Below are 144,179 nucleotides of genomic sequence, written 5' to 3' on the forward strand. Positions count from 1 at the left end.
AACCACAATACCTAGAATACCACAAATCATACAAAACAATGTAAAAGGGTTAAATTAAGAAACAAGGACACACAACTTATAATTATTATAATAATAATTATTTTTAAATGGCCACTGGTCTCATCACCTCCTGGCAAATAGAAGGGGAAGAAACGGAGGCAGTGAGAGAGGAATGATGTCTCTTGGCTGTTATATCTTTTCCTTCCACTAGTGGTCGCTGTGTTGCTCTTCATACTATTCTTGAGTACGTATTAAGTCACTTAGCTGTTATGTCTTCTTCTTCCACTAGTGGCGAGGAATGATGATCTTTGTTGTTGTTGTAATCCCTATCTCACCAAATTATAGAAACAGGTGACTTTAACAGGTGTCAGGTTTAGTCAGGGCCTGTGAGTTCGCTAGGTGTCCAGATTAACCCGGTCAAATTTTGGGGATGCCAACCAGGGGAAGAGCGTATGGTCGGGCTTGTTCATAGCTGTCAACTTACAGATTTGAAAATAAGGGACCAGCAGCCTTGAAAATAAGGGATCAGCAGCCAAAATAAGGGATCAACAATTACTTTGATAAAATACATATTTTGTTGTGTGCAAATGGCTTTAGATACCTATTAGGTCCATAAATTACCATATAGCATATATTCAACACCAAAAAAAAGCAACAATTTGTTGTTGACAAAGGACAGTTGGACATAGAAAGGGCCCTGTTACCTTCAGTAGCTTATTTAAGGGACATTCATCAATAAGGGACAGCAGCGGGACATGGTGCTGGGATAAGGGACTGTCCCGCCAAATAAGGGACGCTTGACAGCTATGGGCTTGTTGCGACTCAAACTTGTCATAACTTCAGTTATGAACTTGTCATAACGTCAGTTACTCTTCCCCAACGGACATTTTTTCTATCCTGGCGCCTTCAGTTCTGGCCAACTGCCTTTTGCATCATAACATTCTCTGGCCAGTTTGAATCTTGGAGATCACTGTGGGGACAGCAGGAAACAGGCTCATATGACGCCAGTTCCAGGGGCTCCCAGGATGGGATTCTGACCCGAATTAACACTGAGCGTGGGTGCGTTTGAGGACCACAGGGTGGGGGGTGGGAATCACCCTCATGTTTACCATGAAAAGAAGGGGAATAGCAGAGCATCTTGACAGACAGAATCTGTTATGGCAACAGCAGCAGGGCAGGGCTATTCATCCATGGAAGAGACAAGGAGAGGGAGAAGATGGGAAAAAGATTCTTCCCCATGGGATCCAATAGCAGGAGGACCTCCCACAAGCCACTGTTGTATCTAGACTGTGTATTTCTTCCCCTTCCCTGGAAGGGTCAGGAGGGGGAGGCGGCCTCCACCATTCCTGCTCCTGTGGCCACCCCTGACACCTGGAAAGGTTGAGAAAGGAACCACCAAAATTATCAAGGGTTCAGAGTAACTCCCTTATATGGAAATATTGGGACCTTTTAGAGACATCCTTCCCTCTGTGTCAAAGCTGAGAGGTTTCCTGGAGGTGTTACTTCAGAGGGCTGGGTGACTGGCAATATGGAGGGCAAAGGTGGTGGGTCAGGCAGGGTGGGACCCCTGCCACCAATGCTGGGCAGGGGTCTCCAGTGGGTGGGGAGGGAAAGGTGAGAGAGGGGCCCCACCCATGTGGATGCGAGTCAGATGTTAACGGCTTGGGGTAATCCACATGGGTGAGCAGGGAGAGGGGTGCCAGCCTCTGCCCAAATTGGGCTTATGGCTTCGGGAGGGAGGGGGGCTGGGGAGGGGGCACTAGCCGAAAGAAGCTTTTGGAGTGTTTTTTAGGCCTTTCCTCCAGGGTTATTTTGTTCCCTCGGATGCCTCTGATGCCCCCTTTCTCTACTTTTGGAGCTTTTGTATTTTTTTCTTAGGGGGTTCTCTTTTGGGGGGTTAGGTATGCCTATCCCTTTTATGGCCAGGTCTCCCCTCTCTTGCTTCCCACGGGTGGGTGGGCTTTGCTGGATTCCTTTAGGGATAGGTTCCAGGGTCTTCCTCCATCTCAGGCATTCACCCAAGTCTGGAAGAAAAGAAATGGAGGTACAGTCAATTGTTTTCAATGCAAAACAATTGTTTTCAATGCAAAACAATTGCAAGAAAAGAAATGGAGGTACAGTCAATTGTTTTCAATGCAGCTAGTTTGTCTATAATGGAGAGTCTTCATTTATTCCAATGTTTTATATCCATATTTAGAGCTTTCCAAACTGTACAATAATTAAACTGATACAACTTGTTTGTTCAAGTTTTGGGTAATTTGCACCCCCAGATATCTAAAACTCCCTAGCTATTGGAATCTTCAACATTGCTGTAAAAGTTTACTGCATATGAATGGGGTGGTATATGAAAAAACATTATCTCTGCTTTCTTAAAAGTATCGTGCAATCCTGAGACCCTGGAGAACTGTTCCAACTCTGTACATAGTATTTTTCCTGCTGTGATAGGGTTAGAGGTGCATAAAATTATATCCTCTGCAAAGAGGCCTGAATTTTGTTCATTTCTGTTTTCAACCACTCCTGTACGAGGAGGTCCCAGGGTAGTTTGGGCTTCTACCTGCTGGAGGACCAGAAGCATTTCCTTGTTTGTGGCTAATAGCATAGGGACAGAGCTCCCAATCTGGACAGTGGGGTTCCTCTGTTCCTGTGGAATGGGGGCTAAGGTTCCACAATGGTAGAGGCCCACCCTGGCTAAAGATTTAGGCACCGGCTAAATCTTATACCTGTTAAGCTCACCTGTTTCTACAATTCGGTGAGATAGGGGTTACAACAGCAACAAAGATCATCATCTAAAGAACAATTGCTATCTCAGGCTCTCACACGAGAGTGGAATCTAACCAAACTGCTTTTGGTTCTGGATCAATGTGGATCATTTATGGATATTTGCATATTTATCTACTGCTTTTCCTCCCAAACTGATATTTTGTGTTGTTGCTTCCTATAAACTCTTGGTTCGTAAGCTGCTTTGGACTACTACTACTACTAATAATAATAATTTTTATTTATACCCCGCCCTTCCCGGCCAGAGCCGGGCTCAGGGCAGCTAATACCAATAAAATCACAGTAAAAACCCAATTTAAAATACAGGTTAAATTGCAATTAAAATGCAGCCTCATTTTAAAAGTAGCCGATAAATCAAGACCATAAGGGGAGGGAAACATAAGGGTCAGACTGAGTCCAAACCAAAGGCCAGGCGGAACAGCTCTGTCTTGCAAGCCCTGCGGAAAGATGTCAAGTCCCGCAGGGCCCTGGTCTCTTGTGGCAGAGCGTTCCACCAAGTCAGGGCCAGTACTGAAAAGGCCCTGGCCCTAGTTGAGACCAATCTAACCACTTTGCGACCTGGGACCTCCAAAATGTCATTTGCAATGACAATGCAATGTACATTGTTCTACAAAACGCAATGTAAATGGGCAGTAGTACTGAAAATAAATATGTGATTTTGAAGGAGCCTCAGACTTTATTGGCATATCTAGTGAAATATATATTCAAGAGTAAGTCCCACTGAAGGCCATTGAATGGGCCTTAGTCATGGCTTATCTAAGCCCCATGGGGGGTACTGGGACCTTGACTAACTGGGGTGGCTTTTTCAGAGAATCTGCCTTTCTCCCTTCTCTCTTGCTGTCTATCACAGCATCCACTTGCATGTATGTTACTGTCTCTAAGTTGTCCAAAGATTTCATCCATCCCCCAGCCATAAATCCTTAACTTCTCAGCTGGCTTCTCTGTCTGCTTCATGGGACAACGAAGCAGAACAGGAGAGCATCTAGATAGCACAATTTCCTACCTGCCATGTTGATAGGAATGCTGACACAAAAACCACATTTATCTAATCTGAGAGCACACCTTGCACTGCTTACTGAACGACGTCCGGCAAGAAGTGGGCAACGGAATAGTGATGGTGCGATGTTGTTTCCTGCTGTCTCTATGGTAACCCTGCAGAATGTGAGGAAGGGGCGAGGAGAATATTAGAATGTCATCATGGAAGGTGGAAGAGCAGCCCAGGGATGAGAAAAGGGTGATCAGTTCACCCTTCCTGGTTGACCATTCATCTTCACAAAGGCTCCCTACACATTTTTAAACATAGTCACCTGAATTTTCCTTTGGAGTTTGTTACTACCTTCCATGGAGATGATGTTGGAAAAAGAGAATTGCACTCTGGAGATGGCCAGCCGAGAGGAAGTTGTAGGAAGTACTCAAACCCTACGGTTCCTGCCTTTGTAACTTTTTCAGCTGACCCAGATCAAATGACCGGTCTAATGGAATCAATCATGCCCACCCAAAGCCCACTTGGGTAGACCGTAAGCCATTGGTGGACCCTCTTTTCATCCCACCCCCAGATCAAGGGGACCCTCAAGCATAGACAGTAACTACTATCCCCTCTAAGGACCCGGCTTGGAAAATAGATGGTGGGTGATGGCAGTCAGACTGCCTTACAGTAGGGGTAGGCAACCTGAGGCCTGGGGGCTTGATGCGGCCCAATCGCCTTCTCAGTCTGGCCCGTGGACAGTCCGGGAATCAGTGTGTTTTTTGACATGAGTAGAATGTGTCCTTTTACTCAAAATGCATCTCTGGGTTATTGGTGGGGCCTGCCTGGGTTTTTACATGAGTAGAATGTGTCCTTTTACTTAAAATGCACCTCTGGGTTATTGGTGGGGCATAGGAATCCGTTCATTATTTTTTTCAAAATATTCTCCAGCCCCCCACATGGTCTGAGGGACAGTGGACCTGCCCACGGCTGAAAAAGGTTGCTGACCCCTGCAGCACTTCTCCACCACGACCACCGAAGAACCAACAACTCAGGGGCTGCCCAGGGTCATGAAGAAAGGAGATAGAAGCCTCGGAGGAAGGGGAAACATGGTGGCTGAGGTCAAGGTGACAGCTGCCCCTCTGCAGCATCAATGTCCAGAACGTGTAGTATTTATTTAAAGTGTCCCCGGATTCATTGAAAAAAACCTGGTAACCTTAACCTACAATTGTTAGAATTGGCTGTGGGGTTTTAAAGAAGTCATTATTACCCCCCCCACACACACATTGTGAGGAGCTCAACCTGCCTCCCTTTTCTGCTAACATCAGAAAACATTGAGCAGGGAGGGAGAAGCCTGGCTTTAGAAAGCCACTTCTGAGATCACATAGGAGGTGGGGTTGCGGGCTTCACGCCCCTCCCCACTCTTGCGGGGGCTGGCTCCAGCCCCAGCGATAGCAGAGGGAATCCCCGGTCGCATCATTACCCTGGGCCAACCAATCGGCTGGCTCCAGGGGCGTGGCCTCGGCTATTTAGGACGGCCGCAGCCGAGGCTCCTCCTCTTTTCCTCGCTGCAGCTGACCCGGCTTTCCCTCCCGTCCCACCAACTCCGGTTGGTCGCAGTCAAGGGGCCTGGTAGGAATTTTCCCAAATGGCAGATTGGCACCAGCCATTTGGTTTTCGCCTACCTCGTAGCAAACCGTCACAACTCTTTGGTATTGGCAGTTAGGCATTGATGGGGGGTACTGTCCTATTGTTATGCAAATGAAGGGGAGGAGGCCAAAGGATTCCGGGGGGCGTGGCCTTGTCCTAAGCCTAAGGAGGTGTGGGCCCACGGCACGCCCCCACGCTTACAAGCCGGTTAGTAGTTAGGACCAATGCCTAAGCCAATACTGCTCAATTCCTGTAATCAATAAAGTTGTGGCCTAATTTGACCCATTAACCTGAATTCTTGTGTCCTGTGTCTTTATTTCCTCGGGGGGAGGCGGGAACTCGCCACGCAAACAGTTCCTCACTAGGGTCTTAGAGCAGGGGTCGGCAAGGTTTACCTCGCCTGGGCTGGTTCATTCCCGCAGAGATCGCTCCATGGGCTGGATCACGTCTGTGCATGTGCAGATGCAATTTCTGGCGCTGTGGAAGCAAGTCCCCGCTCCGCTGGTTTAGCGCAATGCATGGGGACTCACCGAGTGGGCAGCTTGGTTTGGGGGTGGCTTGTGGGCTGTTTAAACGACCCCCGTGGGCCGCTTGTAGTTGCCAGCCCGTCATAGAGCCTGTTCTGCTGACTAGCAACACGCCCCCAGCCCTGTTTAGGGAAGCTTTTAATATTTGTTGCATTACTGTATTTTAATATTTTGTTGGAAGCCACCCAGAGTGGCTGGGGTAGCCTAGTCAGATGGGCGGGGTATAAATAATAAATTTAATAATAATAATAATAATAATAATAATAATAATAATAATCATCTTTATTGTCATTGCCCCCTCTCGGGGACAACGAAAATTACTTGGCTGCTCCATCCACCCAGGTAGGGCACTCCACACAAAATCAGAACAACTATAAAAACACTAATTAAAACAGTATATTTTATTATTATTATTATTATTATTATTATTATTATTATCCGTCCCTCTGCCTGGACAGCAGAGCACAGCTAGGTCAGGGAGGGAGCCAGCCAGCTAGCCACGAGGTGAGAAAGGGTCTCCTTCCATAGGAGAGGAAGGCAGCTCAGTGTGTAGCCTCTCTTGCGGACCTTTCTATGCCAAATGTAGCTGTTTAAATTGCTTTTGAGCAGGCAAACATTTCAGTGATTATTTTGCACTGGCATACAGTGGTACCTCTGGTTACGAACGCTTCTGGTTATGAGCTCCGCTAATCCAGAAGTAGCTGCTCCTGGTTGCGAGCTTTGTCCCAGGATGCGAACGGAAATCATGTGTGGAAGGTGTGCACGCAGCAGGAGGCCCTATTAGTGAAAGCGCGTCTCAGAATAACAGTTTCTGCTTAAGACCTGACCTCTAGAACGAATTAAGTTCGCAACCAGAGGTACCACTGTATATCTTGATCACCAAGTTGATATTTTATGAGTTGATGGTAGAAGAGTTTGGATTTGATATCCCGCCTTTCACTCCCTTTAAGGAGTCTCCAAGCGGCTAACATTCTCCTTTCCCTTCCTCCCCCCCAACAAACACTCTGTGAGGTGAGTGGGGCTGAGAGACTTCAGAGAAGTGTGACTGGCCCAAGGTCACCCAGCAGCTGCAGGTGGAGGAGCGGGGAAGCAAACCCGGTTCCCCAGATTACGAGTCCACCGCTCTTAACCACTACACCACACTGGCTGTGTGTTTTTCATAGAATCATAGAGTTGGAAGAGACCACAAGGGCCATCGAGTCCAATCGCCTGCCAAGCAGTTTGTCTCTGTGTTTCTCACCCAAAATTGCAGTGTATCATGGGAAACACTGGGACCTCTTTTCTCCCCACCCAGCATGCTACTCAAGTGATAAAAGCACTGATTTCAGTGCAACCTCTGCACTGTGCTGAAATGGAGAATGGAAAAAACTTAAGTAAGGTCATGTGTGTGTTTGTATGTGAGGGAGAGAGAGTGTGTGCTTCAGTTCTGGTACCAACAAAAAATTCCTGGGCTAAATGTGTGCTTGGAGGCAACCTGTCCTGCAGCTGTCGACCTTTCTGAGCCACTATATCTTACTGAATTATTATTATTTATTAAATTTGTTTACCACCTTTCATGCGACGATTCCAGGGAGCTTGACAACAGAAAAATATGGAATGAAGATACAAAATACATAATGAAACAAAAACAACCCAACCCCCCCCATTTAAAAAGCCGTAGAATGTTAATTAATCAGCTGAATGCCAGTTCCAGCTGGCAGACTTCAAGGGTTCTCATGAGAAGCAAAGCATATTCCCGCCAGCCTAAAACCTGCCCACCCCTGCTGTAAAGCACACATCAACCACCAGTTGGTTATTATATTTTTATTAAAACAAACATTATATTCACATTTTGTTTGTCTGGTTTGTTGGGTTTTTTGTTTTTTGCTTGCAATATACAGGCTCTTGAAGGGCCCTCGCCAACAGCCAGTTCTTCCCATGCAAACCAATTGAAGGGAAGGACTCCAGCCCGGTGAGGCACAGTACATGAAGAGGTGGCACATGTCAAGGGGCTGGGGGAGACTTGAAAGAGAAGATAGCCCAGAGTGTTAAGGCAGAGCACCGGAGAGCAAGAATCACAGGAGCGCAGACCCACCCAGGGCAGGATCCAGAGGAGTCTCTCAGTTCGCCTGCTCCTCGTGGATGTGGGTGAAAGTCTCACGTTTTGCTCCAGACTTCCAAGGTGCATTCTTGGCAGAGCTCAAAAACAGAAGTTTCCAGGGATCAGGTTGTTAACCAAAAGCTGCCTGAGCTGTAGCAGCTGAAACTACGCAGGTTTTGGGAACCTGCAATAAAAGCCCCACTCCCCAACTCTCATGCATGCAGTTGTCCCCTTTCTTTGGATCTTCCTTCCCTCCTTAACCTAGCCAAGATTGTGTACACACACACACACACACACACACACACACACACACACACACAAACTTCCACAAAACCCTAAAACAAATAAATAAAAAACTTGCACTTGCTCAACATACACTAAAAATAAATTATAAAAACCAAAGCCTCCAGATTTTTCAAAATGCAGTTTGTAAACCAACACATCCCGTGTGTCAAGTGGCTCAATTTGGCAAATTCTGCTCAGCTGCTTGGGGGTGGGGCTGGGGCGCAGGGTAAGAAGCTGCCTTAAACCAGATCCAACTGTCCATCCATCTTCTCCAGTATTGTCTACCAGACAAAAATGAAAGGACAGTGAAATGAGACAGATGCACGTGTGTATGCTTGTGAATAATGCGTAAGGAACCAGCAAGCTGTCAGGTACCAAAGGATGGCCTTCAGACTCCAACCAGAAAGACATTGTGTGTGTGTGTGTGTGTGTGTGTGTGTGTGTGTGTGTGTGTAACAGAGTAAAGACTCAGCGGGCAGCATTTGGGGGAGGAAATGAAGTGCCTTTATAGTAAAGTCAGTATAGCCCAGTGTGCTCTATTCCAGTGCTCGCCTAAACTATTAATAAGAGTTTTACAGGAAGGTGTCTTATGCCATGTTATCCCTCTAGCCTAGTATTTACTCTGACCTGAAGCCCTTCAGGGTTTCAGGAACAGATGGAGCTTTCCCATCCCCTGATGTTACCTGAACCTATTTATATATATCAATCTAGAGATTTTGCTAAGGCGTCGTCTACCTGTCTTTTTTTGCTAAGGCATCTACATATTAAAAAGACTTACCAGATGAATTGACAGCTGTAGTAAGAGACTTTTCAGTGTTGGCCCCAGAGCAGTGGAACTCTGCCCCTTTGGGGATGCAGCAGGCCTCATTCCTTGCCATGTTCAAGAGGGCTTTGAAGCCCACTTTCAGTCCACTGAAACATGGCAAGGGATGCCATGGCAAGGGATGAGGTGGAAAATATTCCCTGCATAATTTGCTATTTCAACTCTCTTTGGTATGGTCAACTGCTTTCCAAACCAAAATTTTAATTAAAGGGAACCTTGCACTCCCTCTGCAGGCAGGGTGTGGTGATGGTTCACTGGGCATGAAGAATTCACGGAGGAGACAGGAGACAATAGCTATGAGACATGGCGGCTCAACCAAGCACCCATGGTTGGGGCAGTCTATTTCAAATGTGCCCTTGCCTGTGAACTTTCCAGGGGCATCAGGCCAGAAATGATTGACTACAAGAAGCTGGCCAAGATAAAAAGGCCCACACTACCAGAGAGCTGGTGTGTCTGTGTCTGTGTGTGTGTCATTGGTTACTCAGAGAATATGCAGCACTCAGCTGGCTGGACTGCAATCCTTCAAAGACAAACTCCAACTGATAAGTCGTGACTGTGAGAGAGGTCAGACCTGGGAGGACAGCCAGCAGCAACTCTTCCTAAACTTGCTGGTCCAACACTTCCTGCATTCTGTGCTCTATTGCCACAATGAGTGTGTAGCTCAGGTTCAGCTCAAGAGTACGTTCACTAGAGGACTCCCTACAAACCCCAAGACAAAACTGCAGGCAGAGGGGCGTTTCCAGCGAAGGACCCAGGGCCCAAGTTCAGCTGAGAAGAAGCCCTCTCTCCGCACCCCCAGCACTCAACTATGCAAAGCTCCACACTGGAGGTTTCTGCCTTCGAAAGCTTTAGGTGGTTTTCAGCCGGGAGGAGTAGCATTAGTTAGGTGCTTCGGGCGGGTGGGTGTTGTAGAGAGCAGCACGGCAGGATCATTCATTTTGTAAAAAACCCAGAAGAATCCAGGCCTAAGTTAGAGTGAGCAGAGACAGAGGGAGTGTGTGATCCTGTGCACACACGCCCTTGATTCAACAGCATTTGCCAGCTTTGTAAGAAGCAAGTGGTGCCACCAATCTCTTTTTATGTCCCGCGTTAAGTGACAAAGTAAGAAAGAGGGGGAAGGAGGTTCTTTCCTACAAATAAGCCCTGCGAGAAAGCAGCCCTCACAGTCCACCCAAACAGCCCTCATATTTGGAGTGCCATTCTGATGAATGAAGCTTCTCCCCTCAACAGCTAGCCCTCTTCGAAAAACATCCTCCAGGGATCCCAGAGGCAAGTTGTTTAATTAGCTGGCTGCTTCAGAGTCAGGAAACACCCCTCCATTAACGACACCCCCCCCCCCCGCCAAAAAACCCACCAGAGTTCTGTCCCAATTGACAACTTCTGGGCTCAGGGGGTCTACATCTCTTCTCCTGCTTCTGGAAAAACGCTCCCTTACGCAAGCCCTCCTGCTCTCCTTGCAGACACAACTCAGGCAGTGTGTCTTCCCACCCCCAACAACTGGGCCAGTTCCTTTTCTGCAGGTCTTGCCAGCCGCCAACACGGAACCGCCCAGAGCAAGTCGCCCAGATCAGATGCTTGTGAGGTGGGCCCCCTGACCACCTGCCTCTTGCAGTTGTCAACTACCGCTAGACAGAGGTTCGATGGAGGTTGTGGGGGAGGGCCAAGGAAGGTAGATGTCAAGGAGGGAGTGGGGGAGGCGGAGTCCATGGTGGTTCCAAAAGCCGAGGGAGGGGGTTGCATCTTCTCCACTCCTCAGCAGAGCGTGTCGGTGTTGAAGGAGAGCTGAGCCTGTGGGGAGACAAGGAAGATATACAAAAATAGTACGGTATGATTTGGGACATGGCACTTTTCGGAAGAACAGGTGCAAAACCCTGGGCTAGAGGGAGGGGGAAAAGAAAAGAAAAAAACACAAGAGGCATCTACAGCCGACAGGTGGCCATTTATCCACCAGATGCTGCAGTCCAACTGTCTTGCCAGGTAAGAATCGCAGGACCAACTGCAGCTGCCACATTCCATAAGAGCTGGCTGCATTAATGCCTCTCTTTAATTCAGTGGCAGGAGAGGATGCCAAGTGTGGTGGAAGATTCAAGGAGGATGGTGGTGCTAGCAGCAGAGACTGCTGCCTCCTCCCCTTCATCATCTCTCTTCTTCCCTCCTCTCTCCTCCCCTGCCAACATAGAAAGAGCGGGCAGAACTGAAAGGGAAGTGATACTCATGCTCACCCGGCTGCTTGCAGCAGCATAGCAGTGCATCCAAGGGGAGAGTGCGCATTGCAGGGCAGCTGAAGGGAAATGGTGCAACCTGTTGACTGAGAGCAGCTACTACAAGCCCAAACAAGTGTCACCTTTTTCTTGCTGCTGCCACCTCAGGCTCCTGCTTTTTGCAACCTCCCTTTTAGCCACAGTTGCATGCTGGCTCTCCCCCCACCCTCCATCCACATTATTGTAAGATTTGGGGGTGGGGGAGCCGGCACTGCGTACCATTGAGTAGCACCAAAAAAAGAAAAAAAAGAAAAAAAAAGGATTGAGTAGAGTATAACATAGCATGCTGTCAATATGAAAGATGAGAAAAGAGAAAGGCTTATTTGTGTTGATGAGGAGACGAAACTTTATCTCAAATTAGACCTAATATAAATGAGATTACCCAGCCAAAGCAAGCGCTCACACCTCTCACTCAGTCTGTAAAAAAGGTAAAGGGACCCCTGACCATTAGGTCCAGTCATGGCCGACTCTGCAGTTGCGGCGCTCATCTCGCTTTGCTGGCCGAGGGAGCCGGCGTACAGCTTCCAGGTCATGTGGCCAGCATGACTAAGCCGCTTCTGGCGAACCAGAGCAGCGCACGGAAATGCCGTTTACCTTCCCGCCGGAGTGGTATCTGTTGATCTACTTGCACTTTGACGTGCTTTCAAACTGCTAGGTGGGCAGGAGTAGGGACTGAGCAACGGGAGCTCACCCCGTTGCGGGGATTCGAACCACTGACCTTCTGATTGGCAAGTCCTAGGCTCTGTGGTTTAACCCACAGCGCCACCCGCGTCCCTCTCAGTCTGTAGACACCAACAAATTAGGGACTCTCTCATCAGTACCTATACGGGTGGGGGGGATGCTTAATTTATCGTTTTCCTCTTTCTAATATGTAACTCGAAGTGCAATTCCTTTCTTCTTGCAAGTGTAAACTTCAAATAAGAATAAATGAAAAAGAAAATAGTATCATGGCTGCCATGAGAGCAGTCCTCTCACCCGCTCCTCTTCAAAGCTGATCAGGCCCTCGTCATCTGTTTCCAAGTCCTCGGGCTCCTCCACCACTAGGGCCCGCAGCTCAGTTGGGGCTGCACGGGGCCGCAGAAGGTTCAGCAAGCGCTGGAGAGGCGATTCCATTGAACAGGCCGGGCTGGTCTCCTGCTGCTCTAGGTTGTCACTCTGCTTCTTAGCGAAGTTCACAAACACCTAGGGATGGGGAGGAGGAGGAGAAGAGCAAAGTGATAGTCTTACTCCATATATATGATTCAGGTCGGTGGCCGTGTTGGTCTGACGCAGTCGAAAAAAATAAACAAATTGTCCAGTAGCACCTTAGAGACCAACTAAGTTTGTTCTGGGTATATGAAGAAGTGTGCATGCACACGAAAGCTTATACCCAGAACAAACTTAGTTGGTCTCTAAGATGCTACTGGATAATTTTTAAATCCCCTCCCCATATATGAGACTGCTTTACCCTGTATATGCCCACTCAATCGCTTCAATCTGTGCTAGTTACAAGTGACACATAATTCTTGTTCCACACTTGGAAGAAATGGGGCTTTTAGTGAGGCAGCACTCTCACTTAGGAACTCTGTGCTTATTGACATCAGGCAGGTACCTTCACGGTACTCCTTTCAGCACCAGCTAAAAACATTTTTGTTTGCTCCCCAGACACGTAGAATGTTTACATTATCAGTGATATTAATTATTATTTGAATGTTTTAGATAACTGTTTTTACTGATTTTTTTGTTTTGTTTTGCTCTTTTTCTTTGCAAACTGCTTTGATGGTTTTGTTTTGTTCTGTCTTTTACAACAAAGAGACCAAGGAGTCAATTACCTGACCACCTAAACATTAGGAAGAACTTCCTGACAGTAAGAGCTGTTCGACAGTGGAATTTGCTGCCAAGGAGTGTGGTGGAGTCTCCTTCTTTGGAGGTCTTTAAGCAGAGGCTTGACAACCATATGTCAGGAGTGCTCTGATGGTGTTTCCTGCTTGGCAGGGGGTTGGACTCGATGGCCCTTGTGGTCTCTTCCAACTCTATGATTCTATTCTATGATTCTATGACCCCCACCATGTTATCTCCAGAATTTTGGATAGAGGTCACCTCCACTCCTGTTCCCCAAAAACCCTTTAACCAGAAATTCCAGGGATGTAAGAAGTGCAAACTGGTCATGGCAGAGAACTCATTGAGAAGGCCAACTCAGTGCACTTACTTCTTTGAGAAAGGCAAATTCCATGCTAGCGTATTATTAGCAAAGGGACTGAAAATACAATTGCCTGCATTGCAATGTCCCTATACATACATCTCTGGTGGGCAGCTGGATCACCTGCCCTAAGATGAAAAGATAATGAGTCTGGGCGTGTTTAGCTTAGGGGGAAAAGGGAGAGTGCAACTGCAGAAGTCTGCAACATGATGAATGGGACAGAGTGAAGTTTTTCTCCCTTTCTCCTAACAAGAGAACCCAAGCCCCCGCTCTGCATGAAATGGATTGGCAAGGATATTCAGGAGAGACACAACAGCAGACTGACTACATGTCTCAATGAACATGCCCCCCCTCCCTCAAATACATGTTTAAATTGGCCACTTTCATTTAAAGAAAACAGCCTTTTGGGACCCTGATCTGGAAAATGGTCCCAGTATGGCTTGGGACCCCATATTAGGCACCTTCTGAAAATCACCTCTCCTCACTCCTGCCTCTAAATTGCTATGTGCCTCAAAGGTGCTGCTGTTACTTTTTAAGAAACCAGTTTTTCATATTATGTCCCACAACACCCCTGGGTTGAGATTGTCATGCAGTGCATGATGGATATATGAAATTTGCTGTCAAGAAGTACGAAGTATCACAAGGAGTTGCTTTCTATCGGGACAGCTGTCTGTCCACCTGGCCGTGACTCTCTGGGTCACTGGTCTTCCCCACCCCCTGCCAGCTCAGAAACCATGGACTGAAACTGGACCTTCTGCATGCAAAGCATGCTCTTCCACTGAGAGGTGTGGAAATAGCCAACTGGCTTAGGTGGCTTCATAGAAGAAGTCAATGGAGGAGGCCTTATTGAGGGCTATTAAGAATGAGAGCTAAACAGAACCTCCATGGCATAACCACTTAATATCAGCCCCTTGGTTCCCCACAGCCGGGTGCTCTTGATGGCTTCACCCTCAAGAGGTCAGGGAATGGTCCTGAGAGGCTCCTGCACTCACGTTGTCCAGTGTGGTCTGACTGACGGAATAATCCTCAATGCCCAAGATGTCCACCACTTGCTCCATCTTGCTGAAGACCTGAGCCAGCGAGATCTGCTCTGACTTCAGCTGGTACTGCACCTTTGTGTGGTGCCTCTCCTTGGAAAACAGAGACAAAACATCAGCACAGCACCAGAACGGCCTCTCCCTTTTTTGCACCCCACCCCCTTCTAAATCTGTCTCCTGGTGGACTTTAATACCCAGTGCTATGTCCGCATGAGTGAGTAGCTCAGAAGAGTTTGCATGATGCCAAACTCCTCACATTTTTCATCTGGCACCAAGATTGTGTCAGGTGGGGGCTCTGCTGAATCTCCCTCTGAACGTCATTTCGTTATAGTTCTGTTTTCAATGCCACACAAACTTCTTCAGGCTCTTTTTATGTTCTCTTATTGGCAGTTTAGGTGTAGGGTCGTGGTTCCCAATGTGGGGCACCCCCCCCATAGGGGGCAATTTGATTTTTAAGGGGGGCAATTCGAGAATGAGTTATTAACAGTTAATGGCCTTTTAGGCTTCCTCCAAGTGAATAGGAGTTCACTTTTTGAATAGTAACAATCATATGTCACTAGGGGCGGGGAGGGAATCAGGATTTTAGAGATGCATTGCCAAAAAAAGGTTGGGAAAGGTGTAGGGGAAACTAGGAACTTCCCTTACTGAATTCAGTAGCAGTTATTGGTTGCAAGGTAGCAACTTCCACAAGTGAGATTGCTTCTTTGCACGTTCAATCAACAAATGTTATTGAATTCATTATCTTGTTATTATTGACCTCCAATAAGTGGACCTCCTAATTTCCCCTATACAGGAACAGAGATATGAAATCCCCCTTTAAAGAAAGCTCTGTCATCTGCTCCCTCCCCCACAGAGGCAGCCAGGGGCCAAGCTTGCAGGAAGCAGGGCCTCTGGGCATTCTCACGCTGGAAGGAGCCTAACCTTGAGGACAGCCTCTGGGAAGTTCCTGTTGAAGAACCGCACTACCTCCTTGACATTCAGGCTGGATTTGGTCCGCACTGTGATCATGTAGCCGTCTCCAAACCTAGAGGAACGGAGGGATCAGGAAACCAACCATGCCACTCTCATTTCTCTCTCTGCACATGCCCCTCACCAGCAAAAGTTAGCCCTGGTTTCTCACACCTTGGCTTGCAACCATGACGCACCTTCACAAGCAATTTTCAAAGTGATGTTTAGTGCAGCTGAAACTTATGGCACCGCTTCCTGTCAGGCCCTGGGGCAAGGCAGGGCCTGATCCAGACCCTTTTCAGATCAGGTACCCATGGAAGCAGGGCCTCCTGGCTAGGCCAGATCCAGCACCCTTGGGAAGCTGCCATGGCCTCCTATGAACAGGACCAGGTGGCTGCATCCAGCCCTCCTTCAATTTCCCACAATGCCCTTCTTCTCTACCTCTGGGGCAGTGTGGGAAGTCATGAGAGTGACTGGTCCCAGCTGCCCCATGCAGCTGAAGACACTGCCTCCACAGGCAGGTAAGCCTGATGGCAGAGGAAGGGGGAGTCGCTTTAGCCAGGACCCCTTCAACTACAGAGCCAGTCCTGTCCCGTGGGATCTGCATCCACAGCCAGCCTCACAGCAACCAGCCCAGTTCTCACGTGGATGAGCAGGGGTTGGAAGAGCGTCTCTTTGATGCACCCTCTGGCGCCCCTTGACCTTTTCCCGCTCACCTGTTCTTTAGGTGCTGGATGCTGCCCAGGCACTTCAGGCGCCCATTCACCATGATTGCCAAGCGCGTGCAGAGGGCCTCACACTCTTCCATGCTGAGGGAGACAAAGGAGAGGGCCTCAGCACAAAGACAGCCTGGATGGGTAGATCACGCTGGGTCTGAGTCGCCCACATGATCTTCTCCCAATACAGAGTGAGCAGGCAATCACAAGCCCTTACTCCAACAAAACTTCCATTGCCTCAGTTCAGGCCCCGCCCCCTTGCCCTGGGTCTCATGAAGCAGAAAAGGGCACCCCAAGGCCCCGCCAACCTGTGTGATGTCAAAACCACTGAGCGGCCCGTCTTGATGATGTCCAGGATAAGGTTCCACAGGAAACGCCTGGCCTTTGGATCCATGCCAGTGGTTGGTTCATCCTGCCAGGAAAAGGGGGCAAATGGCAGAATTAGCTGCCCACAGGGGCACCCTTAAGCCTTACCGTCATTTGGGTTGGCTCCATGCAAGCCTATTGTCAGTTGCCATGGATTCTGGATATAAATCATCAAGGGAAGGAGGGACCCAGGAAACCCAATTTAACTTAACACACATTTCCTGCAATTTACATGGTCATCTTTTTTGGTTGGAGACTTGGTTTGGGTTCTTTGCCAGGGTTTTGTTGCTAGGTGCTGCTAGAGGACTATAGGCTTTGGTGTGTGTGTGTGTGTGTGTGTGTGTGTGTGTGTGTGTGTGTACACACACACACACACACACACACACACAAAGACACAGCACTAGCACAATAGCGGCACCTAGGGACAGAAAAAAGCATTACACAGTACTCAAGCTGTGGTTGCTCTTGTGTGCCACGCACCCTAACCCCACCTCCTCTCCTCACCAGGAAAATGAAGGCTGGGTAGCCAATCAGGGCAATGGCTGTAGATAGCTTCCTCTTGTTGCCGCCACTGTAGGTGCTGGCAGGTTTGTTAGCATATTTGGCCAACTCCAGCTTCTTTAGTGCCCACTTCACAACCTGAGAAGGCAAAGAGGAAATAGCTCGTACACAGCTGGTACCCCCATGAGAAGAGCCCTGCTGGATCAGACCAAAGGTTCACCTAAACCAGTAGCCAGGTGCCTCCAGGCAGCTCCCTCAGCAGGGCAACGAGGCAATGGCCCTCCCAGGCTGCTGCTCCTCAACAACTGATGCTAAAAGAGACGCACTGTCTCTGGGCACGGAGGCTTCATTCTTAGCTACCCTAAGAATATCAGAATCATCCTGCAGGATTTGGTGGAAGCACCCACGTGGCCTATCCTTTTTGGCCAGCCATAAGCTTCCTAGGCAAGGCGTGAAGGCTGGTTCCCACCACCCCACACTCCGCCACCAACAACTGATGGTCAGGGCCATGACGACAGCCGTTAGCAAACCTCTCACCCCTTCTGTAAATCCCTCCAACACTCTTTTAAAGCCATCTGCAACAGTGGCTGCCACCACATCTTGTTGCTATGAGTTCCACAAATTAATTATGCATTGTGCGAAGCGGCAGCAGCTCCTTGTTTGCCCTGAATCTACTCCTGCTCAAAGCTGTGATGCACAGCTTAGCCATTGCCCCAATCATTAGGAGTCCCGGCTGACCAGCAAACCAGCCACCCGGTAGAGGTCCATGGGAAAGAAGAGGCCAGAGTCATCCCGACCTTCTTCCTCTCTGCTACTGCCCCCAGAGGAAGCAGCCCCTCCACAACACGCTTGCTCACCCGCTCCTCATCCTTCCATGGAATGCCGCGCAGTCGGGTGTACAGCTCCAGGTGTTCTTGCGCCGTCAACTCATCAAAGAGAGCATCAAACTGTGGACAGTAGCCCAAGCTCTGCTGCACCTGCAGAATGTCCTTCAAGATGCTACAGAGAGAGAGAGGAGCAAAGTAGTCAGTTCCTCTGAGGAGCCCTGATGTCAGGAGCGAGCCAGCAGTAAATCGTACCAAGCAAGTGGAGTCAACTCTTGATTAGAAAGACACAGGAGTGTCAGGCCTAATGCACGTAGGAACTCTTCAGTACGTCTTGCCCCTATGAAGCAGTTGCAGAGACTGAAGTCCCCAGGTTATCTGACACTCCACCTGCATGCCTGTCTTTGCCCCTCCCACTTCATACCTCTTCTGGTTCTGGGAGACCCAGTGGGGAGAGGGCCTTGCTGCAGGACGATGGGGAGACACTTGCACCTCTCCACCAGCTGGACTAATCTCCGCCTCTTGCCCTCCCTGCTCTCCTGCATCAGCTTCTGATTCCGGGCTTTTCTCTGCCACAGACTCTCTCTGCTCACTAGGCCCTGTTACCTCTTCAGTTTCTGACATCTCCTCCTTTCAGTCTTCTCCCTCTGACCACTCATCATCATTCCACCACCAATCCCCAGGCTCCGAGCCTTTTCCCCCCGGAGAGTTTTTCAGCTGGTTCCTCCCACCATTCCACTGTGCTCAACCAGTCCTTGACACCCAATTATTGCTATTATTTAATGTATTTATTTCCCACCTGTCCCCCAAGTTGTTGCTGTTATATCTGCAATTATATCCCACCTTCTTCCCTCTAAGGTGGCACAAACTTTATCCTCACAACACCCCCTGTGAGGTAGCCCAAGGTCACCCAGTGAGCTTCATAGCTGAGCGGGAATTTGAACCCGGGTCTTCCAGGCCCTAGTTTGGCACTTTACCCACTTTTAAAACAATGTAATAAAACACAAAGTAATAAAAACAAACTACTAAAAACAATCACTAAAATATGCCAGATCATGTTTAGAATTGACAACTAGTTGTAACTTCATGGGAAGTCAAGTTTGTTTCAACTGACAAAACAGTCTCCCAGCTTTTTCTTGTTTTTAATCACTCCAAGAGTGCTGGAATTTGTGAGGGCCCAGCAATAAAAATGCTTGCAATTGCAAGTGCAGTCATACCTCGGGTTACAGACCCTTCAGGTTGCGTGTTTTCGGGTTACGGACGCACCGAAACCTGGAAGTACTGGAACAGGTTACTTCTGGGTTTTGGCGCTCGCGCATGTGCAGTAGTGCTAAATCGCGCTTTGCACATAAGCGCCGAATCGCAACCCGTGCATGGACAGACATGCCGTTGCGGGTTGCAAACGTGCCTCCCGCACGTTCGTAACCCGCGTGTCCACTGTAAAGGGTTTATCAACACGAGTCTACCAACCCCTTTAAGTATGTGAAAGGGAACATCATATCCCGTCATTTATTTAATTTCATGTAGGCTCTCATTCCAAAACACCTGCACATGATATCCTCCAGAACAGATGCAGGAAGTCTGCCTTAACAGAACTGAAGCCCAGTATTTATTAGTACAAGCTGGGCATATCTTACCTAATCTATCTGGGTGAGATGCAACTGAGAGGCTGCTCTGAGCAAGTTTTTCTTCTCTTTCCCCAAAAGCAGTGCTTGTGAACCTCTCGGGAATGTTCACACAAGTGTACATGAACGGGTCAGGCTTGCGCAGAACCAACTGTGACTTTTTGCCTGGCTCTTACAACAGAACAGGTGGCACAGCAACCTTGTGCCAGAACCAAGTGCCACCTACCCCCAACCACCTGCCCCATGGACGTACCTGTGTCCATTGATGAAGGCCTCGCCACCAGTTGTGCTCTCGTCCCCTGTGAGCATTTTGAAGGTGGTGGTCTTCCCAGCCCCATTGACACCCAGCAAGCCAAAACACTCTCCTGGGCGGACGCCCACACATAGTCGGTCCACGGCCAGGATGCGTCCAATCTTGCGGGATTTGTATACCTGGAACCCGGTGAAGGAGTGAAGTCATCAGTAAAGGAATGAAGTCATCAGTCACCTGGTGTACTATTAGTAGGGCTTGTAGGAAACTGGCAAAATGGCCTGTTTTTCCTAGCTGGCAACCATAGGAGGCGAGAGTGCTCTTGACCTCAAATCCTGTTTGCTGGTTTCCCACATGCACCTGGCTGGCTACTGCAAGGTCAGGATGCTGGACTATATGGGCCATTCGCCTGATCCAGCAGCAGCTCTCCTTCCTGGATTTTGAACTTGTGGAGTCACACAAATTACTATCATCATCATCATCATCATCAATTTGTATATCTTTAAAGACCTTTAAAGCCCTATGCGGCCTAGGACCCTCATACCTACGGGGCCGCCTCTCCTGGTATGCCCCGCAGAGGACCTTAAGATCCACAAATGACAACACTTTGGAGGTCCCAAGCCGCAAGGAGGTTAGATTGGTCTCAACTAGGGCCAGGGCCTTTTCAGTACTGGCCCCAACTTGGTGGAACGCTCTGTCCCAAGAGACCAGGGCCCTGCAGGACTTGATATCTTTCTGCAGGGCCTGCAAGACAGAGCTGTTCCACCTGGCCTTTGGTTTGGACTCAGTCTGACCCTCATGTTGCCCTCCCCTCATGCTCTGGATCTATTGGCTACTTTTAAAATGAGGCTGCATTTTAAATGGCATTTTAACCTGAATTTTAAACTGCCCCCCCCATTATGATTTTACTGTGATTTTATTGGTGTTATTGGTGTTTATTGGCTGGGGAGGGCGGGGTATAAATAAATTTTTTTCTTCCTCCTCCTCCTCCTATAATACCACCCTTCATCCAAAGATCATGAGTCTGTTCACAACAACTCAAAACTCTCTCCTCCGGTTGTTTTCAGAAGCACTACTGCCTCCAATCACAGTGGCAGAGCATAGCCATCATGGCTAACAGCCACCGATAGCTTTCTCCTCTGTGAATTTGCCTAATCCTCTTTTAAAGCCGTTCAGGTTGGTGACCATTACTGCTTCCTGTGGAAGCGAGTTCCACAGTTTATCTCTGTGCTGTGTGAAGAAGGGCTTGATTTTACAGGTGAAACTCGAAAAATTAGAATATCGTGGAAAAGGTCCTTGATTACGGTAATCCAACTTAAAAGGTGAAACTAATATATGAGATTGACTCGTGACATGCCAAGCAAGATATGTCAATCCTTGATTTGCTATCATTGTAATGGTCATGGCGTACAGCTGATGAAAACCCCAAATTAACCATCTCAGAAATTTAGAATATTCAAGGAGATCAGCAAAACAAGGATTGCAAATCCAGCAAGATTGGACCTCTGAGAAGTAGAAGCACATCTCGCTTTGCATGTCATGAGTCAATCTCATATATTAGTTTCACCATTCAAGAGGAATTCCTGAAATCAATAAACTTTTCCATGATATTCTAATTTTTCGAGTTTCACCTGTACTTGTCCTGAATATCCCAGCAGTCATTGTTTGCTGTTTGTGGAATTTGATCCTTTCATGTTACGGCAATTCCTGCCCAATTAAATCCCTCTCTGATCCTGGAAGCCAATCCTCGCCACAGCCCCGACAAGATTGGCGGAAAGGCATCCCCTACCTTGGTGAGGTTCTCGATCTTCAGCATGTCGTTGTCAGCATCTCCCCGCAAGACTCGATGGCGCTCGTTTGCTACATCCACATCATCCTCAACAGGTTTGCTTGAGACAGGAAGGCGTCTGGATCAGAGGAAAGGGAACAGGGTGTGCAGTGAGGCTCAGGGTGCAGAAACTGAGTAGAACTGTTAATAAGGCTCTTCTCATTGACCAAATCTGTGGGTACGTCAGTTGCTGAGACCACATAACACCAGTCTTTAAAGAAATACACTGGCTCCCAGTACGTTTCCGAGCACAATTCAAAGTGTTGGTGCTGACCTTTAAAGCCCTAAACGGTCTCGGTTCTGTATACCCGAAGGAGCATCTCCACCCCCATCATTCTGCCAGGACACTGAGGTCCAGCTCTGAGGGCCTTCTGGCAGTTCCCTCACTGCGAGAAGTGAGGTTACAGGGAACCAGGCAGAGGGCCTTCTCGGTAGTGGCACCCACCCTGTGGAAAGCCCTCCCACCAGATGTCAAAGAGAAGAACAAGAAGAAGAAGAAGAAGAGTTTGGATTTGATATCCCGCCTTTCACTCCCTTTAAGGAGTCTCAAAGCGGCTAACATTCTCCTTTCCCTTCCTCCCCCACAACAAACACTCTGTGAGGTGAGTGGGGCTGAGAGACTTCAAAGAAGTGTGACTGGCCCAGGGTCACCCAGCAGCTGCAAGTGGAGGAGCGGAGAAGTGAACCCAGTTCTCCAGATTATGAGACTACCGCTCTTAACCACTACACCACACTGGCTTTTAGAAGACATCTGAAGGCAGCCCTGTTTAGGAAAGCTTTTAACTGTATTTTAATATTCTGTTTGAAGCTGCCCAGAGTGGCTGAGGAAACCCAGCCAGATGGGGGGGTTGGGTTATAAATAAATTATTATTATTATTATTATTGCCAGTTACTTTGAATCGGGTATGTGTGTGTCCAGATGAGTAAGACTTAGGAGAGGGTTCAGCTTCTTGCACCCTTATCTAGACAATTACCATATGCACTTATCCTAATATCCTAATATAGACATTTTCACCTGCAATTTGTGTAGGCCTTTCAGGTTAGAGAACTATGCCACACTGTTTTCAGAAGTGCAAATTTCAAAGGACAGCTTCATGTATTGGCTTAGGGAATAGAAATTTGATAGGGTCACATTAAAATGCATGGTTCTCCCTATTCCAATTTTATCATCAAAACAACCCTGTGAGGTAGCTTCGGCTGAGAGTCAGTGGCTGGCCCAAGCTCACCCACTGAGCTTCGTGGCTGAGTGGGAACTAGAACCTCTGTTGCCCAGATTCTAGTCCGACACTCTAACACATTGTTTCTCAAATTTGGGTCCCCAGCTGTTGTTGGACTACAAATCCCATCATCCCTAGCTGGCAGGACCCTGCTCTAACTATTATGTCACATGTGTTGGGGTGAGTGTCATCCAGTCATTCCCAGAAACAAGAGGTTACAGCAAGTTCGTGAAAATTCCAGAAGCTGCCAGAATGCTGAACTGTTTACTGCAGGTGTCAAAGTCAACGTTGTGAAAACTGTTCTTACACACGTGCAGCTCCTGGACTGAGATATTTAGTCTCATCCTGTCTCTTGAACAGGAAGGATATAAGAGAGGCAGGGGAGGGCCTTGAAGCTCTCTAGGGTAAGGCCTGCAACTTCAAAGAGGACCTCTATAGGGGCTCCGGTAGAAGTTTGCATAGTTTGTAACCATTATGCTTAAAAACTGACGGTAAAAGTATTGCTGTCTGTAATGGAATTATTGCTCCATGCCTGACTTGGAAGCTCCTACACGTTTTGCTGCTGTGTGTTTACTCTGCTTAACTGGGTGTCTGGAAACGTGCTGGACCCAAAGACAGGAGTTTTGCTGTAAAGAAACCCAACAGGTGGTTTGCCTGCTTAGCACAAACCCAAACAGGTTATGGGTGATGTCCCATAATACCAACAATAAGAACCTTTGGCATATTGATGATGCCACCAGTGGCCCATCCCACCCACTCCATGCTTACTGTGGTTTCCGGAAGAAATTATACTGGCACATGATGGTGATGAAGAAGCCCACAAAGCCTTCAATTGTCATGGCAACCAAGCCTCTGGTCACGATGTCCCACTCGAATGGTGACTTCATTTTGTCAAATTGCCCTAAGGTGAGGGGACACACAAAAGCAGAGCTAGTGGCTGAAGATGCACCAAAGAATTCCCTCTTTCTGGACACAATCATCTGAGAAGTAACACTCCCTGGTTTATCCCCATCTGAATTTTACTCAAGGCCTACTGAAAACAATGGTCCTAAGTTCGACACCCCCACCCAATTTAATGGGTCCACTTCTTATTCAGGATGGATAAAAGGAAAGACTTCTTGACACAGCACATAGCTAAAACTTTGGAACTTGCTCTCGGAGGAGACAATGATGGCCACCAACCAACCTGGATGGCTTTAAAAGAGCATTGGGGGCGAAATGTAGAAAAAGCTTTCAATGGCCAGTAGCCATGATGAATGCTTCTAAACACCAGTTGCCACAGGAGGGGAGAGGGTCTTGTGCTTGGGTCCTACTTGCCCATTTCCACAAGCATCTGGTTGTACTAGATAGCCTGATCTAATAGGCTTTTCTTATGTTCTTCTGAGTAACATCAGATATAGCAGTTCCTGTTTCTGTTCAGCCGCTCTCAAGCCAAACAACTGTTCTGGCCTGTTTAGGGCTTTGATTAGCAAAAGCCCCCTGCTTTATTCCTTAAAAAGCAATCAGTGGCAAGGATGTGCTCATGGGAAGCCCCTCTTTTGATGCTGGTTGTAGTTACTTGATTGGTGGCAGATAGACAAGACACTCTGCACCTGTTCATAAACTCTTTCCCCCTCCACTAGAGGTCCACATGTCCCAAGACTAAGTCATGGCTGTAAAAGGTGCCAAGCCATCTTTTGCAAACTGTTGACCTCCAGGCATTTTGGGCTACAACTCCCATCACCCCACAATGCCTGCACTGGATGCTGGCTGCTGGAAGTTATTGTCTAAAACATCTGTAGGGCACCAGGTTAGCAAAGGCTGGACTAATCCATATAAAAAACTAAGCAAAGGGTGCTTAAGCAGGCTGGGAAATTTACCAATCTTAGCATAGTATTCGTTGATGTATTCATTGTAGGCCATCTCCATCAGCCCATGGCCCAGGTTGTAGTTTGGGAAAATCAGGAAGCAGCTTTTTAAGTAGCTGTTCACTACTTTCAGGTCCTACGGAAAGAAGACATAAGAAGGTCGCCGGAGACGGGTCAGAACAAATGCATATCTAATCCGTAAACAATAACTTTTAAAGCCACCCATCATGCTTTGTATATCTATTTATTCATTTCATAAAATTCACAACAAAAATATCAGTAAAAAGAGTTAAGAACAACTATTTAAAACTTAAAAAAAATTAAATCAGCGATAAAGTGAAACCAGACTAAAACACACATCAATCAATGTTCTACATATCTGGGTTGGCTTCCCTAAACAAAAATGTTTTTAGCAGGCACCAAAGGGCACAATGAACGTGCTTGCCTGATGTCAACAGGCAGGGAATTCCAAAGCCTGGGTGCTGCTGCATTAAAAGATCAATTTCTTACAAACGAAGAGCAAGTATGAGAGTAGATCAGAGTTTCCCTGTTCAAAATGGCACCCCAAGGCAGCCTCATGGGAGAGCCAAGGCTATAACTTTTCCACCACCTCTCGCCCGAGTCCCGCTCACCTTGTCGTGCTCAAAAAGCTGCAGCAGGAACGTGGCCACGGTGGCAGTGATGCCAATGAACAGGTTGATGACGATCAGGAAGACGTAAGCTGAGCTGGGCACCTCAAACCAGAAGGATGCTGGGTACATGATGGGGGTGATGGACCAGCTGGAGGGTGGTGGGGCAGAGTGGAAAGAGAGAGAGATCATTAAGAGGCAAATTGAGAGGTGGTGCTGCTAAGGAGGCAATTTTTTACCTCTGGTAGGAGCACTGCTATATACAGCCTTTCTGGGTCCATAAAGAAATCTCTCAAATAGGAAAGTAGCTGACTGCATATGTGTCTGCCCTGTTTTTATTACCATCATTTAATGGATCGAAAAAGGAGATTCAATCTAAATCACTGTTGATGATTTTATTCATTGCAGACCCTCAGATAATCTGATAAACATTTCGTTTATGCAGCCAGAGAAACCTGGTCGTAATGATATTTTTGTACAACTGGAAATCATATATACAGAGGCAGAGTCTGGCCAAAAAGCTTAAGTATTTGCACCGTTCAATCGGACCAAAGCAAGTCCATCCTGCTTCCCACTGTGGCCAACCAGATGCCCCAATGGGAAGCCTGTGAGAAAGGCAGGAAGGCAATTGCCCTCCCTAGCATGTTCCCAATATCTGGTTCTCTAAGGTAGACTGCCCCTGAACATGGTAGTGCCACCACAACAGGTGGAACAGGCATAACCTCTCATCTTCCCTCTCTCTGAAGATCAGGACAACGCAAGGCCCCAGTTTTGCTCTTTGTGCCAACGTACCCATAAAGCAGGAAGAGAGAGAGCACAGCTGGAAAGTTGGTGGGCGAGGTGTATGCTGGCAGGTCAAACACAAAGAGGATGATAATGCAGCAGGTTGCTGGGACCAGGTAATTCAACTGCAGGAGGGAAGAAAAGGTAAGGAAAGCATGAGAACAGAGAGTCTCTAGAAGCTGAAGGCTTTGCATCACCACCACAACCCCTGCTATTCAATCCTGCGTTTTCTGACATGAAAACAGCAGACAGAAAGCAGAAGGACCCTGAGTGAGAGTCAAAGAAGTGAATATTTCCCAGGGTGAGAGGCCGGGAGGGTCTCTCATTTTCTGTGGGCAGCCAGAACCAAGAGCCGCTTTTGCATAGAAAGGAGATTATGTATTTGTGCAACTGCTTTTTGCATTTTAGATACCCTGCTGCTGATTTTCTGATCCCTTAATTTTTATGCTACTGCTGCTGCTTTTGAAGAGAATCTGCATTTCACAATACATTTCTTACTGCTATAAATTGTGTTTATATAATTGCCCTGGGTTTTAAGCTGCACAGATATTATGTGGCAACGTTTGTGTTGCATTTTATAAACTGGCCTCTGGCTTTCTGACGAAGGGCAGCACACAAATTGAATAACAATATTAGTCTGATTCTCAGCAACTTCAAGACATACCAGGAGAAGGCTTTCCCCAACCTGGCTACACAAGAATTGGCTCTGATGTGAGAGGCCAGCTCCTCTCCCCTGACTTGTCACCTGGGGGCAGCCACTCCACCAGGCCTTCCTCAGCAGGAGGAATAGGAAGCAGAAGTTTCCTTTCATCAGCTTTGCCAAAAGCCCAGCTCCACCAGACGCCTCTTGCCGCTGAACTGTGCCAGCTGGTCATTATAAGAACAACTGTTGAAGAATTAGTGCAGGGGCCGGCAACCTAAGGCCCATGGGCCACAAGCGGCCCATAGGGATCGTTTAACCAGCCCACGAGCTGCCCCCGAACCGAGCCACTCGCTCAGTGAGTCTCAGTGCACTGCGCTAAACTGGTGCAGCACGGCACGGGGACTCGCTTCCATGGTGCCAAAAACCACATCTGCGCAGACGCTAGAAATCGCATGCGCAATCCGGCCCATGGAGGGATCTCTGCTGGAGTGAACTGGCCCAGGCGAGGTAAACCCTGAATTAGTGTCTGAGCTTAATCCCCCCACCTTCTCTCCCTGCCCCTTTCCCCTTGTGTGTTGTGCTTTCCCCCCTTTTTAAGACTGTAAGCCTGCCGGGGCAGGGACTTTCTTGTTTCAACTGATTGTATATAAGGCACTTAAGGAGTCTTTATGGCTGAACAGCAGAGTAGAAATGCTACAACCAACCAACCAACCAACCAACCAACCAACCAACCAACCAACCAACCAAGTGAGAACACAAACTGCTTTTCTGGATCAGATTTAAAATAACACTTGTTTAAATAACTTGTTAAAGGTGTTTAAACATAAGGAGGAAAGATCGGAGACATAATAGAATGATTTTAATAATTAGAAATGAGTTCTGAAAGAGGGTAAGGATTTGCTGTATCAGATTGGGTAAAGAGGAACACAAAAAAGGGAGGAGTGAGGAAGTCAAGAAAGATAGTTAATTAATCATGAATTTAAAAGATGGAGCTTTTAGTTTTTATTTTTTTCGTTGGAAGAAATCTTATTTTTTCTGTATCTTGTTTTTCTGATCTGTTCTGTGTGTATTTTGTTTTTCTGATTCGTTGTATGTGTATTTTGGTTTAGGTGTTTCCTAATTTTTTTTTTGGTTATTATGTGTTTTTTCTTTTATAAAACCTTAATAAATATTAAAAAAATAAAATAAAACAACAACAACAACAACAACAAAAGCTTTATGAAGATACCATGTCCCAGACGTAATTGGCCAGCCAGTAGATCACTGGGTCACAGCCGCTCACAAACTGGAGGTGCTTGGCTTTGGTGGACTTCTCTGCCACCAGGAAGACCACGAAGCTGGCCGGCACAAAGGACATGGCCACAATGATGAAGATGGCGATAACCACGTCGGTGCCCTGCAGGCTATGGTTGGCCAGAGAAAGGAGGAGAAAGACACAGGGCAATAAATCCAGGCACTATTATGCAATCTGCTATAGGCTGTGGGGACTAGGTAGCAAGAAACCTGCGTTTCTAAATGAGTGTGACGGCCTCTGATCTGCTTAACTGGTAGGACAAATCTATAGTGCAAAGCCCTGCCCATCAACACAGGGGCAAGCCCCAATGAGTTCCAATACGTGTGACTGGCACTGCAGACTAAAGGTAGTTTATTTGATGGGGGCCAACCTGCTAAGCAACACCAGAAGCTGCCTTAGACCAGGCCAGACTATTTGTCCATCTACTCCATGATAATCTACTTTGGCTGGCAGCAAATCTCTCTAGGGCAGGGCAGTCCAACTTTTCATACCAAGTGGGCTGTAAGAATACTTTGACATAGAACCTGCAGAGGCCACACACCGAGTTAAACATCCATATTGTAAATTAAAGTGTTCACAATATATTTAATATTATTTAATATACACAATATATTTAGTTAAATATGTATAACTAAACACACTAGTAATAGATTTAATATAATCAATTATTTAACAAATTTAATGCACAAACAGATGTATGTGCTTTGTTAACAACACATGACACAAAAAGTAAATGTTTAAGGCTTTAAGATGTTTTTTATAATAATAATTTATTATTTATACCCCGCCCATCTGGCTGGGTTTCCCCAGCTACTCTGGGCAGCTTCCAACAAAACACTAAAATACAATAACCTATTAAACATTAAAAGCTTCCCTAAAAAGGGCTGCCTTCAGATGTCTTCTAAAAGTTTGGTAGTTATGGTGGGAGGGCATTCCAAAGGGTGGGTGCCACTACTGAGAAGGCCCTCTGCCTGGTTCCCTGTAACTTGGCTTCTCACAGCGAGGGAACCGCCAGAAGGCCCTCGGCGCTGGACCTCAGTGTCCGGGCAGAATGATGGAGGTGGATACTTCAGGTATACTGGACCGAGGCCATTTAGGGCTTTAAAGGTCAGCACCAACACTGAATTGTGCTCGGAAACGTACTAGGAGCCAGTGTAGGTCTTTCAAGACCGCTGTTATATGGTCTCGGCGGCCGCTCCCAGTCACCAGTCTAGCTGCCGCATTCTGGATTAGTTGTAGTTTCCAGGTCATCTTCAAAGGTATCCCCACATAGAGCGTATTGCAGTAGTCCAAGCGAGAGATAACCAGAGCATGCACCACTCTGGTGAGACAGTCCACAGGCAGGTAGGGTCTCAGCCTGCATACCAGATGGAGCTGATAAACAGCTGCCCTGGACACAGAATTGACCTGTGCCTCCATGGACAGCTGTGAGTCCAGAATGACTCCCAGGCTGTGCACCTGGTCCTTCAGGGGCACAATTACCCCATTCAGGACCAGGGAGTCCTCCACACCCACCAAGAGCTGCCAAAAAAAGGCCTCATGGGTTGAACCACCCTGCTCTAGGGTCTCAGGAAGAAAGAAGAGTCTTCCTGTTGCCTGCTATCCAAGAGACTTTGCTGGCGATGGGACCCATGTCCTTCTGCAAACAAAGCATGTATACTCCTGAGCTGACCCCTTCAATTCAGCCTTTCCCAACCTAGTATCCTCCAGACGTTTTGGACCACAACACTCATGAGCCAACATGGCCATAGGATAATATGGCTGAGGGGACCACAGCCATGTTGACTAGGGCTGTGAGGAGCTGCAGAATAATATAAACAAAGGAGGGGATGAAGGCAACTCTGCCATCTCTTCCTCTTACCCATTTGTTTATACTATTCTGCTGGGGAAACCCAACCAGATTGGCAGGGTATAAATGATAAAATTATTATTCTCTTTTTAAAAAGGAAAGAAAAAGCACGTAGCACACTCTCGGTTTAAAGAACCAAACCCACTCACTCCCGATTTCAGTTTAAAATTTGAAGCAAAGGTAAATAAATGGATACCTACAGGTAATCCAAGGAGAGGCTGGCACTGGTTTTGTTCATCGGGTGGTTGGTCAGGGTGATACCTGGAATGTATGAGAAGAAGAACAGGAATTGGATGAACTGCTTTGCACTCCAGAATGGCAAGAAGCTGTAGCCAAAACCAGCCATCTCCAATCTGGCGCTTTTCAGATGTTTTGGACTACAATTCCCATCAGCCCCAACCAAGAAATTCTGGCTGGGGCTGATGGGATCTGTGGTCCAAAACATTTGGGGGGGGGGGCGGAGCACCAGGCTGTGAAAGGCCTACAAGCAAGATACTCCTTTGACATGGTGCTCCCATTCCGCAAAGTAAGAGCCATTCGAGTAAGCCCCTGCAGGCACAAGCTTCTTTTCCTAGAATCTTTTCTTTTCAACATCTTTCTGATCAAAGAGCATCTTCCACAGATGGACCATCCAAAACCGATGTAAGGAGCAGAGAGGCACACTTGCAAGAGGCCTCCTAAAATATTAAACAGACCTTTACCATCACAGTGTTAAGAGTAACTAAGTGGAAATCAACAAATACAACGAAATCTAGCTACGTCCAGAAGTTTAAATACAGCCCTATCTTCTGCCTTTCAACTTGCTCCCCAATTTCAACACACAAGGGCTGACTGGCTCACCATAGGCAGCGGGGTTCCCCCTGGTCTTGGGCAGGTTGGCACGGAGGATGGCATTGTTGAGGGTGTTGAGGTACGTAGGCATGCTGTGGTAGCCCTTGTTGTTGTAATAAACCTGGGCAAAGAGAGATATGGGGGAGAGAGATTAAATATTTCTGAGCAAAGCTGCTCTTCTGTTAACAGGAGCACAGACCAGCAGCCACATTTTATCTACGCAGCAATCTGGAGGGGTAGGTTATGCAAAATACTGTGATTGCCCTAAAGCCTCCCAATTAGCTTCATGGCTGATCTGAGATATGAACCCAAACCATCCTGGCTTTACGATACAATACGATACGATATCTTTATTGTCATTGTCCCATACAGAACAATGAAATTGAAAAATCTATGTAAGACATTCAAAAACCCCTAAAAACTCTGAAACCCTATTTTAAAATACAATATACTATAGAGACTCCTTATATTGCGTTTAGAACCAGAATTGCTGAAAGAGATCATTTCTGGGGTGGGCACTATCCTGCGCTATCTCTGCAGCTTTCTTATGGCACCTGACAGCATAGATTTGATCCAAGGTGGGAAGAGTGCACCCAATTATTCTCTCTGCAGTCTTTACAACCCTGGACAGCATTGTTTTTTCCCTGGCCGTGCAGCTCCCAAACCACACACACACACACACACACACACACACACACACACTACTACAGCCTTCTCCAACCTGATGCCTTTGGACTACAATTCCCATCACCCTCCAACAAGCAAAGCTGTATTATCTACTCCAGCATGGCTGTGCTGCCTGGGAGTTGTAGTCCAAAACCTCTGGGGTGCACCAGGTTCTGGCCCAACATCCTTATCTACTATACTGAAGATGTATCTCTATTCTGATCAAAATGAAACAGAAGGACAACTAGGGTCCTCCTACCTTTGGTTCCACATTTAGCCTGCTCTGCTGGCTGCAGCTGCTTTATTTATTTCATGGTGGTGGTTGCTACTTTATCGAGTATCTGCATCGATGAAGGGCAGGCTATAGAAATATTTTTATTTTAAAAAGCGAATACCTGGGCAGCTCTCCGAACAGCAATCTTCTGCACCATGGGAGGAGCTTTGGCCCCAAAGGATGCTGGTATGGATTTCAGGAGATTGCCAAAGGTCATTGCTCCGTACCTGTGCGAGAACAGACAGGAGAGCAGAAATGCAGAGCTCACACCGGTACAAAGGGTTTAAATTTTGCAAAACTGAGGCGCAGTGGGGCCATGTGGCCTATTGGGACTGGTAGGGTCAAAAGCGGTGAAGCCAGGGCCCAAACGACCCTTTGGCTAGTTGTAAAAAGGCAGGCAGGTGAGGAGCTAGGTGAGGGCAGACTAAAGCTGGTGGACCTCATGGACCAGCCTCCACTGCTGCCTAGGCTGCCCTCAGACTGAGCAAACCAAAACAAAATGGCAGAGACAGATTACTATTATTTATTGCATTTATACCTCACTCTTCTCCTAAGTTGGAATTCAAGGTGCCTTCTAGTATTTAAAAACACCATTGCAAAATGCAAAGCAAAAAAAGCACATTTGCCAAAACAATTACACTCAAACACATTTAAAACCAGCATTTAAATGCTGTTTGCTCTGACTGTCAACACCTTAGCCTGCCAGGTGGGAGGATAACAAGGAGGGAGCCAATCTGGCCTCCTTTGGAAGGGGATCCTGCCATATGGGAGCAGCCACAGAAAAGGCCCTGTCTTGAGACAGACAGCTGCCTCACTTCCCCTCCCTCCCCAACACACCCACCCCTACCGATGCAGCCGAAAGCGGTCTGACGTATACAGCAAGTACTCTGAGACGTTGCGCCCAGTGATGTCCACCAGAATGTCGCCTGTCACAACCTTCCTCTGTGGTGGGTGGCCCCCGACTCCACTGGGGCAGGAAAAGCCGGTGCCCTGCATAGAGCAAGTGCACTTGATGGGCTCGTGGATGATGCTGGCCAGCAATGGGGCAGAAGTGACCGTCTCTGTGAGGGGAAGAGCAAAGAAGCCGGGTTATGAACAAGGATTATTCCTTCCTGTGCTGTGTCCCAACTGAAGAACGAAGGGACCTCCATGCATTCTTTTAAAAATAGCTATACAGTCATATCTCATGTTACGTTTGCTTCATGATATGTTTTTTCAGGTTGTGTCCTGCAGCGACCCGGAAGTACCAGAAAGGGTTACTTCCGGGTTTCGCCGCTCGCGCATGCGCAGACACGCAAAATGACGTCATGTGCATGTGCAGAAGCGGCAAATCACAACCCGTGTGTGTGCAGACGCACCGCTGCGGGTTGCATTTTATTCATGTTGTGAATGGGCCTCCGGAACGGATCCCGTTCGCAACCAGCGGTACCACTGTATCTGTATCTATATAGTACGATGACAACTATGAGCATTTAACTTGTGCAATTTCAACCTTGTGCAGTTAAAGGCTGTCAAAACGGTGCAAATTAAATCCATGGAAGATCTTCCCGGCACAAAAAGAGCTTTTAAGAGCCCAGCCTGGCTTATTGAGCAAGACCTTTGTGGCGTGTTGGCTCTGGCATGGCCCCACAAGATCTCCCAGAGCTGGCCTTGCCAGTAAGTAAGGCATTTTAGCTGCAGTTGGCAACATGCTCTGAAATCCCTTTTCTACTCCTGCTTCCAGGTACCCTAATAGTGCTACCGCTCAATTTGAATCTTCAACCCAAAGCTTCAACCCAACATGGCAGATTCCCAAACTTTACCTCTGACAGTGGAGGGGTAAGTGGTGGAGTTCCAGGCCCTCAGCAAGTCCTCGTCCAGGGAGAAGGGGTAGTCGGAAGGGGCAGGTGACGGAGGGGGCGGCACAAAATTGGAGAGGGGCAGGCCCTGGGTGAAGGAATCCACACACATAGCATCAAAGTACTTTGCTGCCAGCATCTTCGACTCGTTGCTGTTGAGGTTCAGGGACTGCACCAGCTGGTCCAATGTGCTGTTGAAAGCCGTCTTGAGCACACAGGTGGCCCCCACCCCCGAGGGACGGTAGAAGGTCTCAACCAACTGCTGGGGCTTTGCATCTGCTGACTGCTTGAACCTGCCAGAAGAGAGTATTATTATTATTATTATTATTATTATTATTATTATTATTATTGCACCCTGTACCCGGAGGTCTCAGGGCACTTCACAGAAAAGAGTAATATCAGTTAGAAAGCAAGGCGGGTGGGGGAGAGAGCTGAAGATCTTTTAAAACAATGATTAGATGGGCACAGGATATTGGCCACCCAATAATCATGACCGAATGGGGAAATCTTTGGAGAACAAATATGAAATTTATGGCGTGTTATAACATCAAGGAAAATATATTAAAGATGCAGAACAGATGGTACCTCACCCCCTCAGGAATATCTAAGATGTACAAAAATTTAGTGAATATCTGTTGGATATTCTGGCCTCGGAACGTTTACTGCCTTGGTGACTCCCATGTGAAATCCTACTCAGGCTTCTTTTCCCATCACAAACAAAGTTGTAGCTGGAAAAAAATTCTTCTTTCTCTGCATGCAACCTTTCAGAAAAATAAAGCGTCACCAGAGTCCCTATGGCTTCTGGGTCCAGATCTGGAAAAGGTGGAATGACAGAGCTCTCACCGGTATTCGCGCCGTTCCTCGTTGGCATATGGGATGAAGTTGCCTTTGGGTTGGGTGTAGTTGTGGTACTGGGATGGCGAGAGGATGAGAGGAGGTAGGTCTCCTGTGAAACAAACAACATTTGTTACAGCTGCTTTGAAGCTCTAAGAGATACCCCCAATTTAAGCACTAAAATGCATGGGGTGGGGATATATGAATCCTTCCCCCAATATTGTATGGATTCACTCCACTCCTAAACACCTCTTGGTCCCTTCCTGATCTCTTCCAGTTTTTCCACAAAACACACCATCTTTTCATTTTTAAACTCTCAGTCTTACTGCAACATGGTCTATGTGGGGCTGCCTTTGAAGAAGGTTCAGAAACTTCAGCTGGTGTAGAATTTGGCAGCCAGGTGGTGCTCAAGGGACCCTGGACCCAAGGCTTTGCATATCAAGGGCTTTGTGTATTAACACAGGAGCCTTGAACCTGGCCCAGGAGCATATCAGCATCTAGGGCAGATGTTTTAACAGAAGATACACTGTGCACCCATCCCAAAGACCTTCAAAGTAGCTTATGTAAAAGTGTTTTAAAATCCAGAGTCCAAACAACAAATATGACGACCATGCAGCTGAACTAGAACACCAGGGTAGCAATAATTCAAAGGCCCCGCTGAAACTGAAACAGATCCAAAAAGAAATATGAACAATGGAAGCCATATTACTCCAAGGGACTGAGATCCACAGTCTAGGTGCCACTGTTAAAACAGCCCAGTGCTCTCATCTCTACAGTATACTAGGCTTAATCTTCAGTGTGGCAGCACCTACACTTTGGAACTCCCTGCCACTGTACCCTTTCTGGTACTTGCTTAAAAATATTTTTGTTTAGGCAAGCCTAGCCAGAGATTTAGAATGCTGGTGTGCTTATTTTAAAAACTTTTTTTTTTTTAGTGAAGAAACTTACTGTGTTCTATTCTTTTTGTGTGTGTGTGAACTGCTTTAAGGTCTTCTACAATCAAGTGGCATATAAATATTATGAAATGAAACTAAATGAAATAATCAATCAATTAATAATCTGGCCTTCTGTATTTTGGGAGACCGCTGGGGGCACAGCCTGCTTCAGAATGAAGTGCGCCTACCTATCTCGGGCACGGAGAGCGCCACTGTCATGGCTACACAGACAAAGAACGCAGGCAGCAGGATCTGGGAGAAGAGGGCCTTGGTGTTCCGCTTGGCACAGTGGAACCGCTTGACGATGAGCCCGTGGAATTGGCGCAGCTTGAGCCAAGAGCCCTCCAGCTTGATGCTTCCCTGACCCACCAGCGCATGTTCATCCAGATCCGCCTCTGGGTCTGCAGCAGGAAAGAGCAGAGGGGAGACTGAGGCTTCTCTTTCTCTCTCTCGTAGGGTGGGGTCCAAAAACAACAGGATGCAGGCAGATATATGACCCCCACCTACCGAAAACAGGCAGAAGAGGAGCCTACATGGAAGTCCCAGAGACACGGGGCCTATAGGAGTGGTACCCCATAGAGTGGCATTCATGTGGTGCATTGAGTCCTGCGCCTTCCCCTGCCCCTCTCACCTCCTGCAGTCTTCCCCACTGTCAAAATGCTTTACTTAATACAACTTAACACACATTTAATTCGTGCAATTTCGACTTTACGCGGTGGACGACTGACCGTTCAAAATCACAAAGGTTAAATGCACAGAAGGCGGAGAGCTTTAAAAGCTCTTTTGTGCAGGGTTTGCCCAGCGAAGAAAGAGCTTTTAAGATCTACTCCTTGCTTACCAGACTATGGTCAGCTCTTGTCAGATCTCAAGGGTCTATCTGAGTTTCCGCAAGAGCCTCCAAGAGCCCAGTAAGCAAGGCAGGGAGCTTAAAAGCTACATGCCTTGCTGGGGAAGGTAATACTTGTTTGGGTCACTGGCACCAGAAGGCAAGTCTGCTTGTGCAGGGTCAGTTCCAAGTGGGTGCTTTGATACTGAACAATTTTGGCCTTAAATGCCATCCTTGAAATGTAACCCCTGCATAAGATGTGAGTTGGCTGCATTATTATTATTATTATTATTATTATTATTATTATTATTATTACTTTTATTTGTCACCCACCATTTCCCAGCAGGCCCCATGGTGGATTACAGCAATTTAAAATCCAGAATAAAACACACACACACACACACACACACACACACACACACACACACACAGTTAGAGCACTTTGCATTTACATAAACAGGGTGGGTTCTGAAAAAACACATCTCAAATGTCAAAGGCCAGGGTTCAGAGGTGCACCTTTAGCATTCCCCAAAAGCTGTATGGCGAGGGTGCCAGATACAACTTTCTGGGGAGGGAACTGCACAGCTCAGGGTCAGAGAAGACCCTCTCTCGGGCCACCACTCCAAACCTCTGAGGGCTGTGGAACTACCAAGAGGGCCACCTGGAAGGGTCTGCAGAGCAGGAAGTGGTCTCTCGTATATTTAGACTGGAAGCCCCTTGGGGCAGAGGTCTGGGCTTTTTATGTTTCAGTTAGTCTGGTGTCCATAAATAACCAACACTCCCCACCTGCCCACCAGGGGGAGCAAGCAGAAGCAGCCTCACAAACCAATCTGTTAGCTTATCTTACAGATCCCTCCCTCTAAAAAAAACAGCATCAGACCCACCTCAGACTCCCTCCTTGCGCTCACCCAGCCCCCGCCTCTGACTGAGCGCCAGTCAAGGGAGGAGCAGGGTGTGGAGGGTGCTTTTCACACCCTGAGCCTCGCCCTCTGCCCACTGGCTGATGGCACAGGTGGGGACAGAGCACAGACGTTGATGGGGCACTGAGGGTGCCCTGTTCCACGCCCTGACCAATGGTGGCCTCCATTCCCGCCGGGGGGGGGGGGCGTACACACATACCGGGCACTACACCCCTGGCTGCACCCAAGGGTACACTAAAGGAGATTGCAGGTGAAATCTCAGAGCCTTTGCCTATGCCTTTGTCTTTGAGACTTCTTGGAGAACAGCTGAGGCCCCTGCAGACTGGAGGCAGGCAAATGTTGTCCTCATTTTCAAAAAGGGAGAAGAAGACCTGGATAACTATCAACCAGTGAGCTTGACATCAATACCAGAAAAGGTCATTGAACAGATAATTCAACATTTGGTCTGTGAGCACTCAGAAAACGATGCTTTTCTAAGCATGGGATGCTTTTCAACATGGGTTTCTCAAAACCAAGTCATGCCAGACGATTCTCATTTCTTTTTTTGATGGAGTTAAGTGTATCTTGATTTCAAAATCTTGATTTTGACAAAGTCCCCCATGATATCCTTGCAAGGAAGCTGGTAAAATGTGGGGTGCATGAGGTAATTGTTAGGTGGATTCGTAGCTGGTTTACTGACCAAACCCAAACCACCATTAGTGGTTCCTTGTCATCCTGGAAAAAGGTGACAAGTGCAGTTCTGCAAGGTTCTGTCCTGAGCCTGTTGTTGTTCAACATCTTTATAATCGACTTATGATGAAGGAATTTAGGGAATGTCATTTGCAAATGACACCAGACTGGGAGGGGTAGCTAATGCCACAGAAGACAGAATTGGAATTAAAAATGATCTTAACAGATTGGAGAACAGGGCCCAATCTAACAAAATCAATTTAAACAGGAATAAATGTAAGGTGTCCCAGATCAAGAGAAATAATAGTACTACTCTATTCTGCCTTGGTCAGACCACACCTGGAGTCCTGTGTCCAGTTCTGGGAACCACAATTTAAGAAAGATGAAATCAAGATGACCAGGGGCCTGGAAACCAAACCTTATGAGAAAAGATTGAGGGAGTTGGGTTTGTTTAACATGGAGAAGAGAAGACTGGGAGGAGATATGATAGCCATCTTCAAATATCTTAAGGGCTATCACATGGAATATGGGGGGAAACAAGCTCATTTTACTGCTCTGAAGAGTAGGACTCAAACCAAGGGCTTCAAGTTACAAGAAAAGAGATTCTGACTAAACATCTGGAAAAACATTCTGACAGTAAGAGGTGTTAGACAGTGGAACGGTGTCCCTCGGGAAGTAGTGGGCTCTCCTTCCTTGCAGGTTTTTAAGCAGAGTTTGGATGGCCATCTGTCAAAGATGCTTTAGCTGAGATTCCTGCAATGCAGGGGGTTGGACTAGATGACCCTGGGGGTCCCTTCCAATTCTATGATTCTAGGTGCTAGCTCCACACCCTGTTAGGGTGAAAGCACTTGTAGCTGAGTCCCATCATGTTAAGTATAATGGTTTAATGGACACTGAAATGGAAAATGCCTGTTGTGTATTTTGCTGAGGTTTTACTGTATTTTTCGTTCTATAAGACGCACCTTTTCCCTCCTAAAAAGTAAGGGGAAATGTGTGTGCATCTTATGGAGCGAATGCAGGCTGCGCAGCTATCGCTGAAGCCAGAACAGCAAGAGGGATTGCTGCACAGCGATCCCTCTTGCTGTTCTGGCTTCTGGGATTCAGAATATTTTTTCCTTGTTTTCCTCCTCCAAAAACTAGGTGCATCTTATGGTCTGGTGCGTCTTATAGAGCGAAAAATACGGTAATTGGAAAATTCCATTGCTTTAGCTGAGATTCCTGCATTGGTTTGGATTTGATATCCCGCCTTTCACTCCCCTTCAGGAGTCTCAAAGCGGCTAACATTCTCCTTTCCCTTCCTTCCCCACAACAAACACTCTGTGAGGTGAGTGGGGCTGAGAGACTTCAGAGAAGTGTGATTGGCCCAAGGTCACCCAGCAGCTGCATGTGGAGGAGCGGAGACGCGAACCCAGTTCCCCAGATTACGAGACTACCGCTCTTAACCACTACACCACACTTGCTCTCACACTGGTTGGGCTGGATGACCCTTGGGGTCTCTTCTATGGTTCTATGATTCTAGGCCCACGGCCCCAAATCCTTAAGGTTTCCAGGTGAGACATTCTCCCCTCACACCTCTGCAGCCACAGTGTAGGATCTCTTCCCCACCCCCACCCCGCCACACCACGGTGCCCTCCTCCCGGGGTGGGGAACACGCAAGGTCTCTCACGTGTTACAAACCTTGCAGACTGACGTTATCAGGGTCTTGCGGGTTATCAAACAACGGAGAGTAATCCCCATAGAACTCCGAATAAGCCCCACCTTCATCGCCTCTCACAGAGCCGGCTGAGGACGATGACTGCAGTGACGTCTGAGACTGGGTGAGCTGGGAGCAGGCCCGCAGGTTCCCCTGGTCTGCCTCAGGCTTCTCGAGCGTCTCTGCCCCTAGGAGGAGTTCCCCGTTAGCCTCAGCCTTGGGGCCCAGTTGGGAGTCAGGCAGAGGGAAGCTGTCCTTTTGGGACTCTTTCACATCTGTAAGGGATGGAGAAAGAGTGAAGGTTATTTATTCAGTGCAGTCACAGAAGCATGCCCTGAGAGGCTCTCAAGACAACCGCTTGCTTCCCCCCCGCCCTTAAGAGACAAAATTTGCTCTGATGGATTACCAACCCCCCAAAAAAGCTCAGATTACAGCGGAGTAGTGGAAAATAGGGTTTGGTTTGAGCCCAACAGTATGTACAAAGTCAATTTTATGAGCTACAGTTCAGTAACCTTTTTATTTGGTTTTACAGTTTGTTCAAAATGAGCAGGTTCCTTTTTCTTAAACCTTTCTTAAGTTCACAAAGTAATTGAAATACTTTACAACAAAACAAAACAAAGCAAAGCATCAGGTAGAGACTTGCTATTACAGGTCCACAGTATGTGTTTGGATGTGACATTGAAACATGAAGAGGTTCAGTCTAAACCCAGATAAGAAAATAAGATTAATGTTCTCACAGTGGAACGTTCTCCCTCGGGAGGTTGTGTCCTTCCTTGGAGGTTTTTAAGCAGAGGTTTGGAGGCCATCTGTCATGGACGCATTAGTTGAGATTTTGCATTGCAGGGGGTTGGATGAGATGACCCCCAGGGTCCATTCCAACTCTACAATTCTATGATTCTTACCAACATCACTGTTCTCCAGAGACTGGTCTTCCTCTGAGACCTTGAGGAAAACCTCTTCCAGGGTGGTGTCCATCAGCCCAAAACTGGTCAGGTCTAGGTCATCCAAACTGTGCTCCAGGTGCTAAAGAAACAGAATGGGAGGAAACCAGAGGGGAGTCAACACAGGTGTGTCCATCTAACCTCCACTAGGCACCACACACTGCTAATAGTCAGAATATTCTGATCAGCCAAGAGCATCCTTCTTTGAGCACACCACCCAGGCACAAGGTTTCCATGTCATGGTATGATGTTATTTGTGGAACACCTGTCCTGTTGGGATGGGCAAAATGAAGCTACACATTCATTTATTTAGCAGATTTGTATCCTGCTTTTCAACTAGAGTCTTCCAAAGCAGCTAACTACATTTAGGAAAAATGCAACAGATGCACCAGGCACCACACGTTCACAAAAGTGAACACCGAAGCAGGTGTTGGCTGCCATCAGATGCTCCTTTCCACATTTAATATGGTAGCAGTTGGCTCTGCAGAAAGAGGGGAAAGCCTGACTGGAGCAGGCCCTGATCTTGCCTTCCACATTCTTCAGACAATGCACAACTACCTTTTGGAATTCACAGCCACAAGACGTGCTGATAGCCACTGATTTAAAGGGTGCTAGCAGTCCTTTTTCTTCTTCTTTTTGGGGTACTTGAGGGTATGCAGTACCCACAACCCCGCCCCATGTTAAAGGTGTGGCACTTAATCTAACAACTTCATAGTGAGAACTGGTACCTTTTTTCTATAAAAAAGCACCGCGTGCTAAAAAATAAAATAAATCACGGATGAGAAGGCTATCAATGGCTCCTAGTCATGATAGCTATAGAGTATTCCACATTCAGAGCCAGTCTACCTCCGAGTAACAGTTGCTGGGGAGAGTAACAGAGGCGATGAGCTATTGTCCATGACCTAATTATTGGGTTCACATAGGCTGCTTGTAAAACAGTTCACAAAAAGAATAAAACATCTATTTGAAACATTCAAAAAATAATTAAAATTACTGATACTCTAAAAACTGCATTAAAACACATGTCAATGTTCTACATATTTGGGTAGACTCATCTAAACAAAAGATGTTAGTGAGTGCCAAAAACAAGTACAGTGGAGGAGTCTGCCAGATGTCAACAGGCGGGGAGTTCCGAAGTGTGTGGGTGCTGCCACACTAAAAGATCACTTTCTTGCAAGTGCAGAATGAATATTATGTGGGAACTGTAACTGTGCTGGTTCTGCAAATAGAAGTGGTTGAGTGGGCATGGGACAAGGCAATCTCGAAGGCAAATTTCTGTTTGCTGGAGAAAGAAGTGGAGATCTCAATGCAGGAATACAGAGATCAGACACCTTCACCGTATGTACTCTTTTCGGTTCCTACCAAAAACATTCTTGTTAAAATAAGCCTACCCAGATGTTTAGAAAGTTGAGGTGAGTTTAGTCTACTGTTTTAACTTTTTGAAAGCTTTGATTTATAGCAGTTAATCTTTCTCATTGATAATTTTATTATCTTTAAAAAAATGCTTTGAGGGGCCGCTTTTTTTTTGCAATCAAGCGGCATCTAGGTTTTATGCAATAAGCAAACAAGAAAACCAACGAACAATCCATTATTGTTTTAAAACATTTCTTAAGTGCCTACCAAACAACTGCCAAAGCCCTGTAATTCACAAGCCCAGGCCTTTGAGGGTGTCACTACAGATCCAAAATTTAAACCAAACCCTTTGGGCCCCAATTTAAAGATGTCTGCAAATGGGACATGAAGGCTGGCAACATTAATGCCCCCCCCCCATATAGGAATCACTTGCAAATGACCACAGTGCCTGGAGACAGACAATCAGGTCGTGCATCCACAGCAGTGTCCAGAGGAGGAATGACAGCTGGGAGGAACACAGAAAGAATAAACACCCTGGTGCAACTGCAGCAGCACAACTGGGCACCTTCCATTGTCCCAGCTGCAACAAAACATGTCTCTCCCATATCAGTCTCCACAGCCATAGCAGGCGCTGCAACTCTTCAATGGTTTGACTTCACCCCCAAGTGCACTCCTCCATTGTCCCATGAGACAGATGGATGCCAGACAACCAGTCCTGTCCACACCCCCCCCCCTTTTGTTTATTCACCAGCTGCCTAGTACCTGGAAGAGCCTTTCGAAACAGCCCTTCTTGACTGCTTCACTGGGGAGGATGTAGGAGAGCTCTGTGTTGGTGTTAGAGATGAGGAGGCAGGAAGCAACATACTTCTTGATGAACTGTGTGACTCGTGCTTCGGAGCAAGGGCTGATGGAAGACTGGCAGGGAGAGCTGTGGGTCTGCCCAGAGTCTAAACAAAGAGGAGGGGACGGGGGAGAAGGAGAAAAAGATTATTTATTTGCTGTCACCTTATATCAGTTTACAACCAGGAACATTAACAAAAATACACATATGCATATCATAAGCACGTAAGGACATAAGAATAGCCTGTTGGATCTGGCCAGTGGCACATCTAGTCTGGCATCCTGTTTTCATGGTGGTCAAGCAGATTCTTCAATGGGATACCCGCGAGCAAAACATGAGCACAAGAGCCCTCTCCCTCCCCTCCTGTGGTTTCCAGAAACTGGGATTCAGAAGCATTTATTGCCTCTGACCATGGAAGCAGAGCAGAGCCATTGTGGCTAGTAGTCATTCATAGCATTGCTCTCCTCCATGAATCCTCTTTTAAAGCCATCCAAGTTGGTGGCCATCACTGTCCCCTGCAGGAGGGAGTTCCACAGTTTATAACGATGTGCTGCGTGAATAAGTACTTTCTTCCGACATGAATGGTCCAACATCCAACCTCATTTGATGTCCACAAGTTCTGGTGTCATGAGGGAGGGAGAAAACTCTTCTCTATTCACTTTCTCTAATGAGAACGGCTGTATCCAAAAACATTGTCACCTGCACTGTGGTTGACCCTGAAGCAGAGTGACCATAAGAGACTCAGCAGAGCAACAGGGGAGGGAGTGTTTGATGGGGTGTATTAGGCCTTTCCTAGCCCCTTGACAGAAACTACAGTAGAAATGGACATGCTAGATAGAACAGTTGTCACAAGGGCAGCAGCCATTGGGTTTTTACTGCATCTTCCATCTAATCAATTAAACCTGGCCAAAGAGGAAGGCTTCCTATATTTAGAGATAGTTAACCATCCCAAAGTATGGCTTTCCATCCTTATGGGTTGGTGGGCCCAGAATAGTTGGGGAGTGTCACCCAATAAAAAACTGATGGCATATAAAACCAGGAAAGATAAAAATAAGTACTTCCTCACACAACACAGAAAAGCCTGATGGGATTTGCGTGGTCCAATAAAGACCTCCATCTGAGGTGGCTTTAAGTGGAAACTAGACAAAGATGTGGGACAGGAAGATGAGGAGGAGCAGCCTATCAACAACCACTAATGCAAACTGCTATATGGAACCTCCATGTATAGGGGCAGTCTGCACCCGAGTATTAGAAACTGAGCACAAACAAACAAGGGTGGCCAGAGTCAAATTGCTCTTTAAACAAGTAACGGTTGTCTGGTTCTGGAGCCCCTGAAACCATGATGCTCAACACTGACCAGCATTGGCTCGGGCGTCCGACTGCTTCTTAACGACGGTAAGCTTGTACCCGTCACCGTAGGTGCTCTTCAGAAAGAGGGGGGACCCACAGCACTTCAGCTTCCCATGAGAGATGATGGCGATGCGGTCACCCAGGAGGTCAGCCTCATCCATGTGGTGCGTGGACAGGAGGATGGTCCTTCCTGTGGGGAAAGGGTGAGGGTTAGATAAAGGGGCTGTCACAGAGTCACAAAGGACAGGGCAACAGCCCCTCACAAAAGGACACATTCCTTAACCACAATGTTCTGGAGAAATACAATCTTCTGCATCATGCACTCACCTTCACTGGAGGTTTTTAAGCAGAGGTTGGACGGCCATCTGTCAGGGATGTTTTAGCTGAGAGTCCTAAACTGCACGGGGTTGGACTAGGTGACCCTCAGGGTCCCTTCCAACCCTAAGATTGACTCTAAGATCCTTATTGATACAAATATGAACTAGTTGTCCACCCCAAGGCTCACATTCACACTGTGCATTTAAAGCAGTGCCAAGACGCTTTGCAGTGTTGGCTCCACCCCACCCCACCCCATTCCAGAAAGGTCAGCCGAACTGACACAAGGGAAGGAAAAAGGATGATGATAATAAATTAAAATATATATATATTTATACCCCGCCCTCCCTGGCCAGAGCTGGGCTCAGGGTGGCTAACACCAGTAAAATTACAATAAAAACATAATAGGGGAAAAAGACAACAAGACAATTTAAAATACAGGTTAAAATGCAATTTAAAAATGCAGCCTCATTTTAAAAGTAGCCCATGGATCAAAACCGTAAGGGGAGGGAAACATAAGGGTCAGACTGAATCCAAACCAAAGGCCAGGTGGAACAGCTCTGTCTTGCAGGCCCTGCAGAAAATGTCAAGTCTCGCAGGGCCCTAGTTTCTTGGGACAGAGCGTTCCACCAAGTCAGGGCCAGTACTGAAAAGGCCCTGGCCCTAGTTGAGACCAATCTAACCTCCTTGCGGCTTGGGACCTCCAAAGTGTTGTCATTTGTGGACCTTAAGGTCCTCCGCGGGGCATACCAGGAGAGGCGGCCCCGTAGGTACGTGGGTCCTAGGCCACATAGGGCTTTAAACGATGTGGGTTGGTAGCTGGTGCACCCCACCTGTCAAGCCCCAGCAGAGTGAGGCAGCACCCATTTATCTTGCTTACCTTGTTTGTATTTGAGGATGAGGTCCCAAATAGCTCTCCGTGCATAGGGGTCCACGCCAGCAGTGGGCTCATCCAAGATGACAGCCCGGGACCCTCCGACAAAGGCAATGGCCACCGACAGCTTCCTCTTCATCCCTCCTGACAGCGTCTGCACCAGGGAGTGGCACTTGTGGGTCAGCTCCAGGTCTTCAATCATCCTGGAGGAACACAATGACATGGGTAGGGGGGGTTTAGTCTTCCAAAGTGGCCAAGTCCGACCCTAGAACTTTGTAGGCTCCTCCACAAAGGGATGGGAGGAGGATAGCATTCCCTTTGCCCCTCTCCCAAATGCTGGCCTTCCCTCTCTCCACTCCAAAGTATGATTAATTGAGCCTACTCCAACCTGGTTTGTGTCTCCCCGCCCCTTAATCTGGTGTTTTAGGCTACAAAGTGGCACGCCAAAACATCTGCGTCCTCATCAAGGGCACTGGGTTGGGGCAGACAGGATTAATGTCTGGGGTTGTACAAATAATAATATGGGAGGCCTGAGGATGAGGTTAACCATATGTGCACCATTTCTGAATTCTGGGTGCATGCGCAGGTCTTCAACCCCAACCTACGTAGCCATGGGACACTGCTCCTGCCAGCCACTGGGGTTCCCTCCCCTGCCAGGGTTGATTGCCAAACATGAGATAGAATCATAGAATCGCAGAGTTGGAAGGGATCCCAAGGGTCATCTAGTCTGTTATAGGAATTCTAAGGTCTATATATATATCCCATTACACACTCCCTCCCTTACTGCTCTGCTGAATCTCTTAGGCTCGCTCCGCTTCAATTAGCCAATCCCAGAGCAAGTGGCAATGTTTTTGGATACAGCCGTTATCATTAGACTACCCATGATTGCCATATATATATATAAAATATACTGCTTAGCATTATTATCATTTTTAGTTGAATTAATGTATATTTTTCATTAAATCTATTAATTGCTATAAAATGTTATAATGGTCTGTTGACTGCAGAGGAAGTGTCTGGTGCAGAGGAGAGGGATGGGCTGAGCCTGCCTACTTGTCCATCTCCTTGCGTATCTCCTCTTCTGCCATGCCTTTGAGCTGCGAGTAGAACCACAGGTGCTCCTCCACAGTCAGCTTGTCAAAAAGCACGTTGTGCTGCGGGCACATGCCCAGGTTCTTCCGAATCTCATCCATCTCCGTCCGGATGTCATGGCCATAAATGGTAGCCGAGCCAGAGGTTGGAGGGAAGAGGCCTGTCAGGATGGACCTAAGAGGGAAGGGAGGGAGAGACGTCATTAAGCCACACCCACCTGCAGCCCATCAGCACAGGGGCAAAGAGAAGGGGCCACAAGGTGATTCATTATTTCATTTCATTTCATTTCATTATTTCATTTCATTGTATTTGATAAATTAGGCTGGCTCTCTCCTTGCTGTCCTTCTGCCGGCAGGTGAAGACTTTTTTATTTCAACAGGCCTTTAGGAGTGGACTGGAAAGGGCTCCTGCTGTTAATATTGTTGTTATTATTGGTATTTGCATGTCATGGACTGGCTGGATGCAGGAGTGGTGGAAGGAACTATTAGAGGTTACTGTCCACACACTTTCGCTGCACAGATACTCTTTTAAACTGTTTAGCAGAGCAATCTTCCTGGAAGCAGTGGACAATAACAAAAGTTGTTCTAAAGATGACTCACAAACTCTGTGAAGTCTCAGTCAAGAGGTGTTATTCCCAGACCGGGTACAAGCATTATGGTAGCAAATACATTTTCGATGGTTAAAATAAACAGCAATTAACAGCACACTTTCAAACAAAAGTCTCTCTTATTTACTTCGTAAATTACAGGAATTTACTGATTTAATTCGTAAATTACAGGAACGGTCCTTCAACAGATTTTACAGGCAGCACTCTTTCGTCAGACACCTGCCATCAGGCGTCTGCAAAAACGAAGCCGAGTGGTCTTCTTCTGATTGGCACTTCCAGCTGATGCTAATTAGGCTCAGAGTGCCACTCCCATATGTACAGGAAAACTCTGGAACCTTTTAGAAACTTTCTACTTGTTTCTGGAAGAATGATTCCCTAACAGGAACCAGCTGGGGAACCACCAGAGGAAGGCTTAGAGTCCAGGGATTGGTGGTAGGACAACAGTGAGTGGTCACAGGGAGAAAAAAGAGGCAAGGGGAAGTATTGGAAGCTGAAGGGGTAACAGGGTTTAGTGAGAGGTGAGAGTCCGTGGCAGAGAGAAGTCCAGAGTCGGAGGCAGAAGCTGAAGCAGGAGAAGAGGGAGGCCAAGAGGCAGAGATGAGCCACACTGGTGAAGGCTCCGGAGGAGAAAGATAATTGGGGCAGTTTCCTTTCTCACTGGCAGAATCTGCACAGATTTAGCAAGGTATCTGATGGACTTTGGCCCCTCCCTGCCACCCGGCCCCTGCCATCCTGCAGTTTTGTGATTTTGGTGCTCACCAAAACCCAAGCTGACACACTTACATGGTTGTGGTCTTGCCAGCTCCATTGTGGCCCAGGAAAGAGACCACCTGGTTCTCGTAGAGGTAGAGGCTCAGCTTGTTCAAAGCCAACTTCTTGTCTGTCTTGTAGATCTTGGTCAGTTTGTCCACACAAACCACCAGTGGAAGGTGGGTCGGCTCCTCCTCAATCCCACGAGTCTCGTCTGTATGCAAAGCCAAAACGTTGGTGTGTGTGCTGGTTACTAGCCAACATGCCACAAAACACAGAGTGCTAAGACCACCCCAACATGAGCTGCAAGCTTGCAAATAGCAACTACAACAAAATACTAGCCGGTACAGTACGATCACATTTTATGTGGGGGTTATGTTTCAGGGATGATATGTATATTGAAAAACACATATACTCAAAGCCCCCTGCCCCGGAACCACCCCGTGCGAGCATCCTTACTTTTTGAAGCTTTTGAGCTCTCCACTTTGCTTATTTGGGAAAGACCCACTCAGCACATGGGCTCTTGCAAGATCTTGCAGGGTGACCGAGTTTCTGTAAAATCTTCTAGAGCTGGTGTGCTGAGAGGACCTTGCATGGTAAGCAAGGTGGAGAGCTTAAGAGCTCTTTAGCGCCAGGTTTGCCTGGGATGGAAATGGTTTTTAAGTTCTCTGCACACATTTGGCTTGTGCAATTTCAACTGATCGGCCTTCAACCATGCAAGTTAAATTGCATAAGCTGAGGTTGTGATTGTACTGTATTCTATGTTTCCACGCTGTCCCCAGCCATCCAACGGGGAGGTTCTGCTTCTCTGTCTCACCCAGCCTCCTGTTCTCCATGGCACAAGCTTGGTCTTCCTCCATGACGCTCAGGCGGGTGGTTCGTGACCACGGCCATGTCCATTCCCATGTCTCTGTGCGCCCATTTCCCAGCCAGTAGGATTTCTGAAAGGGGAAGTACCAGGGCCTGGGAAGTCCATACATTCCTATAGGGAAGGAAGAAGAATTGGCATGAAACTGGAGCTAGGACTGGAGCAGAAACTGTGTGCTGCAGAATGATGTGGAGATATGACCAGAATAGGACTGAAGAACCAGGTTCAAACCCCCTCTCAGCTGTGAAGCTCACTGGTGATTTTGGGTCAGCCTAACCTACCTCACATGGGACGCGGGTGGCGCTGTGGGTTAAACTACAGAGCCTAGGGCTTGCCGATCAGAAGGTCGGCGATTCAAATCCCCGTGACGGGGTGAGCTCCCGTTGCTCTGTCTCAGCTCCTGCCAACCTGGCAGTTCAAAAGGATGTCAAGTGCAAGTAGATAAATAGGTACCGCTCCGGCGGGAAGGTAAACGGCATTTCCGTGCGCTGCTCTGGTTTGCCAGAAGCGGCTTAGTCATGCTGGCCACGACCCGGAAGCTGTACACCGGCTCCCTCGGCCAATAAAGCAAGATGTGCGCTGCAACCCCAGAGTCAGTCACAACTGGACCTAATGGTCAGGGGTTCCTTTACCTTTACCTTTAACCTACCTCACAGGATTGTTATGTGGGGAAAAATGGGAGGGCGGGGGACCATGCACACCTTTTTGAGCTCCTTGGGAGGAAATGGTGGAGGGCAAATGCAATAAAATGGGATGAACAGAGGAAGATTTGAAAGATTTTGAGCCTGTATGTTAGCCTAAGTCAATGGCAGTAGGAGACTGACAGATCTCAACACTCCTCTCAGCAGGAGGCTGAGCAACCCAGCAAAACCGGGTCTCCCCACCCCTTACCCCCGCACATACCTGGGTGTACAGCCTCAATGTACCATGTCAGAACCCCATAGACTACGGCGTCAATGATCAACATCATCATGGAAAGGAGAAGGTTGAAGTCATCCCCCTCCACGGGCGACTGGCTGAAGGTGTGCCACTGGATACCCACACCAGCCACCTCGTAGAGGGCAAAGTACTTAGAGCCCAGACCAAAGGCAGTGGTGGACATCAGAGACTGGAGGAGAACAGGGGAGGGAAGAGGGAGAAGAGACAAAGAGATGCTGCAGGGTTTTATTGGATTAAATATTTGCACGCTGCTTTCCCAACAACTAAATGGAGCTCATAGTAACTCACAACAATTAATGAGTTAGGAGGCATCCGCTAAGCCAGGATATATGATGTGCTAGGCTGCAGCCACGCTATAGTCAGAATTCTGCACCAGCACTGAAAACTGAAATGTGGAAGCCAGCATAAATCATGCACATGTCTGCATAATTAATCCTCCTCTTTATGCTTCTGGAGTGGGAGTAAAGAGGTCACTGAAGTCCACCCTGGGCTGGAATTTTTGGAAATACAGATCAGTCCCACTCTTCAGCAGGTTTCAGCAGCAGTAGCCACAGAGATTTCAATCTCACCATTGTAAGAGTTAGAAAACCAATTAAAAAGAATATGATGGCAAAGCTGTTCTCAAGAAACAAAATTACTGGGGCCAGCATCAAAATCTGCTTGCAGGAAGGTCAGGTTTGGAAAACAGGACAGTAATTCCTTAAGAAACAAGGAAGCTGGCCAGGAACAAACACCTGTATACTCCCCACCCCCCAAATAATTGTCTGAATTGGAAGATGTCCTGCATAGCAAACAATGGCCTGTGAATCTAGCCAGCAACTAGAAAGGCGTTCTCAGCACATATGGGGCTGTCAGGCATAAATATGTGTGCCTCACTTTCCCTTCCCCTGGTTGCCTGCCAGCAAGTTACATGACCACAGATGCTATCACCACCGCCACCACCCCTGTCTGGGTGGCTACCACATTAGCTACTCACAGCAATGCACTTCTCAAATGCGGTAATCTTGTCATGCGCCACCTCTTCCCGGATGGCGACGTACATGTAAGGGACGTAGCTGAGAAAGTAGATGATGCCGCCACAGGCTGAAGCCAGCTTGGCTTTGGAATACAGCACTGACACCAGGAAGCTGAGGGAAGAAAGAGACGCGCATGCAACACAAATCTGCATTCTCCCACTGAATGGAAAATGGCAAGTGAACAGTCTCAGGGATGGTTCACCAACCACAGAAGCTGAGCCAAGCCATCAGAACAGGTGGCAAAGCTGTGCCGCTGTTCCAGCACCCTGCGTGGCACAGCAGAGCACCTGAGATTGCTGAGGCTGGTCTCAAAAGGAAGTGAGGCTGGGCATTTGCTGGAGGCCATCATGTGCCCCAGGGGCATAACTATGGCTTGGTCAGGTTGATCCTGGGAAATCGTGCCTCTTGCCTCTGGCTCAGTGTGGCTAGGAGTCAGCCCATCTGACAGTCCATGCACTCCCCGGGCCACTCCTCTGCTGTTCTGGGTGGCTGGGTGACACACGCAGGCCCCTCTGGCGAAGGAGCAAGGTGGGGGTACTGAAATATCTCCTTGCCAAAAGGGTGCAAGGGAGCCTAGGTACACCTCTGAGATGTCCCAAGGAAGATGCCCTTGATTCTACTTTTAGAAAGGATGCCCAAGACAGCAAAAAGGGACTCTCCACTTGCATGCCCAGGTTAAGGGGCCTGACTGGAGTTGCACAGCTGAAATCCTGGAGCTCCTGTCACCCACTTGAGGCACCCACTTGAGGCCCTGCCTCTCCATGGTGGCCACGCCAGGATGTAACAAACCCATGGGGTGAATTCAAGACATGGATAAATTTGTGCAATTAAAATTAAAATTAATAATTTAAAAGTTACTTGTGCAAATTGTGTGTGTGTGTGTATACGTATGTATGTACGCACACAAACACGCACACACACACACACACACACACACACACACAGAGAAAATATATACAGTGGTGCCTCGCAAGACGAAATTAATCCGTTCCGCGAGTCTCTTCGTCTAGCGTTTTTTTCGTCTTGCGAAGCAAGCCCATTGATGGCTTAGCGGATTAGCGCTATTAGCGGCTTTTAGCGGCTTAGCGGATCAGCTGATAAGCGGCTTAGCGGCTTAGAAAAAGGTGGGGGGGGGGAGGAAAAAAACCCCCGCATGAACTCGCAAGCCATTTTCGTCTTGTGAAGCAAGCCCATAGGGAAATTCGTTTTGCGAAGCGCCTCCAAAATGGAAAACCCTTTCGTCTAGCGGGTTTTCCGTCTTGCGAGGCGTTCGTCTTGCGGGGCACCACTGTACACACATTCACATATTATGTCAAAGGGCTGTATGAAGACCTCTGAAGCATAGTTTCTTAAACTATCAGCAGCCCTGATCAGTCTCACCAGGGTTACAGGGTTGAGAACAAGTGTGGCGTACTGGGAGAGGCCTCGTTCTTACTGAGGTGCCTGGACCACACCACTTTTTGACTGTGCATGGGACTTTCATGCCTAAAGGCTTCTTCATACCTCCACCGCAAATTAAGAAAAACCACACCTGCCTATAGAAAACTAGCATATCACCTTCTCCCTAGCCTGATAGTTTTTAAATGCACAGGGATTTTTATTACTAAGGCCAGAAGAGTGGTAGAAGAAACAGGTCCAGGATCAAGTGAGGCAGAAAAACGATCTGAGCCCCCAAGGTAGGGGAGGAGCCCACACCTGGTCGTTTTTCTGCCTCCTTCAAGCAAGTGGGAAAAATCAACCAGGCTGGTTATGTCCCATTGCCCACTTGAGAAACAAAACTGTGAATCAGGAAGCCCCCTGTTCAAATCTAGTTTTCATCCTCCGCCTCCGCTTTCCTTTCTTCCCTTAACTCACCAGAACATGATGGTGGCCACAGCATAGATGGCAAGGAACAGCCAAATTATGAAGACGTCACTGTGCATCAGAACCTTCCCGTACTTGAGAATGGCAGTCAGCGCCGTGACTGAGATGGAAAGCTGGACAAACCCTGTGATAAACCAGGCCACCCAATGCACCGCGTTGTTCAGCCCCATCATTTTCATCACCTGTGAGGAAGAAAGGCGACAGTGTCAGCCCAAGAGGCCAGATTCCAAGGCCCCTAGACAGGAGCCACGACCACCATTTATCCTCCTTTCCTGTTTAGTGAAACACAGCATGTACTGCGCACACACAATATGTGTGCAATACCAGAGCAGTTATTTTTTGCAATACAGTGGTACCTCGGGTTACATACGCTTCAGGTTACATACGCTTCAGGTTACAGACTCCACTAACCCAGAAATAGTGCTTCAGGTTAAGAACTTTGCTTCAGGATGAGAACAGAAATCGTGCTCCGGCAGCACGGCAGCAGCGGGAGGCCCCATTAGCTAAAGTGGTGCTTCAGGTTAAGAACAGTTTCAGGTTAAGTACGGACCTCCGGAACAAATTAAGTACTTAACCCGAGGTACCACTGTATTGGTATTTAACTGAATTTATTATAGTTTGGATATTTACTTTATTATTCTGCTTAGGCATTCTAATTCTTGCATGCCACTTTCTGCACCTTCCAGTTATGTGGCAGCAGGCATGTATATTCACCACCAGGGAGCGCTGATCCCAAATCAGCCTGCATGGTGTGAGTGGTTAAGAGGGCTGGGATTAGGACCTGGCAGACCAGGATTCAAATTCCTGCTTAATCTTGAAGTTTGCTGGGTGACCCTGAGCCAGTCACTCTCTCATCAGCCTAATCTACTTCACAGAGTTGCTGTGAAGATAATATGGGGGACAGAACCTTGTATGCCACCTTGAACTCCTTGGGAGAGAGTTGAGATATATCATAGAACTATTCATTTATGTTGGAATGAAGCTATGTGGTTTTAGCAGTAATGTTATAAAGGAGTATTTAAAGATGGATTATTAACAGGTGAGAATGTAAAGTTATAATATATTAAGATAAATTATTAAGATAAAAGCAAAAATGGAAAGGATTTGCTGAAATAACTAATTGAACTAGAATACAAAAAAGGGAGGTGTGAGGAAGTCAGGGAAACAAGTAAAGTCAAGATTTGGAAAGGTTGATTTGTTTTTAATGGTTTTTACTTTTTTGTATTTTGTATTTTATGTTTTTCTTTTCTTTTCTTGTAACTTTTTTGAAACTTTAATAAATATTATTTTAAAAAAGAACTATTCATTTATTACAGTTATATGTAATAAAGAGACTTAAGAAACAGAAAAACAGCAAGAAAAAGATGATAAATAACAGCGCAACAGATAAACACGCAACTCCCATGGTGGCTTTAAGTAGATTTGTTTGCTTGGTTGTTTTAAAGCCTAGGAGAATAAAGAAGGTTTTTGCTGGATGCCAAAGTGAGATTAGAGTAGGTGCCACATGAGAAGCAGGAAGACTCTCTCCTGGGTCACCACTTGCCTCACGAAGGAGGCAGAGCCACACTTAGGCTAGCAGCTGTTTCAGCCTCAGTCCCCCAGATAGGTAATATGGGAATAGTAATACTGACCAGGGCTGCTCCAGGAACAGACATCTAACATCTGTGAAGCAAGTGCTGAGTGCTGCTATCACCAGCAAGGCATCCCTGACTTTCTCAGCCAGGAGGAAGCAAGATTTGTAAGCCACAGCACTGCATTCGCAGCTCAGCCTTGCTCTGTCATCCCAAGGGAAATGCTGTCTAAAAATCCTAATCTAGGCCATTAACCTACCATTTGTTATACTGACCACCTGCGTCCGTGTCTGCCACCTCCCCCTTCTTGATCTCACCTAATTTTCTCTTCCAGTGGCTGAGCTCAGCAGTTCCTTAGCAGGAGATGGGATGTTCTGCTGGAGCACAGCTGAGTTGGCGTTTGCCATAAAAATAGGACATATATACTGCAAAAACAATCCAGCCTCGCTGGATGTTTTCACGGCCGGCCACAGAGAACCTGCTTGAACTTACTGCTCCAAGAGCTATTTGGGGGCACTGACAGTGGCTTGAAAACAGGGGGGGGTGGGATTTCTGTGGTCCTTCAGCTGCTGTTGGGCTCCCACCCCCACCCCCTGAACGCATGGCCAATGGTCAGGGGTGAAGGAAGATGCTGAAGGACCCCTGGTACCCGCCCTCCCTGGTTCAGAAGATGAGAGTCCTGCCAAATATGCTTCTCCAGAGACAAGAGTGGGAGGAGGGAGCACACTGCAAAGAGCAATCCTTCCAAACTGCCCCTGGGAAAAGCAAGAACCCTCTACTGTCTCTCTGTAGCCCAAAGCTTCCCCAATTTCACAGTTGGTGCCATTTATTCTGCTGTCTTAAATTGCAGGATTTCTTTTTTTCTTTCTTTTAAAAAACACATCCTTATGAGAAAAACACTTTCATGTTAACATTAAAGCTCAAAAGGAGGTTTGGACAACAGCCCAGATTGGAAGGATTAACGATTTGAGAGTTGCTGCGTCATTAAACTTCAGAAATTTTAGATAACAGAGTTGGATAACAGCCCGGATTGGAATGGAGCCAGAGGAAGCTGCGCTGACAAAAAGACAGTTGAAAAAAGATATATATACAAATAAAGCTGTACTCGATGGATAAAAGGATATATGATTGAGAATCGTAGAGCCAGAGATGGAGAACTTTAAAGCGTTAAAATCGAGATGTGGAAAATATGGAAACAATGAGGAGAGGCAGGATTGAGATTTGGTGATATGCTTCAAGGTCCAGAATATGGGAAGCCCCCAAAAATTAATAATTATAATTTGGATGATAATTTGGTCTTTTTATTTTAGTTTTTTATTTTAATTGGATTATGATTTGATAAGTTAACTGGATGTTTTTATTGGAAAACTAATAAAAATGATTTAACAAAAAAAAAAAAAAAGTACTTAACAACAGATCCTCCTTTATTAAGGAATCGGCCTAAAATTTTATGCCCTCTCCTCCTCTTTCTTGCAATCTTTTAAACTTAGGTGTTATCTAACAGGATTGGGGATTCTTTCAAATCTTAACATTGCAGCCTGCAGGATACAGCAACTGCCCAAGAGAGTGGCATTGCTCACACCCAGGATAAGGAACGGAGAAGCTGCTTGCAGGTGGGTTTTGGCACAGGCTGCAACGTTCTTGCAGACAAGGGTCCCGGTAGAGAGGTGGGCATGGTGCTGAAGAATAGGTCAGAGAGAAAGACAGAGATGCTCAGAATGATTTTAGTGCCAGGAACCAGGCCTGGAAACTCAGTCGGGGCAGTGGGAGGGAGAGCAGGAGATTCCATTTGCTCAGTCAGCCAAGGCTGGTACTGGCTAATTTGGGAGTTGTTATCTATTCTTCTGCATCCCTGATGGAAGCCAAAAGGAAGCAAGTCCACTTTGGCTAAAGCCAACTGTGGGGATCTGATGCAGTTTAACTCCTGTCCACACGAAAACAAGCATTTTGGGGACTGGTTTCCTCAGAAGCATCCAAAGTAATTTTGTGCCATGTGGATTTCTCAGCCCCTGATGTGTTTATTGAATGCCTAAATATTGATGAGAAAATAACTCATAGCTTAAAAGCGATTCATGGAATGGGAAAAAATGGATAGGCTTTAAGCAATATAAAGGTAAAGGGACCCCTGACCATTAGGTCTAGTTGTGACCGACTCTGGGGTTGCAGCGCTCATCTCGCTATATCGGGTGAGGGAGCCGGCGTGCAGCTTCCGGGTCATGTGGACAGCATGACTAAGGCGCTTCTGGCGAACCAGAGCAGTGCACAGAAGCACCGTTTACCTTCCTGCCGGAGCGGTACCTATTTATCTACTTGCACTTTGACGTGCTTTTGAACTGCTAGGTTGGCAGGAGCTGGGACCGAGCAACGGGAGCTCACCCCGTCGCGGGGATTTGAACCGTCGACCTTCTGATCAGCAAGTCCTAGGCTCTGTGGTTTAACCCACAGCGCCACCCGCATCCCTTTTTAAGCAATATAGTGGCCATTTATTCAATATACAAATGAAACTGTATAAACTCTCCCAAGCATCTTTGCAGAAAATGCTATCCTGAGGAGTACGTCTTGAATTATATTCTTCTCTTGGAACAAACTATCTGTAATGGATAAGGAAAAGCCTTTGTGCTGGTCCTAGGACATTATATGCTGGACATGTGGATTGATAACAATAATTTATATGATACCTGTGGAGGGGGATGTTATATATATATTTTTATATTGGACCAGATAGGAAATAACGCAACAGCTGAGCAGGATCAGACCAAAACACTCACTGAGCCTAGCATGCAGCTTTCCACACTGGCCAGTCAGATGCCACCTGGAAGACCACAAGGAGGGAGTGAAGGCAACTGCCCGCAGCATCTGGTGGCCAAAGGTACACTGCTTTGAGGCATCTGATCAAGGCCTGTATTTTAAAATGAGCTTAAAGATATATTTGCAAATGTTTCATGCCAGGCAGAAACCAGCTGGCTAAGTACTTTTTTCAGTTGTTTATCTTTCTGCTCTCCTGGACAAGGGCCCCCCTGATTTATAGCAGTAGCAGGAGACAAGTTTCTCAAAGTTGTAAAAGGGAATTACAGGCTGGGAGCAAAGGTTACACTGACCCTACATATTACAGAATACAATCAAGCTGCAAAAACACTAATTAAGAGTTGGTAAATAGTAAGATTTATTGTTTAACAGAAAATAATACCATGTGCCTCCCATCAGACCCTAGCCATATTTTCCTAGAGTTAAAGGGCAATAAATTTTGGGAAGAGCTAATGGGAAAAGCAGCTGGCTGGGAAAGGGGGGTGTAAACTGAAGAGGCTTCTTTTGAAGCTTTTTTTTACTGAGTTCCTTTTACTTTGCAAAGGCCTTTTCTTCTAAAAAGCTATCTATGTTATGTATGAAATTTGTTGGCTTAATGTAATTAGGCAAAGGATTTAGAAAGTAAGAAATGTTAGATTCTTATTTCATTGATGGTGTGTGAGAATGTGAACCCAAGATCTCTGTTTAGATAGAATTTAATTCCACGAACCATTTGTTTTAGCCATTTGTTTTGGAATGCAGGGACAACAGGGGCAAAAGGTGATCTGGTAATTAAGGTGCCTTGTCGAGGCAAATGAAGATATATGGCTACTTGTCTGCCATTTATGGATAGAAGGAAATATAGTTCTTTGTCTCCCATAAAAGGTAATAGGAAATGGGTGTATCTTTTATGATTGGTTCTAGCAAACAGCCAATAGGAATTTCAACCAGGCTGATTGGACAGAGGCAGCCAAAGGAGGAGCAAGGGGGCTGGCTTGAGGAAATATAAGTGCTGGCCATCAGGGCTGGAGGGGGCAGAGCTTTGGTAACCATATACCACTGTGCCTATCATTTATTTGTCTGACAAATAAATTATTATTTTAATTTCTCTATTGCTGTGTTGAATATTTCATTCCAGCTAAGCGTTAACCACAAGCAGGGTGCTACAGCTTCTGAACATGTAAGCTCAATATTAGCCACTACGGCTACCACTGGGGGCAGGCCCTGGCAAAAGGCACAGCCCACCCACCAGAGAAACAAACTCTGCGGGCTTACCTCTTTCAAGCGGTGCTCCTTCTCTGCCACAATATGCTGAATCATCATTGCCACTGAGTAAACCCAGGAGATGACCATGCAGAGAGGCATCATGTGCTCAATGACGAACAGAAAGCTGCAGGGAGGAAGAGGAAGGGGGAAAGTAACCTATCACAGGTTTCACCAACTGGGTGCCTTCCAGCTTCCCTGGGGCTACTGGGAGATGCTGTCCAAAACATTTGGAGGGCACCAGGCTGGTAAAGCCTGACACATAAAAGCAGGAAAAGGGTCCTCGAGGTATCCTGTTGGTCAAGGAAATTCTGCCTCCTTCCCTACAGAACACCCCAGGTGCTAAGATTAGCAGTAAGGGCCCTCTTGGTTTTTGCACTCCCCTCTGAATTTTGAGGGTAGCAGTAGGTCAGGAGAGGGTCTTCTCTGTAGCAGTTCCTAATCTGTGGAACTCTCTCCATGGAGGTGCATCTGGAACCTTCATTGCACAGCTTCTGGAGAATGCTAAAGGTGCACCTCTTTACCCTGGCGTTTGATATTTGAGGGGTGCATATTTTTAGACCCTACCTTATTTTGGTGATTGTGAGCTTTTTAAACTGTTTCTAATATTGTGTTTTAGTGTTATAACCCACCCTGGGACCTTAAGGTGAAGGGCAGTTTAATAATAATAATAATAATAATAATAATAATAATAATAGCAGGAAAGCTATAGTCAAGCCAGCAGAAGCAGCTTATGACTCTGCCCTCAGGGCAACACAGCCTCCTGACTCTACTCAAAGTTTCTCCCAAAGTTAGGAAGAAAGTCAGGCTGCAGTTTGACCTTGGGATAAGAGGACCTCTAGCATCACCCTTGCAACTTCATCCTAGTGCTGTAAGAAGAGAGGGACCCTCATACCCTGACAGTGAGAGTATGAGACATTTATGACATTGTTTCCAACATTATTGGTCAACCACTGGACCCAAACTTTGCTTTGGCCCTTCTGCCAATAGAGGGCGATCTGGACCATTCCCCTTGTACATACAGAACCAACTATTCAGAGATCACACACCGACACACACACCCTGCCCTGGAAAGACCAAAAGGCCATCTCTGATGGGATGGCAAGGGGGAAGTTTGAGATTTGGCTCTTTCTATCACAACACAGGAGAGTTGTTAAGAGGCCAGAATAAACACAAAACAAAACAAAGCGGACTTCTCTGTCTCTTTTGCTCACACACAAACACACTTCTAAGGACTTACTCATCGCGGGTGTAACACGGGTATGGAAACATCTGCACGTAATTTCCGGGTTCGACCACATCGTGGCCCACAAAGGTGTTGATGATGGCTCGCTCCATCATATCTAGCGAGGGAGAGAGAAAGACCCCAAATATCTGTCACCCACTTTGCTCACGGCACCTCTCGGCTGTCACCTCATACCAGCCAGGCTTAAGACATAGAAGAGGTCCTGGCACCCAGGGGATTCAGGCAGGGAGACCAGAGGGTTTTGCTCTGCTCTCGACCACCATTGTGGCCACTTGGCCAGGGGGCAGGAGCTGCTGGTCTGCTGGCTCTTCAGCCACACCACTGCAGATGGCTAGTGGGCAATATTGCAAGGAGGGGCTCAGGTGGGACCAGGTGGTGACAAGGGGCCAATGCAGCTTCACCTGACCCTCTGCATTTGCCTCTTGAGGCTGTGGTCCAACCATCACATAAACTTGACCACATCCAAAAATGTTGTGTTTTCTGTTTTGCCATTTCCACCGTGGTTACTTCTGCTGCTGACAAAGGCAGTCTGCACTGCAGCTGGCCCAGAGAAGTGCAGAGTACAAAGCAAAGGATCAGTGAGCCATTCCCTCCTGTTGATTTATAGTCAGCAGCGGAGGTCCTGTTGGTGGCCCTGCCACTGAGCGTTTTCAGGTTGCCAATGATCCATGGCAGGGCCTTCTTGGTGGTGGCTCCCTGTTTCTGAAATGCCCTCCCAAGTGAGTCTGTCACACTCATTATTCAGGAAAAACCTAAAAAATCTGTGTTGAGTCAGACATTTGATCTCCAAAAGGTTTGCTCCTGGAAACCCTGAAATTATTAGCCATGAAGAGGGGACGAATAACTATGTACATCATCTTGAACTCCCTACGAGAAAATTGTGGGCTATAAATGCAATAATAAATAAATAAGTTCTTAAGCGATATTTTATTAGTGATGGGTTTGCTGCCCTGAGACCCCCTTTGGGAGGAAGGGCGAGATATAAATTGCCACCATCACCTTGCAGCCGCATGCACAGGGCATATGATCTAATGAGAAGCAGCTTTGCTTGAGGACAGAGGAGAGAACAGGGCATGTCTGTGGCCCAAGGATGGATGGGAACGGGAAATAGGGAGGCTGGGAATGTGCTCACCCTGGATCCAGACAAAGCCGTAAAGGAAGTAGAAACGGCCCCCGGTGTTTGGGCCAGGCCGCCAATACGCACGGCGGATCTCATTGGTCTTTTCCGTAAAGCTGGAATTTTGCCGGATCTTGTACATGACATGAGGAGGGAGGGTGCCGTCCTTGTTTGTTTGGAAGATCACACCTTTATTGGGGGGGGGGGGAAGGACAGAAAAGAATGCATAATAAGAGCCACAAAAACCAGCAGTGATACATCTGACCAGACTAATATAATAATAATAAATTTTATTTATACCCCGCCTTCCCTAGCCAGAGCTGGGCTCAGGGTGGCTAACACCAATAAAATCACAGTAAAAACATAATAGGGAGAAAAAGGGAGGGGGGACCAATTTAAAATACAGGTTAAAATGCAATTTAAAATGCAGCCTCATTTCAAAGTAGCCGATAAATCAAGACCATAAGGGGAGTGAAACATAAGGGTCAGACCAAGTCCAAACCAAAGGCCAGGCGGAACAGCTCTGTCTTGCAGGCCCTGCGGAAAGATGTCAAGTCCCACAGGGCCCTAGTCTCTTGTGACAGAGCATTCTACTACGTCGGGGCCAGTGCTGAAAAGGCCCTGGTTGAAACCAATCTAACCTCCTTGATGCTTGGGACCTCCAAAGTATTGTTATTTGTAGAACTTAAGGTCCTCTGCAGGGCATACCAGGAGAGGCTGTCCTGTAGGTACGTGGGTCCTAGGCCGCATGGTACATGAGATGGGCCAGGCTGCTGCATCAGACCAAAGGCCCATCTCAGACAGCAACCTGTATCTCACAGTGGCCAGCCAGATCCCCGTAGGGCATGAGTACAACAGCCCTCTCTCCCACTGTGGTTTTCCAGCAATTGGACCAGGGTGCAAATTGCTTAGAATGTCAGGTTTCTAGTCCTAACAGCTTGAAATTCTTTGTGAATGTTGCTTGATAACAAGGGCTTGTGATCTCTGCAGGAGCCGAGGAAAAACACAGAATGTGGTGTTGGACACAGAACTTACTGTTTTTGTAAGAAAAATCAAGATTATAGCCCTTAACCCCATAATTTTTAGTCCCAAATGATAAGATGGAAAATCTGCAGGCAACAAATGCCTGTTGGGGTGGGGAAAAAATATTTGCAGTAGTTTTGGGGGTGAGGCAGTCATCCATGTTTCACTCAGGATAGCAAAGACGGTTTAAAATATGCAAAAATATTTTTTAAATTTTTTTTTGCACAACTATACAAAATAAGAGTACTGTGTGCAAGAGTATACCCATACAGTTCTGGGAGCTGCCTCCAGAGTAGTAGGTCAGGCAAAAAGCAGTAGTGGTCTGAGTACCAGTCTGGGCCCTGTCTGGAACAGATGCAGAGGTGATGGAAGCTTACTGGCCCAGGTCAAGACCAGCTAGCTCCTAAGAAGGAAGAAACCTCCGCCAGAGAAGAAGAAGACTGGCAAAATCAATTATTGATATGCAGGACAAATTAGCTAATTTGAAACCCAAGAAGAAGGGGTAAAGGTTACTGTATATTCTTCAAGCTTTGTGTATAGACTTCTACATTGGTATAACTTTTAAAACTCATTTGTAAAAAGATGAATAAGGTTTAAAAATTGGATTGTTAGGAATATAAAGTTTTATGGACGTGCATGAACAAGGATTAAATAATGGAACCAAGAGGGGGAGTGGAGGGAAGTCAACCAGAAAATTATGGTTCAAAAATTGGTTTCTGGTGTTATTTTCTTTTTTCTTTTTGTTATTTTTGGGAAATTAATAAAATGTTATTTTTTTTTTTAAAAGGAAGCTTACTGGCAAAAACAGTGACGTTGTCTTGGTAGGCTTGATTGAGAGTGTAGTTGACAATGCTCTCCTCATCTGGAAAGCCCTTAAAAATGTCCACGCTGACCTGGTGGTGGGGAAAAAGAGAGAGATTTCATCAGGGAAAGCAGCTTAGAACTGCAGACATCATATCATCTTAAGCCCTGTTTCTGTCATGGGTTTATTTATTTTAAAGCATTTATAAACAATATACAGTGGTACCTCAGGTTACATACACTTCAGGTTACATACGCTTCAGGTTACAGATTCCGCTAACCCAGAAATAGTACCTCGGATTAAGAACTTTGCTTCAGGATGAGAACAGAAATTGGGGGGCGGCAGTGGGAGGCCCCATTAGCTAAAGTGGTGTTTCAGGTTAAGAAGTTTCAGGTTAAGAACGGACCTCCGGAACGAATTAAGTACTTAACCCAAGGTACCACTGTATAAAGCATTTTTGAAAATCTCCTAGTGGCTTCTATAATGTAGAACCTCTGTTTTCCTAACAAGTGACAATCTCAGGTGTGTGGCTGCCTTGGAGAGTAGCTAGAGCAAGAGAAACTGGGGACCAGGCTACGTGGATCCAGCTTGAGGTACGTGGGATAGCTCAGTTGGTACAGCAAGACTCTCAGGGCTGTGGGTTTGATCCCCACGTTGAGCAAAAGATTCCTGCATTGCAGGGGGGTTGGACTAGATGACCCTTGTGGTACCTTCCGATGCTACATTTCTATGGTTGACTGCCTCAGCCCCACTCTGCTGCTCTTCCAACTTTCCAGTATCTCTTCAGTTCCAGCCTGTTTGAATGCTGGCAGGAACAATGGATTTTGCAATGTTGGTAAGGAATGAAATGCATGCTCCCTCACTTTGATAAAGGAAAAAACCAAACCACTCTTCTTTTTTAAATGGAGAAATAAATGCTCTATTTCTGGTATTTAATAGTATTAAAAAACAATTTAAGAAATATATCTGCTGAGTTTTACAGTTGCAAAAAAGAAAAAAGTACATTTGATTTACATGTTTAAAAGAGAAAAATGACAAATGTTCCATCCGCCAACCCTTTTGCCCAATCTGAAGGCATATTACAATTCTAAATAACGATAGTACAGTTTGTATGAGCGCTGAGGTGGAGAGAGCCTGGAATTTGCTGGTGTGAAGATGTTAGCACAATAATTTATTGTGGAATGTGGCAGGTACTGTGTCTGTAGATTCTTTGTCTGTGTACTGGATAAACAGCCACCCGTTGTTGTTTTTTAATTGTGCAATTTTGAGAAGTAAGTCTGTTAAAGTTTAAAAATGAAAAGCAAGGGAGATTTTAGTCCTAAAAATTATCTCTTGAAAGCCCCTGGTTTCTAACACTTTTAGGTACTGCTCCAGTAAAGCAGAACTTCAAGGTCCAGAGCGGAATCTGGAAGAAGTGGGTTCCATGAGCCCCCTGAGTTCCTGCCATTTCTCTCTCTTCCCAAGAGGGCAGCAGGGGCACTCACCTTGGACATGAACTGAATCCAGCCACAGGCTGCATTGTCAATGGTGTCCAGCTGCTGCAGGAGCACACTGGCATTGGGCAAAGAGAAGTTACTGTCCAAAAAGTTGTGAAGCAGGTCACCATCTGACACGTTCAGGATTTCGGGGTGCTTGCGAAGATCTGCAGCGATCTGTGGGTAATGGACAAACATGGGAAGGAGAGGGGTGATGAGGAGCTTCCACCTCTAGGCCAGCCTTTGCCACTCTGGTCCTGTAGGGCTATAGTTCCCACCAGCCCCAAGCCAGCACTGCCAATGGGGTGATGGGAATTGTTGTCCAAGTATGATGTAGATACAGAGCAGCATGCTTCTTAGACTTTGGTGCTTGCACATACACACATGTGCCATTGTGGGATGACAATTTATCCTTTAGTCCTGGTGCCACTGCAGAAGAGGCCCTGCTCTTAGCAGAGGACAACCTGGTCTCTAGAAATGATAGCCCAGTGAGCAGAGCTTCACTGGTTGACCAGGGGGTTATGAGAAGCTCTGCCATGGGCTCCACTTGCATTTTTGGCGCTCCCATTCACCCATGCTACACTCAGAAGCACAGCATGAAGCCCAGCCCCTGTAGAGGCTCTAACAGTAGCATCCTTTGGGGAGAGACTCCCCGCAGGTACTTGGAGTCCATCATCTGGTGTCTCAGAAGAGATTCTATTGGAGAAGGACTGTAGCTCAACAGAGCAAAGCAGAAGCTTGGCAAGCAGAAGGTCGCAGGTTCAATTCCTGGCTTCTCCAGTGACAAGGACTGAGCAGCAAGTTGGTGACAAAGGTCTTTCGTTTCCTGAGACCTTGAAGGGCCACTGCCAGACAAGTGTTAAAGCAGGGCTAAAAGAGCAAATAGTTTGCCCTGGTTGAAAGCAGCTTCCAATGCTCCTGGCAACATAGAAGAGATTGGAATCTGCAGAAGTCAAATTAGTAGCTCAGGGTACATTCCTTTTTTTAAAAAATAATTTTTATTAGTTTTCACAACAATAAACAAGAAAAAAGAAAACAAACACAACACAGAAAAAACAAATAAACATAAAACATGACTTCCCCATACCTCCTTTTCACTGCATCCTTATTCCAAAAGATTTTTTAGCAACCCTTTAATCAATTTTTCTATTGGCTCTCTTTGCTCAGGGTACATTCCAACATTAGTTCCACCCACTGAGTTTTACGTGTATAATTAAGATCCATCTCTTTCAATGGGTCTACTCTGATTGGAACTTGGTTGGTGACAACTTTTCCTTTTAACTGCCTTAAATACAACTGAGCGCCAGAAGGTTTCCCAGATATCCCAGGACTGGATGTAGAAAGTGGGAGCAGGCTGAACAGAAACACACACACACACACACACACACACACACACACAGAGAGAGAGAGAGGGGGGGGGACAAACCAGCCCCACCACAGACCTGCCTGTGGCTGCAGCGATAAAACCTATGCAGACCCTGGAGGAAGCACCTTGTTCTACAAGCTGCACCAGAATCCTGGGACCGCAGCAGAGCTTGCACCACTGTCCCCCCTGAACTGCTCTGTCCTCTCATCTGGGTCTAGCCCTTTTTAAACCCTTTTGCTCCAGCTGTGGAATGGGTACACTTCTTGCCTGTTCCACTGTCCCACCCCATACCCTCTAACAGCGTACCTGCTGCAGCCTGCTAATCCGTTGCTGCAACCTGCCCTCTTCCAGGAAACTGCGGATCTCCGCTGACATGTTCATCCACACTTGGGCATAGTGAGTCACGTTCCCGACGAAGGCAAAGGTCTCGTTGGCCTGCAGAACAACCAGAGTAAGCAAAGAGTAAACAAAGAGTTTGGATTTGGATTTGATATCCTGCCTTTCGCTCCCTTTAAGAAGTCTCAAAGTGGCCAACATTCTCCTTTCCCTTCCTCCCCCACAACAAACACTCTGTGAGGTGAGTGGGGCTGAGAGACTTCACAGAAGTGTGACTGGCCCAAGGTCACCCAGCAGCTGCAGGTGGAGGAGCGGAGACACGAACCCGGTTCCCCAGGTTACGAGACTACCGCTCTTAACCACTACACCACACTGGCTCTCAGGAAAGGAAAAGGAGGTGCCCCACAGCCAGGTGTTTAAAGACAACATCCCCCATGAGTTCCACGTGAAAAAGTACTTTCAACAAAAGTCCCAATAAGACTTTTGTTAAGCCATGTTGGGAGGTAGGAGATCCAGGAAACTCCAGATATTTTGCCATGTAAGAACAGCCTGCTAGATCAGGAAAACAATCCAGAGTTCTCAGCACCCTGGCCAAATTCCAAATTCCCCAGGATTTTATGGGGGAAAGCCACAAGGCAGTTAAACTGGGATGCAAGCGATGCAGGCTTACAACGCAGATGAGCCCCAGGCTTCCTAACAAGGAAAGGGCAGGGGAAGAAATGAGGGACGTTCAGTAGCACACCCAATGCCAGCTTCCCTCAAAGCCTCACCTTCAGAATGACCTTGTCCACTTCTGTGCCCACGGGAGCGTAGAGGATCTTGGGGTTGCTGGTCATGAGGTGAACGAGAAGGCCCAGATTCCGCTGCTCTTTGCTGGTGAATCCCAGAGAGCTCATGTTGCCCTGTTTGAGGGCCTCTGGCTCAATGGTCCTGCACAGGGAAGAGGAAAAAGACATCGAAATTTACTCTTCCTGACAAATGTGCTGCCAAGGAGGAAAACGGAGGCAAACCATGGGAACTTTGCTGCTGTTGTCGCATTTTTATCATGCATTCACACTTTATTCCCCCAGAACTGCAAATTAAGCTGTACATGCAGGTCCTATTTTCCACACAAAATGCATTCCTCATTGAGCGTTTGCCTATTAAGTCAACAATTTCTACTGATTCCTATCAGTGATTTCTAATCTGTGATCTCTCCCCCTCCCATCATGGCTTATTCCAAAAATGGTTACATCAACCAGCAAAAGAAAAATGAAGGAAAAACAGATTTGCCCAATCTCTCTCCCCACTCCTTCTCTCTATGGTTGCTGAAAACGGCTGCCACTGAGCAGCAAAGAACAAACAAGTAAGGAAGTGGGCAAACGCTGCCTGTTCAGATATCTGAATCAGCCATACAGGTAGCAAGGTTTGGGCATAATTCTTTGTGTTTGGATAAGTAAATTAGTGGATAATGAGCGGATGGGTGGTGAGACTTGTGTGTACTTTATTGCCTTGTTTCTGATGGTTGCTTTGTACTGTACCCTAGATTTGCAAACAAGTGCTTGCAGGGTCCAACTACTGCCAGCTTATAAACCTTGCTTGTGGCACTTGTCCTGACTGCCAGTTTGTTACAGACAAAGTTCAAGGCCCCAAACCAGGCACAAGCAAACTCGACCCTCCAGATATTTTAGGACTACAACTCCCATCATCCCTAGCTAACAGGACCAGTGGTCAGGGATGATGGGAGTTGTAGTCCCAAAACATCTGGAGGGCCGAGTCTGCCTATGCCAGCCCTAAACAACTCAGGTTGCTTGAGAGAGAGCCTTCTGCCTTTATGCACCCAGTTAATCGCTGTGGTCTGTGGGAGAGTCTCTCCTGCAAGCTCCAAAGACCTCAGGAGCCAACTCTGCAGTAACTCGGAGCAGGGCTTTAAGTGTGGCTGCCCCTGTCCTGTGGAATGATGTTTCTGTTTGAGATTCTGCAGTCTATGGTTGCCATATTTTAAAGAGTCAAAACCTGGACCCCTACCACCACCATGCTGCATCTCCCTCGCTTGCCTCCTCCCTGCCAGTGACCCCGTCCTCATCCCCCTGCTCACCCCCCTCTTACTTTTGCTGTCTTCGGCTGCGGAGGCCTTGCACCCAGTGGAAACGGCCCAAGGCCTAGTACATCCAGCGGAAGCATTGTGAGGCCTTGCACAGCCCTGGCAACTGTGTGAGGCCTAGTTTGGCACAGTGGTTGCCGGAGACAATGTGAGGACTAGAGCGGCTCCTGGCAGGCTGCTCCAAGACCCTGCTGTAGCGCTTCCACTTCTGGGGTACAGCGCCCTCCCAAACATGCGCTGTGCCACACCAAACTTAATTAATTAATTTTTAAAGAATTAACCCCCTCCCCAAACCCAGACATTTCATCTAAAATGAAAAAATCCCCCCGGATGGCATGCTGGGCCTAAAAATGAGGACGTGTCCAGGAAAACCCGTAAAGATGGCAACCCTACTGCAGCCACCCACTAACTGTATTTTATGGATGCAGACATTTTCGTTCCAACAGGCTGGATGAATGGGTCTTTATCAAGAACGTCTGTTGTTGCTGTTGCTGCTGCTGCATTTTCACATATGTGCAATAACAAATAAGCACAAACCATGTAACCAAACAGAAGCGACTGATTGTGCATTCTGTTGAAAATATCACAATAGGCAACCTGGTATCTCCATAGACATGTGAGTTCTTAATCCAGTGGATCTCTCCATAGGTTCCTGTGAGTTTGAGGTGGCTTTCTTCTTTGGTCTTCATGCAGCGAAAATGAAATGGTTGCCATACTGAATAACAGTGTTTAATTATCTTACGTGTACAACGCCTTGAGACAGTGGTTTTGAAGGTAGATAATACATTAATTGTTAATAATAATAATAATAATAATAATAATAATAATAATACGTGTGTGCAGCAATTTCAGCGGCATATCACAGCCCATAGGGTTCCAACAATTTAAGGGCTGTAACCAACGTTAGTCCTACTCAGAGCAGAACCACTGAAATTAACAGACGTGGCTTTTAATGCTTTAAAATATCTAACTCTTTTTTAAACTGACAATGTCATTGTTTTATTCTGTTTCATGAACCACTTTGAGGTTGCTCCTTTTATAATCAAGTGGCATTTAAATTTTATGAAATGCATTTACTTACGCAATCACAACTTTAGACAGATCATCACTCACTCGTTCAACAGAAAGGGGGCAGGAAAACTTTGCTTACTGGCTTCTGGAGACTCTTGCAGGATCCCAGATGGCCCCATGATATCTCGCAGAAGCCTCCAAAGGCCTTGCATAACTGTCCCAGAGCCTGGGTAAAGTAAGGCAGAGGGGCTTCAGTACCTGCTTCTGCGAAGGGCTGTTCTTAAGCCCTCCACCTTGCTTACGAGGTTCTTTGGACAAGAAAAAAGATTCCACCTAAACATTAGGAAGAACTTCCTGACAGTAAGAGCTGTTCGACAGTGGAATTTGCTGCCAAGGAGTGTGGTGGAGTCTCCTTCTTTGGAGGTCTTTAAGCAGAGGCTTGACAACCATATGTCAGGAGTGATGGTGTTTCCTGCTTGGCAGGGGGTTGGACTCGATGGCCCTTATGGTCTCTTCCAACTCTATGATTCTATGATCCTATGATCCAAAGGCTCTGGGAGGCTTTTGTGAGATCTCATGGGGCTGTCTTGAGGTCTTGCGAGACTGGGGCCGTTCAGTAGAGAAGGGCTTTTCCAGGGGTTGTTCGGACTTTCCTTTACGAGCAACCCCTGGGGATATAACGTAACCCTTGCACAACTTGCAATTGCCCTTTAAATAAAACAAACGAAACAGCTGTGCTGACAGGTGGGGCTGAAGAACCGGCAAGAACAGATCCTCGAGAAGCCTGTGAAAAGTCCTGCCAGTCTCCGGGCCACTTGGCCTTACCGGTTGTTGCCGCAGAGGATGGGCTGCAGGCCGGCCCAGAGCTGGACGAAGGCCGAGCACTGCCCTTGGGGGTTCTCTGTGGGTGCCTCACTCTCCCCCTTGCCCTCCTCAGCGCTGGAATTGGTGCTGGAGGTGAAGTTCCCGGTGGAGCTGGTGCTGTTGGAGGTGGTGGTGGGTGCTTTGGAGGTGCAGGCCCCCTTGGGGAGGAGCTTGGCAAGCGCCGAGAGGATGTCCACGTCCTTCAAGACGTTCTCCATCTCCATCAGGTCCTCCAGCACAGTGTGGAGACGGTTTCTGGCCGCCGTGCTGTTCACCTCGTCAAGTTTCAGCTGCGTGAGAAGGGCAAGGGAGGAGTCAGCATCGCCACGGGATTTTGGCCTTTTCACAGAGCAGATTCCTGCCCCGCTCCATCCCACAAGAGCTCAGCAGGGCTTCATGGGGCCCTATTGAGCAGCAGACATTACCCACAGACCACCACCACTTGACAGACAGCCCATAACCAGGACTGTTTTAAGCCTCTGCCAGTGCCCTAGCAATAGACTGCCTCCAAACGTGGGTTGTTCCACATAGCCATTGATGGGCATATCCTTCACAAATCTGTCAATGGATCGCTTTACCCCATGTGTGCCCACTAGACTGCTTTGATTTATGTTAACTGGCATATTGTCACAGGTGCCACATAATACTTGTTCTGCATTTGTAAGATTTTAGTAAGATTTGTAAATTTTAGTTTATCGCTGATTTTAATTATACAGTCATACCTCTTGTTACGTTTGCTTCATGATACATTTTTTCAGGTTGTGTCCTGTGGCGACCTGGAAGTACTGGAAAGGGTTACGTCGCTCGTGCAGACACGCAAAATGACGTCACGCGCATGCGCAGAAGCGGCAAATCACAACCTGCACATGCACAGATGTGCAGATGCGGGTTGCGTTCCTTTCAGGTTGTGAACGGGGCTTCGGAACGGATCCCGTTCGCAACCAGAGGTACCACTGTATTTTGAATGTTTTAAACAGTTCTTTTTAACAGTTTTCACTGATAATTTTATCATTCAATTCTTTTTGTAAACTGCTTTGAGGTTTTTTGTTTGTTTGTTTTTTTACAATCAAGCCATATATACATTTTATGATATAAAAGGATTACACAAATTAATTGAGGAGAGTTCTAGCCAATGGCTGTTAACTGTGAGAGCTAATGGGACTTCCACATATGGTAACATTATACCTTCAAGCACCAGGTGCTGGGAACAAGGTCTGTGGATGGGAAATTGCTGCCTCCATGCCCTGCTCATGAGTTGCTCAGGGATATCCTGCTGGATAGTGTAAAACAGGGGTGGGTGATCTGTGGCCCTCCAGGTTAGCCAAATTAGACTGCAACCCCAGCAGTCCTTGCCCATGCTGGTCACGGTGGATAGGAGTTAAGCATCATCTGAGAGGGATATAGTGACCCTTCTATAAAGAAAGGTTGCAGTATTTGGGACTTTATAGTTTAGGGGAAAGAGGCGATCATGATTGAAATTCATAAAATTATGCATGGCATAGAAGAAGTGGATAGAAAAAGGGGTTTCTTCCTCTCTCATAACACTAGAAGTCATGGACATTCAATGAAGCCGAATAGTGGAAAATTCACGCAGTGCATAAACTATGGAACTCCCTCCCACAGGAGGCAGCAATAACTACCTACTTGGGTGGCTTTAAAAGAGAATGAGGCAAATTCTTGGAGGAGGGCTGTCAGTGACTACTAGCCACAATGGCCATGATCTGCCTCCATACTCAGAGGCAGCAATGCTTTTCAATACCAGTTGCTGGAAGCCACAGGAAGTGAGCGTGTTGTTGCACTGGGGTCCTGCTTACAGGCTTCCCATTGGGGCATCTGTTTGGCCTGTGTGAAAAGAGGGTGTCAGACAAGACAGGCCACTGGCCCGATCACCAGCACGCTGCTATCCATGCAGCACATATTTATTTTTAAATGGAGCATTAATGCGCATGTATGAAACCTGAAGAGCCTTGGACCACAGTGCCAGTGGCTGCCAGGAACAAGAATCAAGCTAACAGATCTTAACTATTTCCCAGTGGTTTGCAGTTCGGCTTGAAGGCAACCTCCTGGACGAAACACATTGGAAATCAAGCATCTGCGCTGACAAGCAGAAAAGTTGCATGAGATGCCAAATACTGAGCACCTCATCCACGTGGGCACAGACCAATGTTGTTACAGCTGCCAGAAACCTGGGATGGTGTATGTATAAGCATCCCTCTCCATCCTGCACCCACCTGGCTGATGATCTTGTGAGCATCCAGCTGCTCCTTCAACTCGGCAGCCAGCTGTCCAAAATACTCCTTGCGCAGGCTGGTGCTCTTATTGCAGACGGTGGCTTGGTATGCTCGCAGCAGGGGGAGTCGGCTCTCTGGAACAATCAGGATGCGCCTCAGCTCATCCTGGTTCTGCTGGCAGGTGAGGCTCTCCAGCACAGCAGCCGTGAAAAGGATGCTCTGGGAAAGGGAAGAGATGAAGGACATCTTTACCTGCAATGCTGGTAACCATTTCTGGTCTGCCCCACTTGGACATAATGCCACCTTGAGCCCTCAACACAACCTGGGCCTTAACTCCTCAGCTGAAGACAATAGTAAGATTCAGGGCTGGCCCACGTTGCTAACTTGCCAGTATACAGAAGCCAACCAGACTGGCGGCTGAATGGCAGTGCTGAAGTCAGGACAGTGCCCTCCGTCACACCCAAAGGCAGAGAGAACGCTAGCTTAGGAGATAAGGAACAGGAGATGCATGGCACACACAAATCTAATTCTCCCAACACCTTGCAGCTGATCCCTGCCCACTCCCATGTCTATTGCCTGATACACCTATCCCACTCTATCCAATGGGAGGGTCCGCCCTGACAGAATGGCAGTCATGTCGCAGAATGTCAGTGAGGTTCTTTCTAAGTTTGGGGAAGGGTGAGCCAGGGAAGGCTTACAGAACAGCTGCTATGAGTCCCAGCTTGGGAGAAAGGAGGGATATTAATAAATTATTTGTTGTTGTTGTTGCTGCTGCTGCTATTTCTTGATAGCCTGGCTTTTTCTCAGAACTGGGACTCAAGGCAGGTTAAGAAAAATTAAAAGAAATGCAGATGAAACACGCAGAACTAATGACATATAAAAGATTATGGTTTAAAAAATAATTAGCTATGTAATGAAAACAATGTGAATGAATGATTAAGTAAATACATCCAGATCCTGCTTTATAAATGTTTGCTAAGTTAAAATTCACTTCTCCGAACATGATGAATTAGTACCCAAACCTCACAATACAGTACACACCATAGATTCAGATATTCAAAGAGAGAGCATTTCTTACTTCCTTGTTTGCTTTTGGCTGGCTGGCTGAGGAATGGAGGGAGGAGGGGGAACTTTCAGACAAATCAGAGAGCATTTTTTCCCTGGGTTTTCCTGGGTGTGTTCTTTCGGGGCTAAAATTGTGTGGCTGGCAATGCATTAGAAATTTCACCATCAGAATAAAAGGAAATTGTCAACTCTTTAAGCGAACGTTCATCTAACAAACCATTTCCAAGAAACACATTGTGTTGGGTAAAAAAGACCTGTGTGTATGGAAGCAGTGGGTGACTACATTGCAAGGAGCCCACAGATGGGGTGGTATTCTACGAAGTTTTACTCAGAATGGACCCACTGCAATTAATGAGCATGACTATGTTTAGGTCCATTAATTTCAATAAGTAAAACTTCGCTGCATACCATCCAATTAACTCCCCCCCCCCCCAAAATACAGTAATAGCAAAAATAGAGCAACAAATATTTTATTTTTTTATTGCAATTATTTGGCTGTCTAGCAGCACCTGCCAAATCTGGTGTAGCTTTGGACTACAATTCCAATCAGTCCTGGCCTGTGTGTGAAGGTGGGGCAGGTGGGAGTTGTACTCCGAAGTATCTGTAGGACAACGGGTTGAAAAAGGTTGCTTTAAACAAAGGTGTTTCTACGGTGATGACATTTTTGCAGATGAATCTCTTTTGTCCTTTCTGTGTATTCAACTAAAACACCACTGATTTTCAAGTTCCCTAAATGCAGGAAGCTTGAAAACAAAAACTGTTCTCACTCTGTTTTGGAGGAAGATAAATCACAACCAGTCGCAAGTTATCGGGGGTCATATCTTTATTTCTTTCGCTGTCATTTTCACTTGTTTCTCACATAAAGCTGTCTTGAGCACCTCCACATTGGGGAGCCCAAGGACAAGGTATAAATAAGCACCTCAACAAACAAACAAAGAAGGAAGGCCTTGCAACAGGTTACATGAAAATGAAAAAGCAGTTTACAAGAGTGGCTGAAACCACACTGAATTATGTGGAATACGCACCAATAAGAAACCACCAATTTGGATCTACCACTCAATTTCAGCCCATGGTAGGTCGTTGGGTTATCCTACCCGGGAGATACCAGTAGTCCCCACCCCTGACTACTTCCCACCAACCAACACAAAGTCCTGCCTCAGTCTCTCACCTCCATGTCCTTTACAAAGGTTTGGGGGCTGTAGGTACTGGAAGACTCTGTAGTAGGGCTAGCAAGGCCCAAGGCGTGAGAAAGGAGGTGCAGGAAGGCCTGCTTGTGGGAGCCCTTCTGAGGATGGCGTAAGGCCTGGCGGACCAGCCCATCTTCCACGGTCCTCCAGCTGCCGAGAAGACTTTCCTGGTAAAGAGAAAAGAGGCGAGGGAGATGATCAGGAAGAATAAAGCCTCAAAAGCTCCCTGCCTTGCTTGTTCCTTTTCACTTGGCTGGGGAGGGAGGGTCCCAGACAGATGGACAGACGGATGGACTCCAGTTGCAAAAGCTGAGGCTGCTGGGTTATTCCAGGGACTGAATGAGGTCATTCAAGCCTCCCTATCTGGCCCCCAGGACCACACTTTTCACCGGCCTTGTTCCACAACATCCTTGAGAGCTTTTGCCTTGCTGGAATGGGCCCTTCAACTGTGAACATGTAGCTTGTTCGCTTGGATAGAGATGGACCTGACTTTTGCATGGCTGAAATGCAGGCTACTGAATATGGTTAAGAGCCACATCTGTTTCTGCTCGTATTTTTGCCTCTGGCCCTGCCCATTCTTGCCTCTGGCCGCACCCAGCACTCTCATGCAACCACTGGAAGCTTGTCTGTGATGGAATGCGGGCCTTAGGCTGAAAATAGTTCCCCATCACTGAGTTAAAGGCACAGGTAGTCTGCAATGAGTGGATCTTGGCTATGCGCTTCAGACACCCAGAGGGGCCCCAAAGGGCCCAGATAGCCCAACCTTCTATGTAAGAACCCCGGTAGCTGGCAGGCAGAATGTGACTCATCCAAAATCAACTGGTAACCCACTGTGGTCTGTTCCTGTCTACTCCAGACCACAGGGCAACCATCTCACCTCCAGGTGAAGAAGCTTCTCAGCTGTGCTGAATTGGTCCCATGGCTCATGGAAACCCTCTGCGGAGACCGGAGAGGTGCCAAAAAACAGTCGGTAAACCTGGAGTGGAGAAATAGTTAGCTGATCATTCTGGCACCTTACATTCTTGGCAGAGCTGGTATTCCAACAGGGGTAGTCTCCCCTCCTCTCTCCTTCTTTTGAATAGGTAATACACCTCAATTTCTACATTCCATTCATGAGTCTCATTCCACCAGATTTCAGTTACAGATAGGTAGCCGTGTTGGTCTGCCATAGCCAAGACAAAATAAAAAAATTCCTTCCAGTAGCACCTTAAAGACCAACTAAGTTAGTTCTAGGTATGAGCTTTCGTGTGCATGCACACTTCTTCAGATACTTCTGAAGAAGTGTGCATGCACACGAAAGCTCATACCTAGAACTAACTTAGTTGGTCTTTAAGGTGCTACTGGAAGGATTTTTTTTTATTTTGTCTTCACCAGATTTCAGCAATGCCTATTAGGTCATATTTGTCATCCAGTACTAAGAGCTTGAATTCTTCTTGTTTGTTTCTCAAATGCTGTGCATTAGTATAGAGACAACTGAAACAATGAATCATTGCTCCATACACTCCATACATGTCTCTTTCTTCTTTAGGGGGTGACAGGAATTGTTCTGTACACTGCGCCTTCCACTGCTACATCAGGGTGTTCTGGGGTTTGCAACTGTTGTTCTTGTTCCTCTGGCAGAGAATCTGTGTCCAAGATGAGAACACAGAATCAATTTTGCAGCTCCAGAGACATGACTCTAGAGACAGAGCATAGCCTCGCCTACCTCACAGGGTTGTTGTGAGGGTAGAATAGAAAGGCGGCGACCACAGACACCACCTTGAGCTCCTTGGAGGAAAGGTGGGATATAAATGTAGTAATAATTAGAAAGTAAGGCATAGCCAAAATTCACAGGCAAGGATTGGATAAGGTTAGCCAAACTATCCCAATGCTACCCTTTCACTGGAAGACAGTTGTGGCAACTGCACTTTTCTTGTTTTTGTCACCTGCTGGTCATGCTAGAGTGAAGGCAGGAAGCGCCACTCTCACTCAGACGGTGTTCAGAACCAACACTCTATCATCACAGGCCCTTCCTCTGAGGCAGCCTCCCTCATCCTCCTTTCCTTAAAATGTGGCTGGACTTCCAACATCCCTGACCACTGACTGGAGTTGCAGCTGGTTGGGGAAGGCTGCTGGGGGAGGGGGGAAATCCTGGGGGAAGAGAGAAAACAATGTCTGCCATTCCTAGCAGGGCCGTAATGTAGGCAGCAGCAGCAGCAGCAAAGTAAGCTAAGGGGGTGGCCATAAATATACCAAATTTAAAGCCAAAAATTATCTAAAGCTCAGTCTGGCAGTCTAAGATCTTCTTATTCAGACAGGTGTTTGAAAATTAAGGTGCAGACCATGCTGACCACTGGGCTGCTGTCAGGCCAAATTCTATTTCAATTCTGCTTCCAAATGTGTTTTAATGTTTGCTTTGTTTCGTTTTTAAACAGAATTCCTTTTTTAATGTATTAAGTTTTTACATCACTGTGTACAATGTACGTAAAAGTAGAACAAATCAAACCAACGGAACAATAGCAAAACAACCAAAACAAACAAGGGTGGGATAACAAAATTTCAAATCAAGGGATCAGAAAAAAAGAGTACAATAAAAGAAGAAATATACCCACCTAAATGTTTTAATGTATGTGTTTAATGCATTTTAACTATCACTTTTAACCATTTTGTTTTTATTACCTTTTTAAAATGTTCTCCAGCTGCCTTGAATCCCAACTTGGGAGAAATGTGGGACATGAACACACTGGATAATTACAACAGCCAATAATTTAAGGTGCAGCTCTAACTGCCTGACCAACCCTAACATGCAGCCAAACACTGTGCCAAGCTCTGGTTTCAGGAACTCCCCCCCAGGTACCTCCTCCCCACCCCACTGCCAAATGATAATCACATACCTCTTTGAGGTTAATTTTGGACCCTGCCAACAGCTCAGCAGTCTCGTTGGATAGAGAAAGGTTCTGCATGAGGAACCGCTGGAACTCCAGCTTGTCCTTGGCAGTCGAGTCCAGCGTGAAGCCGGGGGCTGCAGGGTCAGGGGAGGAAAAGAAAAAATGATGAAGTTGAAGGCAGGGATTGTCACCGGTGGGTTGTCACTCAGCTGTTGGGCACCAGCTTTGTATGCAGGGCATTGTGGGTTCCACCCCAAGCACCTCCCTCTAATCCGCTACTTGACCCTTTTAATGGGAGATGGTGGGGACTGAACCTGCAGATTTTTCAGGTTGTTATTTTATTATATATTATTAAATTATTATATTTGTATTCTGCCCTTCATCCTTAGATCTCAGGGCAGTTCACCACAAAAAATTACAATATAAAAAGCACAAAATACACAATAAAAATAAGAACAAACACAAACCAATAATCCCCGTTTCTACAACACATTTAAAAGGCCATAGAATGTTAATCAGCCCAAAAAAATCTACATCAGACATTCAAAAACCAACAAGCCTGCTAACCCAGCTATCCCAGCCTGGTTAACCCCCTAAAAACTCTGATACCCCGTAATTAAATACTATATACAGTGGTACCACGGGATGCGAATGGGATCAGTTCCAGAGCCCCGTTCGCATCCCGAATGGAATGTAAGATGCATCTGCGCGTGTGCGGGTCCCGTTTTGTCATTTCAACGCATGCGTGTGATGTCATTTTGACCGTTTGTGCAAGTGGCGAAACCCGTAAGTAATGCGCTTCATTACTTCTGGGTTGCCGCGGAGCGCAACCCGAAAATACTTATCCTGAAACATATTTATCCCGAGGTATGACTGTACTCCCATAAAGACTACCTTACACTGCGTTTAAAACCAAAATCGCATTTGGATAGAAACTGTTTCTCAGGCGGCTAGTCCTAGTCTTTATAACCCTGGACCTTCTTCCAGAAGGCAGAAGCTGAAATAGATCATTTCCAGGGTGTGTACTATTATGCACTATCTCTGCAGCTTTCTAATGACACCTGGAAGCGTAGATTTGATCCAAGGTGGGAAGAGTGCACCCAATTATTCTCTCCGCAGTCTTTACAACCCTGGACAGCATTGTTTTATCCCTGACTGTGCAGCTCCCAAACCACCCACAGAGACCATAAGTTAATACACTCTCAACAGTACAATGGTAAAATGCCATCAACAGGTCCTTTGAGTGATTATTTTTCCAGAGGATTCTCAGAAATATAACCTCTGCTGTGCTCTCTTCACCAGGTCTTTACTATTTTCTCCCCAGGTATTGTGGTCCTGAGCTCTTTAAGGCTTTACAGGTCAAAACCAGCACTTTGAGTCGGGCCTGGAAAGTAACTGGAAGCCAGTGCAATCGGACCAGGATTGGTGCAATTAGCTGAAAGCATCATGCCCCGGTGAGCAACCTGGGTGCCAAATTCTGCACTAGCGGAAGTTTCCGAAATCTAATAACATGTTACAGTAATCTAGGTTCAGTCATGTGCTTTGCCACTGAGCTACAGATATTCCCCCTGCAAGGTCCAGCCTCGGACCTCACCTGCCCGGTTGCTGAAATGAGTCTCCATGGTGTTGGGTTCACTGCTGCTGAGAGACTCCAGGTGGCGTCGTAAGGACTCCAGCTCCTCCTCCAGGCCAGCATGATCTGGATCAAACAGGTTACTCTTCTCCACCACTTCGTTGAGCCGCTCCAGCAACTGAGTTACTCTAAGAGAAAGGGCCAACCAACCAAGAGTTATCACAGCTGCAGAAGGCACTGAGCAGGGAAGGAGGAAGTGTCAACACCACACCTCCAACAGGTGCACCTGGAGCAAATCAGCTGGGCTGCAACTCTTTGCGACACTGCAGTTTTCTCTAACAGAGGAATTCAGCTGGCTTGGAACTAAGAATGATAAAATTTTGTTCTGGGTGTTCAGGCCTGAACTGAGACAATGGGTTGCGTGTGACTAAATTTCATTCACAGTAGACATGTTGTAAATAATGAGCCTGTTAGTGATGCCAATTAACTTCAGTGGGTCTACTCTGAGCAGGGCTACCACTGGATAAAAAACACCAGTGGCTTCCTGCTCCATTGCAGGCAGAGGCAGAGGCGTAGAAAGGGGGTGCGGTGGGTGTGGTGCGCCCCGGGTGCCATCGCTGAGGGGGGTGACAAAATCCCCCCTGGGTGGGGATCGCCGCAGATCGCCTCGCTGATCGCCCCCACGGGCGGCCCCTGGGTGCCCGGCATGTGTGCCGCTCCAGGTGCCCTAGCTGCTAGCTACGCCGCTGATTACAGGTGCTGATCAGCTTAGCAATAATAATGTTACTTCCAAGAACTGCTGTTATGAATCATCACTGTGTTTAATTTGCATGCATTTAACCTTTCATCAAATTAGCACAGACTGTGTTGTTTACATTTTATCACCATTGCCTTTTATCATCATTTAATCCGGCCTTTTATGATTTTTCCACCTTCTGCACCCATATGTGTCAACTTAGGAAAACAGGCCATGCATCTGGTAGCACAAAGTCCATGCCCATGAAACCTTCTGCTGCTACCTACCAGACACTTGGCTGCTTATGTCAATACTCCTCTAAAACGCGTGTGTGTGTATGCACACAGACTTTGCATTATGCACATGGAATTTTAAGTGCCCCGCCTAAAAGACCATCATTGCAGCATAACCTTATTGGCTATGTGCCCACTCAAATGTATAAATCAGTGGAACGGACACTGTTACAGGTGACACACAATACTGTCCTGCAGTTGTAAGAAATTGAATATTTTAATGTGGCAGCACCCAAACTTTGGAACTCCCTGCCTATTGGCATCAGAGAAGGCGCACCTGCTGTATATATGAAGCCTTTCTCTCTTATTTGAGCAGGCCACTGTATAATTCAGTCTTTGCCAACATGGTGCCCCCTTCAAATGGAAGACGACTCCCGCGTAGGCTAGGAAACAAAGAGGTGGACTCACGTGGAGTTGGAATATTGCAAGAAGCCAAATTCATCTCGCTGTCCATCAGGACACAGGGATTGCATCACTGGCAGGATCCCAGCGGAGGTGAGAGGGGCTGCTGTGTAGTATGCTAGAGAAGGGGAGAAGAAAGAGGAGGGGAGGCGGGAATTTATAGGGCAGGGAGACCCACAAGTAGTTCATAGAGAAGCGCACGTGCTGGATCAGTACCAGCTAGTTAAGTTTCTCCAGTTAAGTTAAACAGTATTCAGAGAGTGCAGCTCAGAGGGTTGAAGGGTCAGAAGTCATCCTCTCCACTTTGCTCATGATATAAAGTCAACAGATAGAAGCCGATACTGAATGGCTATTTGCACCCACACCCACATACAAAACCCACGTGGTGTGACGGTGCAAACTCATTACAAAGTGGGGCATAGAATCAAGACAAAATTCTCCCTTGCATTTCAGAATTCAGTGCTTATTCAGATGCTAAGTCCATTGCTCTCCAAATTTCAAAGGTTAACATTTCTCCAAAACCTCTTTATTTCTGAGTCATAATGGAAGAGTATTTGCAGCCCCCAAATGTTTGAAATGGATGTCAAAACTGATTATTTTAAAAACTTGCTGGATTATAGGCATCCACAGGGCAATTCAACTAATAGCACACAATCCTCAAACTGCCAAATGATGCCAGCAAGGATGACGCAAAGGAAGAAAAGGAGGATTAAGGGATGCCATTGTGCCAATGTGCACAGATCCACTCACCAGACACCACTGACGGCATCATGTTTGGTAGCTCCAGTCTGCATTTACTTCTGACTGAGTGTGTTTAGGAGCTCAACACTAAGTTTACTTGCTACTCTCTAGGTTTAAAGTCAAAGAAGATCCCTGAAGCCTAATGAATTTAAATCCTGTTTGCTTTTGTGGAGAGTGAGGCAACCAATGACCTTCCATCCCTTTCAAAGGAGCATTACTTTCTGGCTGGCCAGTTAAAAACATCCTAGGGTGAAGGTATGTTAGAAGGAAAGAGAAAGAAGGTTGGTGAGTAGCAAGAGACGAATAAGCACACCACAAACCACCCTATGCCTTCCGTATAGCCTTTGGCCCATCACTTGTAGATCTGTATATGTATTTAATTCCCCAAACTGCAGCTAGTCAGGAGAGAAAACAGGAGGGATGGGGAATGCAAAGCAAGGAAGGAAAGCTAAGCCACAAATGGAACTAAAAGGCTGGTGGATCTAGAGCATGGTGAGCAAACCACATTGTGAACAATGGGATACCATTGTTGATGGTATCCCATCAACTCAGACTTTTAAGGCTCTTTGCTATCAAACTGTTGCAAACAGATGACTGAATCTGGCTTTGCTGCAGATTAAAATCTGCAGAGACCTTAGGAGCACAATTTACAGCACTATGATTTCAATAGCATCCCAACAAGTTAAGAAGTAAGTGGAAGGGTAAGAAAAATGAGGGTTAAATTGAGTTATATATTAGTTGCAGAAGTCCAAAGGGTTAGATGAGTTCATGCCAATCTGGTGCCATCCAGATGTTTTGAAGCACAACTTCCATCAGCCTCAGGCAGCACAGCTAGATGATGCTGGAAGCATGGGTGTGCTTGGAGAGGCTGATAGGAGTTCTAGTCCAAAACATCTGGAGAACACCAGGTTGGTGAAAGCTGGGTTGAGTCAATATGGCCACATTTCCCCAGAATAATTTGGGCAAAGCAAAAGGAGGGGCAGGAGAGAAAAAGAAAAGGGAAACTCAACTTACAGACTAGAGGAGACACAAAGCATATTTCAAAGATGGGGAGAAAGAAAAAATGAGGGTGGGGAGGAGAGAAAAAAATGTATGAGATAAAGTAAAACATCCTAAAACATAAACATCACAATAATGGCTTTATGGAGATACAACTGAAAGGTGACAATGGCTGCTTAGAAACAGAGATTGCAGAGCTGGAAGGTACCCCACGGTCATCTATTCCAACCCCCTGCAATGCTAGCAATAGCTAAATAATCCCTGATAGACAGCCTCCAACCTCTGCTTACAAACCTCCAAGGAAGGAGGGTCCACCACCTTCCGAGAGAGTCCATCCCACTCTCTAACAAGCTTTCTTAACTCTAAGAAAGTTATTCTTAAAGTTTAGTCGGAATCTCCTTTCTTGTAACTTGAATCGATTTGTTCAGGTCCTACTCTCTGGGGCAGCAGAAAACAAAGTTGCTCCATCTTCCATGTGATGTGACAGCCTTTCAGATATCTGAAGATGGCTATCGTATCTCTTCTCAGTCTCCTCTTTTCCAGGCTAAACGTACCCACCTCCCTCAACTGTTCCTCCTAAGGCTTGGTTTCCAAACCCTTGGTCATCTTGGTCGCCCTCCTCTGCACACATTCCAGCTTGTTAATATCCTTCTTAAACTGTGGTGCCCACAATGAGACACAGTACCAGGGATATTTTTCAGCCGGAACTCGCTGGAACTCAGTTCCAGTACCTCTCAGGTGGGCGGCATTGCCATTATAAGAGAACAAGAGAGGTGTTCACTGTGAGTTCCAGCTCCTCTTTTTCTAGAAAAGTAGAATGGCACAGTACTACAAGTGTCGTCTGACCAAGGCAGAAGAGAGTGATACTATTACTACACTTGATTGGGACACAAGATTTCTGTTGATGCAGCTTAGAATAGTATTCCTTTTTTTTTTTTTTTTTTTTTTGCTGTTGCATGACAATGTTGACTCATGTTAAGCTCATGGTCTACTAAGACCCTTGGATCCTTTTCACATGTCCTGCTGTCAAGTCAGGAATTCCCCATCCTAATGTGCAATTGTACATTTGTCCCTATTTAAATTCATTTTGTCCAATCTGTTATGGTCATACTGAACCCTGGTTCTACCTTATGAGATATTAGCTAGCCCTCCTGCTTGACCTCAGAATATCTGCATGTGTAGCTTTCTGGCAAAGCAGCTCTCCAAGCAACTGAAGCATGGAAGGTAGTGCCAAAAAGATTTGTTGCAAAGCCGTTACTTAAACTCAAAGGGGCTCCTTACTCCATGTAAGGACAACCGTTACAGCTGTGGTTGCCACCATGCTGATCTTGAGACATGAAGAAATTTCTACTGATGCGCGACTCTTTCTGGGAAGTCAGACCTCTGAGCTCTTCTGGTCCAGCATCTGATCAGTTTCAGCTGGCAAAAGCTCCAAGCTCCTCCTGGTCACCTGCTATACGATATTCTTTTTAAGTGGAGGGCCTGCACAGCTGGGCCTCTACTGCCAAGTTATGACCTTCCACGATTTGGTTTGGCTTCTTGGCATGTTATGGTCTCTGAAAGCAACAGACATCCTGTGGGTCTGGCAACTGCTCCAGTGGTCTGCAAACATACCAGGCGGCAAGAACCAAACATTCCTATGGATTTGTTCAATCCTCATTTAAAGTAATCCAAGCTGGTGGCCATCACAGCCTCCTGAGGGAGTGAGTTCCATAGTTTAACTATGCACTGTACCAATAAGTCCTTAAAAAAAAAAAGTGTTCTGAATCTTCCAACATTCAGCTTCACTGGATGTTAACAATGAAGTTGTGAGAGAGGAAGAAAAACTTTTATCCATCCACTCTCTCCTTGCCTTGCATAGTTTTATAATTTCCTGCACCACACTGTGACAGTAGGGGAAGCCTTGGGCCTGATCAAGCTGCAGGGTTCTTCTCATGCCTTCTCTGTGCTCTCAGTTTCCAGTCCACTTCAAGTAGAGTGGGTGTTTCTGTTCCCTCTGTGGAATGATGAGACGTTGAACCAGCTCGACAAGCCGCTCTTGGAGAAGGCTGATCATTATGCCTCTGTGTGAGTTGCTCCCCACTCTTCTCTATTCAGGATCTAGGCCCAGGGCCGTTAACTTGTGCAGATGAATCGAGAGAGGTGCCTCATCAGTTTTAGCATTCTAGAAGAGAGATTGAGAACGCCTCTCCAACCAAAATTCAGGAACCTGCAAGCTCCTCTGTCTTCAGGCTGCTACTGACACCTCCTCTCCCCTCCTTGGGCAAACTTGGGCTTTTGCAGGCAAACACTGAACAGGTGTGAAACCTTTCACAGAGGTAGCACTGTGAAAAAGTGTTTACCCCTGGAGTTTCTTTTTAAATACATTTATTGACTTTTATGGTTGCAAGAAAACCCACGCCGCTTTGTGTTACATATTGAAAAAGAAAAATGACCAAACAGCCCACCCTTTTGTCCAATATGAAGGCATATTTCAGATCTAAATAATAATAATAATAAACTTCACAGGGAGGGAACCTGAACACTGTTGATGTCAATATAAAGGAAGACATGACCACAACCATCTATTAGGCAATGCAGCAGGTGTAGTTTGTCCTGCAGAGTCTTTGTTTGCGTGCTGGATAAGTGGCCACAAGTCAGCCGCAAAAGCTTTTCTGCCCTACAGCCACATGAAGTTTTTGAGTCAGTTTCACATAAAGTGCTCTCTCCCAAATTACATAGTAGCATTTTATTTGTACATTTAAAGCCTTTGGTGCCCCCCCACTAATTTCCAACCATCTGTATTCTTGCTGCCGTGAATATGTAACCCACTAAACATTTCCCACCATAAACCTTTGGCTGTTTCTACTGAATATACCTAAAGAAAGAATATATAACAAGAGCCCTTCTGGATCAAGTTTCTGTCCCATCTAGTCCAGCACTCTGTTCTCGCAGTGGCCAGGCAGATTCCCATTATGGGAAACCCACAAGCAGGACCCGAGCACAAAGGTTTGGGCTTCCAGCAACTGCTAACAATGCTATTTCATGCAGTGGTTGTTTTTACAGCCCAGTATTTTCTGTTACTTCCTACAAATATCTCGCTCTCATAACCAGGCAACTTTGGCACAGCGCCACTGCATATGCACAAAGGAGCCACGAAGTGCACATCTCCCTCCAGCAAGCAGGTGAGAAAGGTTTATCCTGCTGATTTATCCATCGCTACATTCAAGACAAACTGCACCTGTGGATTAAGGGATTAGCTGGATCTGAGAAAATGGAAAGGCATCAAATTTCACTCCAAATTCATTGAGGGTGATGAGCTCCACATGGGGGTGGTTAACCTTACAAGGTTGGCATGTGGGGGTCTCTTTCCAGGTCCACAGAGCATGGGTAGGGAAACTAAGGACCAGGTGCGGCCCAATCGCCTTCTCAATCCGGCCCGTGGATGGTCCGGGAATCAGCATGTTTTTACATGAGTAGAATATGTGTTTTTATTTAAAATGCATCTCTGGGTTATTTCTGGGGCCTGCCTGGTGTTTTTACATGAGTAGAACGTGTGCTTTTATTTAAAATGCACCTCTGGGTTATTTGTGGGCCTGCCTAGTGTTTTTACATGAGTAGAATGTGTGCTTTTATTTAAAATGCATCTCTGGGTTATTTGTGGGGCACAGGAATTCATTCATTTTCCCCCTTCAAAATATAGTCCAGCCCCCACAAGGTCTGAGGGACAGTGGACCGGACCCCTGCTGAAAAAGTCTGCTGACCCCAGCACCAGAGGGCTGCTTACCTTCTTTCACAGGGATGGTGGGTTTCTTCTGTCGTAGCCCCAGCAGAATGAAGAAGAGGACCAAAGGGATGAAGATCTCGAAAGCCAGCACCCACTGAGGAAAGGAGGAGGAGGAGAAATAAGTCAGAGAGACCCAGAAGCAGGAGCAGCAGCACCCGAAACTTTGCCAGGGCCTTCCCCCCAACCACCACCAGCGCAAGTCTGTACAAAAGAGATACACAGCCAAAGAGAGTCAGGTTTCTCTCTCCCCCCCCCCCAGCTCATATATAGTATTATAACTTTCATTCAGTGAAACTGCCTGGAAGAAGACAAAGGAAAGCATTATTCATTCATTATTTTTAATTACTATTAATAATTAATTTATTAATTGTAGAGGGGATTTACACATAAGATGCAGTAACCGAAAACAGTTAAAAACCCCCAGAAATAGCAGATACCTATATCTCAAGTCCCATGGACTGCAAGAAGATCAAAACTATCCATTCTGAAGGAAATCAGCCCTGAGTGCTCACTGGAAGGACAGATCCTGAAGCTGAGGCTCCAATACTTTGGCCACCTCATGAGAAGAGAAGACTCCCTGGAAAAGACCCTGATGTTGGGAAAGATGGAGGGCACAAGGAGAAGGGGACGACGGAGGACGAGATGGTGGGACAGTGTTCTCGAAGCTACAAACATGAGTCTGACCAAACTGCGGGAGGCAGTGGAAGACAGGAGTGCCTGGAGTGCTCTGGTCCAGGGGGTCACGAAGAGGCGGACACGACTAAACGACTAAACAACAACAATATCTCAAGTAAACAATTGCATTCTAGGATAAGCAACAAAACCCTCTATAGACAAAGCAAAAGGAGGGATGGGAATGCCTAACTTAATGTTATATTATGCTGCTTTTCAAATCAAATATACTTGATCCCATCCCTCAGGAGAAGAACAGAGGACTATTGGGCCCAACTCAAAATGGTCCCTTCCACACCTTCAATAAGAGGCCACCCACTCTCACATTTGTCCTTGAATGAGGTAAGGAAAGCAGACAATCTGTTTACAAGATCAATGGTGATGGCATGGGAAACATGGAGCAAAACACTGGTCCCTGACCCTTCACCACTGTTCTTGTTCCTGAATCATCCAGCTTTCAGACACACAGACAAATATCAACAGTTCTAGGACTGGTAAGACATAGGCATTCACACCATCTATGACCTGCTTCCCAAAGGGAAAGCAATTTCAAAGAGGAACTACAAGGTAAATTAAAAGGCACTCATACTACCCGGGTTCAGGTAGCTCAGGCTCATTCTCTTGCACAGCGTTTGAAGAGCAGGGGACGTGGTCTAGGGCACTTGCTTTCTTTGAATCCTTATGAAGCAGGTCACTTTCCTAATATAGAGCAATCTAATTGATCACGAAGCAGCGGGTGCTCATGGCCTTTGAATTGTATGGGAAACAGAATTAGGCCACCCAATTGAAGATCACAAATGGGAGGGGATCTGGACCACTCCCCTCCTCCAGTGGAGTTGTTAAGTACGGTAATATCGTTGAACACTGAATGTGTATGTCAAAGTCAAGGGATAGAACAAGCTTAGAATAGCTTTGGAAGTGGATATAGGCTGTAGTGTTAGAAGTAGAAGATAGGGTATTTTAAAATAGTATTATTTGTAAGTGATAAAATGTGAAGTTATTTTAAGTGTGATAAAAAAAGGTGGTTAGAAATTATGATATATGTAAACTGCTGAAGATGAAGTAAAATGAAAATCAGATAAGTGGGACTTGGGGAAGCCCACTTAACAATGTTTAGAAAAATAAGGCTATGACAAGAATTTGTTTGTATGGTTTGTCTTTTCTGTTTGTGTTTTTTATTTGTGTTATAAAATGAATAATTTTTTTTGGAAAAAAATGGATAGAACAAGCATCATTAGATGTACTGCTGGATAAGTGTTTAATACAACTAATTTGTATTTGTTTAAAAACCAATAAAAATGTTTTTGTTTTTTTAAGTAAACCACTGAATTGCTCCACACAATGCAAACTGTTAACTTGCAAAACTCAGTGACATAAGTCATGGTGAAGGCCTTTGGCTCACAGAAATTAAACAAATTCAAAGAGGGAGGAAGTAAGGATCTATATCTGTGAGTATTAGGCTTCACTGCTGTATGGAGCCTCCCTTTTCAGGAGCGGTCTATCGCCTAATAGCGGATGCTGGAGAAAAGAGCTGTTGCTTCCCCTGCCCAGTTTCTGTCTTCCCCAACTCAACTGGCTGACCACTACAGGAATTGGGACATCGGGCTAGACAGACCTTTGGTGAACTCATCTGCTATCTTTACCCTTTTTCCTTAACTTTATGGTGGCTGCTATAGCAAGCAAGCCCCTCCTATGGGGAAGAGCCATAGCTGAGTGGTAGAATGTCCACTTTGCATGAAGAAGGTCACCGATTCAATCCCTGGCATCTCCAAGTAGGACTGTGAGATCCTCCTCATCTGAAACCTAGGAGAGCTACTGCCGCACAGTGTAGACAATACTGACCTTGGCTGACCAATGCTCTGATTCAGTGTAAGGCAGCCCCCCAGGTTCCCTTGCCCCCACAGATACAGCTAAGTCCATGCACAGTACAATCAAACCCTGGTCTCTTCTTTTTCCAACTCGGTGGTTCTGATTTCACTTCTTTCGCCATCTACCGAAGCTTCGCCAGCTAGTCCTGAGCCCCTGGGACCATCAGAAGCTCCCGCTTAAGTGCTAATTTTAATTGTGCTGTAATTAACAGATCCCATCTCAATTCCCAGCCTGAAGCTTCTGACATATCGTTTACGCAGCCCCAAAGCAGGATCAACACATTCAAAGGTAACCAATAAGATAGAAAGCTTTTGTTTTGAGCTAAAATGAAAACTCTGTCAACTTTCTTTCTTTCCTTTCTTTCATTTACTTATTGAAATTAAAATGCTTGGCAAGTGCATCGCCACAACCTCTCCTAAACTGCGCCAGCAATTAATCACCCCTATTTGCATCCCACCAAGAACATGCAATGGCAGAGTGCACAGTATGTCACCACACCATCTCCCACCTAGTCCAGGATCCTTTCTGTGGCCAACCAGATGCCCTTATAGGAAGCCTACAGGCTAGACTTTAGCTCAAGAGCCCTCTCCCCTCCTGTGGCTTCAAGCAACTAGTATTCAGAAGCATTGCTGCCTCCAGCTATTGTGGCAGAACAGAGCCATCATGGTTAGGAGCCATCAACAGCACAACCAGCGGGTGCAGAATGCCACGGCAAGGCTCCTTACAGGGTCCTTGCTGCGGGATCACATTCATCCAAGTGCTTTACCAGCTGCACTGGCTCCCGGTGGAGTACAGGGTCAGGTTTAAGGTGCTGCTTTTGACCTTTAAAGCCCTACGCAGCCTAGGACCCATGTACCAACGGGACCGCCTCTTCTGGTATGCCCCATGGAGGACCTTAAGTCCATAAATGACAACACTTTGTCACCAGGCACAATGGAGGAGGGGTGGGTTTAAATAAACTACTACTATTATTATTATTATTATTATTATTATTATTATTATTATTATTCTCATCCAAGAATCTGTTCAATCTTCTTTTAAAGCCATCCAAGTTGGTGGCCATCACAGTCTCCTGAAGAAGCCAGTTTGACAGTTCAACTCTGCACGGCTTTTATCTCTCCCGAATCTTCCAATATTCTGCTTCCTTGGATGCCCATGACTTCAGTGGTATCTCCAGCTGTGTACAATACTGGACAAGAAGAAACACAGCAAAAAACCAAAAAAAAAGACCCACACTTTGGCACTGGCTATGTGGCTTTTGTGTTGCCTTTTAATCTTGGGTGGTTTTTAAATGGATGATGACAGCTACTGGTTAAGTGGGTCAGTTTTGGGGCCCTGCCCAGCCACAACAGAGAAGCTAGTGTCGCAACAGAGGGGGAAAGAATACGTTTTTAAAATAAATAAGTAAACGAGGTGTTGTGTGTGGCACAGGCCAAATAATTCAGAGCATCTTTTGCAGAAGGCGGAGGAGGAGAATATCCTGACACATTAAAGAGCACTGCTGTGATGACTCAGCACATTTATCCAAATCACTTCGTGCTGCCAAGGCACAGCGTCAAAGAACCACCACCATATATCCAGATTGTGACAGTACTCACCAAGTAAGGAGTACCAGCACCTCATTTTTTTTCATTTAAAAAGCAACTATATATGCCCCGGGAGTGGGGGTTCACAACAATCAGCCACACCCTGGCATAAGACTGTCAACCTGATAAATTTGGGTGTCCTCCATCTCTCCACTGCAATCCAGAACACTTTCCTATCAAGGCCTACTGAGATTCAGAATTCCGATTTCTAAATGCAAGGGGTGCTGCTTTGGAGAAAATGATTCCCTGCAGAGGACACGTTTCCACTTACGGAAAGAATGTCCTCTGGCATGCAAATTTGGGGCTGCTGTTTCTGAAGAGGTATCATGAACTTTTACATGCCCCGTTCAAGCCTCCCACAACTTGCCCTTCTCAACTTGTGGGATGATCAAACAGCAATGTTCCTAAGGAACTTCTTACGTGGGTGTTGGCTATAATGAGAGAACCTCTTCACTCCGTAATTGGAAAGCACTGCAGGACTTTAAAAGGTCTCGGTGCAGTGAAAGAATATGTGGACTCTGATTTACTGCAGTGAAAACAACTCACAAATCACACATTTCTAAGGGTAAGGAAGACTCGGAACATTTCTAAGCCGTTTGGAGGGGTTTCTTTTCTTACACATCAAATTCAGATATACTGTACAAAACTCTCTTCCCACACTGATCGACAAAAATTTGTTTTCATTGTGTGTTTTCTACATCTACTGCTCTCTATTCATTTGAAAAATGGAGCCTCTAAATTGCACCCTCCCAAACCCAATTTCCTGCACACACACACAAAAGAAAAGAAGATTGAGACTAGAAAGAGCTTTCTAACGTAAGAGCTGTTCAGCAGTGGAACAGACCACATTGGAAGGTCAGGGACTCTCCTATTTAGAACTTTCTAAACAGAAATTGGACCACCATTTATCAGGGATTATTTAGCTGCAATTCCTACATTGCATTGCATTGGGCTAGACGATCTTTTTGAGTACCTTCCAACTCAAAAGTTCTATTGCTCTCACGTAACTGATGGAACATTTTCTGGTTAACGTCAGCTGGTAATGGCTTTTTGTCAATCATTATTTTTATCACAATTATTATATTAGGGGTTTTTTCCTGTTACAAGTGCAAATTAAAAAAATAATGGATTTAGTTTAAAGAGTGCTTGATGCACTTCAGCTGGGCACTCTGATTTTGCCGGTGTGAGTTTGAATCCAACCTGCAAAGCAGCTGCAGCAGCTGGGAAGCGGTCTTTAGAGATTTCATGATAGCATAAACTTTTGTCTCTAAGAGTGCCACAGATTTATTTGCTGTAATTAATACAGAAAGTTCTCTCCCACCCCTCCCAACCCTGCTCCACTTCCCCAGCAGGTGGTGATTTTAAGATGCCTTCCGGAAATATGTATGTGTGTGGGGTGAAGAGACATTGGGGGATCCGCCAGGGTTGGTTGTTGGATTAACTTTGAAAGATAGCTTTCTTTTCAAGACATTGCATCCCCTCCCATACACCTACAGGTACTCTCAGGAGAGACACTGAGTCAGCCAACACGCCTCCCCCCCCTTCAGTCAAAAAGGCTTTCAGAGAGGCTTAAAGTGTAGTCAGTTAAAACAAGGCATTCCCTGCCTGCAGGTTTATAATCTAAAGAAGCACAACACACAAGGAAAAGGGAGCAGAGAAGGAAGAGGAAAAAAGCAAGCTCAGGCTCCAGTTCTTAAACAGTAGTACTTATAATGAACAGGTAGTATAAAAACAGTTAGGGAGGATCTACCCACTCTGGAAGAATGGCAGATGAAGATGATTGACTATATGGGACTGGCAGAAATGACCGGCAGAATCCGAGACCAGGGAAAAGAGGCGGCGGAAGAAGACTGGAAAAAGTTTAAAGACTATCTGCAGAAATATTGTAAAATTAAGGAATGTTAGAATGATGTTGGAGAGAAATTAAGTGGTTTTCAGCTGTAATGTTTAAGAGATATGGAAAATAAGGTTTTGAAATAATTAAAAGAATTAGTGGAGGATTTGCTGAACAAACAATTTGAATTGGAATATAAGAAAGGGAGGTATGAGGAGGTCTGGAAAATAAGTCAAAAGAAAATAAGTAAGTGGAAACTTTATGTGTTTTTAAATTGTTTTTATTTTTGCATTTTTGTATTTTTGTTTTTTCTTTCTTTGTGTTTTATAATGTATTATTTCTGAAAACTTTAATAAATATCTTATAAAAAAAAACAGTTAGGGGGGAAAGGAGGTGTCTGATGGAGCTGGTCTTTCAGCAGAGCTGAAGGAATGACTGCTGACAGGTGACAGCTATTATTATTATTATTAATAAAAAATTATACCACCTTTCACCAGAGGTTCACAGGGTGGTTTACAATATAAAAGCAGAAAAATATGTAACCTAATAACAAATAAAAACAATAACACCCCGCCCCTAGTCCACAGACTGTTTAATCAGTCAAAGGCCTGGTTAAAGAGGAACGTTTTCGCTTGGTGCCTAAAGGTGTACAATGGAGGCGCCAGCCGAACCTCCCTAGGGAAAGCATTCCACAAATGGGGAGCCAGTGCTGAAAAGATCCCTTCTCATGTTGCCACCCTCTGGACCTCTTAGGGAGGGGGCACACAAAGAAGGGCCTCAGAGGATGATTGCAGGATCTGGGTAGATTCACATGGAGAGAGGCAGTCCTTGCGGTACTGTGGTCCTGAGCCATTGAAGGCTTCATTGGTCAAAACCTTCGAATTGGGCCTGGAAACTCACTGGCAGCCAGTGCGGTCAGGCCAGGATCTGTGTCATATGTTCAACCCGTCTTGCCCTGGTGAGCAACCTGGCTGCCAAATCCTTTTTTTTTAATAAATATTTATTAAAGTTTTTAAATATAAATGCACACATAATAGACATTCTTTTACAACAATTTCAACACTTCTTTGGACTCCCTCACGTCTCCCGCTCCCATTTACATCGTTAAAAAAATTTTTCCAAACAAATTATCAACTTGTTTACAATCTCATGTCCACTCAAATCCTGAACTAGCTGAACTTTCTGAACCATCTTCAAAGGAAGCCCTATGTATAAGGTGCTGCAATAATTTGCCATCTAAACTCCAGCAATATGTAAACCAATAGCACAGAGGGCGAATTCGCTTCCTATTTTCTTATCTGGCCAAGTTTCATGAGGCAGTTGAAGGGACACTTGTTAAGATGGATAGTAAAGAAAGGCAGATGTCCAACAATATGGCAAATCTGGGAGCCTCCCACTGATGACACAGCTGGCACAGGAAACCACATTGCCCATCCTCTGAGTAAGTACTTGTGAGGGAGTAAAGGAATTATCCGTCCTGGAAGACAACAGAAGTGCTGTGATCTCTTATCTGAGAGGACTTTGCCAGAGGCAGGAAGATAAATTACCAGAAACCCTTGCATGCTTGTTCTGAAACATCTGCCAGATTAGCAGCTAGTGGAATCTTTGCGTGTGACTTTGTTCCTTGCCCTGACCTCGTACTCCCATGTGCAGATGCAACGCACAGGTGGAGATTTCCCTCTAATGCCTGGAAGGGATGCATTATCTTATATGCTGCCCTCCACGCCAATGCAATCATTGCGAGGTTCAGCCAGAGGGCAAGGGCAGGGGCACAGGCAAGAGCAGAATGCCGCAAGAAAGCCATCTCTTCCTGATTCATCTCTGAGGAAATGTTTTGTGCATCTAGGAGATTACAAAGTAGATGCGTGCATGGAGAATATATTTATAGAATAATTATAGAATATGATTATAGAATTGTAAAGCTGGAAGGGATACCAAAAGTATTCTAGTCCAACCCCCTGCAATGCAGGAATTGCATCTAAAGAATCCACGAGAGCTGCCCATCCAACATCTACTTAAAAACCTCCAATTAAAGAAAGTCTTCCAAGATAGTCTGTTCCACTGCTGAATAGCTCTTACCATCAGAGAGTTCTTCCTAATGTTTATCTGAAATCTCCTTTCTTTTCATTTGAATCCATTGGTTTGGGTCCTACCCCGCAGAGCAGCAGAAAACAAACTTGTTCCATCTTTCATAGGATTGCCTTTCAGTTTTGAAGATGGCTATCATATCCCCACTCAGTCCTCTCTTCTCCAGGCTAAACATCCTCAACTCCCTCAACCATTCCTCATAAGGCTTGGTTTCCAGACCCTTGATTATCCTGGCCTCCCTCCTCTGCACACCTTCCAGCTTGTCAGTATCCTTTTAAACTGTGGTGCCCAGAACTGGACACATGACTCCAGGTGTGGTCTGACCAGAATAGAGGGGTAGTATTACTTTCTTTTGTTGATGCAGACTAGAACAGCATGGGTTTTTTTTTGCTACAGCATCACACTGTTGATTCATGTTAAGCTTGTGGTCCACCAAGACCCCTAGATCCTTCTCTCATGTACAACTGACAAGCCAGGTGTTCCCCCATCTTATATGCCTCTTAAGACTTTGTCTCCAGACCTTTGATCATCTTGGTCGCCCTCCTCTGCACACCTTCCAGCTTGTCAACATCCTTCTTAAATTACAGTACCCAGAACTGGACACAGGACTCCAGGTGTGGTCTGAACAAGGGAGAAGAGAGTGATACTATTCCTTCCCTTGATTTGGACACTAGACTTCTGTTGATGCAGCTAGAATAGCATCAGCTTTTTCTACTGCTGCATCACACTGTTGACTCAGGTCAAGACTGTAACCTGTGAAGACCCCTAGATCCTTTTCACACACACTGGTGTCAAGCCAGGTGTCCCTCATCTTATATTTGTGCAGCCGGTTATTCCTGCCTAAACATAGAACCTTACATTTGTACCTATTGGTGTTCATTATGTTAGTTTTGGAGCAAACTGTACTCAGAAGTCATGCAGATTGGTTGGCATAATTGTTAAACTGGCCTTCATCCTAAGAGGCAAACTCCTTCCAAAGTCTCCTCCAGGGAAGCAGAATCTGCTCCTATCTGCAACCAGCCCATCTTGGGTGTCAACCATTGTTCTTGGAGATTGCCCCTCCCCTTGTTTACTTGTTGTTGGAGGGGAGAGTTCTCTGACAATTGCCACTCTGTGCCATGAAACATTAACACCCATTTTCTTTGCCAGCTTCTGCCAGGCGGTGTCAAGTTCAGGGTGGGGTAAACTTGTTTTGCTTTGAGATTTCAGAGATGTCGCTAGCATTTCTGCTCTAGCTTTTGAAAAAGCAAGAAAGAAGGTTTCACCAAGACTAATAATGATAACAACTTATCCACAAGCCTGTGAGGCAGACCAATATTTTACAGACAGAGAGCACAGAATAACTGGGAAAAGGTTACCCCTAGTCACCAGAACTGCAAACACCATCCTTTATAGTACAGTGGCTGCCTCTGTGATTAGTCACGTAAGGACAGCCTCATTCACTGACCGAAGAGGTTTTTCTTCCTACCCACTGTTACTCATTACTCATTAACAAAAGGTTCCCTGTGAAATCTTAAAACAGAAAACAAGAACAGTGCAAATAATTTTTAAAAACCCTCAGTAAAATGTCTGGTGGGATACAAAGATCTTCACCAGGCACCCAAAAGACAACAATGTGAACACCAAGCAAGTTTCTCTGGGGAGGCCACCCTGTAACCATGGGCCACTACTGAAAAGGCCCTCCCTCACCTCCTACCTTCTTTGGCTTTAAGGGTCCAGACAGGTGTATAAGGAAGAAGAGCCAATTCACTACACAGTCACAAGATGCAGGGAGACAGGACCAATGCAGGGGGTGCCCCATTCTTTTGTGTGGAGCTCTGGATATCCTGTCCCTTCGCCCCTCAACTAAATTTGCTTTCTGGCCATGTTGGTCTGTGGTTGCTGTACACAGGAGCCTTGTAAATACTGAGTGTGCAATAGCTGGGTGCAGGGGGTAGGCAGAGCTTGAGTGAGAAAGGAATCGTGCTAAGATGCCAGGCAAGACTTCCAGCTTTAACTTGTGCATAAGGAACAGGTTATTGTCAACAAATTGTGGGTGGGGGAGAGGGCCCAATCCACTACAGTGTACCTAGAAAATCCTGAAAGCACCTCCCACTGAATGGTATGTGTTGGTAGCAACAAGCCAGGGTTTCTCATTTTCTTTCTCATGAAAATTCTTTCCATAAACCACTCTGCGTTTTCTTTGGCAGCAGTCGGTGTTTGCGTGTGTTATAATCAATTCGTATATAAATTTTATGGAATAAAAATAAATAGAAGCTTCAGACGAAACTTGCACCTTCTCATATAAACTAGAATACGCCACCGGCATGTTGCTCCCATGTCTTGAAAGCACCCAGCAACACTCCCACAAGGAACCATAATCTGGACAGGAAAATGATATTGGAAGGACAGAGAAAGTTTCAGTGGTCTACAACTCCCTCCCCCAACCATTGATCATAATGGCTGGGGTTAATGGGAGTTGTAGCCCAGTGTGGTGTAGTTGTTAAGAGTGTTGGAATAGGGCCTGGGAGAGGCCAGGGTTCGAATCCCCACTCAGCCATGAAGCTGACTGGGTAGCCTTGGGCCGGCCACCACCTCTCAGTCTAACTCACCTCACAGGGTTGTTGGGGGATTAAACAAGGAGGGGAAGGACCATGTACGCCAACTTGAGCTCCTTGGAGAAAGAGGGGGGTTATAAATGCAATGAATAAATAATAAATAAACATTCATCTGGAGGGGATTATGTTGGTTGTTGCAGATGGTCACTAAAGCAATGTCCACCACTTGTTTTTATTATCTGTATTTTAATATATTTGTGGGGGAAGGCTTTACATTATGTTACTTCCACTGTAGCTTAATTACTTTTAACGACCATCTTTTATATGTTTCTGACTTTCTGCGTTTCAGCCATGCTCGTTTTAATTCTTTGTAAGCCTCCTTGAGACCTGGTTCTTGGAAAAAGGTGGGGTATAAACAAAATCAACAAACCAACTGCACACTTCCCAGAGTGTACGTAGTTACAGTCCCCATGGGGTCATCTGCCATATACTGCAACGTGGCAAGCAAGGTTTGATCTGCTTCCCCAGAGCTGGAGTTGCAAAGCAGTATGACCTGCAAAGGCCTTGAATCTGTGTGTTTGCTGGCACAAACCCCTTTTGGGTCAGCTTCAGCTGTGATATGGGGATAATCATGGCCTCATATCACATATCTCTTTCCTTGCAACATCCTAGCAAGGAACAGAGATAACCAAGCTGAGCATTTAATAATATCAACTCAGTACTTGAAAAATTCCAGTTACATGGAAGTGAAAAGAGAGATGAAGTGATTAGGAGTGATGTAATTTATCTGAGATTCAGAGAACGAAATTTTTAACACATCTAGACAATTAAAACAATTTAAGCTTTTATCTCTTATCCCCACCCCCAAATACAGGAATAAAAGAAAAATATAGATTTAAGTTTAACAATTTGCTGGATCTAACGACTACGGGGAGATTTGTTAAGCACAGATGCATGAGCAATTTAAACAATGTTTATATGAAGCAACAGTTTATACAGAAAGCTATTTATGGTTCACATTGTCCAATATCATTTTTGTCTTCTTCACAACTTTATTATCTGACCCCGTCCATATATAACTAAATATATTGATACAGCATTTCCCGCTTTTACTATGTCAACCCTTTAACGAGCACATGATAAAATTCTGCTGGCAAAGCACTAGGCACAAACAAATCTATTAAAATACAAGTAGTGGTTATGGGTAAAGAGTTATGTGCAGCTGGTACTTTTTATACTAGGCTCCCTATGCTTTTTGGGGGGGGGGTTTGAGATGCCAGTACTCATGTATTGATAAAAGTGGTGTGGGTGCCAGCACGAAATGGCTGCCATGGGCAGTGAAAAACAAGTTGCCAAAATGGTCACAAAAGATGCCTTGCCAGCTCCAATGGCACTTTTCATATTTATGGGACCCCTCATAAAGCAATGTCTCTATGTGTCAAACAAATAAAAAGAGGGAGGAAAACATGGCTTCCACCCCAAAGGATTCTGGGAATGTAAAAGGCAACCCTGGTGATGAGGCTGCTGAGACTCTTCTGGCAGAAATCTCTCCCCCCCCCCCAAGCTACAGTTCTCAAAGAAGAAATGACTATCAGATTTAAATCAGTTTTAAATCTGTGGCATTCTTAATGCGGAGGATTCAGGTACAATTTTTGAAGTGGCAACCAAAACAGCGAAGAAACCACAAGGCAATATTTCCACAGGATGTGGAAACTGTGTCGCAGCTCATGAATGTGTTTAATTTCACATGATTTTTACACCTTAAAATGGATGCCTGAGGACTGGCTTATCACAACCATTGATGGGGAGAAGAAAAAAAACTGTGAAGAGGAGCAATCGTTCCCAACCACATTCCCAACCTTGAGGCAAATCCAGCCTTCAAAAGCCATGTGGTAAAACTGGACTTGTGGATACACGCATATGTACAAATACCCACCCACTCCATAAATCTACATGGAAAGATCGCCAGTTTAGGACCCATGTTTGAAAACATGTCAGTTCTCCACAAAGGCCATTTCACTGCACCAAAAGAGAGAACAAGTAGGCCAACCTCAAAATGTGTGTCAAGTTTTCATAAAGGCTGTTTTAACAAAAGAAAAACACCACATTGTGCAGTTCTTTCCATAAATATTTTACTTCTAAAAACAAACACATAAGGTGTGTTTTTGGAATTTAGATGTGTTTGGGATCTTTGTCTGGTTGGGGGTTTGTTTGTTTGTTTGGAATTGGGCTTCTTTGACCCCCCCCCCCAAAATAAACTGCACTACAAGGACCCAAACCAGGGGGGAGGGAGAATGGAAACTTTTTCATATATTTTTTTGAAAAAGTAGAGCTTTGCATAAACCCAAAGCTAAGAATTTTCCATCATCTTATTGATTAACTTTGATAATTGCTGTCTATGTTCAAGTGAAACTGTTTTGGCAGGGAATGGACACAAATACACCTTCCAGACAAAAAAAGTGTCTGTTTCAGGTCACAGCAACTCTTGACCCTGTTTTCTTCCCCATCCCACCAGTCTCTCCCCGCCCCCCCAGCCCTTTTTCTTGCTGGCTCCCACTGCAAAACAAGCCCCAGCCTTATAAAGAAGATATTCTTTGCTGCGTTTCCATAGCAACAGAATCCGGTTTAGAATTGCAAGCAGCACACAAGCACACAACACTCATCACCAACAACACAACCACACACACGCACAAAGTCACATGGTGTGTCAAGTTGGTATTACGACTACCAAAAAAATCTATAAGGCAAAAAAGGAGGGCAGAGAAGAGAGGTGGGCACGGTTGCCAACTGGCCAAAAGATTCACTGACCAGGCTTTTTCTTGTGCTTGCAACAGCTGCTTGAATTGTGCAAATTCAGGTGAAGCTGTTCTTGGCATATAGAGAGATGCCACCATGCCTGGATAATGGCTGTAGATGGTGGTGCTGTTTAACTACACAGGAGCAGTGGCCAGTAAAAAGTTGTCAACCCTATAGGTGGTGCAGGTTGAAACCCTTCTAGACAGGATTCTATTTCTGAAGAGAAAACAAAAAATGAAAGGTGGGGAGGAAAATAGCAGGATTTGCGGTATTTCCTCTGCCTCCCCCTCCCCTTCTGAGGCTACAGGAGGTAGGGTGGCTCTGTGGTTAAATAATAATAGTAGTACTGTAATTCACTGGAATTAAAGCAAAAGCTCATCTAGCTCTGCATTCGTCAGACAGATCCACCTGGGGAAACTTGCAATACTGTAACTAGTGGCTCAGCACCAGAAAGATTTACCTGCAGTAGAGATTTAGGGCAAACCAAGAGAAAGGCCTTTCCAGTCAATTCTCTTACGGAACACACTGCTTTGGCAAAGGAGCAGGACACATTCAAACCGAGGAGGAAGTCTTTATCTGTAGCGATACCTAAAAGAGCATTTTTCTCAATACCAACCGCCTTGGACCCTTCATTCAGCAGATGAGGCTTTGTTGGTGGAGGTACCACTGGAGGCTGCCAGGTTGTCACTGACCCATGGCAGGGCCTGTTCAGTGGTGGCTCCCTAGTTGTGGAATGCCCTCCCTTAGTGAGATCTGTGTGTCTGTCCCCATCATTATTAACTTCCAGGAGTAGAGTGTTAAAAACACTCCCAGGCATTTGGTAGCTGAAAAAGCGTGTTCCAGCCAACCCTGATATCTGTAACTGTTTTTAGAACCTCTTGATCTGTTTTAGAATGATTTTGCTTTGTCTTTGCTTTGTAATAGTTGTGTGCCTTCAAGAGGAGCAAAGGTGAGATATAAATTCAATAAAGAATGATACAGACAAGAAAATAGCTGTGATGAGAAAATGAGACTTCCAGGTTCAGAGGTGGTCTACTTCAGAATGCCAGCTGCAGAAGGGTAACAGCAAGAAAAGAGACGATGCCTTTTTGCTCTGCTTCTGGGCTCCCCAGAGGTTCAAAGTTCATAGCAGTGAGAAACAAGATATGCTGGTCTCATCCAGCTGAGTGGTTTTTGTTTCCGTTTAAGTATTTTCTAGTGGATGTTACATGCATGGCAAAGGCAAAGGCCTGATTTTCAATATGTCACCTCTACTCGGAGAAAGGTCGCTCTTTTGCAATATGAGCATGCCTTTTCACCCCGTTTGGCTTGCAGACAGGGCTGTGATAAACATTCCCTTCCTTGTTCCTAAGCCAGTTCACGCCCAGGGAAAACCCCCTCCTATCAAAACAACATCACCTTTGCTCCCTCAACCAACGCCCAGAGTCGGCACCTGTTCCACTTTTGTTGTGAGGTGCGGAAATGGTTTCAAAGCTCCCACACAGATGGGAGGAGGAGAAGAGATGGACATCTACTAAGTGACAGTTTTTTTCAAAACTCCCTCTCACATCTCCATGGGAACAGCATGGGGAGAGTGGTGCCCACCCTAGGCCACCTGTTCCTCTGAACAAGTCAGGTGTTCAATGCCTTTTAGCTGGAACCGCGACCTAGAAACAGTTCAGGTTTTTAAAGTACAGTACTGTATTGGCCTGGCTTATAGCCTCACTTTCCCCCCAAATTCCGACCATGGAAAGTTAAAATGCAGCTTATATTCGCAACCTTACAGTATGCAGCTAGGAGTATGGGGCAAACAGCACCAGGAGTTTGGGTATTTTTTCTCCCCCCCCCCCCGCAATTTTAAAGGTGCAGCTTATATTCGGGTGCAGCTTATATTCAGGCCAATACAGTAATAAAAGTTAATGGCTCTTTTGTGCGAAAGCAGAAAGCGGTTGGCTCAAACAGTGCGAGTCCTACTCAAGAGCAAACCTCTTGAGTAATGGGCATGGCCAACTTAGATCCATTCAATTTCAATGAGCAGCACTCAGTTGACTATACTCCCCTCTGGGACCACATTCACAAAGCATTATGATACCACTTTAAACAGCCATGGTTTCTCCCAAAGAATTATGGGAACTGCAGTTTGTTAAGGGTGCTGAGAGTTGTTTGGTGATTCCAGTTCGGAAGAATAGTGTAACAATCAACCTCTCTTCATGGGTAACTTTGAAAGTGTAGTTCTGGGAACAGAACAGGTGTCGCCCAAGAACTCTCAGCACTCTCAACAAACTACAGCTCCCAGAATTCTTTGGGAGAAGCCATGGCTGTTTAAAGGGGCAACATAGTGAATTATGTACATGGTGTGAATGTGGCCTGAGTCGCGCAATTTCAGACTGCAGACGGGGAATGGACATCAGTGGGAAGTGCACTGTTGTCCCACTGAGGTCCTGCTTGTGGGCTTGCCATTGGGACATCTGGTTAGCCACTGAGGGAACAAGATACTCATCTAGATAGACCCCTTTTGGCTTGATTCAGCCAGGCTGTGTTCTTAGGTGGGGGTTCACACAACTAAATAATTCTTCATATACATAAAAAATAACAAAAACATTCCGTTGTCGCCAACTAAGTTCTCGACTCAGAGTAGAACCACTGAAATTAACGAACCTCGGTTAGTCACATCCATAAACTCCAATGGGTCTACTCGGAGGACTAACACTGGACACAATCCATTTCCTCTTAAAGGCTAATTTTCTACATGCAAGGATTCTTGTGTATGTGGTGGTGGTGGTGCTGCATGTCCCAGGAATAATTCAGCCTAAACAAAGGTTTTGTGAGAAGTAGACCCCGGTGGAGAAATGCAGCTTAAGGATTTTCTCTTCCAAAACAGCGCCTCCAGCTGCCTGCCCAGTAACCCAAAACCTGAGCTGCAGCTCGGTGGTACAGTGGTAGAACATTTGCTTTGTATGCAGGAGGTTACAGCTTCAACCCCAGTCATTTCCAGGCTGGGAGAGAACCCTGCCTGAAGCCTTTTAAGAATCACTGGCAGTCGGTGCACACTGTAAACTATTGGTCAGACTTGGTATAAGGCAGCTTCCCCTGCTCCAGAGCCCACAAGTCAGCCCTGCACACTGCTTTCCAGTCTTCAAAACCATCCAGGAAATGTTCTCTAACCCATCTGACTACCAACTTCAGCTGAACTCAAGAAGGGTGTCACTAGCAATTTAATAAAGCAAGTTCAGTTGGAGCCCTAAGGACATTTCACAGCATACAGGACAACTCTATGGGGCTGAGGACAGCTAAGTCCATCTGTCCCCCCAGTATGTGGGGACAGGGCTGAGACCACCCCAAATTTTGAGGTGCCGGGTCCTGTCGGGCGTTCCCGCTGCAGCAGAGGGACTTGTTGGGCCTCATAACCTCCTTCTGATGTGTGTGACATCACACATGTTGCATGTGTGACATCACACACGTATGCCACACAGAAATCAGTGCCTCTATTTCACAGGGACCAAGTATCGTCACAATCAACTCTCCAAGAGTTATGAATAAATTCCTTTGTTTGTTTTTAAAACTGCCTTCAACCTTCTGGTTCATTACCAGCAAGGGAAGTCAAACCATTCAGACGGCAATAGGGCCCAGCGCTGGTGTGACTTGCTCCTGCAATTGGGGAAGCGGGTTGCAGGGGGAAAGAGAGAGAGAATGAACCAGCTATCCGCCCCAGTTGTGCACTGACCAGAAATGGTTCGCCACTGTTTCTCCTGCTTCAAAACCCCCCACCTTTTAAATGTGGTCGTAAGGAAGTTGGCTTGTAGCTCAGAGGCAGAGCACCTGTTGTGCAAGCAGACGGTCCCTGTTTCAATTCCTGGCAACTCCAGGTAAAAAGATTGTGGGGGAGGAAGAGACCCTTCTCTGCCTGTGGTCCTGGAATGTCACAGCCAGTCAGGGTACAAAATACCAGGCTAAAGAAGTGAATTGGCTTGATCTGGTTAAAGACAGTTACTGTACATATGTTAATCCAGTGCTTTCCAAAGTGGGCAGGGGAATAATTGCGGGGTGGTGGTGGTGGTGGTGAGGGGCTAAGAGGCAAGGTCGTACCTCGGAAGTCGAACGGAATCTGTTCCGGAAGTCCGTTCAACTTCCAAAACGTTTGGAAACCAATGTGTCAGACGTTCGGGTTCCAAAGAAAGTTCGCAAACCGGAACACTCACTTCTGGGTTTGCGGCGTTCAGGAGCCAAAACGTTTGAGTCGCTAGGTGTTCGTCAACCAATGTACGACTGTATTCTGAACAACACTTTTTATAAAGTAGGGGACATTAGGGATGAGTTCATGGAACCAAGAGGCTGATGGTCTGAAAAAGTTAGGGGACCAATGAATTAACCCCATATTCATCACCCTCAGATGAAACATGACTTTGCACTTGCGCCACCCGCCCCCACCTCAAACCAGAGCTTAGATTGGATGCTCCTCAGGGCAGAGAGCTGTTTCTGATGCTCAGTGTACTGAGTTAAACACTTGGCTAGTTCAGATGACAACCTTGAGCTAGGCTGAGAACTTTGAGAACTTAAAGAAAAGTCACTCGATCCAGAGCCAGTATGCATATATATTGGCCTATTTCGACCTCTTTTTCTTAATGGTGATTGCCTTCTGCTCAGGCTGCACGGAAAAAGCATTTTGGTTCCAAAAATTCATTCTGATTGTGCAGATAAAACAGAACTGATAGAATTCTACAGCATGTGTCGCTAGTGTTTGGAAACAGTCCAGATCCAATGATCCCCAGATGGTGGAGATGTCAGGCGCCATCCTGACACCCAGGCATCTTCACTTTGTCGCAAATGCACCTGGCGCTGGCTAATTTCGAACACCCCTTAAATAAATAACAATTCACCAGGCAGCGACCACACAGAGGAACTCCACTTAATGGCTTCAAAGCCTCATGCTTTCGGCTTTCTGACTGGGAAGAGAGCCCACGGAACAAACACACAGTGTGCCTTTAACAACCCACACGAGCTGCCCTGGCAGAACTGGGCAGGACCCATTGCTGCAGTTACTGCTGCCTCAAGTAAAAACAAATCCTCTTTTGTCCTTGCTGCCAAGCTAACTTTAGCAAACACCCGCACACACACACCTTCATAAAAACAATAACCAAACAAAGGGACTCATTTCAAGCTGGTGAATACTTTCAAATCTCTACCATCTTTGCTATTTATTTCTAGGGCACTTTTCAGAGGTTGCATGCAAAACAGCAACACATAACATACATGGACGTGCAAGGGCCAAAGTGCAAGATACATGGACGTAGAAGGGCCAAAGTGCATTGTAAGAGCATACAATTTGCATGCAAAGAACCCCAGGTTTAATCCTTAAGTACGTTCAGGTAGGAAGCAAATACTTTCAAGGTAAGAAATAGCATCACCTTCTTCCACCTTGGTCAGGCCCACCTGCAGTCCTGTGTCTGGTTCTGAGCACCACAGTTTAAGGAGGATATTGACAAGCTGGAAGGTGTGCAGAGGAAGGCAACCAAGATGATCAAGGGTCTGGAGACAAAGTCTTAAGAGGAACAGTCAAGGCAGCTGGGTCTGTTTAGCCAGGAAAACGGGAGACTGAGAGGTGATATGCTAGCCATTTCCAAATATCTGAAGGGTTGTCACATGGAAGATGGAGAAAGCTAGTTTCCTGCTGCTCTGGTGGGTATGACCCGAACCAATGGATTCAAATTACAAGAAAAGAGATTCTGACTAAATGTTAGAAAGAACTTTCTGGTGCTTTGAAGGTGGTGAACTCTCCCTCATTAGAAGCTTTTGAACAGAGGTTGGGTGGGCATCTGTGAGATGCTTCCAGGGTAACTAGATGCATTGCAAATGAAAAGTGATGCCCACTGAGACCTCTGGATTGCCCAGAGGAAGTCTGTAGACGTAACTAGTAGTTCTGGCTAAAAGAGTGACCGCGGGGCAGGGGGCCCAATCCACCACATACAGCATACTGGGTCCAGAAAATCCTCTTGGCATCTCATCAGAGTAAGCTCTGCTAGCCAGATCTTGGTTTTATCCCCCTCCCCAAAATTCAACCTATTTTTTCATCTAAACCAGCAAATGCACATTTTCAAAACCAATCTGTGTCATGGTCCTGGGTCCCAAGCTTATTAAACATCTAGCACCAGCTTACCAAACTCTGACCATTGGAATAAAAACAGGCTTTGTAAGAACAGAAGAAGAAGGAGGAGAACACTGAGTGGAGTGGAGGGGCTGCTTCTACCAAGACTCTGCTCTCAGCTTCCCCTATCAAAGTCTAAAGCAGATGGTGCAGAAACTCCTTACTCTTATAGAATCCTAGAGTTGGAAGAGACCACAAGGCCCATCGAGTCCAACCCCCTGCCAAGCAGGAAACACCATCAGAGCACTCCTGACATATGGTTGTCAAGCCTCTGCTTAAAGACCTCCAAAGAAGGAGACTCCACCACACTCCTTGGCAGCAAATTCCACTGTCGAACAGCTCTTACTGTCAGGAAGTTCTTCCTAATGTTTAGGTGGAATCTTCTTTCTTGTAGTTTGGATCCATTGCTCCGTGTCCGCTTCTCTGGAGCAGCATAAAACAACCTTTATCCCTCCTCTATGTGACATCCTTCTATATATTTGAACATGGCTATCATATCACCCCTTAACCTCCTCTTCTCCAGGCTAAACATGCCCAGCTCCCTTAGCCGTTCCTCATAAGGCATCGTTTCCAGGCCTTTGACCATTTTGGTTGCCCTCCTCTGGACACGTTCCAGTTTGTCAGTGTCCTTCTTGAACTGTGGTGCCCAGAAGTGCTTAGAGTTTGAAATATGTATCTTTTCATAGTGCTGCCCCCCACTTTAAAAGTGGGAGTGTGTGGGGCCATTGGCAAGGTCAGGGATATAGCTGATTACTATTTTTATGGAGAGAAAGGGATTTTAAGAGTCAGGAAGGCACATTTGCCATTCCTTGTAGCTCCTGTTAAAAGCTATTATTACAATTAATTTAATAATGGCTTTCTAAACTTCTCAATGTAATTAACACAGGGGTGCCCAAACTTTTTTCAAAGAGGGCCAGATTTGATGAAGTGAACATGCATGAGGGCCGACCAAAGTTCTTAAGCTTTTTTTAGGATTTTACCCCAGGAGGTAGACTGCCACGGGGGCTAGATTAGATCGACTGGCGGGCCGGATTAGGACATGCCTGAATTAACACATGGGATTATTAAAAACAGTTAAAAACACAAGAACAAATACATTTCAACCAAGGCTAAAACCATAACCAGAGGACACTCATGGTGAAGACCCATTCATGCAGCTGGGATGAAAACCTGATGGGGCAAAAATCTGTCCCACTTCTTCTAGCGAGTGCAGATAGTGGGCACCTGCAGTATCTCAAACAGGAATGCCGTTCCACAGGACAGGGGCAGCCACACTAAAAGCCCTGCTCCGAGTTACTGCAAAGTTGGCTCCTGAGGTCTTTGGAGCTTGCAGGAGAAACTCTCCCACAGACCACAGCCATTCACTGGGTGCATAAAGGGAGAAGGCTCTCTCTCAAGCAACCTGAGTTGTTTAGGGCCTTGTATGTTAGTAACAACACCTTGAACTTGGCCCGGTCGCACACTGGCAGCCATTGAAAATCTACAAGCAATGGTTTATTATGCTGGTGATAGTAGGGCCCCACAATCAACCTTGCCTCTGTATTTTGTACCAGCTGCTACAGCCTCCAGACCAAACTGAGCGTAGCCCCACTTAGCTCCCTGAGCCTCCAGTCGCTCTCTGGTCTCCAGGGACACCTCTTAGCACGCCCCTGCTTTTTCTGCATGATGCTATGGACCTCTGGAGAGTAGGAACAGCGAGGGAGGGGAAGACTAAATTACCTACTACGGTCTGCAGGTGCCCTCCCTGACTGCGCCTAAGCAGATGTCCACTGGGTGGGAAGCTGGAGAAGGGCCTTGTCTTTTGTGGCCCCTGCAACATAGAAAACACTCCATACTGGGATTCAGCCAGCACCAACAGCTGGGTGTTTAGCCACCCACTAAAACCTCCTCTATTCAACCAGTGTTCTTCCCCTTGACCCACTGCTGCAGGCTCCTAAAATCACAGAATCATAGCGTTGGAAGGGACTCAAAGGGTCATCTAGCCCAACCCCCTGCAATGCAGGAACCACAACTGAAGAATCCCTGGCAGATGGCCACCCAACCTCTGCCATCGCCCTTGGTGTTATTAAGAGCTTTTGCTTTTATTTGAATTTTGTTGCTGCTCTAATGTAAACTTCTTCGGTATTTTCTGAAACAGCAATATAAAAATTATTTTAAAAAATATTATTCCATTACTGCTGCTACCACTACATCTTCTTCTTGCACTTAAATCAGGCGTCCTGATTTCTCAAGTATAAGGAAACCCCTGAAAAGTCTCCAAGCTGAAGCTGCTGTGTGGCCTGGCTGTTGCTGCTTCAGCCTGTCCTGTCCTGATGCATTCAGTGCTGCACCTCGGTGCTGGAGGAGAGAGAGAGGACACGGCTGGCTGTCGCAGCTGGGTGCGTGGCTGAATTCACTGTGGAGTGAGCCCCAGGGTCCTTCTGGGAGAGGAGGCAGCACAAACAGTGACAGCACAGCAAGGTCACAGCCATCTCACCTCTGGGGTGCAGGGCCAGGCTGTGCAAGGCCCTAGGTGCTCCCTTCAAAAGGCATCAGAAGCTCAGGCTGGACTCCCCCCCCCACTGCAACCAGGCACTCTCTCGGGAGGGCCCCCATTACATTCACCTGCTCTCCGGGCATACTGGCTCCTTTCCAGTGGCGGCTCCAGCATTCCACACAGTCGTGTAGAGTTGGACGGCACCCACAGAGTCATCTAGTCCAACCCCTTGCAATGCAAGAATTCACAGCCAAAGAATCACTGACGAGGCCACTAGCTTCCAAGGGAGCCCACAGTCAAACAGCTCTTACTGTAGTAAGGTTCTTCCTACTGATTAACCGGAATTGCCTTTCTTCTAACTTGAACCCACTGGTTCAGGTCCTAGCAAAAGAAAACAGGCTTGCTCCATCATCTATGTGACAGTCCTTCAGGTATTTAAAGATGGCTATCCCCTCGCCTCTCCGTCTCCTCTTCTCCAGGCTAAACAAAATCCAACTCCCTCAACCGTGGGTCTTCAGGCTTGGTTTCCAGACCCTTGGTTATCCTGGCCTCCCTCCTCTGGCAGCTTGTCAATATCCTTCTTAAACTGCGGCGCCCAGAACTGGACACAGAACTCCAGGTGTGATCCGGCCAAGGCAGAATAGAGCAGCTCTATTACTTCCCTTGTCCTTTGTGCTAGACTTCTATTGATGCTGCCTTGAATAGCACTGGCTTTACTGCTGCTGCATAACACTGTTCACTCATGCTTGGAGGACCCCTGCGAGAGGTCCCACTCCCTGGGGGGTCAGTGTTGTCTCTCAGGGGGTCAGTGCACTCTTTGAAGCAGATCCCAGGGACTCTTGCAAAAAAGCCCCCCCCCCCCCTGCTGGGGTGTAGCTGTTACTTGGCTAGTGCCCAACCCTGCAATGCTAACTCCACCACACGTTTACCAGCAAAAATATCTCACACAGAAATTAATTAGCACCTAAACCAAACTGCAAACACACACAATTAGCCGGATTTGTAGACATCATAGAGCTGGAAAAGGTGCAGAAAAGGGCAGCCCAAATGATATGAGGGGCAGAAATAACTCCCTGATGAGGAAAGGTTACAAAATTTGGGCCTTTTTAGCTAAGGGAAAATCAAGCAAGCAAAGCCAGGGGCAGAAAGCATGAGAGAGATGAACACAGATAAGCATTCGTATGAAAAAGTGGGGAGCTAGAAAGGAGTTTTTGTCCATCTCTCCTAACGCTGGAACTCAGGGGCATCCAATGAAGCAACTGAATCTTGGACAGGCAAAAGAAAGGACTTCTTCACGCAGCACATAGTTAAACGATGGAACTCCCACAGGAAGCAGTGAAGGCCACCAATTCAGATGGTTGTAAGAGAGGTTTCACTGAGAAGGCTAGCCATGGCTTCTAGCCACAATAGCTGTGCTCTGCCTCTGAAGTCAGAGGCGGTAGCACATGGGTAGGCAACCTAAGGCCCGGTGGCCAGATCCGGCCCAACTGCCTTCTAACTCCAGCCTGCAGATAGTCAGTGTGTTTTTACATGAGTGGAATGTGTCCTTTTATTTAAAATGCACCTCTGGGTTATTTGTGGGGCATAGGAATTCCTTCACCCCCCCCCAAATATAGTCCGGCCCCCCACAAGGTCTGAGGGACAGTGGACCGCCCCCCTGCTGGAAAAGTTTGCTGACCCCTGCAGTAGAGCTTCTGAATGCCAGTTCCTGGAAACCGCAGGAGGGAGGAAGAACAGAACCACAGAAGTTGGAAGGTACCCTGAGGGTCATCAGTTCCAACCCCCTGCAATGCAGAAATCTCAAGTAGATCTTGCATGGCAGGTGGCCATCCAACCTCTGCTTAAAAACCTCCACGGAAGGAGAGCGCACCACCTCTCGCGAATGCAGTAACGCACCAAGTCAGCAAACAGAATAAAAACCTACCAATAGGCAGAAAACCCAATATAGCAGTAGGCTGCCGTTGCACCCACAAAGGCAATGTGTTGCACAGGAAGGCTCAATTTCTACACTGCTGGTAAATACACCTTGCCACACACACAAAAACACACAATGTGGGCAAAAGGGCATCTTCGCATTCTACTTGTAGTTGTAGTTATGTGTTGTGTGAAGAGGAACTTCCTCTCACCTGTCCTGAATTGACTGCTAATTGATTTCATTGATGCCCCAGCTAGGTTTTTATATTATCCCTCTTGGCTTTCTCCACACAACGCATCGTTTTACTTACATCATGCACCTCCAACCTTCCACCGCAGGCTTACTCAACATTCTACACCCAACACCTAAACCGAAAAGCGTCAAACATTCCCCTGAATCATTTTGCTCGCTCTTTCCTACAATCTCATTTTTGATGCAGGGCAACCAGAACTGTATGCAGCATTCCAAAAGCAATTATTTAGATTTATATAATTCTGATACTGGCAGGTCTCATTCCTGGTCAGTCACCACCAGTTCAGACCCCACAAGTGTGTAAGTGAAATTAGGGATTTTTTGTGTGTCTTAATGTGCATCACTTTACACTTGCTTACAATGAACTGCATTTGCTATTCTACGACTCATTCACCCAGTTTGGAGAGATAAGACCACCTCACAATTCCTTTTTGCTTTAACCACCACGAACTATTTGGTACCACCAGGAAACCTGGCCACTGCACTGCTCACCCCTAACTCTGGATCATTTATGAAGAAGTCAAAAATCATAAGAAATCAGATCTCTGGGCAACAAGGCCACCATGTATTCTTAGCTGAAGCAGAAACTGAACCTCTTTCGGTGATAATGCCTCTTTATCTAACATGGGCAAGCTTGAACATCACTGGGCAATTATGACCACTGGTTTATTCCAAGAGAATAAATTATGGGAATAGTTCAGTCAGTGGAGCATGAGACTTAGTATCAGGGTTGTGGGTTTGAGCCCCACATGGGACAAAAAGATTCCTGCATTGCTGTGGGTTGGTCTAGATTGCCCTCATGGTCCCTTCCAACTCTACAATTCTATGATCAAACCCTCCTGGAAGCCGCAGTCAGACTCACAAGCACCGTTTCCACATTCTAGCTGTGTGGAGTTATTCAGCGACAAAACCAAGGTACTCAGAACATGCTCAGAGGTACTTTCTCTGTACCATCCAGCCCCCAGAAACAGATTCCAACCCTGAAGGCCTGGCCCCAGTCTACTTTTGTTTTGTTTACAAGCTCTCCACAGAAGCAAAATATTACACTGGCTACCTAGGAAGATCTGGGTTCATCCTGCAAAAGTCCTTCATTAGAATGCACATATATTGTAGGGAAGAAAGGAAAATCAATGCCCCTTGCTGCCTTGCTTCAGCAGAGTATTCCAGCGCAGTGACCAGAGAGCTGAACTAGGAAATGTGGCAATACCCCAGACTCATACAGGACGCAGGTAGAAACCACGGGAAGAAAGGCCAACACCTGAGCTTTAGAAATACCAAGGCTGAGCCCTGCCCTGTTATTCGAGTGCCCAGTGCAGATGCAGAGAGCTCTTCTTCCTAACCCCTGAGACCCCCATACTTTGGATCAAATGAAAGGTCAAAAACTCTTCAGACAATTCCAGCCCCTTTAAAAGGCATTGGTGGCGCCAACTCAGAGGTATCAACATAAGTATGAAAAGTGGCAGCCTTATCAGGCTACCCTTTCTCAAAACAGCCTTCCAGCAAATCTGGTTGCCGGCTAAAGTATTGTGGGACAAGACAGATTCTCTCCCCCCCCCTTCCCAAAATGAATCCATACAGTTGGCGGCGTGGGGGCGAAAGGAAGGAGGAATCTAGCAAGGGTCAGGATAAAGCCCCAATCATTTCCCACCTCTCTCTCAATCTTTCTCACATCTAAGATCAAGCAAAGCTGCACTGGATGGTTTGACAAGTAGGGAAAGAAGAGACTTTAAAAAATAACTGGAAAGGGAGGGAGGGAGGGAGACAGACCTGACCCACATAAGATTGTCACAGTCAGGGAATTGGGGGGGGGGGGGGAGCGGCGGAGCAATGAGACCTGGCTGCTTGGGCAGGTGGCACGTGGGAGATGAGGCAGTGAAGAGGCACCCCAGAGCAGGGACCCGCAGCTGGTCACGGCCAGCCCGATCTGTGCAGCAACAGAAAGTATTTCTCTCCAAACAACATATGGGAGAGGATGTTGATAAATCTTAGGAGGGGCACACCTGCACCATGGCTATGCACAGGTGAGAGCTGCAGGAGCTTTTTTGCAAAGGTGGTGCCCACAGCAGAGACTGGGATGGATGGATGGGTGCTAGCAGCCTCCCTGTCCCCACTCTTTATCCTATATTGTTTATAAATAGACCACCTGCCAGGCTTTGGAGGCCAAGCAGCCACCAGGCCGCTGTGCCGGCAGAGGGAGGGAAACAGATCGCAGCCAAAATCTCAACCAAGGCGGCCATGGCATGCCACAGGAAAATTTCCATAGCCTTGCGCTATCCTGCTCTGTCTCGGGACAGGGCAACTGCCTGGGATCTGGGCTGGTTGTGCTTCAGTTTTGGAAAGGAAACCACAGAACCTATGCCTCCATATTTTTATATTTTTAGAAGGCCAGGCAACTCTGAGTTGTAAATGAAAGAGGAAGAATTATATATCCCTCATTAAAAAAAAAGGCACTCTTAAGCCAGATCAGCAGTCCATCTGATCGGTATTCTGCCAACAGACACTGGCCAATCAAATGCCCCAGGGAGGCTCACAAGCAAAGCATGATGGGAATATCCATCCCATGCTGCTGTTGATGCCCAGCAACTAGTAACTAGAAAATTTACTCTCTCTGGTAAAGGAGGCTGGAAGGTTATCATAACCAGTGGCTGCTGATATGACTATTCCTTTTAACCTTTATTTAAAGAGGCACATGAATTTTACAAGCAATCAAGAATTCCTGTGGCAAGGAGTTCTGCATGCCAGCGAGTCTAAATATAGACCCAGTCCAGGGGGGGAAACTGGATTTAAATCTCACCTTAGCCTCCATCCTCCTAAAATGACCCAACTTTTAAAGGTGTCAGTGAAGCTATCTGAATGGTGCACCCCAGTATTCTCCAAGACAATATAAGGGACCCAAAGAGCCCCAGACACTGCCTAGCACAGTCCAGACTCTTTAAGGAGGCAAAATGTTATAGGGCAGCCCTACAGCCTTCCTAAAAAATTAAAACTTATTCTCACCACACACACAGGGGTGGCACTGCTCAAAAAATAAGAAGATTCCTAGATTTGGAAGGGATGCCGAGGATCATCTAGTCCAACTCCGTAATGCAGAAATATGCAGCTTTCCCAAATGAGGATTGAACCTACAACCTTGGCATCATAAGCGCCACGCTCTAACCAACTCAGCTAAGTAACTGGAATGCACCCATTAAATGCTTCTCATACCTTTTACATAGGAGAGTGGGGTAAAAATGGTCGGATACGATGTTTATTTTTTTTTTTTTAACCCACAAATATTTTAAGAGAGATACATTTTGAACTGTGCAGTTAGTAGATACCCCTCCCCAAAATAACCCCATCTATCCCTTCTTTTGAGCCACGTAAGCACCACGGGGCAAGCTGTTCCACAGGTTAACAATGTGTGGTGCAAGGAAAAGCTTTCTTCAGCCCTGTTCACCTTTCTGCCTCACATTTAGGAGGTGAAAAGTGTGGGGGGGGGAGAAGCAAGGAGAAAGCACACCCCAAATGTGGGTGCAATGTTGAATGACCACATTCCGAAACTGGAAGATTCAACCTCACCAACCTTTTGCAGGTTAATCCACAACAACTGCAAGAAATAACTAAAAATTAGTGGGGGGGGGGAGGCAGGGTCTATTGAGGAAGCAAGGAGCCCCCCCCCCAGAACACCCAAAACAGCACTGAGCTCCTAACCACCTCCCAATTAAGGGGGGGGGGGTCCTTCCCTTATCACTTCACCCCCTCTCATTTTAAAACAGGAGCATCCAAAGCAGCGTGGAGATGGAAGCATCGTTACAAATTTCATTTCTTGTAGTCAAACCAGAATTGGGGGGGCGGGGGGGGGCGGCGGAAGGTGAGAGACCCTTGTCCCAAACACAGACTAATCAGAAGGGGTGGCTTTCTCTCAGCACCCCATTACCCCACTTGCGGCCTTAATAGAGTTGTGGCTTTTTTTAGGGGAAGGGTCTTTCCTAACCCCAGTAGAAAATTGTCTTTTTTAAAGAAAAAAGCAAACCATATGTGCTCACAGCCTGCCCGGTCCTCCGGGGGCCTTGCAGCCCCGGTGCTTAAAAATAAAAGGAACGGTGTTGCGGGGGGTGAGTTCCAATCCTGCCCGCCCACTGCCACCAGCATTCGAGTCCCAGGTCTTTGAAGATAACTCTTCCCCCCCCCCCACCCCTAAAAGAAAAGAAAACCCTTCAGCCAACTCCACCCGCACAACCCCCCCGCCCCCCCCTACTAACCGGACTCCGTCGCTTGAGGGTAACATTCTTCCATAGCAAGAGATACAACTGGTGCAAAAACCCCATCTTGGCTGCTCCGGCGAGGCATCAGCTGCAAAGCATTGCGGGCAGCGGAGGCAAATCGGTGGGGAGAGAAGTTGGGGGCACAGCCCGGCCTACCGAGAGGTCTTCTGAGCCGACGCTCCCCGGCTCCCCCCGCCCGAAATTGAAATAAAAGCCGGCTTTTGATTCAGCGGCAATAGCGGCGGCCTGGCGAGCTTTCGGCTTTGTCTCCTGCAGATCAGGGGTGGGAAGGAAAGCGGATATTATCAGGCACCCTTTTTAAAAAAATGGAGCGGGGCTGGGAGGACTGGGAATCAGCCTTTTGCAACCCGGTGCAAGGCAGCAGCAGCAGCAACAACAACCCCCCAAACAGACGACCCCGCTAACATGCAATTGAGAAACTGCCGGTCCATTTCGCTTTGCAGGGAAGCGGGGCCCCTGGCTATCTCCCCTTTTCATTACCGAACACACATCTGCCTGCCTGTGCCTGCCAGTCTCCGGTTTTCTGCTGTTGCTGTTGCTGCATTGCCTTGCAAGCCTCTTAGCCCGCCCCTATCCCAGCGCCAGGCCCCGGCCTCTTAAAGAGGCAGCAGCAGCTCCGGCTCAGCTGGGCGGGGGCACGGACTCCGAGAGAGGGATAAAGGAAGATTTGCGCTCCTGGATCACCGAATGGATTACCAGCCGGCGTCACCCCCCTCCTCCCCGACAAAGACCTGGTGGCGGGAGAGGAACAGATTGACTCTCACTCTGCAGCCCTGTTTAAAAAGCATTTCCTGCAGATACCCGCTGCTCCGCCGCCCGCTTCTCCCTCTCTCCTGAAAGATTATATGTCACAATTAATCTGCTAATTAAATAACCCATCCTGCCTCTGATGGCGTGGGCTGCTGCAGAAGGAAGCTTCTGCCCTAATAGGGAATGAGTTCGCATCTAAGGCGCTAGAACCTTTTTAGGTTGTTGAGGTAGAACCACGGCCCCTGTATAAAGTACCAGGACTCCTCATCGCCTTCGAAAGAATCCTGGGAACTCTAGTTTCTCCATCCACAGAGCTACAATTCCCAACATCCTTAACGAAGCACATACAGTGGTACCTCGGGTTACAGATGCTTCAGGTTACAGACTCCGCTAACCCATAAATAGTACCTCTGGTTAAGAACTTTGCTTCAGGATGAGAACAGAAATCGCGCGGTGGCGGCGCGGCGGCAGCAGGAGGCCCCATTAGCTGAAGTGGTGCTTCAGGTTAAGAACAGTTTCAGGTTAAGAACAGACCTCCAGAACGAATTAAGTTCTTAACCCGAGCTACCACTGTACAGTTTCCAGGGTTGCGGGGGGGGGGGAGCAGAGACTTGTGCTTTGAATTTAATGTGCAGATCCATATTTAAGCTTCTGTGCAGGTTTGGGTGTGTGGTACATGATAGTGTTGCTCAGAGTAGACCCATTGAATGGGCATGATTCACTTGGGGTTCTTAGGACAAAATAAGAGAGGTTAGGCTGGCCTCAACTAGAGCCAGGGCCTTCTCGGCCGTGGCTCCAATCTGGTGGAACGCTCTGTCACAAGAGACTAGGGCCCTGCGGGACTTGACATCTTTCCGCAGGGCCTGCAAGACAGAGTTGTTCCACCAGGCCTTTGGTCAGGGCGCAGCCTGACCCCCCCCCCCTCTGGCAATCTGCACAGAATTTTGCTTAATGGTTGCCATCAATTTGATTTTAATTAATTTTTATAATGAAATGTTTTTAGAACCGTTGGATTATTTTGATTGTTGTTAGCCGCCCTGAGCCCAGCTTCAGCTGGGGAGGGCAAGATATAAATAAAATTTATTATTATTATTATTAATTTCAGAAACAGACTTGAAAGAGAAGTTGCTGAATTACAACTTTTCACTAAACTGAAAACTATGGAGAGACCTGGTCTGAATAGAGATATTGGATTCCTGTCTCATATGCTAGTCATCTGCATATGATCCCTTGCTTTTTCCTGTAGGACTAATTGCAGTCCTTAACAGTCTTCAACAGGTTTACCATTGAGTCAATCGCCCATCTCCCACTACCCTCCTGAGAAAAACCCCACCCCACCCTCCCACTATATATAAGGGTCTGGTGACTTCTGTTTCAGTGTATCTGAAGAAGTGTGCATGCACACAAAAGCTTAGACCCAGAACAAACTTAGTTGGTCTCTAAGGTGCTACTGAATGAAGGTGAAAGAGGAGAGTGCAAAATATGGTCTGAAGCTCAACATCAAAAAAACTAAGAGCATAGCCGCTGGTCCCAACACCTCCTGGCAAATAGAATGGGAAGAAATGGAGGCAGTGAGAGATTTTACTTTCTTGGGTTCCATGGTGACAGCAGCCACGAAATTAAAAGACCCCTGCTTCTTGGGAGAAAAGCAATGACAAACCTAGACAGCATCTTAAAAAGCAGAGACATCACCTTGCCAACAAAGGTCCATATAGTAAAAGCTATGGTTTTCCCAGTAGTGATGTATGGAAGTGAGAGCTGGACCATAAAGAAGGCTGATCACCGAAGAATGGAAGCTTTTGAATTATGGTGCTGGGGGAGACTCTTGAGAGTCCCATGGACTGCAAGAAGATCAAACCTATCCATTCTGAAGGAAATCAGCTCTGAGTGCTCACTGGAAGGACGGATCATGAAGCTAAGACTCCAATATTTTGGCCACCTCATGAGAAGAGAAGGCTCCCTGGAAAAGACCCTGATGTTGGGAAAGATGGAGGGCACAAGGAGAAAGGGACGACAGAGGACGAGATGGTGGGACAGTGTTCTCGAAGATACCAGCATGAGTTTGACCAAACTGGAGGAGGCAGTGGAAGACAGGAGTGCCTGGCGTGCTCTGGTCCATGGGGTCATGAAGAGTCGGACACGACTAAACAACTAAACAACAATAACATGGTGCTACTGGACATTTTTTATTTTTTTTATATCTATTTTCAGTGGGTTTACTTTTAGATATAGCTGGGTTGCATACACAGCTCATTCTTAATGTTCTGTACTTTTAAATTAGAATCATGTAACTGTTGAGTTGAATTTACCCAAGGATTATCCTGTCCAACCCCCTGCAATTGTTGTTTAATTGATAAGGATGATAATTTATATTTATAATACTGGTTAATGTTTATTTTATTAGGAATTCTAAATTAATAATACTCTAAAAGGGAGTTCTTTTTCTGGGGGGGGGGAAACCTTTTGAAAAACTGCACCCATTATAAATATTAATTTAAAACCGAAAGCAGAACCAAATCCCAGCCAGCATGAAAATAAATGTAGCATCCACATGCCTCATAGCAACCTGCTCACACTCTGCACTGGAAGAACCAAGCTAATGGAAGTGTGGGAATATCTCTGCCTTCCTATCTATTAGTACAATTCATTATTTGCTTCTCACTTGTGTCTACAGATGCTTATCCTCAACGCAGCAGAGAGGAAGAACAAAATTCAGCAATAAACATTCACAAAATGATGATGATGGAGGAAAAAGGTAAAAAGTTATTTGTTCCTCATATTATTGTCATTTGGGGATTTATAGACTGCCTTGCACTTCCAAAACAGAGGCATTTGAGGCTCTTCACAGCTAAGTGACGCTGGCATCCTTTTCTAAAAGTCAAACTCTCCCCCACTGCTGCAGTGGGAGAACATTCAAGCTCTGTCTGTACTATGAAAAGCCACCTGGTATTAAACCAGATTCACTGTCACAACTCTCTCCCAGTTGAGAACTGCCAGATTTGAGATGGTTACTAGTCATGACAGCAGTGTACAGCCTCTAGTTCTGTAGCCTCCAACGTGGCACCCATTGGGTACCACAGTGACCTCACATATAGCTTCTGGGGACCCACCAAAACCCTCTGCCCAACACTATTTCTTCTTAATTGAGTAGGTTGGTGTGTGGTTTGGCCTGAGTCCCTCTTTTTTGTGGGGGGGGGGTGTAGGGAGAGGAAGGTGTTCTTGTTTCCCCTGTGTTTGCTGCTGTCTATTTGTTTTGGACGTGTGGGGTGTTTTGCCTGCTTTAATGGAGGCGTTCTGAGCACCATTGCATTGCATGTATATCCCACTTTCTTTTTCAACGAGCTCAAGGTGGCGCACATGGTTCTCCCCCTCCTCATTTAATCCCCATAATAACCCTGTGAGGTAGGTTAGGCTGAGAGGCAATGACTGGTCCCTCAAGGTCACCCAGTAAGCTCCATGGCTGTGGGGATTTGAACCCTGGTCTCCCAGGTCATCATCTGACACTCTAACCATTACAGCATCCTGGCCATCACCATTTTTCCTTCTGTGAAATGGGTATTTTGTGGTGCAGACAACAATTCCTTCAATCCCTTCCTTCAGTTCCTTCAAACAAGGACAGTTACCGTATTTAGGCCTTCATGTCCATGATCAGAGGTACCGCAGAATGGATATTGTAGAGTTAGAAAAGGGTCAGAAATGGGTAAACAAAAATATCAAGAAGATGGAACGACACCCCTATGGGGAAATGAATTTGGACCTTTTTTTAGTTTAGAGAAAAGGTGAGTAAAATGTGACCTGATAGGAGTGTGTATAATTAAATGTGGCATGAAGAAGGTGGACAGAAAAAAGCTTTTCTCCCTCTCCATGCTAGAAACCATGGTCAACCAATGAAGCTGAAAAGGGGAAGTTCAGGACAGATAGAAGTCCTTCTTCACACAGTGCATATTCCAACTACAGAACTTGCTCCCGCAGGTGGCAGCAGTGGACAACAACTTTGGATGGCTTTAAAAGAATATTAGACAAATTCACAGAGGAGGAGATTATCAGTGCCCACTAGCTAGCTGGTGCTATTTTTCCTAGAAAAAAGAGGTGCCAGAATTTGGCATGAAGGCCTCCCTCGTTCTCTTGTAATGGCAACAGCACCCACCTGAGAGGTGCCAGAACTGAGTTCCAGCAAAATATAAAAATAAGAAAGCCCTGCCACTAACCATGATGGCTCTGCTCTGTCTCCACTGTTAGAGACAGCAATGCTTCTGAATACAGTGGTACCTCGGGTTAAGAACTTAATTTGTTCTGGAGGTCCGTTCTTAACCTGAAACTGTACGTAACCTGAAGCACCACTTTAGCTAATGGGGCCTCCTGCTGCCGCCGCCGTGCAATTTCTGTACTCATCCTGAAGCAAAGTTCTTAATCTGAGGTAATATTTCTGGGTTAGTGGAGTCTGTAACTTGAAGCGTCTGTAACCCGAGGTACCACTGTATCAGGTACCCACAGGAGGAGAGAGGACTCTTGTGCCCAATTCCTGCTTGCTGGCTTGACATTGGCCACTGTGTGGACAAGATGCTGGACTCAGTGGGCTTTTAGCCCGATTCAGTGGGGCTCTTCCTAGGTTCTTATACAATATACCCTAGGAAAGAGCAGGGGTTGGATGTCTCTGATTAATCCTTGACTAGGAACTTTCTGGACTGGAGATATCCGGCAGCAGCTGGAAACCAGGTGGATATTTGATCCAACCCAGGCGCTTCTTAAAAATAATCTTCAGGTCATACACGACCTTCACGTGTTTCCTCCAGATCTTTGGCAGCCAATTTAGGGCAGTCACAAAACATGTCCTCCCAGCTGCTATTCCCTCTGGGGGCTCAGGCGCCCAGCTGAAGTGCTGGGTCAGGTGTAAAAGATCATGCGCAGAAGAGACTTGTCCTCCAGGGAACCAGAGGGTGGGCACCCTGGGGAGTGACCCACCTGGGCAGAGAATGATGGATATGGCCGGGATGTTGCAGCAGGCAAGGGCGGCTGTGGTGGCTTTGCGGTGGCATTTTGCTTTTCGTGCTCTGGAGGGAGGGCTGCAGAAGGGTCAGCGTGAGCGCAGCATTTTTGTTCTCATTGGGGAATCTGATAAAGAAGAAATTGCATCTGGCAAAAATTCACCCCTCATGAGATTAAACAATGGTACCAGAGGATAAGGAGGGGCACATCCCAGCAAGTTTTCAAGGGTTGCCACTGCATAATAAGCTTTCCTCCTCCCCGCACATCCCGGAAATGTCATTTTAAAAAATGTTGCTGTAGTGCCATCAGTGCACACAACCCTTTCAACAGAGCAAAAGGGAATAGTTCTCTGCCTTAGGAACTTACAGTTCGAAATCCAAGCGCCGTGCAAACAACAGCGCAAGGGAAATCAGGGGTAAACAAAGCAAACGAACAAATGCAGACCCAGTTTTTAGCACTCTTTGTGAAAAACAGGGAATTCCCCCCCTTCTTTCTCGCAGGTGGTGCTCTTGCCAATGAATTTGCCACTTTTGGCTTACTTTTGTTAGAGCTGAATGCCAAATTCAGGAACAAGAGCGCCTCCTGGGGGGGATGGTAGGAAATGCTGGTGACTGGCAAAAGAATCACGACACTCTACTAACTATTAAAAACCTGTCTGCTTCATCTGGACGATCTGACCAGGACCGTCATCAAGGGTCCACATTTTAAGGGCAGTTGCAGGGAGGAAATATTGCTCCAAAATGTGGAACCCGCGATTAATCTGAGGACAGTGATTCAAGTTCTCTCTCATGCCTGAAATTCATGAAACTTACTTTATTCATGGCACAGTTATATCCCACCTTTTTCTCCAACAGGTGCAAGTTGGTGTACATGATCCCCCCGCAATTTAATCCCCACAGCAACCCTGTGAGGTAGGCTAGGTTGAGAGGCAGTGACTGGCCCAAGGTCATTCAGTGATCTTTGTGGCCAGGTGGGGATTTGAACCCTGGTAACACAGAGCCTAGGACTTGCTGATCAGAAGGTTGGCGGTTCAAATCCCCATGACAGAGTGAGCTCCTGTTGCTCGGTCCCTGTTCCTGCCAACCTAGCAGTTTGAAAGCACGTCAAAGTGCAAGTAGATAAATAGGTATCGCTCCAGCGGGAAGATAAACTGTTTCCGTGCGCTGCTCTGGTTCGCCAGAAGTGGCTTAGTCATGCTGGCCACGGCCTATAGAGCGAGATGAGTGCTGCAACCCCAGAGTTGGTCATGACTGGACCTAATGGTCAGGGGTCCCTTTACCTTTTTATGGCTCTCTGATAGGGACGTGGGTGGTGCTGTGGTCTAAACCACAGAGCCTAGGAATTGCCAGTCAGAAGGTCAAATCCCTGCTACAGGGGGAACTCCCATTGTTTGGTCCCTGCTCCTGCCAACCTAGCAGTTCAAAAGCACGTCAATTGCAAGTAGATAAATAGGTAGCGCTCCAGCGGGAAGGGAAACGGCATTTCCGTGTGCTGCTCTGGTTTCTCCAGAAGCGGCTTAGTCATGCTGGCCACATGACCTGGAAGTTGTCTGTGGACAAATGCCGGCTCCCTCGGCCTATAGAGTGAGATGAGCGCGCACCCCAGAGTCGTCCGTGACTGGACCTAATGGTCAGGGGTACCTTTACCTGGCTCTCTGACACCTTTTAGTGTTCCCTAAATTCTCTCTTTTTCTTTTCACAGTGGCAACTTAGAGCTGGATGGGATACAAATCTGGTGGGGAGTTTTAAGCCTCTTTTTAAAAGAAACAAAATAAAACCCTGATTTTTTAAAGCCTGCTATCCTTTTGCATGCACCTCTTCCAAACACCCTCATCATAATACTGGCATTAGTGCAGTGGTCATGAACCTTTTGAAGAACGGGGGTGGAGCTGGAAGTCTAAAAAACTCTTGTGGACACTACAAAATACCCATTTCACAGAAGAAAGATTGGAGATGCTCAGACTCCCCTCCCAAAAGCAAGCAGAACACCTAGAACTTCAACCCTCACCAAAGCTACTCTTCCCCCACAAAAAACAAATTCCAGGGGTATTGGGAATGGTCCATGGGGTCACGAAGAGTCGGACATGACTAAATCACTAAACAACCACAATCACCGTGAGGGTCTCTATTTTCTTTGGACAACGAGGCACAACAGAATCTGTGCTGTCTTTATGGTATATGGTTTTATTTATGCATATATACAACCTGCATCTTTGTGGAGAGAATTGCAGAGCGTTCATATCCCAAGAGGATCCTGTTCCTCTCATTGCGGCAGCCTCAGATTACAAGAGACCCCAAACATCATGTTTGCGGAGCCTAAAGCAGGCTGCCTGCCTCCTGTTCTGGCTTGCAAAAGGGACATTTCCTCCCTGACCCTGTTCGCTTACCTCACTGCCTACTGCAATTCCAGAAACTCCCCTCCTCCTCTGGGATTGCCTTTTGATAATTACCCAGAGCTCAGGGTGGGGTCTCCCTGCTCTGTGTCTGCTTTGTTGATGGCTTTCCTGACTGGTTAATGACTCTGCCCGTGCTAAGGTGATTCCCTGGTCAGGAAAGCAAGTCCAGTCTTTATTTTTACACTGCTAAATCCATTGATTAAACTCCAACATTTACTATAGCCAGGAATTATGGAGTTTTAATGAATCCAAAGATTTTACGGGGAGTCTTGTCCCCACGCCCCAAACTTTTAACAACAACAACAACAACAACAACAACAACAACAATGGGGTGGCTGGCATGCCTTACCAGGCCCCACAATGTGTGTGTCTGAGTGCATTCTGCAGACACTATTGTAATAAAAAATTAAAGGTCTTATATCTATAATAAATGTTCATAAATGTACCAACCAAGCATGTGCATAGATGTGTGGACCACATGTCTGGAGCAGCACAGGAAGACCGTCCTGAAACCATTTTGACTCCCAAACTGGCCAAATGTTTTCTCTGCAAGGAGGGAGGGGGTGAGGGAACCTTCCCATTGTCTCAGGAATTGGGAAATCACTATCTCAAAGGAATGGCCAGACTGCCAGGAAAGGCAATCAGATAAGGCATTATCAGATAACCTGGCAGACAGGAAAAACAACAACATTCAAATTTCTGTTGTAGACCGCCTTTTCTGTGATGTAGGTATGATGTTTGTGGGGTGTGGTCTTGGGTTACACCCCTTCTGTGATGTATGTATAATGTATGGAGGGGTGGTCTTGAGCTCCAGAGAAGGCAATTTAAAATGTAAATATAAGGGCAGGCACACCTTGGTTCGGGGTCCTCCTCCTTTCCTGCGTATGAGGGGAGCACCCTGTTGCAACAGCTTTAATAAAGATCAAGCTTACTAGCTGCTTTGCTTCTCACTATTCTCTGGTTGGCCTTTCTTATTTTCTCCTACCAATAGGGAACCCACTTAAGGACTCTATACGGGCTCTTGGATACCCCATAAAGGAAGAAGGGCAGATTTTGTTTACAACACTATGTTGGGGCCCCCAGTTCACATGTGTTCGACATATGGGATACTTCTATGGAATGCATAGAATCATAGAGCTGGGAGGGACCCAGTGTGTCATGTAACCCATGGATAGGCAAACTAAGGCCTGGGGGCCGGATCCGGCCCAATTGCCTTCTTAATCCGGCCCGCGGACGGTCCGCGAATCAGCATGTTTTTATATGAGTAGAATGTGTGCTTTTATTTAAAATGCACCTCTGGGTTATTTGTGGGGCATAGAAATTCGTTCATTATTTTTTTCAAAATACAGTGGTACCTTGGGTTAAGAACTTAATTCGTTCTGGAGGTCCGTTCTTAACCTGAAACTGTTCTTAATCTGAAGCACCACTTTAGCTAATGGGGCCTCCTGCTGCCGCTACCACGTGATTTCTGTTCTCATCCTGAGGTAAAGTTCTTAACCGGAGGTACTACTTCTGGGTTAGCGGAGTTTGTAACCTGAAGCGTCTGTAACCTGAAGTGTCTGTAACCCGAGGTACCACTGTATAGTCCGGCCCCCCACATGGTCTCAAGGTCTGAGGGACAGTGGACCGGCCCCCTGCTGAAAAAGTTTGCTGACCCCGTTCTAGTCGAAGCTCCTGCAGCACAGGAATCTCAGCTAGCTCATACATGACAGGTGGCCATCTAATCTCTGCTTAAAAACCTTCCAAGCCCACCACCTTCCAAGGCAGCCTGTTCCATTGCAGGGGGTTGGGCCAGATGACCTTTGGGACCCCTTTGAACTCTACAATTCTGCGAATCCATGAAGTGCCTCATCTCAGCAACCTCTACATCTGGGGTAACTGGGGTAACTGATCCTCGGTTCCCTTCAGAGCTTCTCTGAATGGGCCCATCCAGTTTTAAAACCCAGAGAGATGCTGTCAGTCAGAATAGACCAGGAACAGGGCACTACAGCTTCCCATATGTTTTGGGTCTGCCAACACCTGCCCCCCCCCCCCAGCCAGCCTAACCAACAAGGATGGTGGGAGTCTCCTTTCATAGACTAATCTTTTGAAGAAGTTTGGGTTGAATCTGTTCTGTTGTATGTCACAGAACTCTGGCATTATGAGAGAGTGGGTGGGTGGTTGAAGGGAAAATACACTAGGCGTTCTCTCACTCCACAAAATCTTGTGGTTTGATCTAGCACTGCTGCCCTCACCCTAAGTTTTCTTAATCAGACCCACTCCATCTTTGAGTGTTGCCTAAGTTCTCTCTCTCCCCCCCCCCCCCACCGCCATGTGCTGCCATGCAAGACCAGGCACTGGTGTGGGGGGGTGTCCAACCACATGAAAACGCAATGTGAAGTTTCAGGAAACCGCTGTAGAAGCAGGGTGTGAAAGACACCGGTGATGAAATCTTACCAAGAAAGAAAGAAGAAGGAAAGGAAAGAGATTGCAATCCCCTACTCAGCAGCTGCTTCCCTCTGCTGCTGCTTCCAAAGAAAAAAGGCCTCTTTAAAAAGAAAGAATCCATGAGGTTTCGAGCATCTTATGACAAGGAGGGCAACATGGTAATTAAGCTGTTGAGGGGTGAGTTATGTTGTTTGATGGGAATGCTTCTCCTGATATTTTTGTTTAGGTGCCTTGAACCCCAACCAGACAGATTGATTGATTGATTTAAAAAATCAAATCAAATAAAAATGAATTGCAATTACTTTTTTAAAAAAAGAATAACACAGTTCTAAGAGACCCCTGGGGTTGTTTGGTTTTTTGCACTTGGCTAACCAAGGGCTAGCAGTTGTGTGCTACTTTTTTAAATATAAATTTAAAGTAGGATTTTACATGGCACTTGATTCACTGCTTTCTGCTGCTCTACTGTCTCTGACTTTTTGCATTTTATGTTGCTATGGCGGGGAGCTCCCTGGGAGAGGGGTAAGAATTTTATCAAGCTGCCTGTTTGCTTTTTTCTTAGGACAGTGTTGTTTTTAAATGATAAGCTGAAAAGCTGAAGGAAGGAGAAAATAAATCTCTCCATCTAACTTCAGCTAATCTTGACTCATGAGCTTGACGTTCTCAGCCATTCACTGCTTCCTGAACGCCACATATACAAGCTCCCCTCCCCTCCATGTCCTCATTAGTCTACCTCTAGAATGGGCACATTTTGCACACTTTTGAAAACCAGCATCCTTTGCCAAATTTGCAGCTAAGGCTTCAGATGGAGAAACTTTCATTTTCACATCCAATTTTGGAGAGTAATTTTTTTAAAGGTAAGGATTAAAACATTGCCAAATCTTACACATATGGGTTACTTCCACATTGTTGCTATTTGTGAATGAGATTCATTAACATACCAGCAAATTCAGGTTGTGCTATTATAGTTGATTTGGGGTTCTTGTGCAAAAAAACCTATTCCCCTACCCAAAAACAGCACACACCCAAACTTTCATGATAAGGAAAATGATGATGGCGAAATTGACTGGGAAAATCAGAAAACAGGAACTTTAAGAAGGAATGGGAATCATTTACAATGTATTTAAGTGAACACCGTAAACAACTAAAAAACTTTGAGAGGATTTGAGTAATGCTTATAATATGGTAAAAATTGACTATTTAAGAAAAATAGAGAAAATAAGAGAAGCAGGTGAAAAACGGCTGAGAGTGGTCACCATGGAAGGGCGGAGGCGAGTCAAAGGATTTAAGGAATCCTAAATGATGATGTTGATGTTTAAGGTTTGAATGTAAAGTGGCAATGTAAAACTTACTAAAAAGATTTGAGGGGAAAAAAAGGAAAGTGATGAGAAAATACACTAGAAAATGTGGGATAACAGTTGCTTTGTTGCAAAATCATTTTACCTCTGCATTAAAAAAAATCAGAACAGATGCTCAATAAATAGTTAAATTCATCTGATCACTCCCTGAAAAAGAATCAGGATGAATGCTCAGTTCAGTGGTACCTCAGGTTACAGACGCTTCAGGTTACAGATGCTTCAGGTTACAGATTCTGCTAACCCAGAAATAGTACCTCGGGTTAAGAACTTTGCTTCAGGATGAGAACAGAAATCGTGCGGCGGCAGCGGGAGGCCCCATTAGCTAAAGTGGTGCTTCAGGTTAAGAACAGACCTCCAGAACGAATTAAGTTCTGAACCCGAGGTACCACTGTATACAGATCATCTGGAGATGCCCTTTAAAAAGACATTGACAATTGCATTTTTGAAAATTGTGTTAATATCCCCCCTCTCTGTGAGCCTCATGGCTGAGTGGGGATTTGAACCCTTGTCTCCCAGGTTCAGCACTCTTAAGCACGACACCATTCTATTATCATATCTATGAGACACCTCCTACGCCAAATTCTCTACGTGTCATACAAACAAAAAGAGAGTGGAAACCTAACAATAAAAACCACAATCAGCTTGAGAGGCAACTGTCAGAAGAAACCCCAATGCAGGACCTCAGGTGTAAAACTTCTGACTGTGAAAACTGATTCTTGTCCACTCAGAAATAAGTCCAACTGAGCTTAGAGGGACTTACTCCAGGGGCAATTGCAATCAAAACCAGAAACGTCGACAGCTGGGAATGTTATTAACAGTACAAAGGAGGGTTAGAATAACTTTTGCTGTAAGGGTGTGGTTCCTTCTACTGTATATAGATTATAGCAGGTGACGGTATATTTTTGGCTGCTGCCGGTATGTTCTCATTGAGCTGTGTCAGTGTGCCATGCTCAGGTTGAGCAAGCTCTGCTTTCCTCTTTAGATCTCATGCATTAAAGTGTTTTTTTCCGTACGATTAAGATTTTGGTTTTTTTTAAAAAAAGAGTGCCCATTAGGCAGGACACAATTATTATTATTTTTTTATTTGCCAGGAAGTAGGAACTAAGTAGGACCATGGCTTGATTCAGAAGATGCACCTAAACCTTCCCATTCTACACAAAGCCTTCTGCTTGTTTTATGCCAGAATCAGCCTTCACCAAACTGGTGCCCTCCAGCTGTTTTGGGGCCTCGGCACTTAATATAGCCAACGTGTTTCATTAGAACCACCACTTCCTTACCGCCTGGCCTTCAGAAAGGCAGCGTTCACTTGAAATGTGTTAGCAGGCTTCTGTTTAAAATCTCTGATCCTCAGAGTCTTGGTTTACAATGGTGCTGATTGCTTGTTGCTCTTCCTTATTGGTTTTTAACCGAATCCTATTGTTTTATTTCGTTTTATTACACTTTGGGGACTTTTTTATTATTACGTTTTATTATTACTTTGGGGACTTGTATGGGTGGGAAGGGCTGTAGATCAGGGAAGGTCGCCGGTTTGAGCCCCGCTAACCTCTCCAGGTGGGGTTGAGACAGACCCCCTGCCGGAAATCCAGGAGAGCCTAGTGGACAATATTGAGCTACTGCCCATCAGGGTAAACAGTACTGAGAAGGATGAGGCCAATGGTCTGACTTGGTATAAGGCAGCTCTCTATAGTCCTAACTGGAAAGCAAATAGCTCAGTAGTAGCACATTTTGCATGCAGAAGGTCCCATTTTCAATCCTCAGCATCCCAGCATCTCTAGGTTGGGTTGGCGATGCCCCCTACCTGAAATCCCAGAGAGCAGCTGCCAGTCAGTGTAGTCAATACTGAGCTCAGATGATCAATGGTCTGATGGTATAAGGTGGCTTCTGACATTCCTATGAAGGCAATAGTTTTACAGTTGTCTTTTATGGCCTTTCAGCTGATTCCCTGGTGGCCCGCTGGAATGTGGAGTTATTGACTGTTTGGCTCCGAAGCGCTCTCTCCGATTGCATGGAGCCCGGACAGCCCCGTGGTTTCCACGGATCTGAGGGCAATGAAACAATCGTTGAGACGGCTAGAGCGGCGGTGGCGGATAACTCATTCTGAATCTGACCGGACACAGGTTAGAGCTCAACGTCGAGCCTACCAAGTGGCGATAGCGACGGCGAAGAAGAATTTCTTCACCGCCTCTATTGCATCTGCAGAAAACAGCAGCAGGAGACTTTTTCAGGTGGTTCACAATTTAGCGGAACCACCTGCAACATCGGGGCCCAGTACGGGCCACATGTTCTCCTGCAATGATTTTGCAAAGTTTTTTGCAGATAAAATCGCTCAGATTCGGGAAGAAGTAGACTCCACCGTGGGAGCAGTGCCGGGGCGGAGAGTGCTAGAGTTCTGCCTAGTCAAGTTGAGTGGGATCAATTCCAATCTGTTACCTCCGAGGATGTGGACAGGCTGCTTGGACGAGTGAAACCAACCACCTGTCTCCTGGATCCTTGCCCATCCTGGCTTATAAAAGCTAGCCAGGAAGGACTGGGCGATGGGCTTCGTGGGGTGGTGAATGCTTCCCTCCGTGAGGGAGCCTTCCCAGACACGCTGAAAGAGGCGGTTATTAAACCGCTTCTTAAAAAACCATCTTTAGATGCGGCCACGATGGCCAACTATCGCCCAGTCTCAAATCTTCCATTCTTGGGCAAGGTGATTGAGCGAGCGGTTGCTGAACAACTCCAGGCACGCCTGGAAGAAGCGGACCATTTGGATCCCTTCCAGTCGGGATTCAGGCCTCATCATGGGACTGAAACTGCCTTGGTCGCACTGGTTGATGATCTCCGGCAGGCTAGGGACAAAGGTGAGAGCTGTTTCCTAGTTCTGCTGGATCTCTCAGCGGCGTTTGATACCATCGACCATAACATCCTTCTGGACCGTCTAGAGGGGCTGGGAGCTGGGGGCACTGTCATACAGTGGTTCCGCTCCTTCCTCCTGGGCCGTGTTCAGAAAGTGGTGGTGGGGGATGAGTGTTCAGACCCCTGGGCTCTCACTTGTGGGGTGCCTCAGGGTTCTGTCCTCTCCCCCATGCTTTTCAACATTTACATGCAGCCGCTGGGAGAGATCATCGGGAGGTTTGGGCTGGGTGTTCATCAGTATGCGGATGATACCCAGCTCTACCTCTCTTTTAAATCAGAACCAGTGAAGGCGGTGAAGGTCCTGTGTGAGTGTCTGGAGGCGGTTGGAGGATGGATGGCGGCTAACAGATTGAGGTTGAATCCTGACAAGACAGAAGTACTGTTTTTGGGGGACAGGAGACGGGCAGGTGTGGAGGATTCCCTGGTCCTGAATGGGGTAACTGTGCCCCTGAAGGACCAGGTGCGCAGCCTGGGAGTCATTTTGGACTCACAGCTGTCCATGGAAGCACAGGTCAAATCTGTGTCCAGGGCAGCTGTTTACCAGCTCCATCTGGTACGTAGGCTGAGACCCTATCTGCCTGCGGACTGTCTCGCCAGAGTGGTGCATGCTCTTGGTTATCTCCCGCTTGGACTACTGCAATGCACTCTACGTGGGGCTACCTTTGAAGGTGACTCGGAAACTACAACTAATCCAGAATGCGGCAGCTAGACTGGTGACTGGGGGCGGCCGCCGAGACCATATAACACCGGTCTTGAAAGACCTACATTGGCTCCCAGTACGTTTCCGAGCACAATTCAAAGTGTTGGTGCTGACCTTTAAAGCCCTAAACGGCCTCGGTCCAGTATACCTGAAGGAGCGTCTCCACCCCCATCATTCTGCCCAGATGCTGAGGTCCAGCGCCGAGGGCCTTCTGGCGGTTCCCTCATTGCGAGAAGCAAAGCTACAGGGAACCAGGCAGAGGGCCTTCTCGGTAGTGGCGCCTGCCCTGTGGAACGCCCTTCCAGTAGATGTCAAAGCGATAAACAACTACCTGACATTCAGAAGACATCTTAAGGCAGCCCAGTTCAGGGAAGTTTTTAACATGTGATATTTTACCGTATTTTTGGTTTCTATGGAAGCCGCCCAGAGTGGCTGGGTAGGCCCAGCCAGATGGGCGGGGTATAAATAATAAATTATTATTATTATTATTATTATTATTATTATTATTTGGAGGACACCATTTAGAAGTCAATTAAAATGGAATTCAGTAGAGATGGAGCCTTTTCTGCAGTGTCTCCCATCCTCTGGAACTCACTTCCAAACGGTCTTATAGTTTTGTATCACATTTTTATGTACTGATACCTTTTGGGTGATACCACTACAGTCTATATACCACTTTTCAGTCCAATGAGTCCCTAAATCAGGGAGGAGCAAATAATCAAGCCAAACAACCAAATGCACAAGTTTTTAAAGAATATATACTTTGCATTGTTGATTGGGGACCCTGTTAACCTGCATAGTCAGCAATTACAGCAGGCATGTCCAAAGTCTGTTTTGAGGGGCCCCCATCTGGTTTTATCCAGCCTCTGTGGCAGTTTATTTATTGGGGTCAAATCATTAAAAAAGAACTTCAATTCTAGAAAAAGCTCACAAATCTGGCCCTCTTTGAAAAAAGTTTGGGCACCCCTGAATTATAGTACAGTGGACGCTTGGGTTGCGAATGTGATCCGTGCGGGATGCACGTTCGCAACCCGCAGCGTTCACAACCCGCATCTGCGCATGCACGGGTTGTGATTTGGTGCCTCTGCACATGTGCAAAGCGCGATCTAGCGCTTCTGCGCATGTATAACCACCGAAACCCGGAAGTAACCCATTCTGGTACCTCTGAGTTTTGGCGTGTCCGTAACCCGAAAAAACGCAACCTGAAGTGGCTGTAACCCGAGGTATGACTGTAATCTTAATCAGCGGCGTAGCATGGGTTGTCAGCACCCGGGGCAAGGCAAGTAATTTGCGCCCCCTAACCCGGGGCAAGGCAAGTAATTTGCGCCCCCTAACCCGGGGCAAGGCAAGTAATTTGCGCCCCTAACCCCTAACCTGCCGCTGATGCCAGCTTCTTCTTGCTGCTGCCTGGGCTGGGGTATTTACGGTAAGGTAGCCACGGCAGCGGCGGGTCCGTGTCAGGTGATCTGAGGCAAGTTGCTGCTGGCGCTGCTGCCCAAACGACGCCGCTTGCCCGGAGGAGGAGGAGGGCAGAGAGGCGAGGAAAATGCAACATGGCCCAGCAGCTGCTGCAGCAGCGGCGGCGGCGCTGTGAGGAGGGGCTGTCTGGCACGCCCTCCGCGGCCCTGACGCGCGGGGATCGCGGCGAGCGCTGAGTGCCGCTGCCTGCTGGACGCCTTCAGCCTGGACGCGCGCACAGCTCGTCGGTTCCGCGAGACATGGGGCTCTGCTACAGCCTGAGCCCGAGGCTCTTCAGCGACTCCGGAGGCGGCGAGCGCGCCTCCCCCCGATGTTGCGCCCGGTGCGGCCGGCCCCCCCTGCACCCCCCACGCTACGCCACTGATCTTAATGCACATGGTGGGAGGAGTAAGAAGGAGGAAACACTGTCATGTTTCTGTGCCAGCAGTTACTTTCTGAGACCCAGGCATCGTGGTAGAGAGTTGCAGCAAACAGGTCATGAGGCCCAAAGGAAAAGTGAAAGCGTCAGGTGTTCTTGTGAGCCCCCACCTGAGCGTAGCAAAGTGCTGAAACAGCAGCCACTGTTCGAAATTGCTCAGACCAGTTACTTTGCTCCCCCTCCCAGATGGAGTAGAGCCTGTGTGCGACGCTCACATGGACAAGTCCAGCTCCCTGGACAGTTCCTGATCCTTATGAAAGGTGTATTCAGGAATGATGTTTTCCTTTTGTGTGGGTGGAATAGTTCCTTTCTTCTTTCTGTTTTCCTGCTTGCCTCCCAGTGCTTATCCCAGGTAAAAGCCCCAATGCCTGGTCTTGGACTGCTAGGTCTGCGACTCTTTCTTTGATCTTATATGTCAGAGCAAGATGGGCTGAACGCAGTTAGGAGAAGTTATGTCATTTACTCAGACTGATAGTCTGATCAACGCTATTAAGGAGTTCACACCACTTTCACACCAAAGCCTTCCTCACAAAGCCTTGCCAACAACAACAACCACTACTAAAACTTGAATTAATTTACGCTGATTAAATCAATTTATTTGCAAGTTGCTTTAATTTCAAATATTTCATCCCATGGAACCTGTTTTATTTCCTATCAATTCATAGAATCATAGAATTGTAGAGTTGGAATGGGTCCCCAAGGGTCATCTAGTCCAACCCCCTGCAATGCAGGAATCTCAACTAAAGAATCCCTGATAGAGGACCATCCAACCTCTGCTTAAGAACATCCAATGAAACAGACCCCACCACCTTTGAAAGGAGTTCATTCCTCTGTTGGGCAGCAAATGTTGTCTAAAAGATCTTCCTAGTTGGAATCTCCTAGTTCTTCCTAGCTGGAATCTCCTTTCTTGCAATTTGAACCCACTGGTTCATGCGCTCCCCTCTGGAGCAGCAGAAAACAACCTTGGTCCATCTTCCATGTGATGTCCCTTCAGATATTAGATATTAGATATTCTAAACACTTCTATGAGAACTACAGCACTTTCTACACTAATAAACTGGGTGGTTTGTCCCAGTTAGTCTCGAGCCTATGGTTTTCACTGCTTCATATCTACTCCTTCTTCCACTGAGTTGCTGCTAAACAAATTAAAACCTTGATCAGGAGATCCAGTGATTGCTAATGCATTGGTTAATCCATGGTATGGGCTGGCTTTGATTGGATCTCCATATATGTATAGCATACTTGTAAAGCAAAACACTTTGCTATAATCCTTACAAAAATCTTACAGGGTAAATCAGTGCTATATTGCCACTAGGGAAACTGAGTCCAAGAGTCCATTTCTATGTCCCCTCTGGCCACCACAGGAGTGAGTTCACAGTGAGTGCAAAACCTCTGAAGACTTCCTCATTAGTCACTCAGCAAGCATGAGGGATGCACAGGACCCCATTTTTCATTGTAACAAACAAAGAATTTCAACAGTTCATTGCCCTTTCACAAGGGAAGCTGGAAAGAAGAACCAAAAACTTGTTTCTGCATGATTTGGGGGATTCTTCCATCTCCACCATCTTCATTTTCAAAACTTAGACCAGATACCAGACGTTAGGAAAGACCCTCCCCTGCGAAGCTTGCAGAGGTTTTGCCAGCCAGTGTGCGAACAATACTGGACTAGATGGGCAACTATAGACTACTGTGGTCTAAGGCAGCTTCTCATAACTTTCTACACAGAACTTTACAAAAACGGAAGCTTCTTTCTTGGACGTGTTTCCCTGGAGTTGACTCTCCTCTCCTCTTCTCTGTTGCAGCATTCTAACGCCCACCCTGACTGAAGGACAAGAAATGCTGACTTTTGAATTCAGGAGAATTAGGCACTTGCTTAATGAGCAAGAGGATGGTGTCCCCTGCCTGCACAATGGCCTCCTACTCCATGATCACCATGAAGAGATTTGCTGGCGCAATGTTCCTGCTTGGCGCTGTGTTCTTGAACTTGACGTTCCTTGCCCAGCCATTCCATAACCCCAGCAGAACTCAAGCACAGAACCATTCCCTGATAGTCCTGATCTGGGACTGGCCTTACGGCCATGCCTTAAATCTCACTGGCGATCCCTGTGCCACACTTTGCTCCATCAAGGGCTGCCAGCTGACCTGGAACCGCAACCTGTACAACCAAGCAGATGTGGTAGTTTTCCACCACTGGGCACTCCAGCACCGCAGATCGCACCCCCCTGCATCTAAGCCCCACCCAGGGCAAAAGTGGGTGTGGCTCTCCCTGGAGTCCCCTACACACAGCAAAGACCTAGCCAGGTGGGATGGAGTCTTCAACTGGACCATGACGTTCAGGCGGGACTCTGACATCTTCATCCCTTATGGGGAGCTTGTCGCCCAACCATCAGATGAGGTGGACATCCCAGAGAAATCTGGCCTTGTGTCATGGGTCATCAGCCACCACCACCATACCCAGCAGAGAGCGCAACTGTACAGGAACCTGTCCAAGTACATCAAGGTTGATGTGTATGGGAGGGCAAACAAGAAGCCTCTCTGCCCAGCCTGCCTACTGCCCACCATCTCCAAATACAAGTTCTATCTGGCCTTTGAGAACTCCGTCCACCGGGACTACATCACTGAGAAGCTCTGGAGGAACTCCCTCCTGGCTGGATCCGTGCCTGTGGTCATGGGGCCTCCCCGAGCCAATTACCAGCAGTTCATTCCTGGTGATGCTTTCATCCACGTAGACGACTTTGGCTCTGTGAAGGAACTTGCAGACTTCTTGCTCACCATGAATGAGAGCCGCTACCAGAGGTTCTTTGAGTGGAAGAGGAGTTTTGCCGTGAAGCTGTATGATAGCTGGCCAGAGAGGTTCTGCACCATCTGCCAGTGTTTCTCCAGCCTGCCCCAAGAGAAGGTCTACCACAGTCTGGAGAAGTGGTTCTGGAGTTAGCAATCAGGGTGGGCTGAAGTCAGGGGCCTCGCTAGGTGCTTAAGAACCTAAGGACCTAAGAAGAGCCTTCTGGATTAGGCCAATGGCCTATCTAGTCCAGCAATTGACTAGCAAACTCAGAGGTAACTCAAAGCAAAAGTTTGCAGGAAAATGGGATGGTTATAGAAGATACATTCAAAAATACAATAATAGTTTTGACTCCGTGCTAGCTTTCAAGTGACAAAGGAAGTAAAAGGAGGTGGACAACAATTAAGGATTTATTATGTTTTCTGAATGTATTGGAAAATCTATACAGAAAGGTTTATTGTTTTGTGTACATTCAATTGTAAGATAAAATATATGCGTAGGGACTCGACAGGAAGTCAAAACTGAAGAAAAGATTTTGTAAGATAAAAGGGGGAGAAATATTTATTTTCATTATTATCACTATTTTGTGCGTGTGTTTGTGTGGGTGTATGTTTTGTATGGAATGTTTGGGAGGAAATAAGACGGCAGATAACAAATAACAAACAAAATATTGATGTATGTAATTTTTATTTCTCAATTCTGTTTTGTGGTAGTATAGTCGTAATTTTTTTTGTAACATAAAATCATTCAATAAAAATTATTATTTTTTAACAAAGAGAATCATTGCTGTCTCTGCTGTGACTGTGGAGGCAGAGCTGAACCCGCATGGCTGGTAGTAGTCCTTGCAGGACTTGGGGCACATGGGCCAAATTTGCATTTGCTGATTTGTTGGTGTGCCTGGAAATTTAGGCTAATTGTCAGAGGGAAAGATCCCCTGTAAGCATTAAGAAAGAAAGAAAGGTTGAATGGGAGACAGCAAGGCAGCAGATCTGGAGCCCAGTGCAAAGGACCTAGGGGCCACCCATACATACCAACAATGCCAGCTGCTGAATTCAATCAAGGAGCACCCTGGGCTTGGTCCTCCTTGTGACGAGTCAGGATGAGCCTGCAAGAAGAGGGCCCCAGGGCCCCATTATTGCTCCACTGTTCTTTTGCACAAGCTTCTGACGTGGCCTGTTTCCAAATCGTTCTTCGTAGCAGCGGCAGTGAGGTCATGCCAGGCTCCTTCTTGGGCAAACCATCAGATTGCTCCACAACTGCCTGTGCCTTTGTTCTTGCACTCCAAACCCTGCCCGAGACAGATTTCTTGACTCAGCCCTCTCTTCCCAGTGCCTGCAAATTGCCTCTGGTTCTTTATTGGACCTGCATCTGGATGAACGTCAGAATTCGGCTCCTGACCCAATCCTATCAGGATTCACACCTGTGTGCTTGGCTGCCTGCGGCCCAGCAGGCACAAGTGACAGGGGTGTTCCTAACAGTTTTCTCATCTCCGCTCATCAGCTAGCTTGAGCCTGTACAAGACACAGGGGTTTCCTTTCACCCTGTTACTTTAATAATAATAATAATAATAATAATAATAATAATAATAATAATAATTTATTTATACCCCGCCCATCTGGCTGAGTTTCCCAGTCACTCTGGGCGGCTCCCAATCAAATGTTAAAACAGTACAGCATTAAATATTAAAAACTTCCCTGAACAGGGCTGCCTGCAGATGTCTTTTAAAGATAGGATAGCTGCTTATTTCCTTCACATCTGAAGGGAGGGTGTTCCACAGGGTACATAACTGGTACATGCTTTCTCTCTGTAGGTGGGCAGAGTTTTGTTTGCTTCACACCAGGTGGTGGTTGTATGTCCGGCTGGGCACCGTTTTATGTCTTTGCTGCCTAGGTGGCTGGGAGAAAGTTTAGCATTTTGACATCTGGACCATCCTATTCCCAGGGAGCAAAACAAACTCATTGAGAAGTTATTCTGCGCACACAGAGCTTGGGTGGCCATCTGACCTGTGATTCCTGCCTTGCAAGGACTGGAGTAGATAACACATTGGGTCCCTTCCAGCTCCACAATTCTACAATTCTATGACTTGGATACCAAGGTTCAGGTCTTGTACCACCTTTTCAACAGTCAATCTGTGGCTGGCTCAGCCTCCAATATATTAGAGGAGCCAGGGCAGGAGACGAGAAAGGCTCCCTTGAAGAAGCCTCAGGCTTAAAGAGTTGAATCGCAAAGTTCATAAGGGTTCAAAGATCTGATACTGAGAACTAAGAATATATATCTTTCCAGAAGATGACTGAGAACACAGAGAGGGGGGAGGGGGGGAGAGAGAGTGCTGATTAAGCGGTGTTAAGTTGTGGGTTGACATAGCAGACGACACAGCGATTTCTCCAAGTAGCTCTTTATTTCGTAAGCTGGAATAGAACTGACTGCAAACAGCTCAGCCGGCCTGCTTTTATAGGCAGCCGGCTGTCAACATTGTAGCAACAACAGCCCAGAGTTCCCGCCTAAAATAACTGACGCGGACCTGAGTGAAAACTATCTACAGACCTGAGTGAAAACTATATACAGTATCCCCCTGCTGGCCCAGGGTGAAACTTCACTACATAACACCCCTCCCCACCGAGATAAGGCGTTAGTTACAATCGTAATGGTTTCCTTATATACAGCACTACTCGTAATGGTTCAATTAGGCACAAAAGCATATCGGTTACATTTCCCATACTTAGACCAACAGTGATACCTGTCCAACAACATAGTCCTTTAAATAAGTTGGGCGCTTGGGAACTCTGCCAGACCGCCGGGGACTGGTAGCCAAGTCCGGGGGGCCACACAGTTCTTGCTGAGGCTGTGGTGCGACCCTAGGTGGCGTTGGAACCAACTCCCCTGGATCCGCTAATGTGGGTGGAGCCTCCGCAAGTGGAGTGGTCTGAGTCTGTGGTAAGTCTGGCAGACCCTCTGAAGCGGCTCGGTTCGGCTCCACGCTGGCAGTTTGCGAGGGAGGTGTAGGTGGGGCCTCGCCATCTGTATGTGTCTCTTCTGGAGCCGCAAGCGCAGTTGGGGGCACCTCGGTAGTGTCCAAGTCCCCAACCCTGCGCCTAAGCTGGTCTATGTGCCGTCGCCACAAGCGTCCGTCTTCGAGTGCCACCTGGTACGAGCGAGGTCCAGTGACTCCCACTACTGTGGCTGCCACCCAAGGAATGTCCCCCACATAGTTCCGGGCAAAGACTTGGTTTCCTGGGACAAATGACCGTGGCGCGTTGGCACAGCCTGGGGGTTCAGCCACGGCAAAGTCCGGGTGTAGCCGGTCGAGCGGTGACCTGAGGCGGCGGCCCATAAGCAGTTCAGCAGGACTCCGCCCTGTGGCCGCATGAGGGGTGATGTGTTGCACGAACAAGTATTCGGCGACCCGCTCATGCCAGTCTCCCCGGTCCAGGCGCGCCAGTGCCTCTTTTGCCGAGCGCACCATTCTTTCCGCTTGCCCGTTGCTGGATGGATGAAAGGGTGCCGTTAGGGCATGGCGGATGCCCAGTCCCAAAAGATACCGCTCAAACGTGCCTGACGTGAACTGCGGTCCGTTGTCAGAGACAAGGACATCAGGACACCCATGCGTTGCAAACAGGCCTCGCAGCACCCGGATGACAGCTTCGGTAGTGGTGGAGGGCATCAGGGCGACCTCCAGCCATTTGGAATAGGCGTCCACCACTACCATAAAGGTCCGGCCGTGAAAGGGGCCAGCCAGATCGATGTGCACCCTCGACCAGGGTGTCTTTGGCGTCTCCCAGGTGTGTCCCTTAGCTGCTGGTGGTGCAGGCCTCGACCCTTGGCACGCTTGACAGGCGGACACCCAGGCAGTGATGGCATCGTCCATATTAGGCCACCAGATGTAACACCGAGCCAACGCCTTCATTTTGACAATTCCCGGGTGGCCAACGTGCAGAGCCTTCAGGACGCGCTGACGGAGTCCCTGGGGAATCACGACGCGGTCTCCCCACAGCAGACAGCCGCAATGAGCTGAGAGTTCATGTTGTCTGGTTGCGAAGGGCTGGAACTCTGATGCAAAAGGCCCTTGTGGCCACCCCCTCCACACCCAGTTGAGCACCCGGCTGATGGTGCGATCCTGGGCAGACGCGGAGGCCACAGTGGCAGCCGATACAGGCGCTGCCGGAAGATCCTCAATCAGAAGGAGTGATGAAGCTGGAGCCGGGTCTTCCACAAATGCTGGAAGAGGGCAATGGCTGAGGGCGTCGGCATGGCCCATTGATCTCCCCAGGCGATGGATGAGCCGGTAATGGTAGGCAGCCAGGAAAACAGTCCATCGCAGCATGTGTGGCGAGAGGACCGGTGGAGTTGGACGATCACCGGCGAGGAGGCCCAGGAGTGGCTTGTGGTCAGTGATGAGGTCAAAAGTCCTGCCATAGAGGTATTCATGGAACCTCTTCACTCCAGCCACAAGTGCCAGTGCCTCCTTGTCGAGCTGGCTGTAATTCCGTTCCGTCGGAGACAGCGTCCTGGAAAAGTAGGCGAGCGGTGCTTCTCTTCCGTCTGGAAAACGGTGACTAAGGACAGCACCGATGCCAAAAGGTGAGGCGTCGCAGGCAAGGACCAGCGGCCTGGATTCACTGTACTGTACCAGCACACTGTCTGATGAAAGGAGAGCCTTGACTGCGTTGAAGGCCGCCGTCTCCCGATGACCCCAGGCCCAAGGCGTCTTAGTGCTAAGGAGTCGGTGAAGAGGCTCAGCCACTGTGGCTTTGTGGGGCAGGAACATGTTGTAAAAGTTCAGCAGCCCCAGGAACGCCTGCAACTCCGTCTTGTTCTTTGGGATGGGGGCCTGCTGGATAGCGTGGATCTTGGATGTGGTCGGGTGAAGGCCGGAGGCATCGATAACTCTACAGGAACTCTACCTGTGGAACGGCGATCTGGCACTTCTCCCTCTTTACCTTGAGCCCGGCCTCTTGGAACCTGGTCAGCACGGCACGGAGGCGCTCGAACAGCTGCTGGTGTGAGTCTGCAGACACCAAGACGTCATCAAAATATGGTACCACGCCCGGAAGCCCTTGCAAGAGACGCTCCATAAGGCTTTGGAAGATGCCAGGAGCCACACTCACCCCGAACTGCAACCGGCGGCAACAGAATGCCCCCCGGTGGGTGACGATCGTCTGGGCTTCAGCAGTGGCATCATCGACTGGCAGTTGTTGATAGGCTTGGGCAAGGTCCAGCTTAGCGAAGACCTTACCCTCACCCAGGGAATGCAGCAGGTGTTGGACAACAGGAACCGGTTAAGCGTGCTGCTGAAGTGCCTTGTTGATCGTGCACTTGTAGTCAGCGCAGATTCTCACCGACCCATCTGGCTTGACAGGCGTGACGATGGGAGTTTCCCACTTGGCGTGGTCAACCGGCTCCAAAACTCCTTGGGCGATCAATTTGTCCAGTTGTTCGTCCACCTTAGCCTTGAGAGCAAAGGGAACCCGGCGTGGCTTTAGCTTGATGGGGGCGACTTGTGGATCAAGGCTAAAGGAGATGGGCGTACCTGTATATTGCCCCAAGGTGCCGTCAAAAACCTCGGCAAAGTCTTTGACCAGACCCTCAGTCTCTACGTTAGAGATGCAGTTGATGCCGGTGACTTCCAGGCCGAGGGCATCAAACCAGTCTAGCCCTAGAAGGCTTGGCCGCTGACCTTCGACCACCACCAACCGGAGCAGGCCCGAAAAATCCTTGAAGGCGATCCGGAACCAGCCAACGCCTACCACTGGAATGTCGTTTCCCTGGTAGTCTCTCAGGTGTACGCGGTGAGAGTCGAGTTGCCTTTTGGACACTCTGGGTACCAGTCTTTTGATGGTGCTCCATGACACGATGGACAGGGCAGACCCGGTGTCGATCTCCATGTCACATGGAGCTCCTTCAATGAGCACCGTGACGTTCAGCTTGCGTCGCGTAGGCGAGTCGGTTTGGCCAATCGTGGTTCCAGACGGGCAGCGGCAGTTGGTGAGAGCGAAACAACTTTCCTTGGCAGACTGGAGTGAAGACTTGGACTTGCGAGTCGATGAAGGGGGGGTGTCAGACGGAGCCGATCGGCAGACCTTAGCAATGTGGCCCCTTCTGGAACACTTCCTACAGATGGCGTCTCTGAATCGACACTTGGCACGGGAATGGTTGCCTCCGCAGCCGGCACATTCCGGTTGGCCCTTGGACTTCTGTTGGAACTTCCTGCGCTCCCGCTTTGTCTGGTGCACGTCATCGTCTTCACTGGAGGATGCCTCATCACTGCTGGCCTCTTCATGATGCACCGGAACTGGCTCCCTAGCAAGACGCGGGCTGCTGGACTTGCGGATCTCCTGGGCGGAGCGTTCAGCAGCTTCTGAGGCCACAGCCTCCTCAATGGCTTTCTGCAGCGTGAGGTCTGGCTTGGCAAGGAGACGCCGTTGCAGATGGATGTCCCGGACCCCGCAGACAATTCGATCCATCAGGGCATCGTCTAAGTCTCGGAACCCACAGTGCATTGCAGCCTGTCGCAGGGCGGTGGTGTATTTGTTGATTGACTCCCCCTCTGCCTGGTTCCGGTGGTAGAACGCATGGCGGGCAGCAATCTTGGACGGCTTTGGTGCGTAGTGGTTGCGGAGCTTCTCTTGGATCGTGTCCCATGGTGTTGCCTGGACTGCTTCAGGCGCAACCAATGCTCGGGCCGTCTCAAACACCTCAGGCCCACAGAGGCTGAGGAATAGGCCCCGCTTCCGATCCTTTGATACTGCTGTCAGCTCGTTGGCTTGGAGGTAGCAGTCGAACCGAGCGAGGTAGGAGTCCCGTGATTCAGAGGCTGACGCAAACGGCGGTAGAGGCACAAGTGAAGCCATGATTCCGATGCCGGCGTGAAGGGCGATGGATGGAACACCGTGCTCTAGCCAGAACAGTCAACTCTGAATTGGTTCTGTCCAGTGATTTCGCTCAGTGATTTCGCTCTGTGATTCAGCTCAGTGATTCAGCTCAGTTCAGAGGCTGGCCGCATCTGGCTGTGCTCTGATGTCCATCAATCCCATCCTCGTCGCCAGTGTTAAGTTGTGGGTTGACATAGCAGACGACACAGCGATTTCTCCAAGTAGCTCTTTATTTCATAAGCTGGAATAGAACTGACTGCAAACAGCTCAGCCGGCCTGCTTTTATAGGCAGCCAGCTGTCAACATTGTAGCAACAACAGCCCAGAGTTCCCGCCTAAAATAACTGACGCGGACCTGAGTGAAAACTATCTACAGACCTGAGTGAAAACTATATACAGTATCCCCCTGCTGGCCCAGGGTGAAACTTCACTACATAACAAGCGCTTTATCTCTTCTTTATCTCTGCCATCCTTGTTTAATCTGAAATCACAGAGAGGATTGATCCCACACAGACACAAACTGACCATCTGACACAAATCGCCATCTGACCTAGGTCACAACATTATGAAGGAAAATTGGGAAAAATTATGGAAAACTGATTTAAAATTTACAGATTGTTCCCTATTGAAGGAGAATTACACGAAGATGATGTACAGATGGTACACGACACCAGTGCACTTAGGGAAAATGTACAAAACTAGTTCAAATATATGTTGGAAGGAAAAGGAGGGGACATTTTATCATATGTGGTGAGATTGTAATGTAATTTTAAAAATTTGGGAAACGATATACAACGAATTGAAGAAAATGTTCCATTTAACATTTGTTAAAAAACCTGAAGCATTTTTGTTAGGTATTGTAGGGAAAGATCTGCCAAAAAAGCTGAAAAACATCTTCATGTATGCGACAATGGCCGCGAGAGTCCTAATAGCACAAGGATGGAAGACTGAAGAAACCCCAACTAAAAAATCATGGCAAGAAAAATTGATGGACTATGCAGAACTGGCAAAACTGACATATAAGCTACAGGACAAGCATAACTTTGACTTTAAAGATGAATGGGAACCCTTCACAAAGTATTTGAAGATGCAACAAAGCGAACTGGACTCCTTGGCTGGCTTTGAATAAACATTCACAAACTTTTTATTGATAATAATCAGCTAAATAGTTTGAGGATCTATACAACTTTGTAACAAGCAGAAAACAGCATTCTCAGAGAAACCAAAGACTGGAACTGAGGGAAGCCAGGGGGTGGGGGTGGGTGGGTTTTGTGTGGGAGGGTGGAGGGAGGGAGGAAAAATGGGGAAAAAATAAGGATGATATGTGTCAGGGGCTCAGGAGCAGAGGCACAGGGAAGATGGGAGATGGAGAGCGAGGGGGAGGAATCCGAGGGGAGCGTAGGAGGGGACAGTGGTCCGAGGGATTCCATGAGCCTCTCCAGCGAATCAGAAGATTCACAGAAGGGGGCGCCAGTGGCCAGGGGCAGGGGGGTCCCAAGGGGAACGCCCCAGGATCAAGGGGGCAGCAGGGACTCCCAGAGCAGTAGTTGGAAATCAGGACCAGCTTCCCCACCAGAGCAGAGTGGGGGGGAAGAGTCCCAGGCATCGGGGCCAGTGCTTTCCCCACCAGGGAGAGGAGACGAGGCAGAGCTGACCACGCCTCCCTCAGAGAGTCGGACAACGGAGGGGAGGTCAGATCCGGCCAGTGTCACGGAAGAGGGAAGCAGTGATAGAAGTAGTGTAACGGTTAGGAGAAAGGTCACTGGGTTGGCGCGAGAAGCAAGTTCAAATGTACAGGAGCGCGGGACAGCAGAGAGTGAGGATTGGGAACCGGGTCCTAAAGCCCGCCGGAGGCAGGGGGAGGAGTTAAGCGACTCAGCGTCGGAAGAGTCCAGAAAAGGGAATGCCCCAGCGGGCAGGAGGACCCAGAGGAGGAGAGAGCAGCGCAGAAGGTGGAGCAGGGCTAGGATCTTAAACTGGTGCGGAAGGGGAGGTGATTCAGACGGGACTTCGCCGATCTAGAGTCTAGACGTAGGGCTGCACGCTCTGGCTTTGAAATGGAAACTAAACTTCAATAAAGACTTTTGTACATAACATCAGCCTGGCGTTGGTCCTCTGTGAGCTGGGACCTAGAGGCAGCTCTGACAATATGTTTTTGGATAATATGTTTTGTTTTAATTTTGAATAATTTTTTAAAAACAAAACAAATCTCCATCTGAACCATTGTCAATGTTAGCTGACAATGAATTTAACAGCTCATATTATGCAAGCAGACCCTCCAAGTGCCCCTATTTTCCAGGGACAGCCCCAGATTTACAGAAGCTGTCCCGGTTTCTACTACTTGGATTGATAATTTGTTCTCTTGAAATTGCTTAATAAAAATATGTTTTTAAAAAACTAAAAACCTCAGCCACCTCATTGTGGCATAGTGTTGTGACTAGGCCCCACGAGCCCAGGGTTCAAATCCCTTGGGAGCCATTTACTGCCTCTCAGCCTAATCTACCTCACAGGGTTGTTGTCGGGATTAAATGAGGAGGCGAGAGACCCATGGATGCCACCTTCAGGTCCTTGGAGAGAAAGGTGTGTTAGAAATGCAATAAATAAATAATAAATTGGGACCTCTCCCCTCCCCCACCCTTTCACACACTTCCTCCTCTGCCAGCAAAATTCTCTTAAACCCAAATCTCCCAGCTCATTCCCTCTATCCCTCCCTGAGATGTCCCATAGCTTTGGAATGGGAATACCCTCACAGTCTCCTTCGCCACTTCCTCTCCACAGCTTCCTGCTGGTCTCACCTGTGCAGGTGGTATCTACACACACACACACGGACCCCAAAGCAATACCCCTTGCTAATACAAATGCAAAGGGACGCGGGTGGCGCTGTGGGTCCTGCCGATCAGAAGGTTGGTGGTTCGAATCCCCGCAACAGGGTGAGCTCCCGTTGCTCTGTCCCTGCTCCTGCCAACCTAGCAGCTCGAAAGCACATCAAAGTGAAAGTAGATAAATAGGTACCACTCCGGCGGGAAGGTAAACGGTGTTTCCGTGCGCTGCTCTGCTTCACCAGAAGCGGCTTAGTCATGCTGGCCACATGACCTGGAAGCTGTACACCAGCTCCCTCGGCCAATAAAGCGAGATGAGCGCCGCAACCCCAGAGTCAGCCACGACTGGACTTAATGGTCAGGGGTCCTTTTACCTTTAAAAATAAAAAATAAATAAAAAATAAGATAGCTGCTTATTTCCTTGACATCTGATGAAAACGCGTTCCACAGGGCGGGACCTACACCTTCACACCTGTCTCTCCCATCCTCCCACCCCTTGCATTTTGGCTGAGCTGCTTCACCTTGGATCATGGTTTCCATGTTAGCTGAGCCCTGCTGTCACCTGGGAAGGCCAAACAGATTAAGCCCCAATCCCTCCAGCCGGTGTTTAGAGAGGAACACAACAGAGTGGCTTTGAAGTGAAGGTTTGTTTAGGGAACATCATAATGTAAGAAGAAGAACTGATTGTCCGATATAGTTTGTTTGTCTCGCATAGCCTTTACCAGCCTGATGCTCATCCGCAAAGCATTAGGCTGGCAAGGTCAGTCCTTGTTCATCCAGGCAGATGAAGCTTATGAAGGTGGAAAGAGCCATTAGCTGGATCAGGCCAATGAGCTATCTAGTCCTGTTCCCACAGTGGCTGACTAGATGCTTGTGGGAAACCAGCAAGCA

At 46.9% G+C, this 144,179-nt stretch overlaps 2 protein-coding genes across 4 annotated transcripts; one reads left to right on the plus strand and one right to left on the minus strand.

Moving 5' to 3' along the window:
* Positions 1-7,707: 7,707 nt before the first annotated feature.
* ABCA2 (ATP binding cassette subfamily A member 2) lies at positions 7,708-114,002 on the minus strand. Of its 3 annotated transcripts, XM_081847397.1 has the most exons (50): positions 113,892-114,002; positions 113,388-113,660; positions 85,001-85,094; positions 79,501-79,612; positions 78,085-78,251; positions 76,497-76,624; positions 74,501-74,599; positions 73,605-73,790; positions 71,372-71,590; positions 69,102-69,430; positions 65,953-66,112; positions 65,153-65,281; positions 63,490-63,657; positions 62,000-62,096; positions 60,196-60,369; positions 59,058-59,160; positions 57,830-57,944; positions 52,191-52,381; positions 50,297-50,447; positions 49,285-49,489; positions 48,331-48,495; positions 47,547-47,727; positions 46,118-46,330; positions 45,071-45,267; positions 43,883-44,065; positions 42,447-42,631; positions 40,293-40,413; positions 39,375-39,665; positions 35,471-35,683; positions 34,357-34,459; positions 33,478-33,806; positions 32,523-32,736; positions 31,797-31,902; positions 30,745-30,856; positions 30,105-30,165; positions 27,990-28,164; positions 26,128-26,243; positions 25,339-25,486; positions 24,719-24,842; positions 23,628-23,760; positions 21,604-21,721; positions 19,818-19,996; positions 17,973-18,114; positions 17,119-17,253; positions 16,557-16,660; positions 16,249-16,341; positions 15,506-15,608; positions 14,540-14,677; positions 12,344-12,550; positions 7,708-10,895 (listed from the first exon to the last, which is right to left on the minus strand). In XM_081847397.1, the coding sequence occupies exons 2-50, from the start codon at positions 113,451-113,453 to the stop codon at positions 10,860-10,862; spliced, it is 7,518 nt and encodes a 2,505-aa protein (XP_081703523.1). In that variant the 5' UTR covers positions 113,454-113,660; positions 113,892-114,002; the 3' UTR covers positions 7,708-10,859. The 3 variants fall into 3 exon arrangements, with proteins under 3 accessions (XP_081703523.1, XP_081703525.1, XP_081703524.1); XM_081847399.1 differs by having other exon boundaries at positions 39,456-39,665; positions 113,388-113,945; XM_081847398.1 differs by lacking the exons at positions 113,388-113,660; positions 113,892-114,002 and adding an exon at positions 97,523-97,633.
* A 9,920-nt stretch (positions 114,003-123,922) lies between these two features.
* Positions 123,923-134,308, plus strand: FUT7 (fucosyltransferase 7). Its single transcript, XM_081847743.1, has 2 exons — positions 123,923-124,127; positions 132,622-134,308. The coding sequence occupies exon 2, from the start codon at positions 132,696-132,698 to the stop codon at positions 133,752-133,754; it is 1,059 nt and encodes a 352-aa protein (XP_081703869.1). The 5' UTR covers positions 123,923-124,127; positions 132,622-132,695; the 3' UTR covers positions 133,755-134,308.
* Positions 134,309-144,179: the final 9,871 nt, after the last annotated feature.

Source organism: Podarcis erhardii (genome assembly GCF_964252035.2).
Source record: "Podarcis erhardii genome assembly, chromosome: Z".
NCBI classification, from domain to species: Eukaryota; Metazoa; Chordata; class Lepidosauria; order Squamata; family Lacertidae; genus Podarcis; species Podarcis erhardii.

Coding starts and splice junctions, on each gene's coding strand:
- ABCA2 (XM_081847397.1), bottom strand. CDS start 113,453: ATGGGGTTTTTGCACCAGTTGTATCTCTTGCTATGGAAGAATGTTACC. Junction 25,487..26,127: donor TCTCTCTTCCTGCTTTATGG/GTACGTTGGCAC, acceptor ACCACCCTCCAG/CTGGTCCATCACCCCCATCA. Junction 16,661..17,118: donor ACCCAGCCTTCATTTTCCTG/GTGAGGAGAGGA, acceptor TTTTCCTGGCAG/GATGAACCAACCACTGGCAT.
- FUT7 (XM_081847743.1), top strand. CDS start 132,696: ATGAGCAAGAGGATGGTGTCCCCTGCCTGCACAATGGCCTCCTACTCC.